Raw genomic sequence first — 116493 nt, forward strand, 5'->3', positions numbered from 1 at the left:
TGTTGCAGCGTCCCTGAGAGGCAGGGGCCTTGCAGCTCTCCTGGGCCTTGTCTTCAGCCCTGCTGATACACACCATGTTTCTCCCAAGACACCACAGCAGACGCTTTATGACTGAGGTGGTTTTACCTCCAGGTCCCAGGGTGACATGATCTGGGGTCACCATGTTAGGGTCTGGAAGAGACAAGTCTCACATGACCCTGTCCCTGCCCACTGCATGCTCTTTAAGACTTCACATTGCAAAAATATCATTTCCTTTGCATTTTTGCAACTTCTGTCACTGGGCAGTTACACCCACTATCTCCATGCACACCCTCCTGTGGGGCAGGCCTTTCACATAGCGCATCCCCAACCAGAATCCTAGCTCCTCGGCTTCCAATCCAGTTTTCAGGTAATGAGCAGTGATGGCTCAAGTAGCTGGGTCCCTGCCACCCATGTGGGAGACTTGGGTTGAGTTCCTGGCTCCAAGCATCAGCCTGGCTTTTGCAGGCATTTAAGGGAGTGAACCAGTGGATGGAAGATTTCTCTGTATCTTTGTGTGTGTGTCTCTTTCAAATAAAATGAAAAAAAAAATTATTCTCCCTTCAGCCTCCCAAATAAACACATAATCTAAACACAAAAGTACTTCAAAAAGTTTGTAGAAAAGTAGAATGGAAAGACTTATTTCAATGCAAAACCTTTTGAAATGCATGCATAGTTTTTTTCCCAAGATGCATTTCCCATGTGCTCTTTGCAGGTAGCTCCTGCAGCAGCAGCAGGTGTAGAGTGAGCTCAGCACGTGTGCAGCGTGAGCTCCGGATCCACAGAGATCCCAGCCTTCAAGACACTCATGGCCCTCTCTAGTCCCCGCCTACCAAGATCCTGCCCTCTTCCTCCTCAAGTTCAGGAAGCCACGTTCTTTGGGGTCTTATCTCCCAGCTGCTCCATTTTCGTCCATGTGCTGTTTTCCTCGACTCCCTGTAAACACCAGTGGTCAGTGACATACCTCGACATACCTCGAGTATCTGCAGGTGCGGACTGCTAGGACAGCTGTGTCCAGCCTAAACTCTTTCCCTGCAGGAGCGGCTCAGAGGCTAGGAGCTCAGAGCTGTGTGACCTTGGGCAGGTTGCTTAACCACCCTGTGCTTCCTTTCTTCATCTATTAGAGGTAATGACACCATTTATGTCACGGAGTAGTGCAGCTTACTTGAGTTAATAAATGTAAAGAAAAGGGGCCAGTGTTACAGCATAGTGGGTTAAACCACTGCATGTAATACCGGGCACCAGTTCCCATTCAGCTCCCTGCTAACGTGCCTGGGAAAGCAGTGGAGGACAGCCCAAGTGCTATCCACCATGTGGGAGACCCGGAAGATGCTCCTGGCTCCTGGCTGCAGTCTAGCCCAGCTCTGGCTGCTGAGGCCACCTGGGAATGAATTGGCAGATATAATACCTCTCCCTCTGTCTCTCCTCTCTCTGCAATTATAACTTTCAAGTAAATAAATAAATCTTTTTAAAAATATACAGAAATGACATTTATTTATGGAAACATTCATCTCCATTACTAGATGCTGGATCATTTGATGGCAGGAGCTGTATCATATTTGGCACTACTCCTGTGTTTAACAATTGTGCCTGCGGGGCCAGTGTGGTGACATAGAAGGTTGGGCTACCGCCTGTAGAAGGTTGGGCTACCGCCTGTAGCACCAGCATCCCATATGGGCACTAGTTCACGTCCCAGCTGCCCCACCTCTGATTGAGCTCCCTGCTAATGCACCTGAGAACACAGCAGAGGATGGCCCAAGTGCCTGGGCACCTGCCGCCCATGTGGGAGACCTGGAAAAAGCTCCTGGCTTTGGCTTGGCTCAGCCCTGGCCATTGCAGCCATTTAAGGGCGTGAACCAGTAGATGGAAGCTCTCTCTCTGCCTCTCAAAAAAAAAAAAAAAAAAAATTACAGCTGCTTGACACATGTTTACTATATGAATGAGTGAAGGAATGAATGAGATGACAGAATTCCTCCATCCTTGGGGTTCCCAGAGCCCCACAGTGAGGAGTCCTGTCCAAGAGTTCTGACTCATTCTCCCCTCCAGGAACCTTATTTGCTTCCTCTTTCACCACAGTCCTACCAGTCTCTTGACCCCCACTTCCTCTAGACATTTGCATATTCATCACATAATTCACAGGCCATACACAGTTATCAACTTAAAAATTAGCCTCTATAGATTCATCGATTTTCAAGTCCCACCTGCGATTACCTTGGCAAGGCCAGACCAAAAGATTTCCCTGGGCGGCCCTCTACATTGCTATACAGTCTTCCCTGACTGCGCCAGCCAACCCCAAAAGCCTCCAGCCCGGACCTCCTGGCCTCCCTGCTGTCCTGAACCACGCTGGCTGGCATGGAGCCCCCACCATCAGACCTTGTCTCACTGTTCTATCCTACAAAGCCGTCAGTACCGGGGGAGCCAGGGGAGCTGCTCAGAGAGCCTCACCCACTGGCCAATTTGTTGAGGGACGGAAGGACAGGACCCCAAAGGAGGTGGGTTCAGGAGGAAGCCCTGGCGATTGTATTGGGAGCCCAGAGTTCCAATTCCCAGCACTGCGGCTCAGGGCAGGGTGTCAGATGAATCTAGGGAGACAGAAGCTCCTAGCAGGCCAAATCTCACTCCCAGCTCCAGGCCTGAGGTAGGGAGAGCAGAGAAAGGCTTGCCTGGGTTAGCAGAGCCTAAGAGAGCCACCAGCAGGAACAGAAGCCAGAACACCCAGGCTCCCTCTGTTCCCCTTTGGAGCCGGGCAGACCTGGGCTCGAATCCCAGCCCTGTCACTCGCCAGCTGTATGATGGTGAGGCCAATGCTTTTACTTCTCTAGGACGACTACCTCATCTGTGAAGCCGATATTTTAATAAGGAATTTCAGAGACGCGCTGATGTCTACCGATAACGTATTTCTTACAACTCCTTGCCCCAAATCCATAGTGACAGACAGGAAGCAGGACAGGGGTCACCAGAGGCTAGGGACAGGAGAGCTATTGTTTCATGGGTGCAGAGTTTCTGTCCGGGGTGATGAAAAAGTTATGGAAAGGGGTGGTGGTGAGGGTTGCACAACACTGGGCATGTGCGTAAGGGCACTGAACTGTATGTGTAACAGTGGCGAGAGTGCTAGATTTTAGGCATGTCTTTTTATCACACAAAAGGCGCATAAACAAGATGGGAGCCTGTACCCAGTACCTGGCGCCTAGGAGGTGCTGGATAATACACAGAAGCTCTGATCATTGCTTTGGCGCAGCCCACCCAACCCCCACCTCTTACCTTCCCTCTTCAGACAGAAGAAACTGGGAACTCCTAGGGAGTTGTCCAAACTTCTCTCACCCCAAGGAACAGGAGCCGACCTGGGAGAACGCGGGGAGCCCCCTTCTAGTCAAGCGAACACAGCCAGGAGGTGGTGAAGACGAAACCACCTGTCCCTCATTATGCGACGTTAGTAATCCTCTCGGGGTGGGGGCGCTGCGCGCTCCTCCCTGGCCGTCCCCCGCCCCAGCGGACCCCCTTGCTCCCTGCCTGCCTCCCTCCTCACAGCACAAAGGCTCCGGCTGCTTTTCAAGGAAACCGGCCCTGAGCCCCACCCCCTCGATTGGAGCCCGAGAGGAGAGAGCACTGGAAATCGGCAAGGCGCAGGAATAGTGCGGGGAGGGGCGTTTATTTTCTGTCTGCCTTGAGGCTAGACGGAGGAGGTTCTAAAATAGTCTTAGGAGTGAAGGAGGTTAGGTGCTTCCGGTCGCCTGAGCGTTAAGGCGATGGAAGAGAACACGGTCTCCCAGGAGAACTCTGAAAATGGGGCAGAGATCTGTCTTTTTAGGCCAGGGTTTCTCAACGTTAACTTTACCCTCAGCGCAGCGATACTGTGGAGCAGATAGGCTACTGCGGGGGCAGGAGGCTTCGGGGCGTCCCTGACCCCTCCTCACTAGCTGCCAGTAGTGTCCTCACCCTGTCAAGAGGACAAAAAAAAAAAAAAAAAAAAAATCCATCGAAGTCCACCAAGGGACAAGACTGCCCCCACCCCTGTGTGACAACTGCTCATCCAGGCACTGGTTTCTGCTTGCAGGGAGGGAATGACAAAGGTGACCTCTGGACTCAATCCAGAAAGTAAAACTCCACAATGGGTGGGTGCCGTGCCCGCCACGCAAGCACTATCTCCGGGGGATCCTGCTCCTCCTCTCCACGCAGCAGATCTTCCAGGGGAGTGGAGGCTGTTGGGTACGCATTCTCCGGGCCGTCCTGGAGTCACACAGAAAACAGAAGCCAAGGCCTGGAAAGCAGTTTCCAAGCTCCAGGTCTTCATGTTATCTCTGCCCTCCTCCAAGCCCTAGCAAGCTGGGCCGGGGAGTGCCACTGGTGGTCCGTAAGCCACCCAGCCCTAAATCAGTATCACGGATTTTCCTGTTGCCTGGGGTGCCCGTGTGGCCCTGCACCACGTCCGCTACCAAAGCTGCCTTTGCTGAAAACGTGACTCTGGGGGTAAAGTGGTGAAGTCGCCCCCTGAGCTGTCTGCATCCCACACTGGAGTGCCTGGTTCCAGGCCTGGCTACTCTACTTCCAATCCAGCTCCCTGCTATGCACACCCTGAAGGCAGTAAGGAGTGACTCAAGTACTTGGCTCCCTGCCACCCACACAGGCGACCCAGATGGAATTCCTAGCTCCTGGTTTCTGCCTGGCCCCACCTTGGTTATTGCAGGCATCTGGGGGAGTGAACTAGCAAATGGAAATCTCTCCATCTGTCTCTCTGCTTTCAAATAAAATGAAAAATAGAAAATGTTATTTTGCTCAATATGGACTTTTTTCATTAACCTTACTGTTAAAAATATGGCATTAACATATTCTTTATCTTTACTGAGATTCTTGGCAGCTCCTTAAATGTTATGCCTGAGTGAGTGCCTCCCTCCTCTCCTCTTGGTCCGCCCCCTCACTGGGTTTCCTGCAGGGGAGCCCATGAGGCACACCTGAGGGCAGAGGTCATGGGCCACAGGCTGGATCATACACACATTTGGATTTTGTTTGGCTTGCAGTGTGTTTTCACAAGTGTGTCTCAATGATCCCAGAAGCAAACCCTGTGGACAAGGCCTGCTCTGGCCTCATCCTCTGCCCTCAGCAAGACACCCCTTTAGCCTGTGCTTCTGGATTCTGGAGACACTCCCACCCCTCCACTCCCCCACCCCCCACCCCCACCCCCAGCCAGGCCCACCATCCCCCACCCCCACCCCCAGCCAGGCCCACCATCTGAGGGCTGGAGGCCCAGGGTGTTGCCGACAGGACCCTCACAGGACATGACCCTAGGCCACCGGGGTCCTGCAGGTCAAAAGGAAAAAAAAAAAAAAAGTCTGTCTCTCTCTCTCACTGTCCACTCTGCCTGTCCAAAAAAAAAAAGTCTGGGACAAAGGCTGAGAGACGCGCGGGCGTTCCTCATGTTCCAGGTCCTGCTCACTAGTTCCCAGAAGGCCCACGAGGCCCGCTGCCTCCCGCACCCCGGGACCTGGCTGTGGCCAGGACCCGCCAGGGTTGGGAAATTTGCTCCACAGGTGTGGACACCCAGGAGCAGGTGAGGCCCGGCTTAGGAACCAGCTGGTGCCAAGGAGGCATGGCCTACCCTGCCAGGAATGGGGCCAAAGCTGCCATTTTCCCACCTCGCATTGGTGAAGCCTTTTGCTCCCTTTAGGCAGAGGGTTCCAGGGAAGCTGGGGATGACGTCTAGATGTCCTTCCCAAGGACCCCTCCTCCAAAAAGCCTTCCCAGCTTCTCAGGCCTCCCTTCCTGTCTCCTCTGGGCATCTGAGTCTGCAGTCAGGGTCCAGGACTCCATGACTTCCTGTGTGACTTTGGGCAGCTTCTCTGCTTCTTTGGTCCTCACTTGTGTAATAGAACCAACAAATATCAGTGGTTTCCCAGTGCCAAACACACTGAAGATTTACGTTCTTTGCCTTCCTCAGACTTTCCCACCCTGCCTTCAGGGCTGGGCTGAGCCGAAGCCGGGAGCCAAGAGCTCCACCCAGGTCTTCCAGGTGAGGGTGTGGACCCAAGTATTTGAGCCCGGCTTGCTGCCTCCTAGGGCGTGCATTTGTAGGAAGCTGGAATGAGCAGCAGAGCCAGGACTCAAACCAGGCACCCTGACATGAGACACAGGTGTCCCAAGCCGCGTCTTAACTGCTTCTGCACCAAATGCCTGCCCTCTACTCCCCTCTTCTTAAGGACGGAGATGTTATTGCTAGGTGTCCAGTGCGTAACAAATCTTCCCAGGCAGACGAATCAATTAATTCACAAGCTTTTATTGGGATTCCGCTCCCAGGCATGGTTCCCCAGTCCCAACAGAGCGGGGCGGCCGGAGAAGTCGCACGTCTGAGGTTGGGAGGGCTCCTTTTATAGATACAGGGCATGGGGGTTAAAGGTTGAGGCAGGTCTGATCCTCATTGGTTGACCTTTAGGCACCCGTGGGAACCTTGACAAGTACTTTTCTTCCCCGGAAGTACAGGTAGGGATTCTCCATTCCCAAAAGTATAGGCCTTCCCTCCTTATGGATCCCAAAGCTACCATCTATAACCCTGCAGGGCTTACTCATTGTTTTTAAAGATTTATTTTATTTATTTGACAGTTACAGAGAGAGGTAGACACTGGGGAGGGGGGTAGAGAGAGACCTTCCATCTGCTGGTTCACTCCCCAAATGGCTACAATGGCCATAGTTGAGCCAATCCAAAGCCAGGAGCCAAGAGCTTCTTCTGGGTCTCCCAGGTAGGTGCAGGGGCCGAGGACTTGGGCCATCTCCTATTACTTTCCCAGGCCATAGCAGAGAGTTGGATCATGGATCAGAAGTGGAGCAGCCAGGACTCCAACTGGCACCCATACAGGACAACGGTGCTGCAGGCCAGGGCTTTAACCTGCTGCACCACAGCGCTGGCCCCAGGGCTTACTCATAATCATGATCATAGCTAATATGTGCTCAGTGCCAGTATGTGCCAGACACTGCAAAAAGTGCCTTATCTGTTATTATTTATTTCATTTCATACTCATAAAAATCCTGAGGCAATTATTATGATCCTCATTTTACATATGAAGCAACTGCTCTTTTGAGAGTAAAAACACCACGCACAAAATCACATGCTCCCTGGCAAACACATGCATGTGCGTGCGTGTGCCCACACACAAAGACTGATTGCTTTTCTGTTATGTGAGGCCACTTTCCTTCTCCTGCCACAGAACCTCGCATCTACAGCTTAGCATCGTCCCCCCGCCATAAAGACCTGATTTCCCGGCCTCATCTCAGCTGGGTACGCCGCAGCCTGCACCGCGGTCCCTGGGTGACTCGCGGTGATGGTCTGTGCGTGCTTCAGGCAGGGCTGAGCTAAGCAATTTTTTTTTTTTTTACTGCTTGGGCCCTTGCCTGAGGCCACTTGGTGTTGTTCAGCTGATGCACAGGTTGGCTTGGAGGGTCTAAGATAGTTTCAGCCACATGTCTGGCATGTGTTCAGGGACAGCTGAAGGGCTCTCTGGAGCACCCATAGGTGCATGAACAAGATAGCTAGGGTGGTCATTTGAGGGCTAAGTGGTTAGCCTAGCAATTAAGACACTGACTAAGACACCCCAGGGTCCTCATCAGAGTGCCTGGCTGTTAAACCCTGCAAACTTTGGCCTGGCCTAGCCCTGATTGTTGCTGGTTTCTGAAGAGTGAACCCGCCAATTCTTTCCATTGTTGTTGTTTTATTTGAAAGGCAGAATTACAGAGAGAGAGAAGGAGGGAGGGGAAGGAAGACATCTCTATCCCCTGGTTCACTTCCCAAATGGCTGCAATGGCCTGAGCTTGGCCAAGCTGAACCCAGGAGCCAGGAACTCTATTCACGTCTCCCACATGGGTACAGGGGTCCACGCACTTGGACCATCCTCTGCTGCTTTCCTAGAAGCATTGGCAGGAAGCTGGACAGAAAGTGGAGCAGCCAGAACTTAAACTGGCACCTGTATGGTATGCTGGCCTCACAGGCAGCATCTTAACCCTCTGTACCACAATGCAAGCCTCTAAACCAGCAAATCTGTCTCCCCCTTATGTCTCCCTCTCCCTCTCCAATAAAATTTATAATTATTTTTAAAAAAGAAGTTACCTGACATCAGTACTGCCTACTGCGTCAGACCCACCCTGTTGATCAAAGCAGTCACAAGCCCACCAGGATTCAAAGGGGAGCAATATAGACTTCTCAAAGGGAGGACTGTCAAAAATGAAGGACTCTGTTGTGGTATAGCAAGTGAGGCTACCACATGCAATGCTGGCATCCCATAAGGACGCTGGTTCAAGTACCGGCTGCTTCACTTCTGATCCAGCTTCCTGTTAATGCACCTGGGAAAGCAGCAGAGGATGGCCCAAGTCCTTGGGCCCCTGCACCCATGTTGGAGACCCGGAAGAAGCTCCTGGCTCCTGGCTTCCATCTGGCCGAGTTCTGGTCATTGTCACCATTTGGGGAGTGAACCAGCAGATAGAAGACCTTTTTCTGTCTCTGTAACTCTTTCTTTCCTCTTTTTTTTTTTTTTTTAATTTTTTTGACAGGCAGAGTGCACAGTGAGAGAGAAAGAGAGTGAGAGAAAGGTCTTCCTTTGCCGTTGGTTCACCCTCTAATGGCTGCTGCGGCCGGCACACCGCGCTGATCCGAAGCCAGGAGCCAGGTGCTTCTCCTGGTCTCCCATGCAGGTGCAGGGCCCAAGCACTTGGGCCATCCTCCACTGCACTCCCGGGCCACAGCAGAGAGCTGGCCTGGAAGAGGGGCAACCGGGACAGAATCTGGCGCCCCGACTGGGACTAGAACCCTGTGTGCCGGTGCTGCAGGCGGAGGATTAGCCTATTGAGCCACGGCGCAGGCCTCTTTTCCTTTTTTTTTTTTTTTTTTTTTTTTTGACAGGCAGAGTGGACAGTGAGAGAGAGAGAGAGACAGAGAGAAAGGTCTTCCTTTGCCGTTGGTTCACCCTCCAATGGCTGCCGCGGCCCTTTTTTCTTTTCTTTTCTTTCTTTCTTTCTTTCTTTCTTTTTTTTTTTTTTACAGGCAGAGTGGATAGTGAGAGAGAGAAACAGAGAGAAAGGTCTTCCTTTTTGCCATTGGTTCAACCTCCAATGGCCGCTGCGGCCGGTTCATTGCACTGATCCGAAGCCAGGAGCCTGGTGCTTCTCCTGGTCTCCCATGCGGGTGCAGGGCCCAAGGACTTGGGCCATCCTCCACTGCCTTCCCGGGCCATAGCAGAGAGCTGGCCTGGAAGAGGGGCAACCAGGATAGAATCCGGCGCCCCAACCGGGACTAGAACCCGGTGTGCCGGCGCCGCATTCAGAAGATTAGCCTGTTGAGCCACGGTGCTGGCCCTCCTTTCTTTTTTTTTTAACACATGAAGCATACTTTAGATTTTTTTTAATATATATTTTATTTATTTATTTGAGAGAGTTACAGATGGAGAAAGGGAGAGACAGAGAGAAAAGTCTTCCGTCTGCTGGTTCACTCCCCAAATGGCTGCAATGGCTGGAGCCGGGCTGAACTGAAACCAGGAGCCAGGAGTTTCTTCCAGGTCTCCCACATGGGCACAGGGGCCTGAGCAGTTGGGCCATCTTGTGCTGCTTTCCCAGGCTGTAGCAGAGAGCTGGATTGGAAGAGGAGCAGCTGAGACTAGAATTGGTGTCCATATGAGATGCGAGCACCACAGGCAGAGGCTTAGCCTACTATGCCACAGCGCTGGCCCCTGTAACTCTGCCTTTCAAATAAATAAATAAATCTTTAAAAAAAAATGCAAAGACTCACACTTCTGTTTCTTTCCAGCTCTCTCATGCTGCAGGTCTTAGGTTGACATGTGGAATCTTTGATGGCCTGTTGTGTGCAGGTGGCCAAGCAAGGTACCGACTGTTAGGAAAATGGCGCAGTTTTATCTATGGTGTGATCTACACCCTGATTTACATCCTATGCCCTGGCTCCCACCGCCATTGCTGAAAGCCAGGTGGCCACATGGCCCAACCACCTCTGCCAAGCTCCACCCCCATCCTAATGGGATTCACTGCTCCTGCTTCCCTGCTCGCCCTCCGGCAAAGTTTTAAAAGGGCCAGTTCCTGAACACGTGGCTCTCTTGGCTTCTCTCCTCTCCTGCTCACTCTCTCTAGCCTCCTCTTCTCCTCACTCACTCACCTCTCGCCTCTCTTCTCTCCTCTTTGTCTCTTACTCTCCTTTTTCCTTCTTTGCCCCTTCCCTCCAGCCTGCTGGGTTTTCCCCAATAAACCCCTTCCCTTACTCCAGTGTTTGATGTGTTTTGTGACAGCCTAACAGAAATACATAACACCGACCCCATTTCTGCTCCTTTAAACACAAACAACAACAAAAAATAAAAAACCGAGAACAACAAGGTGGTTGATTGCAGGAGGAGCCTGGTAGAGCCACATTGCCAGCTCCCTGGCGACAGCTGCCCCCTGCACGCAGTTCTTTACACCCAACCCTCCAGAAGGCTCTCCTCGGCTCCCCAAGCCATTCCTGGACCAACCCACCTCCCCACCCCAACTGCCATTTTCTGAAAGGCCAACAAGGAATAAAAATGATCCGGATCCTTCATGTTTGTGCGACACTTCACTTGTCTACTTTCGCCAACAGGGATGATGTTTCCTGTGCAAGAACCATGAGAGGCACTGAGCCAGGACCCGAGGATGAAAGCACTCCACCTTCCCCAGGAATGCAGGGAAGAGAGTGCACAATGGGATTCCAGATGCCAGAACCACACGGGACTGCAGGGACATAGAGTGTGTGTGTGTGTGTGTGTGAGCACGTGCATGTAGGCAAGCACGTACATGTGTGTGCAGGAGGCCCCTTGAGCCCTGTGAAGTACCCATAGAGCACCAGGGCTGGGAGGGAGCTCACAGACCTGTTAGTCCCATGCCCTCTTTTTGTTTGTGTAGAGACTGAGGCTTGGGGAAAGTTGACTGACTTGCCCAAGGTCACTCAGCTGATGAAGGTCACCATGGCTAGACTGGAATCAATATCAAGCTTCCTCCAGTTTCTCTCCATTGTGTTCTTGCCCCCTCATTCTCTATCTGCTAAGTTTACTCCATAGTAATAATATCTTTAACCTTTTTTTTTTTTTTTTTTTTTTTTTTTGAGAGAGAGATAGAGAGTAAGCTACTATCCCCTGGTAAACTTCTCCAATATCCACAACAGCCTGAGCTGGACTGGGCTGGGGCCAGAACCAGAAGCTGGGAACTCAAGTCAAGTTTCTCATGTGGGTGACAGGAACCCTGCCACTTGAGCTGCCACTGTGCAGCTCAAGTGTGTGCGTTCACAGGAAGCTGGAGTCAGGAACAAAACCAGGCCCCAAACCTCCGGCCTGGCTCGCAGGCATCATAACTGCTAGGCCAAACACCCACCCCAGTTACAAAAGCTCGAGAAGTTTAAACCAAGCTCTCCACGTGCATTGATCCATGGATTACTCAGCAATTCTGAGAGTTAGGTGTGTTTTTATCTTCCCCTTGAATGATAGCATTGACTCATAGGTTAATTGATTTCCTTGAGGTCACATAGTTAACACACAAAAAGATCAACATTGAAGACAGGTAGTCTGAATCCAGCACTGTGTACATGGGTTAAAAAAAAAAATCACTTAATGGGGGAGGCATTGTGTTAAGCCACCACCTGCAATGCCAACATCAAATATGAACACCAGCTCAAGTTCAGGCTGCTCCACTCAGCTCCCTACTAATTAGCCTGGGAAAACAATCAAAGATGACCCAAGTGTGTGGGCCCCTGCTACCCATGTGGGAGACCTGAAGAGAGTTCTTGGCTCCTGGCTTCAGTCTGGTCCAGCTCTAGCTGTTGTGGCCATTTGGGGAGTAAACCAGCAGATGGAAGACCTCTGTTTATCTCTTTCTCTCTCTCTCTGTCCTCTCTCTGTACTCTGTAACTCTGCCTTTCAAATAAATAAATAAAATTTTTTTTTGACAGGCAGAGTGGACAGTGAGAGAGAGAGATAGAGAGAAAGGTCTTCCTTTTTGCCGTTGGTTCACCCTCCAATGGCCGCCGCGGTTGGCGCGCTGCGGCCGGTGCACTGCGCTGATCCGATGGCAGGAGCCAGGTGCTTCTCCTGGTCTCCCATGGGGTGCAGAGCCCAAGCACTTGGGCCATCCTCCACTGCACTCCCTGGCCACAGCAGAGAGCTGGCCTGGAAGAGGGGCAACCGGGACAGGATCAGTGCCCCGACCAGGACTAGAACCCGGTGTGCCAGCGCCGCAAGGCGGAGGATTAGCCTATTGAGCTGCGGCGCCGGCCAATAAATAAATTTTTTTTTTTTTTTTTTTGACAGGCAGAGTGGATAGTGAGAGAGAGACAGAAAGAAAGGTCTTCCTTTTTGCCGTTGGTTCACCCTCCAATGGCCGCCGCGGTAGCGCGCTGCGGCCGGCGTACCTACTGATCCGATGGCAGGAGCCAGGTGCTTCTCCTGGTCTCCCATGGGGTGCAGGGCCCAAGGACTTGGGCCATCCTCCACTGCACTCCCTGGCCACAGCAGAGAGCTGGCCTGGAAGAGGGGCAACCGGGACAGGATCGGTGCCCCGACCGGGACTAGAACCCGGTGTGCCGGCGCCGCAAGGCGGAGGATTAGCCTAGTGAGCCGCGGCGCCGGCAATAAATAAAAATTTTAAAAATCTCTTAGTGACTTTGTTTAGCATCCAGATCCCAGACCTTACCCGCAGAATGTTGGATTCTCTGGGCCTGGGGTGAGTAAGCTGGAGTCTGCATTTTAACCATGTATCCTTACTAATGAGTATTTACTGGCCCTTGAATCTTGCTCTGAAAAGCTCATTTCTAATGGATCTTAAATTCAAAGTCTCTGGTAGAGTCTCTGCCTTCTCTGGGAATCTCCCCTGTCCCTAGGGAACTGGCTCAGGCATGGAATGGGAATGAGGGTGCTCTGGGAACAGGTGTATGCCCCCTGGCGGTCAGAGACGAGAGGCCTGGCGCTGCAGCCTACAGGGTCCCTGGTCAACAGCACAAATGTGAATTTTTCTAGAATTCCATTCAGCCAGTATTACTGAGGTGCCACTGTGTGCCAGCACTGAGCCAGTGTAACACACAGCACACCCAACAGAAACAGAGTTCTCCAAGGTGACTGCTCTCCTATTCTCACTCACTGATAATAAGGCCTTGAGTGCAAGCTACAGGATCCAGTTCAAGTGCTCACATCTGACAATATGTTAAGCTGTTAGGAAGGTAGCAAAAGAATTTGTTGAAAACAGCTGAGCCCGCACCCTGGCGTGAGACTTCAAGAGAGTACGCGTTTGCCACACTGCATGAAGAGCCCTGGCTTTGGTGTCCCACTGTTCCGGCTCTGCCGTTCAGGCTCCGCGTGCGCTTGGGGCCAGCCACGACTGTCCTGCGCTGCAGCTACCTCAGCTGACCCATGTGAACATTCAGGATCCTTACTTCCCAGGGCTGTGAGGAGGAAGGGATGGCCTCTTAGAACAGTGTCTGCCCAGGGTAAAAGCTTGTAAATCCGTAGGGATTTGTATGTGCTTCCTAGTTCTATACCTCAGAGTATAAGGGATACCTACCAGGGTTTCAACACAAGCCTTGATTCATTCTCCTTGAAAAGGAACAGTAATAATTCTCAACGCAGTGTAGTTGAGGGACAAGATCTGTTCTCATGCTGAATCCTCTGTGTGTGACCTATGGACATCAAAACTCTTCCACACTGGGGCTGGTGCAGTTAAGCAGTGCTTGCAATGCCAGCATCCCGTATCGGAGTGCCAGTTTGAGTTCCGGCTGCTCTGTTTCTTGTCCAGCTTCTTGCTAATGCACCTGGGAGGGCAGCAGAAGACAGCTCAAGTACTTGGGCTCCTGCCACCTGTATGGGAGACAAGGTTGGTGATCCTCGCTTCTGGCTTTGACCTGGAGCATCCTAGCCTCATGTGGTCATTCGAGAAGTGAACCAGTGGGTAGAAGATTTCTCCCTCATTCTGCCTTTCAAATAAAAAATTAAATAAGTCTCAAAAACACATTTTTACATGCTGTAGATGGGAATGTAAATTAATACATCATTGGAAAAGTTGTTTGACAATGTCTGCTGAAGCCAAGCACATTTACAACCCAGCAGCTCCATTTCCATAAAGAACTCACATAGATGTTACCAAAAACACAAGCGAGAATGTTCATAGTGGTGCTGTTAGTAATAGCCCCAAAGTGGAAGAATATCTAGGTGTCTAACAATAATAAAAAGGGTGGTATCTTCCTAGAATGCCGTATTACATGGTGATGCGAGTAAGCGGACTACAACGGCATCCAGTGATGTAGGTGAAGCTCAGGAGCGCGATGAAGGAAGAAGCCAGACTCTGAAGAGCGTGGATCGCACGATTTCTCAGATCCAAAGCCCCAAACTGCCCCAGTGAGTCTCTGCTGTAAGAGCTCGGAATAGCAGCCGCCTTTGGTGGAGAGTGGGCTAGAGGGGCCCCGCGGAGGCTTCCTGGAGGAAGTTGCCAGTACTGCTCTTTCTCCCCTGCAGCAGTGGCACAGCGTGTGCACTTCATCAAAGCGCACCAGGGCTAGGTGCCGGGAGCAGGGGCGGGGAAGCCGCTTGGGATGCCCTCGTCTCGCATCTGAGTGCCTGGCTTCAAGGCCCAGCTCTGCTCTCAGTTCCAGCTTGCTAACAGGCACCCTGGGAGGCAGCAGTGATGGCTCAGGTCCTTGGCTCCCTGGACCCACGTGGGAGACCTGAGTTCCAGGCTCCTGGGTTCAGCTTGACCCAGTCCTGGCTGTTGCAGGTATTCGGGATGTGGATGGGAAATCTTGTTTCTCTTTTAAATAAATTTTTAAAAAAAGACACAAAATGTTCTATCTGTGAAAACTCCCATAAAAAAAAAAAAGTCATTAGACTGTCGGCCTATGATCTGTGTTCTTTCCTGGGAGTACGTTAGATTTCAATAAACAGTCCCTCGTGACCAGTCACAAAGTGCTCTTAGGACTCACTTGTCACCAGCTCAAGCCCAGAGTCCCATCGGGTATCAGAATCAGGAGTATAATGCCCTCTGGGGATGCGAGATCTGGCCTCAGGCCCAGGAGCTGGAACCTGGACTCCTGCTGGAAGCCAGGAACAAAAGGGCTGCCCTGTAGATAAAACAGGTTCTAGAAAATCTGCGCCATTCCGCTGTAGGACACAGCCAAATGTCTCCAGACACCTGCCTGGAGGCGAGGGTGGAAAACCAGACCCCCAGCCCCACCAGGCTCAGAGGTGACACCTGCACATGCCTGCACTTGCTGTCCTGGTTTTACTTCTTTTTTTTTTTTTTTTTCCCTTAAAAAAGTTTATTTATTTATTTACTTGAAAGTCAGAATTACAGAATGAGAGTGAGAAAGATACAGAAAGAGAGAGAGAGATTTCATCTGTTGATTTACTCCCCAAATGGCCCCAACGGCTGGGGCCTGGGTGGCAGAGGTCCAAATAGTAGGGCCATTTTCCGCTGCCTTCTCAGGCTCATTTGTAGGGAGCTGGATCTGAAGGGAAGAAGCCGAGACTCGAACCAGTGCTCATCTGGGATGCTGGCATCGCAGGCGATGGTCTAACCCGTGGCACCACGTTGCCGGCCCCAATAAATAACTTATAATTAGGTCTTTCAGACAAAAAGCGAATGGGTGCCTTGAAGGAGTTGGCATGAAACTCACCATTCCCTAAGTGTGGGCTGTGCTTCATGACTTTTCCAAAGAGGACAGGAGTCACCTTGCTACACCAGGAGCCAAGGTCAGCATCCGTGGTGGTACCACATGGCCTCGACATGACTGGAAGGCTGAGAACGGCACTCTGTCCCCCAGGTCCCCTCCCACACTGCCGAAGTGAAAGCTGGAGAAAAGCAGCAGACAAGGCCTAACTGTGTTGTATCCAGAGCCCTGACGAGGCCTCCTTAAACCTGCCTGGCCATCAAAAGCGGGGAAGGAGAGAGGAAGCAGACGGAGAAGGGGGCCCGAGGAGATGGACAACAGAAGCTCACGCGAGAGCCTCGCTTGTCTTTTGGAACAGGAAAAAAGGAGAGGCTGGGGAAACACTGCCGAGTGTAGGCCGTAGTTAGCACTAACACACTGACACCAGTTCCACACTTGTGACAAATGCTCTGTACTAGGGCCCAGGTGTTACTAACGGGGGCACGTGATGTGAGGTATAGGACAGTGAACACAGTTTGCTCAATGATTCTGCAAGTCTAAAACTGTTCAGACATTTTAAATTAAAAAAAAAAATTACAGATTATTCCATTTATTTGAAAGGTGAAGTTACAGAGGGAGAGACAGAGAAAGAATCTTCCATCCGCTGATTCACTCCCCAAATGGCTGAAACCAGCCCTGGCTGAAGCCAAGAGCCAGGTATTCTTCCCGATCTCCCATGCAGGTGCAGGGGCCCAAGCACCTAGGCCATCTTTCGCTGCTTTCTCAGGCGCCTTAGCAGGGAGCTGGATTGGAAGAGGAGCAGCTGGGAATCAAACTGGTGCCCATATGGGATGCTGGCACTGTAGGCAAAGCTTAACCTGCTGTGCCACGATGCCAGCTCCCAAAATTGTATATTTAAAAAGGTGAATGGGGGCCGGCACTGTGGTTCACTCAGTTAATCCGCAACCTGCGGCAGTGGCATCCCTTATAGACGCTGGGTTCTAGTCCCGGTTGCTCCTCTTCCAGTCCAGCTCTCTGCTGTGGCCCGGGAGGGCAGTGGAGGATGGCCCAGGTGCTTGGGCACCTGCACCCGCATGGAAGACTGGGAGGAAGCACCTGGCTCCTGGCTTCAGATTGGCGCAGTGCGCTGGCTGTAGCAGCCATTTGGGGGGTGAACCAAAGGAAAAAAGAAGACCTTTCTCTCTGTCTCTCTCTCTCACTGTCTAACTCTATCTGTCAAATAAATTAAAAAAAAATTTTTAAAAAGGTGAATGAAGAAGGTAAGTATCTTGACGAAAAGCAGGAAAGTGAGAGTTAAGAGAGGACAGAGTAATACCATTGGAACTTGGGAAGAAACCTGGAGCTGGAGGCACCAGACGTCAGGAGGAGGCTGGGCAAAAGAAGCAGGACTTTTAAAAAATCTGGCAGGAGTGGCTTGGTTCCCCTCACCTTCCCACGTGTTACACAGCCAAAATCCTTTGGGAGGTAAGACCTGTGTAGACTGTGCAGGGCAGCTGCCGAGAGGGCGCTGCCAGAGCAGGGGGATGGGGGCCACTGAGAACAGGAGGAGGAAATGAAGACCTCCTGTGAGCCTGGCCCCTTCCACCCAGCTCCAGAAAATGAGTAGCAGAGATCGGAGGATCGGGAGATGTCAGGAGAAACCGAACCAGGCCAAAGAGAATACCTACAGATGCCGGTGTTTAGTGATCCTTAGCGACAATAAAAAGTACACCTGACCCTGTGTTGTCATAGGAGATAAAGCCCCTTCATCCAAACATCCAGAACTTCTGATCAGTTTTTCCCAATTGGCCTCTGATGAGCTTTTTCTTCAATAGAAAAATAGGGTGTTCACAAGTGATAACATTGGAGAAAAGCCTCCAACATTAAAAAAAAAAAAAAACAAAAAACAAAAAAAAAAAACAACCCACAAAGAACTAAAAGAACCCAAGGAAAACAGAGACAGTATAGGAACATGGAGAGATCCCCAAAGGAGCAAAAATACCCTCTTCCTTACTGCTGTCTGTGACAGGATGTGTGGGGTGGCTGAGAAGCCTGGGAGAGCGGGGAAGGGGGGCACTTCCTGGAGTGGGTGACTTTTTTTTTTTTTTTTTTTTTTGACAGGCAGAGTGGACAGTGAGAGAGAGAGACAGAGAGAAAGGTCTTCCTTTGCCGTTGGGTCACCCTCCAATGGCCGCCGCAGCCGGTGCGCTACAGCCGGTGCACCGCGCTGATCCAAAGGCAGGAGCCAGGTGCTTCTCCTGGTCTCCCATGGGGTGCAGGGCCCAAGCACTTGGGCCATCCTCCACTGCACTCCCTGGCCACAGCAGAGAGCTGGCCTGGAAGAGGGGCAACCGGGACAGAATCTGGCGCCCGGACCGGGACTAGAACCCGGTGTGCCGGCGCCGCAAGGCGGAGGATTAGCCTATTGAGCCACGGCGCCGGCCGAGTGGGTGACATTTTACACTGTCTTCTCCAAGGGACAAAAGAGAGGCAGTCTGGCAGAGCACGTAGAAGGAGACCAAGGTTGGCAGATGAAACGCAGGGTTCCCCGTGAAATCGGAATTTCAGTTTTAGTATATGTGCAGCCAAAGCGTTAATGAAATCTGAATTTCAGATAAGCAACAGATAATTTTTTAGTATTAAAAAATGGGAACTACTAATACAAAAAAAAAGTCATTGTTTTCCTAAAACGCAAGTTTAACTGAGTGTCCTATATTTTTATTTGCTCCCGGGATCTCTTCCCGGGTCTGCCCTGCTGCCTTTTTCAGGCCCTTGCGCTCCTGTTTACAGAGGGGTCTTGGGCCAGCGCCGTGGCTCACTTGGTTAATCCTTCACCTGCGGTGCCAGCATCCCATATGGGCACTGGTTCTAGTCCCAGTTGCTCTTCTTCCAGTCCAGCTCTCTGCTGTGGCCTGGGAAGGCAGTGGAGGATGGCCCAAGTGCTTGGGCCCTGCACCCGCATGGGAGACCAGGAGGAAGCACCTGGCTCCTGGCTTCGGATCGGCGCAGCACTGGCCTTAGCAGTTCATTTGGGGGATGAACCAACAGAAGGAAGACCTTTCTCTCTGTCTCTCTCTCACTGTCTATAACTTCACCTGTCAAAAATTTAAAAAAAAAAAAAAAAAAAGGAGGGGTCTGCGCACCTGAGCCCGAGTCTCAGCTTCTCCACTTGCCATCCAGCTTCCAGCTAATGTGCACCCTGGGAGGCCACAGGTGTGGGCTCAAGTGCTTGGGCCCCTGCACCCACGTGGGAGACCTAGATGGAGCTCCAGGCTCCTGGCTTCAGTCTGGCCCAGCCCTGGCTGTTGCGGCAATTTTGGGGAGTGAACCAGCAGATGGGAGATTCTCTCTCTCTACTTTTCGAATAAAATGAAAATAAGAAAATAAAAATTTAACCAAAAATAAAGAGGTGGACAGGGGCCGGGAGAAGAGGAGCCCCGGAGCAGCCCCTTGTGGGGGAGGTGGGTGCTTGCTGATCGCTGAGTGCGCCTTTTGCTTTGTCCTCAGCCTGCTTTTCCCAAACAACAAAAGTGCTGCTCAGCTGCCTGGCCAGCCCCTTTGTGTTCTTTGCACAAAGTGCTGAGTCCCAGGGCTTCCCTGGCCCCATGACCTCACTCCGCGCCTCACAGGGCCCAGGGGCAAGGCCAAGGGGCCCGAGCCATCCACAGATGAGCGCCCTACCATGCCTGCCCTGCGGCCTTGGTGTCAGGACGCCTAAGGTTCAGCCTGCCCAGGTTACACTCGGGGCGGGGCAGGGGGGCTGTCACAGGGCCCTTCCCGAGGGTCAGCGCCCCCAAATCTGACAGCCCATCCCGCTGAGCAGGCAGCTACCCCGTTGCTCATGCCACGAGTGTGGGCTGAGAACATGGTTCTCCAGCCGGGTCTCCAGCACAGCGGCGTGCTTCTTAAAACTAGCCTGGCAGAACAGGCTGCTGTATCGACAAACACTGGAAAATAAGAAAACTGGAATGAACGTGATCTTTCCAAATTCAGAGAGAACTTTTTTTTAATCTAATAAATGTTTCTCAAATCCCCACTTGCTCCCGCTTGTCTCTATGAGAACTTGGCACTGGATTTGGCACAATCAATAATACGGTTTCTATTTACTGAGCTCTGAGTACCTAACACTGCCCTAACTACCTTCACCTGCCTTCATCTAGTGGCAGTGGGTAAGTGGAATTATATTATTATTCTACATCCTAGCTAGAAAGGAAAATACAGGAACTTTGGATTTACAGATGCGACGAAGTCCCAGCTAAATTCCCGGGCCTGGAACTTGACCTCTCAAAATCTCAGTTAACTCGTCTATAAAATGGATGTTGTAATGATCCACCTCACAGGCTTGTTGTGAGGATAAGGAAGGCACTGCGTGGCTCCCGATCAATCCTCAGGAAGCTGCAATTATTATTATTGTTAAAGATGGACTGGAGAGGGGCCGGTGCTGTGGCATAGTGGGTAAAGCCGCTGCCTGCAGTGCCGGCATTCCATATGAGTGCCGGTTCTAGTCCCAGTTGCTCCACTTCCGACCTAGCTCTCTGCTAAGGCCTGGGAAAGCAGTAGAGGATGGCCCAAGTCCTTGGGCCCCTGCACCCATGTGCAAGACCTGGAAGAAGCCCTTAGCTCCTTGCTCCTGGCTTTGGATACGCACAACTCCGGCTATTGCAGCCGATTGGGGATTGAACTAGTGGATGAAAGAGCTCTCTCTCTCTCTCTCCCTCTGTCCCTCTCTCTGCCTCTCCTTCTTTCTCTGTGTAACTCTTTCAATTAATAAATATATATATTAAAAAAAAAAAGATGGACAGAAGAGACCCACACCCCACTTGGCAGAGGGGATTGCAAGCTGGTTGCTCGCTTCATTCCCACTCCTCGGGTGGCTCTGCCCCAACTTACAAAGGGATGGGGCTGAGGGTTGGTTCTCTAAGGTTCTGACCTAAGTGGCACAGCAGAACAATTGTCTGTAGTTCCAGACAAAGTCAGAGAGGAAACCCTTGAACTTGGATAAGAACCATATTGAGTTCAATTTGGAAAGCGTGGTAGTTAGTGCTACAGGTCTGCAAATTCTTCTCAAGCCTCTGGGACAGAAGGCAGCCGAAGAGAAGTGGGTGGGAACAGGCCAGGGCTGCTTATGACTCCAGGGACGATGCTGGACTGACACTTGGGGGTAGGCTGCAGAGTCACCCTGAATACCGCCCCCCCCCCAACATGGTTTGGTGCACATGTTTGAGCTTTTCAATCAAACTTAAAAGCCTCTTTCTGCAAAAACAAAAAGTTAGCCAAATCAGCCCTCACTGTGCTGTGTAAAGCTCCAGAAGTAAGACGCCAACAGTGTACCGGGCACACTCTTCCACCAGGCCAGTTGTGTCTGGGGCAGGAGGCCCATGCCTTGCTGGCTGCTCCCAGCAGCAAGGTGCCCCCAGGATCACAAACCCCAGTAAGCCATTCATTTGTTAAAAACACATTCATGGAGCCAGGAGTTGTGCTCAGAGCTGAAGATTTAACGAGAAGAAGACAGAGGAGGCCCCTGGCTTCAGAGAGCACAGTCTTCTAGAATATTAGATGACTAAGCAAGCAGCTTCTTTATTTTCAAAAATAACTTTGTTTGAACAGGAAATACATGCACAATGTTCAAAATTCGAGGATGACAGAAGAATATCCAGTGAGAAGTCATGGCCTACACCTGAGCCACAGAGGCCCTGAAGGTCGGTATTTCTAGTTTCTACAGTAAGATCTACAGCATGGCCACCTTGATCACTGCAGAAATACCTAGTGCAGTGGTGGCACATGGCAGGAATACTTGAGCCAGTGCAGGACTCAGGGAATAAATAAGTGAAGAAATGACTGTAAGTGTTTTTCTAAGACCTCAGTTTTGGGGAGGAAAGCAAAAAGGAAGAGAAGGAAAAAGGAGGAACCAGCCTGGTGGTGCAGCAGCTTGCACTGCTGCCTGTGATGCCAGCATTCCATGGCAGAGAGCTGCTGCGAGTCCCAGCTGCTCCGCTTCCAATCCAGCTCTCTGCCTATGCTCCTAGCATAGCACTGGGTGATGGCCCAAGTGCTTGGGCCCCTGCAACCCACATGGGAGGTCCAGATGGAGTTTCAGGCTCCTGGGTTTGGCCTGGGCCAGCCCAGATCATTGAGGCCACTTGGGGAGTGAACCAGCAAATGGAAGATATCTTTGTCCCTGTCTCTTCCTCTGCCACTCTTTCAAATAAATAAATTAATCTTTAAAAACAAGGAGGAGGAGAAGGAGGAAGAAGAAGAGGAGCAAACAGAAGAACTGTAGCTGTGGACAGCTTGTACCTTAAGCCCTTGAACATCCCTGGGCACTGGAGCCCACTGAGATCCCCAGGGCAGCCCTTGCCACCCTTTGGCCCAGGCATCTCCAAGTTCTCAAGGCAGCAGAAACAGCCCCTGAGCCAGTGCACCATGCTTAGCATCAGCCTGAAATGCAGGATTGGGACAACTTCCTACCGCTTTCCAATCTGTGTGATTTTCTATGGTACCTGTCACCACAGAATTAGTGCAAAATGGCCAGCGCCGTGGCTCACTAGGCTAATCATCTGCCTGTGGCGCCGGCACCCCAGGTTCTAGTCCCGGTTGGGGCGCCGGATTCTGTCCCGGTTGCCCCTCTTCCAGGCTAGCTCTCTGCTATGGCCCGGGAAGGCAGTGGAGGATGGCCCAAGTGCTTGGGCCCTGCACCCGCGTGGGAGACCAGGAGGAAGCACCTGGCTCCTGGCTTTGGATCGGCGCAGCGCGCTAGCCATAGCAGTTCATTTGGGGGATGAACCAACGGAAGGAAGGCCTTTCTCTCTGTCTCTCTTTCTCACTAACTCTGCCTGTCAAAAAGAAAAAGAAAGAAATAAAAAAAGAAAAAGAAATAGCGCAAAATAAGGAAGCACCTCCAACACCTAAAGCAGAGTGCATGCCCTTTCTTAGCGTGGAGGCTGAGGCTGTGATACCTGAGTCACACATCTGCACCTGCAAGGCCGTAGGGAGGCCGCATCTTCCCTCCCTCACCTTTACCAAGTCCCTGAACTTCAAGAAGTCATGCTACCCTTCAGCGTATGACAGACACAGTACCTCGGGGCTGCAAGATTTCCAAGGGCCTAAAATAATATATTAACACCCTCCCACAACAATTCATTGGCTCCAAATTTGTGAAAGAAAGCTGCAAAATCACAATGAACTAATATAACTACAGAGAGACCTGTGTGGACTACTCCATAGTAATAGACTTCAGCTCTTACATAGTTACATAGAGTTATAATAAAGATTCTCTCGAACTCCACGAACCATTTTGTCCCCAACACATTTCAACTTGTAGTCCTTTCACATTTTTTAGGCAACAAGATAAGCAGGTCCTGGAGGAGAATGAGGTGCATTTTGATGTTTGCTATGCCATAGGGTCTCCGGAGGGAGTTCTTAGGAAAATTCTTGGGTGGTATGAGGAGCCTGAGCAAGTATGGGGTGCATATTCACTGCAGAGACCCCCTGTCCTCACCTCCCAGCTGCTCTAAGATTCAGACCACAGCAGCCGAAGCCTGCAGCAGCCAGCCTGACCCACAGCAGAGGGGCCTCTCTGGATTTGTGGATCCCCACTTTGAACAAAGACCCAAGGGACGCCTACCCAGCAGGCTGAGCCACCAAAGCTCAGGGGATCAGAGGGAACAAAGGCACAGAGAGGGCAGAGTGCTGACAGGGCCAGAGGCTGCTGGCCGCGGAGCTATAAAGAGGGAGGCCGCAGAGGAAGCGGCACCAGATGGAGACCCCGACCGTGCAGCAGGAGCTGGGTGAGTAAGGCCCTGCGGGCGCCTTTGCCCTTCCTTCCTTCCCCTGAAGACACGCCCAGGAGACGGCCCAGCTTTCCTCCCTAGCAGTCAGAGCCTCCTAGCGGAGCTGGAAAAGAGCAGGGACCCTGGGGGAAGGGAGCCTTCTCTTGCCACCCTAAAGGAGTCACTTGTGTGGCAATAACCACCACTCTAGCAGGCGCCGCAGCTCACTAGACTAATCCTCCGCCTGTGGTGCCGGCACCCCGGGTTCTAGTCCCGGTTGCTCCTCTTCCAGTCCAGCTCTCTGCTGTGGCCCGGGAGTGCAGTGGAGGATGGCCCAGGTCCTTGGGCCCTGCACCCGCATGGGAGACCAGGAGAAGCACCTGGCTCCTGGCTTCAGATCGGCACAGCGCGCCGGCCGTAGCGGCCATTGGAGAGTGAACCACCGGAAAGGAAGAGCTTTCTCTTTGTCTCTCTCTCTCTCTTACTGTCTAACTCTGCCTGTCAAAAAAAAAAAAAAAAAAAAGTGGTCGGGTAGGAGGGATGGAGCCCCAATATATGAGCAGGCTCCTGGGTACAGGGAGGAGGGACAGTGGGCGGGAGCTGGGAAATGCTGCTCATTCAGAAATTCCTAGTGGTCCCCAAGTTCACGTGTATCACATCCTTGGCCTGACACCAGGCAAAGGGAACGGCTCTGAGTGGCCCTGAGTCAGGAAACCTGATCCACACCTGCCTGTCTTCCTCCCATCCTTTCTTCCTTCTCCCCGTCCTCCTAGCTTTCCTTCCTTTACTCATGCTATTCTCTTTATTGTCTGCTGTCCTCTAGGAGCCTCAGTATCCTCCTCTGTAAAATGGGGCTCATGACAGTACTGATCTGACTGCACGACAGGCATTTAGAACTCTAGCATGGAGTGGGCCACTGCTAAGCATTAACTAGGATTGTCACCCTCTTTTCTCCTTCCTCAAGTCTTTTTCAATGGCCCCTTCTCTGTCTTGGCTACCCCAATCACCCAGGAAACCCATGTCCTGCTGTTGAGACCCTCACCCAAAACAGACTCAATGGGAACCCAGATCAGTGCCAAGATGAGGGCTACTGACTAAGGGCGGAAGCAAGTGGAGAAAGCAGGAGCCTCCCAGGAGGCCAGGCCCAGGCTGAGCAGGTGTAGGAGGTGGAGAAGCAGGGAGGGAATGAGGCAGCCACACACTACCACAGTGCAGTTTGGGTGCTATGGGAGCCAGGACAGAGAGAGGCCAAGAGGGCTCAGAGCCCAGCTGCCCTTGAATCAGGAGTGCCTCTGGGGTGGGGATCCTGGCACTGCTGGCCGGGTGACAGGTTACCTGAGGGGTCTGGACCAGATGGTCGCCAAGATACTTCTACTGGGGTGAGACTGAGCAATGCTGTCACCTGGAGGTAAGCAAGAGGACAGGAGCTACAGTTATTAAGAGGTCACAACGCCCGTGCAGTGCTTTACCTGCATTGTTGTTTCCAGTCTTTCTAGTAACACTGAGGGGAAAAGCTTTACCCACGGGAAAACAGCCTCAGCAAGTGGGTGGCACAGCCAGGATCCCAGCCAAAGTCCATCTATGGCTTTCCTTTCTTCAATATTTATTTATTTGTTTAAAAGGCAGAGTTACAGACACACACACACACACACACATAGATATCCTCCATTTGCTGGTTTATTCCCCAAACAGCCACAACTGCCAGGGCTGAGCCAGGCTGAGGCTGGGAGCCTGGAGCTCCATACGGGTCTCTCATGTGGGTAGCAAGAGCCCAAGGATTTGGACCATCTTCCACATTAGCAGGGAACTAGATCAGAAGTGGAGCATCTGGGATCTGATCCAGCCCTTGTATGGCAGCTGAATCGCTGACCACAATGTCAGGCCCTGTCTGTGACTTTTTAAGCCTCTTTTACTGCTTCCTCCTTATGCTCCCTCACCTCACCCCATCCCAGAAGCCAGGTCATTGACGTGTGTTCTGTTTTCTAGAAACCCTTCCAACCACCAAGATGGCTCAGACCAATCCTATGCCGGGATCCCTAGGGCCATGGAAGGTAAGCCTACCCCCATGACTCGAGAAATGGAAGAGTCCAACAGAGCAGGCACCGGGGCTGTGCTTGTCTGTGAGACAGTGACCAAGCAAGAGACACAGTCTGTAAGGGGAGAGTCCACGCAAGGGCCAGATGCTGTCAGTGTCAGGCTCTCTTGGGATGCCCCGTGTTTGGACAGAGGAAGGACGGCTCCGGGATGGGAGGTGATACCCAGTTTCCTGAGTGCACTGTCCTCCACACTGCTAAGATCATGTCAAAATGAAAGAGTCCAGAAGGAATCATGCCCGTGGAGAAAATGAGGGCCCACAAATGGAGATTTTCTCTCAGAACCCAAAAAAGTCACAGGCCCCAGGTCTCCTGACTCCCCACCTGAGGTGATTTTAACCATGGGCTGAAGTGGCCGGTAACTCGGGCCTTTCAATTCTTCTTCCTACCTACCTCACTGGGCCAACTCTGAGCCCAAGTCACAGCTTGGGGAGTGTCCTCTGGCCTGGGCCACATTTATATAAGCTTGGTGGAATGAGTCCACAAGTCCTTGGGCTGTCCATTGGGCCATCATCCCTGGCAGACCACTCCTGTTATAAACCAGTCCCCTCACATTGCAAGCCCAGCCTGGGCATCTGAACACCATCAAACAGTGGTGTTAATCCAAACTCCTTCCTACCCTGTGCCTACTCGAAGAGACCATATTAGGGAGCATCTCGTGCCTGGTGTGATGGAAAACACAGGGTGAGACACAAGTTAAGCCACTGTCCTGGGCCTCTGCTCTTGCTGATGTACTGGGTTCTAGCTCTCTCACCCCATGCAATCCCCTTTCAGATAACCATCTATGACCAGGAGAACTTCCAGGGCAAGAGGATGGAGTTCACCAGCTCCTGCCCAAATGTCTCTGAGCGCAGTTTTGATAATGTCCGGTCCCTCAAAGTGGAGTGTGGCGCGTGAGTATGGATCTCAGCAGAACTGAAGACCCCTTATTTCAGGTCCCTTCAGATACTGACCCGTAAGGGAAGTGGGAGAGGGAAAGAAGGATGTTCCCCAAGACTCCAATCACTACTTCTCAGAGGCCTTCATACTCAAGTTAATTTCAAAAGGAATCACTACTTGCATAAGTTGGTAATCCAAAGCTAGAAGGAACAAGAGCATTAAAAGAATAAAGTATATGATGGGGTGGGGCAGTGATAGTAATCAGAGCTGGGCTTCCCTCAGCAGACCCTAGAACCCCCTGAAGAAAACAGGTGAAGACATTGTCAAGTTGCAGCCTCCTTAGTGAGTAACTCTCGGCCTGCATGTCCCAGAGCAGACACTGTGGCACCAAAATAAAGCTCTTGGGTCCTTTAAAATGGTAACCTGCTAAGACATCATCAGTAATTGAGACCCACTTTGTGAAAGACTGAGCTGAAGTAAGGTACAGGTATGGGGAAGCAAGAGAAGGAACTCACAAAGTGACAAGGAAATAAATGACCATTAATTCATCAGTTGCCCATTCTTCCCTTCGCTTTCTTAGGAGTAAGCCAACAGGTTTGGCTAGAGCTAAAGCAATAATTACTAGCCCATATAGAGAACAGGGGACTTGGAGAGAAAGATTGACTTTTCTAACACACATTACTCAGCCCAATGAAGTAGACTCTTTTTAGTGGATAATCCCAAAACAAATACATTCACAAAGCTGCTAGTGTAACTGCCAGCTCACCCACCATGTCTTGTGATGTTTATTACTTTGTATGGCTCTTTTGGGATCGTCTTGATATTTTATCCCACTATGATCTAAAATGGAGATGCCTTTCCCATGAGACCATATTGACTTTGGACACCATGAACAAACACCGTTACCTGTCTTTGGCAGCTGGATTGGTTATGAGCACACCAGCTTCTGTGGGCAACAGTTTATCCTGGAGAGAGGAGAATACCCTCGCTGGGATGCCTGGAGTGGGAGCAACGCCTACCATATTGAGCGTCTCATGTCCTTCCGCCCCATCTGTTCAGCTGTGAGTCTCTGAAGTGTTATGTGAGGGATGGGGAAAGAGGGGTGTGGACAAAGTGACATCTATGTTACTTCTATGGGTAATGATGAACATGGCAGGAAGAATTAAAGTAAAAACAGAAAATAAAAATACTGCTCCCTCTTTCTCTGCCATATGATTTTTTTCTACCAGGTGGTTATTTTCTTTAAGCTGAAAGTAGGGTCTTACTGGTGGCAGAAAGTGGATACCAGAGTCCAATTTAAAGTGCTATACAAAAACTAGCGAAAGCAATGTGTAGAAGAAAGTAAATCCTTGGCCAATTAAATTTCAATTTGCAGAAGCAGGGAAATGCTTAAGTAATTTTTCAGTCAGTGGGGATGACTGAAGAAATGAGTCTTCCAGTATCTCTTACCTGCATTGGTTCATAACATTGTTTCCAATACTAAACATCATCCAATAATGCATCATGTTGGAATGCTTCTAGTCTTTGGAAGACTCCAGAAGCAGGATGGCTTTCAGGGGTATGCTGAAAGTGATTTCCATATTGTGAGGTTGGCTGGAACTTTCTAAATTTTCAGTCTATAGCCTATGTCACTTTTCTCATGGTTTTAGTTGTTGATAATCCCACCGTAGTTCAAAGTCCTACCAATATTCAAAGGTAACCTAAACAGCTCGAAACCCAAAAAATACATCCCCGTCTGGAAATGATTACATCTCACTTTTAAAAAATTTCTATTGAGTGGATTAGATATGGAACGGGAGTAATGCCTCCCACATTGAGAGTTCCCATCCACTGATTTTTCTCCTCAAGTGCCCATACTGGCTGTGAAGCCAAGAGCCTGAGAACCCAATCCAGGTCTCCCACTGAATAGCAGGAAACCAATTACCTGAGCCAACACTGTCATGTCCCAGAGTGTGCACTTGCAGGAAGCTGGAGTCAGGCCATGGAGTCAGGAATTAAACCGACCTCCAATGAGGGGGAGTATCTCAACTGCTGCTCCCCACCTCAATTTTTAAACTATTTTATTTTCATTTTATTTAAAAAGAGGGGAAGAGACATCTTCTACATGCTAGTTTACTCAAACGCCACAACAGCCAGTGCTAGGAAAGGTGAAGCCATGTGCTCAAAACTCAATCTGGATTTCCCAAGTGGGTGGCAGAGACCCAACTATTTGAGCCATCATCTGCTGCCTGTCAGGGTGCAAGTTAGCAGGAAGATAGATAGGAAGACTCAAACCAGGCACTCCCATATGGGATGCTCATATCCCAAATGGCAACTTTTTAGCTGCTGCACCAAATGCCTGCCCCTCACTTTTCTTTTAAACTACATTTTTTCCTCTCCTAAGGTACAGATTACAAGCATTAAAAATGCAGACCCTAAATGTACATTCTGAGTTTTTAAAAATTATGTATAAATACAATCAATACTAATCATATCTGAATGATGTCCATCCTGTCCATGAAGTTCCCTTGGTGTCCCTTTCCAGCCAACTGCTCCCCTTCCTCTACCAGGGGTGTCAGTTTTGCCCACTTAACTTCGTACACGTTAGTCTCCACCTTTTTTTTTTTTTTTTTTTTTTGACAGGCAGAGTGGACAGTGAGAAAGAGAGACAGAAAGGTCTTCCTTTGCCATTGGTTCACCCTCCAATGGCCGCGGTGCGCTGCAGCCAGCGCACCACGCTGATTCGAAGGCAGGAGCCAGGTGCTTCTCCTGGTCTCCCATGCGGGTGCAGGGCCCAAGGACTTGGGCCATCTTCCACTGCCTTCCCGGGCCACAGCAGAGAGCTGGCCTGGAAGAGGGGCAACCGGGACAGAATCCGGTGCCCCGACCGGGACTAGAACCCGGTGTGCCGGCGCCGCAGGCGGAGGATTAGCCTATTGAGCCACAGCGCCAGCCAAGTCTCCACCTTTCTAATGCTGTTATATTCATATCCACTTCTGCACATATAGGCTATTGTGACATTTTCCACACTAGTGAATAGTAATCCCTTGGCTGGCTCTGTCAAGGCTTACACGGTTCCAAAGTATTCTATCAGGTTTGACCCTTTGAAATGTTACAGTATTTAAATTTAATTGAACAGGATTATGGGTAACTTTCCCCCTTATCTTTGTATTGCCTGAATCTTTTCACATTCAGTGACCATGTACTTCCTTTGTGTATCAGAAAATGGATGTTTCAATTTTGGAAACTATCATAAAGAACCAAGATATGGTAACTGCAACAGGTACTAGACATTTTAAATCAATTTCTTGAATACAGAATCATAAGGAGTCCAAGATTACCATCTTTGAGAAAGAAAACTTCATTGGACGCCAGTGGGAGATCTGTGACGACTACCCCTCCTTGCAAGCTATGGGCTGGTTCAACAACGAAGTTGGCTCCATGAAGATACAATGTGGGGCGTAAGTGCAAAATCACAGTTGAAGCACGAAGTCTACTTCAGGTGTAGGCCCTGTGAATGTTAACACATCATAAGTTGTGCTTTATCAGCTTCCATACATTGGCATCATAGTGGTATGGATGTCAGTTACGCTTTCCTCCCTTGGGCACACCCTCCACAGAAATGTTTGTTGACCATTTACACCCTTTTTCAAGACCAAGGCTTGTTTTCTAACTGGTTGTAGACATAATATGCTTATGAATAGTGCCTGACAAGTTTAGGATGGTTATTGTTCACTAAGCCTAGAGAGCATCCTGTACCATTGGGCTGAGGAAAGAGGTGGGATCCTGAACAAGTTCCTCACTAATTTTAATAATGAATGTTTTGCAATTTCTAGTTGGGTTTGCTACCAGTATCCTGGATATCGTGGCTATCAGTATATCTTGGAATGTGACCATCACGGAGGAGACTATAAACATTGGAGAGAGTGGGGTTCTCATGCCCAGACTTCCCAGATCCAATCGATACGCCGCATCCAACAGTAGTGGATTAAAAGCTCCAAGAGAATTCCTCAAGCATGATACCTTACTAAGTACTATAGAATGAAGTTTTATGTTCTGCTCACCAGACATTGCTTCCAAATGTTAGCTGCTGAAATCCACAATAAATGTCATTTAAAAAAAAAAAAAAAACAGAAAACTTGGTGGACTGAATTATGCTTTACACAAATTACACTTAGGTACATCCAATTCCCTTTTGTGTCCTTACAAGTCACTTACCATGGACAACTACCCTCTCAACAGGGGTGACTGTTCACCCCATCCCCTAATGCTAATAATGCTGATGGCTAGCTAGCATGGATTTTTTTTTTTTTTCTTTTTTGACAGGCAGAGTGGACAGTGAGAGAAAGAGAGAGACAGAGAGAAAGGTCTTCCTTTGCCGTTGGGTCACCCTCCAATGGCCGCCGCGGCCGGTGCACCGCGCTGATCCGAAGCCAGGAGCTTCTCCTGGTCTCCCATGGGGTGCAGGGCCCAAGCACTTGGACCATCCTCCACTGTACTCCCTGGCCACAGCAGAGAGCTGGCCTGGAAGAGGGGCAACCGGGACAGAATCCGGCGCCCCGACCGGGACTAGAACCCGGTGTGCCAGCGCTGCAAGGCGGAGGATTAGCCTAGTGAGCCGCGGTGCCAGCCAACTAGCATGGATTTTCAACATGAAGTTTCTCAAATGCATATTGCCATGTACTTCTACATAAAGCTCTGAATAAACCCAGACTCTTGGCAGCTTAATTGTTTAAATCAATTTTGGTTTCTTATTCCAACTCAAAGAGTGTAAGTCAATGTCCTGCACGTCTGGGCAGCTGCTTTTCAAAAACCCAACAAAAACAGGATTACAGATTGAAGACTTAAATCATCTGCACACCTGACCCTTTGGGGGAAAAAATAATCAATACCAACGTCACAATGGTTTTGGCAATTTTTTTTTTTTTTAACTTTTTGACAGGCAGAGTGGACAGTGAGTGAGAGAGAGAGAGAGAGAGAGAGAGAGAGAGAGAAAGGTCTTCCTTTTGCTGTGGGTTCACCCTCCAATGGCTGCCGCGGCTGGTGCGCTGCGGCCGGCGCACAGCGCTGTTCCAAAGGCAGGAGCCAGGTGTTTCTCCTGGTCTCCCATGGGGTGCAGGACCCAACCACTTGGGCCATCCTCCACTGCACTCCCTGGCCACAGCAGAGAGCTGGCCTGGAAGAGGGGCAACCGGGACAGAATCCGGCGCCCGGATAGGGACTAGAACCTGGTGTGTTGGCGCTGCAAGGTGGAGGATTAGCCTGTTGAGCCACGGCGCCGGCCGAATTTTGGCAATTTTTCTAACAGAGCACACAACAGATAGTAACACAAACACCTCAGAAACTTTAAAACTTTTTATTCAACAATGTACACTTATTGTTTCTTAATTTGAGCTACAAATTTCTCAAGGTTTTTTTTTCCTGATAAAATAATTAAATCTGGGTACTGTTTTAATTTATATTTTTAAAACACTGAACATGAAGACATCAATTAAGGAAGATCATCATGTAACTGACACTTCCTCAGAATCCATGACATCAGAAAAAGCTATAGCAAAGACCTAAGCATTGAACAAAAGGGTAAATTCCTGGCCATTGTTCTTACATCTAAAAAAGACCTATTTTTTTTTTTTTTTAAACTGGGCAAAACAAACATTTACACTTTTTGGAAAGGGAAGGGAAAACATCCTCTAACATAACTGTAGTCCACTAATTATCCTTCCCCCTAAATTAAGAGGTAACTTGACTAAATCCCTATGTGCACAAGACACAGAAATTACTTTGCTCCTCCAACATGTTATGTTCTAAGACTGAATGTAAGTGAACTACTGACAGATGTTCAAGCACAGTCAAACGCTAAGATGATGCTTGCTACACTCCTGCTTAAAATGGGTAATGGACCATCTTTCAAGTCTTGACTAGCAGACTGAGTTTTTAACTGCCACTATCAACAGAGATACAGAAAGAGCTTTGCTGTGTTTTCAAAGTCAACAATATACATCAGGAGCACACTTGATGACAGAGAAGCAACCCTTTTCTATACATACGAAAAGTATAAAATGGAAAATTTATTATATGTAGGAGCATGGGGAAATGTCATGAGTAGTATCTTCTACTTAAAAATTATCCTACAAAGGTCATGAAAAGATAGCTTAAAAAATCTTTAAAAAAATTGGCAAAACCTGCCAGTACATCTACACAATCAAGTTACACATACATGTGAAATAAAGCGGTTTAGTACATGCAGGCTGCAGCAATTGAAGCAAATGTGCCCAATGTCCAAACTTGTTCTAGTCAGCATGGGTAGTTTTTATAAAGGTACACACTATCTTCAAAACCTGTGCTTTGATTTTTAAATAAATGATTTTAACCTCAAAGCAATCATTCAGTATGCTAAGTTTATGATAAAGCAATAAAGATAAAAATGCTATCCTAGGATTAAGACAAAATTCAGAGTTCTGTGTGGCAAAGGTCCTTCCTTCGTTTCAGTTCAAACTATTTCCTATTTCATCAAACACAAATTTCACTGAGGAAGAGCATCCAATGGTTTGTAAAGCTGATCAAACAGCCCTGTTTCAAGAAAAGCCCTTAAATAGATACAAGTCAAGTTCTCATTTAAACTGAACTTTATTAAAATAGGTGCCAGTTAAGCTCTCTTCTAGTTCCAGTGATGAGCTATCTCAGAACTGTGACTTTGAGTCATGTTTCCAAAGATGGTAAAGCTAACAGCAAGATAAGGACAGATAAGTCACTTTTGGTAATGACACACAAATTAAAACTTTCAAAACATGTGCATAGCTTTATTCATCTACTTAGAGCTAACCTTTTCATGGAGCTTCAGCAAAATTCGAGTGTGCAAAATGCATTTCTAAAACGTAATGCAAGCAAAGCTTTTCACATTTACACTGGCAGAAAATACAGAGAAACTAACAAGTCACAGTAGGGAGAGTTCAGATTTTTTTTTAATGACAAGAATTGCACAGTTTATTATTTTGAGACAGTTGTTGCAGACATAAATATTTAAAATTTTCTAAGCAAGGTGCTTTAACAATAAAAAATTTAAAGTTGGAAAGCCGGTAACTTGGTTCATAGCTCATACAGAATTCCAGATTAGAGTGGACTTCATTATCTCCCTAGATTTTGCAAACAATGCTTCTTATAACACTTTTTTTTTTCCTTTTTTTCTTTTTTTTTTTTTTAAATAACACTAAAGGAGACAGCAAGCTGATACCTTTTTCAAAGCACACAAGAAATGGTGTCATCACATTACTTGAAGGTGCTGAGGGGGGAAGGAAAGAGAGCAAAAAATCCTTTTACTATTTCCCACTACAGAACAGCCACTAACAGACTAAAAACAAAAAGAAACAACAAAAAAATTCACTTCCCCAGTTTATAAAACAGTTCCAGTTTGACAAGGTCTATAACTTTAAACAGAGAGCACCAGTTGGGCAATAGAATGAGCATTTCATACTGCATAAAGGTCAGTGAGTGGTAAGAACCATCAACTATCTCAGGCATTACTACATGGCCTTTCCAAAAAATTTTAATATACATGCAAGGCACATTGATATAAAAATAGATCTCTGGCCAACAAATATATTAAATAAGCAAATTAAAATTTTGGCTTTACAATATTGGCAACATCAAAATATAACCAGATAACTTTGGACCACACTCTTCCTCTTATTCCTCCAACTCATTTGGTGTTCCCCCCCATTATTTTGGGTTCCATCTCCTTCAAATTTGAGTATGTGCTTGAGAAATGACTTTTCCTCGTCAGGCAGCACTCCTACTCTACTTATCTTTGCTAAGAAAAATATACTAGAGAAGCAGAATTAGTTGGGAGTTGTGATGAATTTGATTAAACTAAGTCTGACTGGATCAGGACAGCATTATTTCTCCTCTGTATACAAAAAGGAAGTCCCCAGCTTATACAGTAGGCAACTGTTTTCTTCCTAAAAGATCAGCAACAAACCAATGACACTTCCTTTTAAGTCATTCTACCCAATTCCTCTTTCTGAGGCAGAGATGGAGTAATAGACAAAGCTTAGACTTAAAATATTTTCAGTAGTAGAACATTTTAAGGCCAAAAAGTGAAATGTTAATAGTATTTTTATTTCTTTAAATTTACTGTCTGTCCTTCACTGGCCAATACCAACTATGGATTAGTTATCTGTACTGATTTCCTCCCAAAGAGAATTATATAATTCATTCATCTTTGTTAGTGGCTGTGCTATAGGAAAGGTGTCAAAGCAACCTATGGTATATGTATATGTATGGTATATAGAAATGTAAAAAGTGCATCACATTCTTGATTTTCAGTTTCTCATAGCAGCAGAATTAATCTAAGACAGAAAACAGTTGCATTTTCAATCTAAAAACACAACCATACCTAATGAAATGTACTTGAGATCATGAAAGGATCCTCCTCTCTATAAAGCATAAATGAAAACACTAATAGACAAACAGGAAAACTAAAGGCATTCATTCATATTTACATATTAAAACCATCTTGTTAATACCAAATCTTTACATCTACCAAAAGAAATATGCATTTAACAAAGCAAATGTTACTAGAGCAGTATCCATTTTTGGAGCCTTTATTTATTAGCACCTGAGGAAAAAAGGTTGTACGGAAAGCTATACAAATCACCTCAAGTTGGTTTGTGGGTCTGCAGAGTACACTTTTATATACAGCAGAAGTGAAACTGAACTGGAAAATGTTCTTAACTTTAATAATGTAGTTTGTAATTTTAGTAAGGCTATAGAAAAAGGATACTGCAGTATTATAAAATGGCTTTAGAACTCTGGACATAACAAAACTATGAATAGTGAAGCCTGAATCAATAATCCCAACACCTTTGAGGATGGCTGTTCCATAGTTTCTAGCCTTTAATTGCTATTGACACTCCCAGCAATGTAAAAACAATACACCATCCTGGGTGTTATACAGACAACTATATTCATACTATTGCCAGCATCCTTTAACTACTTAAGACCTTTCTTGAGCAGCAAAATGGTGTGAAATTTAATTTAAAACCCTGTAAAGCAGTGTTTTTGAGTGGAGCCGATGATTTACCATTCTTTAAACCAACCCGGGGTGTTCCTGGTTCTCACATATCAGAATAGATCTTAAAAAATATATATTTTAAGATACCCAAAGCACAAGTCCATCATTTTCACCATAAAATACTGGTGCTCTGTCAACCAATTACATTAATAAAAATATCAATGTTAAGAACTAATTCTAACCTGTGCTTCTGGCAAACTTAAGAGAAGCTATTCACATTTCTAGTCTGGTCCTCTACCCATGCCTTTTTAACAAGTTAACCGGGAGGAAGGGAGATAAACAAATCCTACCCTCTTTCCTTCAAAAACAGCAAAGTTATGTATGGGTAGGACTGCCCTATTACAATTGGGATTCTTTACTGACAGAACATCAATAGACCTGATCATAAAAACTACTGTTGATCATCTATGTATCTGCCCCCTATACTGTATTTTTGTTCTGTGCAGTCAGCCAAAGCATACAAGAGGGATCATCCTTTATTTGAGGACATGGCCCATTTGCCATAACCATATCCACAACTCTTTGCAATTGGACTTTTATCCTGTTTCTCTTTAGAAAGCTTTTCAAAAGTGACTCCTTTCTTATTCAGTGGAATTTAAAATTGAGTGAAGTCCTCTTCTGATTTCCTTGCCTGTGGTCATTTGGTACAGGACAATTTCACACTAAATGGCTTTTTTGTGTTTCTAAGTTTACAGCATTACAAAAGATAAACCATTAGATGCTTCTGATGTGGGTTAGCAACAAGCCTAACAACCAAGTATGAAACTACCACTGCTATATAATATTTTGTGAAGAAACACATTTTGTATTATGGACAATTTCCATAGTTGAGGTTTGTCATATTTCCACTAAAAACTGTTATTTGAAAAAACAATGTAGCACTTTTCTTCCTGTATATAATTTTTGCAGGTTCTGAGTAATGATTATGTAAGCAGATTAATTAAAGAGGACAGCAAAATTCTAAAATGGAGACAAACTCCAGCCATTTATTTCAAGAAGAAAAAAAAGCTGTCATTAACATAGTATCTAGTTACTGGCGATCCCCTCCTAGAAAGTAGAGGAAGAAGGGCTACTACAGTTTCTGTAAATACACTTCATGTGCAGGTTCATTACTAAGGAGGTTACAGGAAAGACTATGCAATTAACTTCAGATCAGCAAAGTGGGAGTGAATAAAAAGATAAATACACCCTGTCTTTTGTGGGGAAGGGAGATTATTCAAGACATCTACACGAGTGGTATGTGACACAGACGCCTACAATCAAGACAAATTTAAAAACAAATCTTCATCAATAATTAGCATCTTCATAGCTATTAAAAAAATAGGTCATGATTTCATTCTTAGTGCCATTTTTCAAATACTATCCTTTTAAGAATTTAAACCACCTGACTTTATTCTGTGTAATGAAAACCAATGGCACAAAATAAATACAAGTTTCATTCTCTGAATACTAATATAACATCTTACACATATTCATTTACTAATTTTTAACATCTCCATCTTTCCCTCACATACAAGCACTCAACACACATATACATACATACATACACACACACTCCTTTTTCAGTCTTTATAATGGAGGGATGCTAAATATTCCCTCTAGACTGTATTTGGTTTATGCTACAGTACTAATACTCTGAGTTGAAGGAAAATTCATTATACCAAACAGTAACACATCAATGTTATTTAAATGTGCTAAATTAATCACAGCTGAAGTTTGTTTAGAAGCTTACACAAAAATAATCAGAAAACAGATCAACTCTTAAGATTTTTTAATAAGTGCTCTGTAAGGAATTGTGTGAGGACCTAAGGAGAAAGATTGCGACAAGTAGAGTTAAAAGTGTTACCAAACAGCACAACGGAGATTTGTCCCAAAGTCCTGCTTGAACCTAGGCAATTAAGTCCATTAACCCAATGCCCAGAAAATACTGACACTTAATATGACGGGGCAAGTAGGGTTCCCAGAAAGTTAACAGACATTCCTAACTACTGCATACCTCTAACCATATAATCAAGGAAATTTCAGTGGAGAAATCAAAGTGAAATGTTGCATTGTTTCATTTGGAAGTGAGACTCTCAAAACCTTTGGACAAAGAGAGAAGGGATACATTCTCTTTTTGGCTTCTCTGAACATGGAGGCCTGAGGGATATGGATATGGAAGGGAATTTGAAAAGACAGCTTTAAAGGTATTTAAGTGTTGCTTCTAAGTTAAAAAGCCCAATTCAGATGCGGGCTGGATTTTTTTTTTTAAATATATAGTCATTCAATCTCTGTTATGTCACAAACCCAGAAAGTTTCATGTGAGTTGTGAGACACAAGAACCTTAAGATTCCAGGCAAGCAAAATGGACATTTTAAAAAAGGAGGTGGAGGTTGGGAATCTGGCCCTAAGGCGACAAGTGGTTACACAAGGCAATTGAACACACAGCAGAACTTTAAAACCTGTAAAACAAACTGGAGCCTTTTTTTTTTTCTTTAATCAACCTTATATTTTTTTAAAACTTTTTAAAAATTTTTATTTAAAAACACAAACACAGACTTTTCACTTCAGTATGTGGTATGTTGCATTTTCCAGTTTGTTCAATGCTTTAAAGCTCAAGGATGCCTCTGCTTTCAATTGTACACGGGCCTGAAGCATCCTAGCTTTTGGCAAGCAGGCAGGAGACTCAACAAAAATCAAAAGAACAAGGCAGACTAAATGCAGGGCACATCTGTAAACATATTATACATTTGAAAATTACAATTATCAGTAAAAGTGATACAGTTTACAGGTGAAATGAAACTATCTGGAACTGGCCTACCACAAGTTTCTGAACCTGGACTGATACAATAAGTTATTATATATATATATTATGTATAAAAAGTTTTGTTTACATCAAGTGGAATTGGCAATCCATGCTTATACTCTTAAAAAAAAAAATCTAAGCAGGGCAGAAATCCAGACTAAAGATATTTTCTCTATTCTATATTGAGTCCAACAGCTTCTTTCATGAACTACTTGTTAGAAGTCTCAAATAATCAACAGAACAAGAAAACCCATCCATACTACAGTCACTCACAACTGGACATTTCTTTAGCAAAGGGGTAGAGCAAAAGTAGTTACTTTCTCCCCCAAATACTCCCAGGGGATCCAGTCTACTTTAATTAGAAGACAATAACTCTTTAAATAAATGCCCTGCTACTTTACTCTGTATTTGACATACATGGATATACTAATTTCTCTGTGTGTGTGATGTGATGCTGTCAGGCCAGAGAACTTGCTATTATGCCACTAACATCACCCAATCTTAAATTGGACCCTTAGTTTCTGCACACACACACTTTTTTTAGCATGCTATACACAAGCTGCAGTGCAACAGGATGGCAATGTGATGGTAAGACAGGGCTAATGCTCTTCTCTGCCCAAAAGATAATTTCGAGAATTTCACATTATTTTCCTTAAAAAAACCCATTTTGCTCTAGTAATAAAATATATTTATTAAGATATAATTAGAAGCTAATAAGCTTAGTTTGTACACCATCTACAGGCAGGGTTCTATCACCTCCTCACTCGCTAAAAACATGAAGTTTTAGTTTTCATGGGCTTCCTCCCCCCTTTAGACTTTGCTGAGAAATTAAAAGAATTTACAGAAAGATACAGAAGTTTCTCTTGTATGTCTGATGAAAAACAAGGAAAACAGCACATTTAGTGTTAGTGACAGAGAGCAAGTCTGGAGCACCTACAGTTGAAAAGCAGAATATATTTTTGCTCCCAGTTATACAATTACATTAAATTTGGACAAAGGAATTGTTTTTTTCCGTATCTAAGCCAATTGCTTGTTCTGCAACTTTTCTATAAATGACAATCATGGATTCCTCAGTTGTTGTAAGTCCAACATGTAATCAAGCCAAGTTAACTATGTACCCACCAACTATTCCAGAACTGTAGAACTTTAATGCCCTCCCTTTTTCCCACCCCATAAGAAAAATAAAAATAAAAAAAAATAAAAAAGAAAGAAAATATTTCCCCCCCAACACCCCACAGAGGCTGCTTAATTCCTGGCAAGACATGCAAATCGTATCTGCTAAAAACAAAAACAAACAAACCCCAAAAAACCCTGCAAACTTCAAGGCATTTATCCAGCATTCTTGCAGGGCTTAAAGTAAAAGCAAAAGATCAAGGGAGGAGTAGGGGAAAATGTTGAATCATTCTGGGTTCCCCGTGATTAGTGTATCACTTTAGTCACAGAACAACATACAAAGATCTTAAGTGGATTTGCCTTTCCAGTGGGTCATTTGTTGCCCAAGTTGATGACAGCAGGAACTTCAGAACCACGCTTGTTTAGTCTGTATTCATTAATCACTTGCATTCACACTTAAAAACAAAAACTAACAAAGAAAAAAAAAAAAAAAACAAAAAAAAAAACAGAACTATTCAGTACCGGAGATTAAATAACCATGTGAAGTCTCTTGAAATAAATTTGATTCCTTAAGAAGTCTAATTACTTTCAGTTGCCTTTTTTAAATAACTATATATATATATATGTATATATATATATTTGTATATATTATCCTGTGATTCTACTTATGGTTCCTCTGCTGCGTTGAAGATCTAGGAGCATAAAAGCCTTGTGTCCCCCATGAACGGTGGCTCTAATGCTGCAGAAAGGTTACAATTAGGCAGTCAGGTCCTTCATTGATCTGGACTATCCATGGCTTCATTGTAAGTGATTATCCTTTTGGGATCTGGAGAATTAAAATAAATAAAAACAAGGTTTGAATCCTTCTATGTCTCAAAAACAAGTCTCAAACAATCATCATTTGAACCACCCCTTTTTTGTGAGAACAGAATTTAAAGTCATTTATACTTTGTATTAACACACATGACCCAGTTTCTCAACCTAAAAGTGGATTCCAACAGAATTCCAGCAACAAGGTCCTCAAGGCAGTAAAGGTCTCAACTCCTACAGACTACCGAATGTTTAGCTTAGCTAAAAGGATTTTTTATGTTATTCCTAATTACAAAATTAATGCATTTGAAAAAAGTTGGATAAAAAAAGGCTTACAGTCATCAATACTTCAATACTGAAAAAAATCAAGTATTTTTTTAAAATAAGATTTGTTTATTTGGAGCCAGTGCTGTGGACCTCTGCCTGTGGTGCCAGCATTCCTTATGGGCGCCGGTTCAAGTTCTGGCTGCTCCACTTCCAATCCAGCTCTTTGTTGGATTTATTTGTATATTTATAAACCTCAGAGTTATAGAGAGGCAGACACAGAGAGAGGTTTTCCATTCACTTGTTCACTCTACAAGTGGCTGCAATGGCCAGGATGGAGCCAAGCAGATACCAGGAGCCAGAAGCCCAAGCACCTGGACCATCTTCCATTTCTTTTTTTTTTTTCCCCCAAGGCCATTAGCAGGGAGCTGGATTTGAAGTGGAGCAGCTGAGATCTGAACCAGCACCCATATTGATGCCAATGTTGCAGGCAGCGGCTTTACCTGCTATGCTACAACTCCAGCTCCCGGATGTATGTTCTTTTCCTTTTTTCATCAAATAAAGACAACATTCATTTTAAACAATGCAGATGGAAGCAAGTGTTTAGCAGCCCAAGCTGTTAACACATCCATATCCCATATCAGAGTACCTGGGTTCAATTCTTGGTTCCAGCTATTTGGCTAATTATTAGCAGATTCCAGGGGGCTGCAGTGATGGCTCAAGTAACTAGGTTCTTGTCACCCACATAGGAGAACTGGATTGTGATCCAGGCTCTTAGCTCAGGCCTCAGCCAGGCCATTCTGAACATTTGGGCAATGAACCAAGGGATGGGTGTGCTCTCTGTCTCAAGAAACACAAAAACAGGATCCAGCACTGTGGCAAAGCAGGTAAAGCCACGGCCTGCAGTGTTGGCATCTCATATGGGCACTGCTTCAAGTCCTGGCTGCTCCACTTCCGATCCAGCTCTCTGCTTTGGCCTGAGAAAGCAGAAGATGGCCCAAGTCCTTGGGCCCCTGCACCTGCATGGGAGACCCAGAGGAAGCTCCTGGCTTCTGATTGGCCCAGCTCCAGCCATTGAGGCCATTTGGGGAATGAACCAGCAGACGGAAGACCTCTCTCTGCCTTTCAAAAAAATAAATATATCTTAAAAAAAAAAAAAAAGTCTGGATAGTCTAGCAAATGATTGTTCAAGTATAACCTAGCACCAAAAGCTTCATGTTAAACTTAGTTTCATAGAACTACCAGTTGAAGTCTAACCAGTAACTTATTCTTTCCTCCTAATTTCCCATAACCACAAGCTTTCATTTTTAGCAAAGCCCATCTATATCCTGGGTTCAAAATATAAAGCTGTCAGAATGTGTCTGACACATTCTGTTCTAAAGTGTCATGTTCTCCTCTTCTGGGAGGCAATATTTTAATTTCACACTATTTCTACTTCACATAAAAAACTTTTTAATATGTGCATACTTTTGCTGTTGGCAAAAAAAAAAAAAAAAAAAAAAAAAAAAGCAAGCCAATAAAACCTATCACTATATTACAAATTATATTCAAGGGGCCAGCACTGTGACACATCAGGTTAACGCCCTGGCCTGAAGCGCCGGCATCCCATATGGGCGCTGGTTCTAGTCCCAGCTGCTCCTCTTCTGATACAGATCTCTGCTATGGCCTTGGAAAGCAGAAGATGGCCCAAGTCCTTGGGCCCCTGCACCCGCATGGGAGACCCAGAAGAAGCTCCTGACTTCCAATCAGTGCAGTTTCGGCCACTGCGGCCAATTGGGGAGTGAACCAGCAGATGGAAGACCTCTCTCTCTGCGTAACTGACTTGCAAGTAAAAAATAAATAAATCTTAAAAAAAAAAATTATATTCAAGAATTCAAGCTCTCTTCAGCCTTAAGAATCAATCTAGCTTACTCCAGAGATAACAATATCCTTTTTGGGTCTCCAACAGCCATACACTAGCAACCTACCACAAAGTTAATGCCCCTTCCTAATGGTTAGTATCTATTTACCAGCAAAACTAAAGCAGGTCAATTTTTGCAGGGTGTACTTTCTTTTTAATTTTTATTTATTTACTTACTTGAAGGGCACAAAAACAGAAAAAGAGAGTAAGAGTTCCCATCTGCTGGTTCAATCCCGAAATACTCCTAATAGCCAGGGTTGAGCCAGAAGCCGGGAACTCAGTCCAGGTCTCCCTCATGGTGACAGGAAATTAACCACTGCCTCTGAGAAGAAAGCTAGAATCAGGAGCAGAATCAAGGCTAAAGCCTAGGTACTCGGACAAGGGATTGAGTGTCCCAAGCAATGTCTTATCTGCTATCTAAACTGTCCTTCCCTGAAAGGTGTATTTTCTACTCTACCTTCTTTTCATTTGTGTTTAGTTACTGAAAAAGAGGGAGAAGTCGAAGGAGAAGTAGTACTGGAAAATCGTGCAGACGTACATTCTAGCCCCATCTCTCTAGCTTATACAGCAACCTCTGAGTCTGAATTTCCTAATAAATAAGACATAAGAGAATTTCTAACATTCTTCAACTCCTAAAATTCCTAGGAATTTCACATTCATTCGAGATGCACATATACTAACCAACAAAGTAGATGAGTGTATGATATAATTCAGTTACAGGATTCTGAAAACCTAAATTCATTAGTCAGTGACTTCTTTCCCAACTAAACTCATCTTTTTTTATCATGCAATCAACTATTTTTACTATATTTGTAATAAAGGTATGCAATAATTAGGAAATTCTAAAAAATCCAGATGTGGATTATCGTGTCTCTCTGTTCTCCCACTCATCACATCTTGGTTATGGGAGGGTGAAGAACTCTGATTTGCTATTCATATTTCCTTTTTGAAGAACATACAGCCCAGATATTTCTGCAGCAACTATTATTTTTCTAGCTTTTGGTTTCAGTCCTGGCCAGTATGGGCATTTGGGAAGTGAACCAGTAAATGGGACTTGTTTATGTTTCTCTCTCAAATAAACATAGTGCCTTTCAACTACATTCATTAAATAATTCAAAATATAAAATCTGTTTATTTGGTAGATGACTGTTCAACTGTTATTCCCATCTAAAAACAATGTATAGTGATTACTGGTTATGAATATTAAGTCATTTATGCATTCTTACCTTGCTTCTGCAAATTCCAAATAGATTCCATTTCTGCAAAGAATAAAAAGACGGATTATTTTATGTACTAGGTTTCAGTGAGCAAAGTTTAAAGCTATGCTTTTCATTTTAAATCTAAAAAAACTAGACTGATAAATGCTGAGCTGAAGGTAGAGTTGGAAACAATTCTGTGACAAACCAAGCACTTGCAGCTTCCTATAATGCTTAAGCATCACTCAGATTGCCTTTTAAATGTTGATCACAGAATGTCAGTTATTATCTGAAATTCGCAGAACAACTTTGTTTTCACAAACAGCAAAAATGCAGAAGCATACTACAGGTAAAATATTTCTCAAAACAGATCATAATTATTAAAAACCAAGTATCTCTTAGCAAACTATCATTCCAAATATTTTGAGAATTATTCATCAGATTTCATTAATCATACTCAAGGCTTAGTTTAAGCATTCACGCAAGTTGTTTTGAACACTAAACCACATCTACTTTAACCCAGTCAAAATGCAATCTTTACCGACTTATCAATGATGTACAACCTTCACTTGCTCCATTTTCATTCAAAATGTGTATAGTACATTTATTTTCACATCTTAAAAATGACCCAAACTATAGTGATATGGGGAGAGAAGGTAGAACTGTACCTGACATAGAAAAATCTTCCAAGAATATTCAAAGTCTTGAGTAAGACAATAGATACTACACTATGATCTTGAAAGAACAAATAGGGCCAGTGTTGTGGTGCAGCGGGCTAAGCTATAGCTTGGTATGCGCACATCCTGTTATCAGAATGCTGGATCAAGTCCTGGCTCTTCTGTCTCCCATGGAGCTTCCTGATTATGCAGCTGGCCCAAGTACTTGGGTCCCTGGTCCGAATTCCTGGCTCCAGCCTAGCACAGCCCTGGCTGTTGCAGGCATCTGAGGAGTAAACCAACAGATAGAAGCCCTCTCTGTCCCTCTATCCTTCACCCTGCCCTTTTATAAAAAGTAAAAAAAATTAAAAATAAAATAAAAAGATTTATTTTACTTCAAATAAGAGTTACACGGGGGGTGGGGGGTGGAGTCTTCCATACACTGGTTCACTCCCCATTTAGCTACAACTGTACAACTGGAGCCGGGAGCTTCCTCAGGGTCTCCCACATGGTTGCAGCAGGGGCCCAAGGACCTGGGCCATCTTATACTGCTTTCCCAGGCCATAGCAGAGTTGGATAGAAGTGGAGCAGCTGGGATATGAACTGGCGCCCACATGGTACGCTGGCACTTCAGGCACCGGCTTTACCCACTACGCCACAGCATCGGCTGCCACCTTGCCCTTTAATTAAATATCTTAAAAAAAAGGCCCGCGCCGCGGCTCAATAGGCTAATCCTCTGCCTTGCAGCGCCGGCACACCGGGTTCTAGTCCCGATCGGGGCGCTGGATTCTGTCTCGGTTGCTCCTCTTCCAGTCCAGCTCTCTGCTGTGGCCAGGGAGTGCAGTGGAGGATGGCCCAAGTGCTTGGGCCCTGCACCCCATGGGAGACCAGGAGAAGAAACTGGCTCCTGCCTTCGAATCAGCACAGTGTGCTGGCTGCGGCGGCCATTGGAGGGTGACCCAACGGCAAAGGAAGACCTTTCTCTCTGTCTCTCTCACTGTCCACTCTGCCTGTCAAAAAATAAAACAAACAAACAAAACAAAACAAAAACTTAAATAAAAAACCTCTACCAAACAAAAACTACCTAAGTAGAAATAATGAGTAAGCACTGAGGATTAAGTACTCTTCCCACTGTCATACAACTATAATTCTGAAAGGACAAAAAGACTGATTTTTGATTATAAATAAATTCTATTTAATTGCTTTCTATTTATCAGCAACTAATTATAGTAAGAGGACTAGAGCTTATTAAGATGAGATTGTATGAAAACAAGGGTTTCAGTTATGGAACAACATAACCCCTTCCTGGGGCTAAAATAGAATAAGTACAGATCTAAAATTATGACTGTCTTATTATAGATGTATGGACAGAAATAGGGAATGGTAGAGTAACACTGTTCCCCCACTACCCTCAAATCAAGACTTGCTAGGAAAATTTTTGAAATTTCGCTAGAATTGGAGTTCAGATTAATAGGTAAATGATAGAATTATTCAGATGAAACTCAATTCAAAGTTACTACAATGGTTCTCTGATTAAACTATAGCTGGCTATTAATATTCTGCCACTTGTCCTAGTCCTATGCCTATGGACTTCAAATTTCTAGGCAGTTCCTATGCAAAGATAGGTAGGAAAATTCCTTTATCCTGGGAGGTCTACAATCAACCTACTCTTGGGGAAAAAAGATGACATCTCAGAAAGGGAATTTTATCACACAAATCATACCTATCACTCCAATACAAGTTCTAACTTATTAGTTTCAGACGGTAAGAAGTAGCTGAAAGTTTATAATAGCACTTTTACTGGATCCCAGAATGGCCAAAGCCTTGTTTTCCGAGACCTGAGTGCAAATAAATTAACCCAATACAATTAGCATTTTTTCTTTTAGCAAAGGCACATAAATTTGACATTCTGCAGCAAATAAATAGCTGAAGTGGCTTGTATATACCAGTTACTTGACATTCATTATTTTAGGTCTGCTCACTAAAGATAAATAACTTCAACATGGCTCTGCCTTTCTCCTCTATGAGGGGAGATGATATACTCGAGTGACAGTACAACTACAGTATTTTAAAACGGAAACACAAAAATCAGAATAAAGATGACAAAAGCAGCTATCTGCAAATGCCAGTTTAATAGTTAAAGACATTCCTTTGCCTCAAATTAGAACATTCACTTTAAGGATTTACTCAAATACTACAGATTTTTAAACTTCAAATAAAGAAAACTTATGTAGGATCTAGTTTTGTAAACCTAATTGTGACTTTGGGGGAGGAGGAATTTATAGCATAATAATTAAAAAAGTAGCCAAGGCTCAGCTTAAGCTTGTAGCCAAGAAATAAATCAGATTATCTAAAGCGCTGAACTGAGAAATCATTTCCCTTCCTGTTAATTACTTTTGTAAATACAAGCAACTTTATTTCCTTGATCAAAATTTAAGTTTCTATGAAACTGAAACAAGGTTAATATCAAAAAGGAAATAAATTGTTTGTATAATTATATGCCATGCTTGCCGGCGCCGTGGCTCAATAGGCTAATCCTCTGCCTTGTGGCGCCGGAACACCGGGTTCTAGTCCCGGTCCGGGCGCCAGATTCTGTCCCGGTTGCCCCTCTTCCAGGCCAGCTCTCTGCTGTGGCCAGGGAGTGCAGTGGAGGATGGCCCAGGTGCTTGGGCCCTGCACCCCATGGGAGACCAGGAGAAGCACCTGGCTCCTGCCATCGGATCAGCGCGGTGCGCTGGCCGCAGCGCGCCTACCGCGGCGGCCATTGGAGGGTGAACCAACGGCAAAAGGAAGACCTTTCTCTTTGTCTCTCTCTGTCCACTCTGCCTGTCAAAAAAAAAAATATATATATATATGTAAATAAATAAATAAAATTATATGCCATGCTTAACAACTCTACAAGTGACACCATTGATAAAACACATAGGACCAACACATTTTGCCCCTTATAAAAGTCTCAACTCAGATTATGAATATGAAATGTGTTACTCTGTAAAACTTTTATAACTGTCCCAAGAGAAGAATATAAAGAAAACTAGAAAAGGTACTTTCAACTGCACAAAATCAAAATATTAGGTACACCCATTTGACACTGCCGACATACAACCTTTTTTTGTCCTACAAAAAACAAAAACAGTAATTTCCTATGTCCAACCAGATTCCGTTGGTTTAATTATAAAATCCCTCAAAGGAAAAGATTGAAGCTAAGAAGTAAAGTCAACTAGAAAGTTTTGGCTTTGTCTTTAAAATTAAACAGAGAGGTGGGTATTTAGGCTAGCAGTTAAGATATCTTGTCGCACACTGGAGTAGCTGAATTGGATACCTGCCTCCAGCTCCTGACCTGCGAAGGTCTGGATTGAGTTTCCAGTTCTTTGCTTCAGTACTACCTAGTCCTAGCTGTTGCAGGCATTTGGGGAGTAAACCAGAGTATTGATAAGAGGAGCTCTGATTCTATAATAAATAATTTTCAACTGCACATTCCAAATTTGAAGCTACAAATCACAGAAAACCTGAAACATAACTGTCTAGACCTCTAAATACACACAATAGAAACCTGGAACCCAAGTTGGTTTTGTTATTTTTCTTTTCTACTGCTGTATTTATTTAAATCTAGTTTACTTTATAAAGGTAAAAATATCAGCATTGTGGCAGAGGGTAAAGCTGTGGCTTGGGACACCAGCATCCCATACCAATGATGATTCAAGTACTGGCTACTCCACTTCTGATCCAGCTCCCTGTTAATGTGTCTGGGAAAGCAGCAGAAGATGGCCCAAGTGTTTGAACCCCTGCATCCATGTGGGAGACCCAGATGAAGCTCCTGGCTCCAGCCCAGCCCAGCCCTGGCCACTGCGGCCATTTGGGGAGTGAACCAGTGAATGGGAAGATTTCTCTGTAAGTCTGCTTTTCAAACACATACAGAGATCTTTAGGAAAAAAAAAAAAAATCAAATTCAAGTTGCTTGGAATGAAACTTCTATTGAGAAACAGTTTCTGGTTTTACAGCATGCTCATTATTTCCCTTACCCTCAGGACTTAAGCTAGTGAAATCTGACAGCTGAATTTTAGCTTTTGTAAATTCCTTACAAGTGACACTTCAGACAAGGTGAATTCATTACCATTGAACTTGGAAAGAAGATGTAATGAGAATTCAAGTAGCCAGTCTGGATGCTCAACTGACAAGTCACTGGAGGGAAGAAGGCCTTATAGCCTATTAGGAATTACTATATCCATTCACATATATCCCATATAATAGAGAAAACAGGTACCCTTGCCAAGCCTAGAAAATTCAAGCAGGTCTTAAAGCGCACTTTCTTAAAACTATCAAATTTGCCAGCATATGCTAGTAAAATCATTAGAAAGACAAGATGTAATCCCACAGGCATTCATGAACAATTGCTACAAAGTATAGTAAATGTGAAAACACTTAAGTATTGTGTAAAAAAAGATAAAATTTAATATCCAGATCCTTTTGTGAACACATGTCCAAAGTTGCCTAATTACTCTTTGGATTAACTGACTTATCTCCTCATATCCTACATTTCCCAAATCCTGCAGATACAGAAATATTTATCAGGGGGCCAGTGCTGTGGTGTAGCAGGTAAAGCCTCCGCCTACAGTGCCGGCATCCCATTTGGGTGCCAGTTCGAGTCCCGGCTGTTTCACTTCTGATTCAGCTTCTCTGGCTTGAGAAAGCAGCAGAAGATAGCCCAAGTCCTTGGGTCCCTGCACCTGCGTCAGAGAGCTGGAAGAAGCTCCTGGCTTCAGATCGGCGCAGCTCTGGCCATTGTGGCCATCTGGGGAGTGAACTAGAGATGGAAGATCTCTCTCTTTGCTCTGCCTTCAAATAAATAAATCTTAAAAATTCAGTGGTTCCCCCTGCCTCTTGACCAAAATAAAAAAAAAATCTCCCATGATCTGGCAGCAACTTATTTTCCTTTTTATACTCTCTCACCACATCCAAACTAGATCCCTTCCTATAATTTCATTTATTCATGACTTGTCATTTCACTATTCTTTACCTCCCCATAGGTTAAAAATCTTGATTCATCAAAATAGTTTAAATGCTACTGCCTCTACAAAAATATTCTCCATTGGGGAAAGGAGTTTGGCAAAGTAGTTAAGATGACATTTGGGGGGCCGGTGCTGTTTAGCAGCAGGTTAATGCCCTGGCCTGAAGCACCGGCATCCCATATGGGCGCCAGTTCTAGTCCCGGCTGCTCCTCTTCCGATCCAGCTCTCTGCTATGGCCTGGGATAGTAGTGGAAGATGGTCCAAGTCTTTGGACCCCTGCATCCACGTGGGAGACCCAGAAGCAGCTTCTGGCTCCTGGCTTCAGATAGGCACAGCTCTGGCTGTTGCCGCCATCTAGGAAGTGAACCAGCGGATGGGAGACCTCTGTCTCTACCTCTCTCTGTAATTCTGTCTTTCAAATAAATAAAATAAATCTTAAAAAGAAAAAAAAAAAAGATGCCATTTGGGACACCTGCATCCCATATTGGAGTCCCAATTCCTATGCTTTTGATTTGGCTTTCTTGGAGCCAGCAGATGATGGCTCAAATACTTGGGCCCCTGCTACCCATATGGAAGATCCAGATTTTTTAATTTGACAGGTAGAGTTTTTTTAGAGAGACAGAAAGAAAGGTCTTCCTTCCGTTGGTTCACTCCCCAAATGGCTGCCACGGCCGGTGCTGCGCCAATCCGAAGCCAGGAGCCAGGTGCTTCTTCCTGGTCTCCCATGCGGGTGCAGGGGCCCAAGCACTTGGGCCATCCTCCACTGCCCTCCCAGGCCAGCAGAGAGCTGGACTGGAAGAGGAGCAAACGGGACTAGAACCCAGTGCCCATGTGGGATGCCGGCGCCGCAGGCAGAGGATTAACCAAGTGAGCCATGGTGCCAGCCCTGGAAGATCCTGATTTAGCTTTGAGTTATGGACTCCTGGCTTTGGCCTGGCCCAGCCCTGGCTGCTGCAGGTATCTGGGAATCAGATTTCTGGTTGTTTCTCAACCTTTCAAATAAAATGAAGAAACAAAAACAAAACCTCAAATTATTTCTTTATCGGCCATTGCAGGCATTTGGGGAGTTAAACAGCAGATACAAGATCTTCTTTGTTTCTCCCTCTCTGTGTAACTCTGCCTTTCAAATAAATAAATAAATCTTTATCAATTTTTTATAAAAACCTATCAAAGTCAGTCCTCCATAAGTAAACAAAGTACTCTGCCTATGCTACACACTTGATAAAAAACACACATGCTCCCAATTATTGCCCAACATCTTAATAGTAAACAGTGGCTAGTACAGAAAACAGTGGCAAAGAAAAAAGGGATTACACTAGTCAGGATCTATGTAGTTTTCTATTCTGGCTGGCAACTAAAATTACTAAGGTTTGAAGTTTTCTTTATACCACTGCCGAATTCAAAGCTAGCAAGCCAAACCTGTGCCAATAACTTGTCACCCAGTAAAGACAGTAGAGAAACAGTAGTAGAAATTTAAAAATTCTTTTTAATGCCATAGAGTTGCCTAAGTCTTTTATACTAAGTAACCTCTAAATTTAAAGAAGTTATTATTCTGGGGCTGCCGTCTTCAGTGCCGGCATCCCACATGGGCACTGGTTTGAGGCTCGGCTGCTCCACTTCTGATACAGCTCTCTGCGTAATAATAAATAATCTTTAAAAAAAAGTTATTGTTCTTACAAAGTAGTCAACTTGGTTAGGGCTCTTATATCAAAATATCAGTACTATTAGTGCTTGATAGCCTTCAGCTCAATATGAGCCAATCTATCAATTTGTTTAAATTAGTACTTTTGACCAAAGACAACTGACATCAATTGGTCTTACTGCCACGGACTTGTTTCAAATACTTTAGACTGCTTCAGATTCAAAGGTTTACCTCAAAATGTCACGATTCAGGAGCAGGTGTTTGGTGCAGCAGTTTAGTCGCTGCTCAGGATATCCGTGTTCCATATTGAGGTACTACTCTGCTTCTGATCCAGTTAAACTGATGTGCATCTTGGGAAGGGTCTTTGCCACCCATATGGGAGACTATGGTTGAGTTCTTGGTGTCTGGCATCCACTGAGCCCAGTTCTGGCTGTTATGTGCAAGTGGCGAGTAAACTAGCAGATGAAGATACTTCTCTCCCTTTGTCACTCTGCCTTTCAAATAACTAATTAAACTTTTGGGAAAAATTATGTATTGGCAAGGATATAGATTAACTGGAACACTTTTGCATTGTTGGAGGCACAATTTAAAAATGCTAATAAACAGCTACTGAGAAAAATACTGTGGTAATTCCTCAAAATCTGAGAACTTCCAGAAAGAGAATTGAAAGCAAGGTCTCAAAAAGGTATCTGTAAACCCATGTTCATAGCAGTGTTATTCATAACAGGTAAAATGTGGAAGCAATTCAAGGATTCCACACACATGAATGGATAAACACTATATACACACACACACTGAACTATTATTTTGGCCTTTACAAAGAATGATGTTCTGTCATGTTACAACAGAAATGAACCTCAAGAACATCATGCTTAAGTTAAATACATTAGTCCCCCAATGAGAAACACTGTAGGCTTTCACTTATGAACTACTTATAATCAAAATAAAGAGACAAAGTAAAATAATGGCTGCCAAGGCCTGGGAAGAAGGAATGGAGTTACTGTTTAATGGGCATAACCTTTGTTTACACGTATTTTTTTTAGACTTATTTATTTTAAAGGCAGTTTCAGAGGGACAGGTCTTCCTCTTATGAGTCACTCCCCAAATGGCTGTAAAGACCAGGGTTGGGCCAGGCTGAAGCCAGGAGCCACTTCCAGGTCTCCCAAGTGGATTCAGGGGCCCAAGGATTTGGGCCATCTTGCGTTGCTTTCTCGGGCACATCAGAAGGGAGCTGGATGAAGTGGAGCAGTCAAGATTGGAATGGGAGCCCATAAGGCACTGCAAATGGTGCCTCAACCTTCTGCAGTACAGTGCTGGCCTGTTTATATATGTATATATTTTTAAGATTTATTTTACTTGAAAGTTACACAGGGAGAGGAGAGGCACAGAGAGAGAGAGAGAGAGGTCTTCCATCTGCTGGTTCACTCCAATTGGCTGCAACGGCCACAGCTGTGCTGATCTGAAGCCAGGAGCTTCTTCCAGGTCTTTCATGCAGGTGCAGGGGCCCAAGCACTTGGGCAATCTTCTACTGCTTTCCCAAGCCATAGCAGAGAGCTGGATCAGAAGTGGAACAGCTAGGACTCAAACCAGCACCTATATGGGATGCTGGCACTGCAGGTGGCGTCTTTACGCCACAGGATTGGCCTCTAAAAAATTTCTGAGATGGATGGTTGTGATAGTTATAAGTCGTTACTTAAGATCAGTGAACTACACACATAAATGGTTAATATGATAGGTCCCTTGCCACCCCTGTGGGAGACCAGGATGGAGTTCTTGCTCCTGGCAATAGCCTGGCTCAGACTTGGCTGTTGTAGTCATTTGGGGACTGAACCAGCAGATGGAATATTTGTTTTTCTCTCTCTGTTGCTCTGCCTTAAAAAACAAAACCTAACACAAAAAATTATTTATTTATTCGAAAGAGTTAAAGAAGTAGGAGGAAGTCTTTTTTTTAAAAAAATGCACCACTCCAGGACCAGCATTATTGTGTAATAGGTAAAGCTGACGCTTGTGACATCGATATCCCATAAGTGTACAGGTTCAAGTTCCGGCTGCTCTACTTTTGCTTCAGTTCTCTTAATAGCCTGGGAAAAGCAGAGATGGCCCAAGTGCTTGGGCTCCTGCAACCACATGGGAGACCTGGATAAAATGCCTGACTTCAGACTGGCCTGGCCCAGCTCTGGTCATTGCAGCCTCTTGGGAGTGAATCAGCAGGCAGTTCTCTCTTAATAACCTAAAGAAATGAACTTAGGGGCCAGTGTTGTGGTATAGCGGTCATGGTTGTTCCACTTGTGATTCTGCTTGGAAAAAGTCAGAGTTACACAGGGAGAGGAGAGGCACAGAGAGAGGTCTGTGCCTGGGAAAGCAGCACAGGTTGGCCCAAGTGCTTGGGCCCCTATATCCACGTGGAAGACCTGGAAGAAGCTCCTGGCTCCTGGTTTCTGCCTTGCACAGCTTCGGCTGTCGCAGCCATATGGTGAGTGAGCCCTCTCTTTAACTCTGCCTTTCAAATAAATAAATAAACCTTTAAAAAAATAAAAAGTTATTCAGATGACCAAAAGGTTAATTTAAAACCAATTCAAGTAAAGAGAAAACTAACGAACCAATGGATCACTAATGGACCAATCAACACTTGGCAGCAATTCAAAGAACTCGCCACTCTGGAACCCAAACAAACTGAACATTATCTGTTGTTCCAGGGGAAAAACAATCAATATCAACCTGATTCATTTTAATACACAACTAAAAAGACTAGTGAACTTACTAAAGAAAATCTTTTCAGTAATACCAGCAAAACTGAACACAATTTCATCTATATGGCACATTTAGTTTATCTGAATCACTGATTTTAGTTAGCCCATATATAGGGAATGCACACAGAACAAAAAAGAATCATACATAAAACTAATCAACTACCTAGTAGAACAGATCCCACAAATTTTGAGGTAGCAGAATAGAAATATAACATAACCAAATATCTTCTCAGGCCTACACAATGACCACTACTAGACACTTTGGTAAACATTTTCCAATAATAGTATTTGAAGGGCAGATGGCACAGAAAATGACACCCTACCCTCCCAGTAGAACTTAATTTAAATAGAACTATACGTCTTAAGAAACTAAGCATTTCTTTTTTGCCCTTACAGCCCTAAAAAAATAAATCCAGTTCCAGGGTAAACCTCATGATTAGTTCCCAAGAGCAGAACTAGAGAACAAGTGAAGACAGGTAAATTTTACCTGCCAGAATTCTTGTCCCTTAACTTCCATAAGGCAATTCTACTGCTTTCCACTTCTTAAGGAAAAGATCAATTTAGTTCATTGTACTAAATAAATGTTTTTCAGTTTGTAGTGAAGGAAAGGTATGCAAGATTAAGAAATTTGCTCAAGTCACATAAAAAGCTTTGTTATTCATCTCTGATGCAATGATTTCTTCCAGGGAAAATATGGTAATTACCTCATACCCACAATCTGATATGCATATTCTTCCCAGCAGTTCCAAGTCATGCCTAAACGGGCCACTGTTAAAAATGGGAATGTGCAGTATATATTAATTGTGTACATGCATGCATGGGTATGGGTTCCTATTAGGGAAGGGTGAACAAAGGTGGAAAAGGTATGAAGATTGAAAACCACTGTCCTAAAAAGCAAAAAGTTTATAAACATCATTTGTTACACCTCACCATTTGCATTAAGGATTTAAATTATTTTCTGGTTACTATTCAGCACACATTATTCCTTCTTATAAAAGATGTAAAGTTTGATACTCCATCTTTTTTGGACCCTTCTTCAAAAATACTGCTCTTACTCATTTTAGGCAAATTAAAAATATTAAATGAGTTCAGAATTAAACATATAATACAAAAAATAAGAGACAGGGAACATCTACCCAAAGAAAAAAATTTTGAAGAACTCATGAGATAATACAATGTCACCCTTCAAGGCAGGCACTGCCTACCTGTCTTTAAATTATACTTGTCCATGTAAGATAATGTTTTTAAGTAGGAAAAAATGAACATTCATTCTTTCTCAAGTTTAACCATAGTATTTCCAAAGACCCTGAATTAAAGAGTTTGATATTGGGTTCTTATCCACATTATCATTCTCAATTAACCTTTGAAAGCAGCTCATAGTTTTCAAAATTTACTCTTAATACAAATAAAAATAAATTAGTAAGTAAGAATCTTTGTATAGGAAACAAATGAAGTTACCTTTAGTGTGATATACAATAGCAGCCCTCAGGTCAAAAGAACCCCAGCTATCATTCCTTTCTAGGCCTCTCTGGTATCTCTGTTCTTTGGCGGAGCCCAACAAAGTGTTCGTAGGAGAGGCCAGAGGATTTTGATTTTCTATCTCGTAGTCCTTTGAGAGAAACACTAAAGCACCTTGACTACTGGTGTCTGCTTTTTGCAGGTCACCTATATGACTGGGTTCCAAGGATAAGGCTCCACTCTCATTAGTAGTCCCAGATTTTAGAATGCTACTCAGAACTTGAGGACTAGTCCGTTTCTCCAGCTCATAAGCCTTGGGAAACACAGGATGCTCAGTTCCTGAGGGGATTATTTCAGCACCCTGTGAAACCAAAGTGGCAGGATATTCTCCTTGAAATGTCACCTCCACCACTTTATGATCTGATGACTTCCCCATAACAGTCTCAGGGCCAGCACTGGGCTCATTTATAAATGATAAACCCCACTGATTCTGGAAGATATCCCCCAGGTTTTGCTGATCAGTCTGAGAGGGCAGATCCACTTGTGCTGTGCTTAAAAGCACAGTTTGCATATTTGAAGGATAAATAAAAAGGCTAGACTTTATTTGTTCAACAGCTGCTGAAGTTAGACTCATGTCCTGGAGAACTGAATCAGTCCCAGAAGAGATGGGTGTTAACGTATTAGCAGCAGTAGTTAGCAGTGGCTGACCCCCTGGAGGATACACACTTGCATCAGTCCCCGCTAAGACAGGCCCGTTAGAAAAGCTGGCAGAAGTAACAGATTTCAGTGCTGACATAGGAACCTGGGATAACCGACTTGAAGATTGTGTCTGAGTTTCTCCAGTAGATGATGAAGAGGATGAGGACGAAGATGGTGACACAGAGTTCTGTATAGTTTTGTTGAGGTTTTCCTTAACTTTGCTTGCATAACTTATTTTAGGAACGATTTTAGCACTGCTATTGTCCACCGGAAAAACTGGGGGTGGTTTAAATAGGGTCCACGAGTCCTCTTTGGAGGCAACAGCCGAGGCATGCTTTCCTTTGGGCCGATCATCAAACTTTTTGCTGCTCACACCAGGTTTTATATCTGAGCTTTTCCGAAGCATATCACCCACAGCAGGTTTTCCTCGACTTGTTCCTCCAGGCCCAGTTTCATATTTCCAAACAGGCTTGGAACCATCTACTCGGTTTCCCTTTTGTTCACTATAGTCAGGCTTGAAAGTTTCAAGTCCCTGTTTTAAGGTTGGGACACTGGTCTCTTGTTGCATTATTTTTTCCTGCACTAAATTAAGGTTTTCACAACCCTTGGCACTATTGCGCCTAGCTTTTCTTTTCTTAGGAGTGGTATATCCGCTCTCCGATCCACTACCATCATTATCTGCTCCTTTGCCCATATAACCATTAGCAATATAGCCTGAATTATTTGTTACAACACCATTTGGAATTGCTACAGTATCGGTTTTATCTACAGACTGGTTCTCTCCAGATTTGTTTTCATAAGACTTCCCATTCTTTTTGTCCATACTGTTTTTCTGAATGAAATTCTTGGTTTTAATTCCTGCTTTCCCAAAGGTGCTGGCCTTTACAGTCTGCTTCAGGCTAGGGTCTACAACTTGCTGGTTGCCATTGAGGACCCTGGAAATAGGGTTGGTAGCTTCATCAGAACCCAGACTCTTTAAAGATATTTCTCTTTCTCCAGCATTACCATTTAGTTCACCATAGCCTAGAGGAGGGAAAAAAAATTTTTTTTTAAAAAAAAATCACAACACATAAATACATTATTATCTAACATTTAAGGACTTTATTTGCTGTATGTTAGATACTATACTATGAGCTATAGTTTTATTATTTCACATCTCTGTAAGACCCTTGTTAGTCCTATTTTACAAGATTGCAAAATGGAATCTACTGTTAGTCACCATAGGCAGTTTCCATTGCATCTGTCAAACATAACATTTGCTAACTTTTTCTAAAGTAATTTGACTTCAGATCATGCTTTAGCACATGGAACTATAACACCTATGTACTAGTGCTTCTAATCCTTATTAAGACATATTTTCTTCATTTTATCATTAGATGAATAGATTCTCATAGAGATGAAGTAACTTTTCCAGATCACAAGTGGCACAACTGGAAATCTGAACTCTAGCCTGCCTGGAATACATGGTTTTACCACCATGCAATACTGTCTAGAATAGAGATCAGTGAAAAACTACTGTGGAAGCCCTCTAATTGCAAACAAAACTACGTAAGAGGCTATCTAATACCAAAAGTGTTAGGATATTCAGATTTCATTAAAGACCTTCAACCACCATAAACAGTTAACTCTATTACTATAGATGATTTAATTGGGCAATCTGTCTTACACTCCCTTATTAGTAAAATGGTGTTATTTACCTTTCTACAAAATGTTTACAAAAGCATCCTGGAATCAAACCATTAGAAATAGATATACAATACAAGGATACACACACATGCATTTAAAAACAGCTCTTTTGGGGAGTATGAGTTCAACAGAAACACTTTTAGCTTTATCATTCCATTCTGTTTTTTTCTTCCCCTAATTATTTTAAGATCTTTTGCCTGTGAAGGCTAAAAGGCACATGAGTTTGTGTATTTTTTTAAAACTTTGTTTTAATTTCCTATGTTAAATACCAATAGATTTAAACCATCAAAAGTTATTTGGAGGTATAGGGGGATACTGGATTTAAAAAAAAGTTTGAGAACCGTTGCTCTAAAACAACTAGGTGTGGAATAGAACACAATCTAGGATGAGTCACAACAGACTGGATAAAATTTTAAGTCACTCATTCTACATCAGGGAAAAAGCTGGTATTAAAGGGCAAATAAATGTATTTTCTTCTACTGTATGACTTCTAGAAAATAACTCTAGAAAACATACTGAAGTGAGAAGGGGAGAAAGGGAGGGAAGGGAAAGGGGAATAGCATTATAGTCTTAGGATCGTATCTATGAACTATACTGAACCTGTTAAAAAAGTAAAAAATAAAACACTCAAGGCATAATCATAAGCAGAAAGGCAAAAAACTTATTATCATTTTGAAAAAGTTCTTAACTTATATAGGATTAATTTTTATTTTCTGGCTGCTGTGAAGGCTATGAGACAATCAAATCTAGTTCTTCATAGAAAAATTCTATTAAGAAAGAAGAGACCACTGCTTAAGTTGTCTCTTAAAGGTTCTTTTTCCTTTACAATAGTTTCTCAACAGAGGCTCTCAACATTCTTAACAGATACAACTCACCCCTGGGCATTTTTGGATTAAAAACAAGATCTATACCATTTAACATGCTTAACAAACATTTGTACCTTGAGCCTATTAGTCATAACTTCCGATGTCAAAGACAAGCTATCTTAAATACCAAAAAAATTTCAATGTCCAAACTAAGCTTAACCAATGCACAGATCTTAAAGTAAAATAAATTTTAAGAAAATTTAATACTAGAAACCACCAAATAAAGAAAAAATGGCTCAGAAACCACTATACTCCCACCCTCAGACTTGGATAAGAAACATTCCTCAATTTACATGAAAATTTTCCCATGGCAATCTTGTTGGTATGTAAAAAATACGTGGAAAATGCTTTTCCTTTTAAAGCTTAGCTATTTGAGAAAAACAAGCATTATAGAATTACTAAAATAACTAACTCCTAGTGTTTTTATTTCGTAGGACTGCTAAGGTAACTCTCCTTCAAATGAACTCATCAAAACTTGAGTCCTGATAAATCTAGCATTTGGATTAGAAACTGAAATTACTCAACACATTTGATCTTCCTGTGCGCCCTCTTCTGGATAAAGAGAAACGGTTACTCTTTATAGGTATGCGGGTAATGGGTCATAAAAGCCCACTTTTAATATATTACAGATGCATTTCAAAAATATTTTCTTAGTTATTAGCATTACACACAACAAAGCAACAGTACTGTAACCAGGCCACACATGAAATATTGCTCACCCAGCTGCTTACACTCTCTCAAAATTGCTAAACCTAGTGTCCACTCTTAAGACATATTTTGAGGGATGCCACCTTGAATGGTTCAGGAGCTCTTCTATATGTAGAGAGGAGTCCTGCATAAGTCTATTAATCTGACTGATAAAACACAATTTTTCAATCGGAACAGCCTTATATGCCACACCATCATAATATGGTAATACTTCCAATTATTCTACTGCCCACCACGGTCCCTACAACCCCCAAATAATGTAAAACCTGACATTCCAATTTCAGTCTTCTATGTTCGCAACAGAAAAAAGCAGTTAAGTTTTTCTCCACCTCCCAGTAACTGCTTAAATCAAATTTGACATGCTGAATTTCATATCCACTTTACTATTCTGATTTCTCTTCAATCAAGAACCCTTATCTTTTCAAAACTGCTCATTTCTTTTCAATATTTTCTAATATGACTTTCAATTTAACGTTAAAAAAAAATTGAAACTCAGGTGATCAATATCGCTGTTGAAATGCGAAAAACACCTTTTCTTTTAACACGGGGAAAAAAGCCTTATCCGAGACAAGATGGGAGTGATCCAACCTCATGGATGAGCCACTTCGGTTTACCCTTAAGGACGAGAAAGAGGGGTGGTCAAAAACACCGTCTAGCCCGACCCATCATTTTTTTAAAAAAAATCCTCCCCTTCAAAGACATTATCCCAACCCCAGAAGAGCAAGTGCTGGCTGAGGAAGAGGACAGAAGGTTGTTTGAGGGGCGGTTTTCCTTGGTAGAAAATGAACTGCTAGAAGCAAAGGGCCCAAGCGAAAACCTCAGAGGCGGAGTCATGGGCGAACCTGGCAGGAGACGAGGTTCCTGTGGCAGAGAAACTCGTGACCGGGGAGCTGGGTTCCCGCTGGGTACCCCACCCGGCCTCCGGCACCGCCTCTACCCAAAACGAATCCCCCTGCCGACTCCCCCCGCCCAGCCCTCCGGCCCCGAGGCTCGCCGCGGCCGCCGCCCGCGGCCTCCTTCCCCCTCAGCTCCGCTGCGAGGCCGCTTCCCCGCCCTGGCCGCCCGCGCCTCCCGCCGCACCCGGGAGCGGGAAACGCGGCCGCCGGCGCGCGGGGCCCGGCGCAGGCCGCTCCCCTCGTGGCCGCTTCCCTCCCCCACCCCAACCGCCCCCGCCCCTCACCCCAGGGACCCGCCCGGGGCCGCGCGGCCGCCACCGGGTTACACAACCCGGGCCGGCGACGGGGGGAGGGGCGGCGCGGGCCGGGGGGGGCTACGGCGCCCCCGCAAGGCGGGGGGCGAGGCGACGGCCCGTGGGGGCCCCGGGTCACCCAGCCCCGCTACGCCGAGTGCCCCCTGACACCCTTCCCCCTCGGCTCCTCAGTGGGCCGGAGTCGGTGACAGGAATCGGCTTCCAACATGGCGGACAGGAAGCGGCCCCGCGAGGAGGAGAGAACATTCCAGCCGCGCCGGCTCTGGGGGGAGCGGGCCCGGGGCGCCGGCCTCAGAAGGAGCTGTAGGGGCAGACTGCGGGGTCTGGCGCCCCAAAAGGGCGTTTCGGGGTGGAAATGACCCGGGAGATGAGGGGTCCCAGCCGCCCCCCCCAGAGAGGGAACCCCAAGGCCACAGGTGGGCTTGGGGTGGCGGGTGAGGGAGGACACTTCCTCAACTCAGCCCACCTACCCTTTCCCCGCCGCCTGCGGAAGGGTCTCGCGACACCACCCCAGTCGGGATTCGCTAGGCCTTCGTGAGTTACACCTCGAGGGATTTTGGGGTGGGGGGTGGGGAAGGGGAGGTTCACCCCATCCCGGGGTCCCCATGTTTAGGTAACCCTAGGGCCGCAAGGAGGTGAACGGCACGGGAATAATTAGGTTGGACTTCAAGGCCGACCCTGCGGGTCTCCCTCCCGCCGGGGCGGGGGCCGGGAAGGTCACGCTGGCCTGGTTGGGCCTCTCCCATGCTGAAGGGAAAGAGAGCGCGCTGCAAGCCCTACTGCTCACCCCGAGCTGTGGGAGAATGAGCGGGGGGCGCCCCAGGCCCGGAGGGCACAGGCACTCACACACACCCCGACCCCGTCCGCGCTTTTCTGAGCTAGCCCCACCCCCATCTCCTCGTCCCCCACCCCCAACCCCTTCCCCCACCCGTCCTCCCTCCCGGACCTGTTTTCTTCTTCGGCGTTTCCTGGTGCTGCTGGAGGGTGTGTTTCTGCTCATGTTTCAGCGGCTTTGGCTGGGCCTTGGGGCTGCCCTCGGCTCCATGCTGCAGGTATTGGTGAGGCTGCTGGTGGTGATGGTGGTGGTGGTGGTTGTGGCTGTGGTTGTAGAAATAATAATGGTGGTGGTGGTGCGATTGCTGCTGCTGCTGCTGCTGCTGCTGGGGGTGATGATGCGGGTGGTGGTGGCTGTGATGGTGTTGAGGCTGTGGCTGGCCGGGCTTCTCCTCCATTGAAAGCGGCTGGGACTCCCTGGCTGAGGCTGCGGGCTGCTGCACCGTCAGGATCTGAGACTGCTTCTGAGGGCTCACTCAGTATATCTGAGCGCGTCTCGCCAGCGCACTGGTTGACCGAGCGATTCTGCGAGATTGGCAGCTGCGCTCCAGCAATCAGGAGCTACGCTGTGCCGCAGGCCCCGCCCCTAGCCCAAATCCTCTTTCCTTCCTTTTCGCCACTGCCTCTTGGCCAACGCCACTTACCCTGTGCAACCTCACAGGGCCGGGCCTTCAACGTCAGCACTATGGCTCTCGCTTCTGTCGCTTTCTCTCCTTTACCACGCATTCTGCGAACAGCACTTTCTACACTCCTTGCCGGCAAGCAAGCTCATGTCGAGTGTAGCAGATTCCACTGGCGATTCCACTAGCGCCGGGAGCCATCTGTTGGTTTTGCATCTCTAGAATCTGTTGGCTTTTTTAAAAATTCTTTTCCGGGTACCCAGAGGGGAAGCTCAATTCCCTTAACCCTGAGACCACTAAAGGGGCAATACAAAAAGAGAAAATAAATACATTTTTAAGAATACAAGAACTTCACAATCCAGTAGATCATTTTGTATTCTGGATTCATTTTGCTTTGTATTCATATGCTAATCTCTTCCTTTCCACGAAGGGATTATAGTGTTCCACAATGGGGTATCTGTGTAATTTTCTAAAAGGGCACAAAGGGTTTAAATCATTGTTTCTTTGTAGTTGGAGGCAAGGGAGAGCAGGAGGAATGAAAATCTACACTGAACATTTTTTTTTTAATTAAACGCTGTAGGTGAGGTAAACTGTAGAACCAAAATGGGTTTCAGAATGTTAAGAGTTTCAAGAGCAAAGGTGTAGAAGGGAGAGTATTTTAAAAGTTAAGTTTTTTTTGCATTTATTGAAAATATAGGAATTTAAAGAAATATTCTCACATTTTTGTAGTGTTGATTTAATTTATCATGCATTATCACAGTCTTTTTTTTTTTAAGATTTATTTATTTATTTGAAAGGCAGAGTTACAGAGAGGCAGAGGGAGAGAAGAGAGAGAGAGGGAGAGAAGTCTTCAATCCACTGGTTCACTTCCCAGATGGCCACAATGGCCAGAGCTGCACAGATCTGGAGCCAGGAGCTTCTTCCCAGTTTCCCACATGGATGCAGGGGCCCAAGGTCTTGGGCCATCTTCTACTGCATTCCCATGCCATAACAGAGAACTGGATTGGAAGTGGAGCAGCCGGGACTTGAACCGGTGCCCATATGGGATGGGCTACCACTACGCAGCAACACTGGCCCCCACAGTCTGATTTTTTAAAAACAAATGTTAGAATCATGATCCCACATGGACTAGAACCCAGTGTGCCGGCGCTGCAGGTGGAGGATTAGCCTATTGAGCCACGGCGCCGGCCTGTCTTAACCATTTTTAATTAGATTCCCATTGTTGTGCAACCATTATTACTATACCTCTCCAGAACTTTTCATCATCCCAGTCTGAAACTGTATATTCATTAAACAATTACACCTCTCTCTCTCCTTCCCTCCACCCCTTAGAAGCCTATAATTTGACTATTCTATCTCACATAGGTGGAATCCTACAGTATTTGCTTTTTGTGACTGGCTTATTTTACTTAGTTTGACGTTTTTAAGGTTCATTCATGTTGAACCTGTATCACAATTTCCTTCCTCTTTAAGGCTGAATAATATTCCATGGTATGTGTACTACATTTTGTTTACCCATTCATTCAATATGGATTATACATTGTTTCCTCAATATATGTTATATTTTACAATGTTTAAAATGTGACTTTAATTTACACTGCAGAACATAAAAGGAACAGAGAAGCTTACAAGCAAAAAGTTTGTGCTCTGGAATTAATGAATGTCAGCACAAAGGTAACTTTGAAAGGTAAAAACCTTTTTCTAACTGCAAATGTCACTGAATCCAGAAAACCATGACCAGAACTTGACATGTTCTAAGGATTTGAATTTTGCATTGCTAAATTTTATTTATTTTTTTAGATTTTTTTATTTATTTGAGAGGTAAAGTTACAGAGAGCAAGAGAGATAGAGAGAAAGGTCTTCCTTCCGTTGGTTCACTTCCCAGATGGCTGCAACGGCCGGAGCTGCGCCGATCTGAAGCCAGGAGCCAGATACTTCTTCCCAGTCTCCCATGCCGGTGCAGAGGCCCAAACACTTAGGCCATCTTCTGCTTTCGCAGGCCATAGCAGAGAGCTGGCTTGGAAGAGGGACAGCCGGGACTAGAACCGGTGCTCATGTGGGATGACGGCGCCGCAGGTGGAGGATTAACCTACTGTGTCATGGCACTAGCCCCAATATTGCTAAAATTTTTTTTTCTTTTTTGACAGGCAGAGTGGACAATGAGAGAGAGAGACAGAGAGAAAGGTCTTCCTTTTGCTGTTGGGTCACCCTCCAATGGCCGCCGCGGCTGGCGCACTCTGGCCGGTGCACCGCGCTGATCCGAAGGCAGGAGCCAGATGCTTCTCCTGGTCTCCCATGGGGTGCAGGACCCAAGCACTTGGGCCATCCTCCACTGTACTCCCTGGCCACAGCAGAGAGCTGGCCTGGAAGATGGGCAACCAGGACAGAATCTGGCGCCCCGACCGGGACTAGAACCCTGTGTGCCAGCGCCGCAAGGCGGAGGATTAGCCTATTGAGCTGTGGCACCGACCAATATTGCTAAGTTTTAAAGAAAGATCCTTTGGGGATACATTTACCTGATTTTGAGAGCTAAAATCCAGTAATAATGTACCATGACAAACGTCTTTAGCATTTAGTATTATTTCACCACTTTCCCATCTATTAAAGAAAAACGAAAGTGTAGATTGGGGGCTGGCACTGTGGCGGGTTTAAAGACCTGGCCTGCAGCACCGGCCTGTGTCCCTAGCTGCTCCACTTCTGATCCCACTCCCAGCTAATGCGCCTGGGTCCTTGGGTTCTTGCGTCCCTACATGCACAGGGAGATCCAAAGAAGCTCCTGGCTCCAGGCTTTGGATCGGCCCAGCTCCAGTCATTGCAGCCATTTGGGGAGTGAATCAGTGGATGGAAGACCTCTCTGTCTCTACCTCTCTCTGTAACTCTGTCTTTCAAATAAATAAAAAAAATTTTTAAGTATATATATAGAATTTTAAATTAATTATCTTTTTTTTTTTTTTTACTTGGGAGGCTGGAATTCCTGAGTTCTATCTTTCTATATATTTTTTAAAGTTTGGCATTTTCTTTAAAAAAGTGATTTATTTATTTGAAAAGCAGAGTGACAGAGAGAGAGAGAGACAGAGAGACAGAGGTATCTTCCATTCTGCTAGTTCACTCTTTAGATGTCCACAACAGCCTGGACTAGGTCAGGCCAAAACCAGGAGTCAGGAGCCTCTTCCAGGTCTCCCACATGGGTGGCAGGGGCCTAAGCACTCCGTCCATCCTCTACTGCACTCCCAGGCACATTAGAAGAAAGCTGGATATGAAGTGGAGTAGCCAAGACTCAAATTGGCATTCCTATGAGATGCCGGTGCCACAGGCAGTGGTGGCTTCACCCACTATGCCACAGCACTGGCCCCAGCATTCATTTCATATAGCATTCTACCTGCAGTCAATGTGGAACATTGTGATGAGAGTCTGCAGCTTCCCATATATGGTAGGGAATTGTTTGAACTATTAATATAGTCGTAATAGCTAATATTTACTAGGCATTTACTATGTGTCAGAAATGGTACCAAATATTTTATCTCCATTTTTATTTACAATTCTTTGAGGTAGATAGTAAGTTCATTCTACAGATGAGGAATTTAAGTCCTGAGGAAGTTAAGAAACTTGCCTATAATTTATAAACAATTAAGTTTACAATGGAACCTGAAATAGAACCCAGATCCATCTGGAGAGAAAGAAGGTATTTCTTTCTTTTTGACAGGCAGAGTGGACAGTGAGAGAGAGAGACAGAGAGAAAGGTCTTCCTTTGCCGTTGGGTCACCCTCCAATGGCCGTCGCGGTTGGCGCGCTGCGGCCGGTGCACCGTGCTGATCTGATGGCAGGAGCCAGGTGCTTATCCTGGTCTCCCATGGGGTGCAGGGCCCAAGCACTTGGACCATCCTCCACTGCACTCCCTGGCCACAGCAGAGAGCTGGCCTGGAAGAGGGGCAACCGGGACAGAATCTGGTGCCCCGACCGGGACTAGAACCCAGTGTGCCGGCGCCGCAAGGTGGAGGATTAGCCTAGTGAGCCACGGTGCCGGCCAAAGGTATTTCTAATACTATCAAATTGGGATACATAGTTCTTAATTTTAGTAAACCTCTATAAAACATTCAAGCTATATCATAACCATCATGAAGACAGTGTGTGGTTATTAACAGAGGCAGACATAAGGTAAAGCTAATGAAGATTCAAGCTCCTCCTGGAAGGGTCTTAGAAATGCTTCTTTGAGGCCGGCGCCGCGGCTCACTAGGCTAATCCTCCGCCTTGCGGCGCCGGCACACCGGGTTCTAGTCCCGGTCGGGGCACCGATCCTGTCCCGGTTGCCCCTCTTCCAGGCCAGCTCTCTGCTGTGGCCAGGGAGTGCAGTAGAGGATGGCCCAAGTTCTTGGGCCCTGCACCCCATGGGAGACCAGGAGAAGCACCTGGCTCCTGCCATCGGATCAGCGCGGTGCGCCGGCCGCAGCGCGCTACCGCGGCGGCCATTGGAGGGTGAACCAACGGCAAAAAAAAAAAGGAAGACCTTTCTCTCTGTCTCTCTCTCTCACTGTCCACTCTGCCTGTCAAAAAAAAAAAAAAAATGCTTCTTTGAAATATTTTTTCATTATTTTGTAAAATTTGGAAAAAATATTTTTTCTCAATGAGAGACTTCCAAAACCTGAATTCATCCCTTTTTTTTTTTTCCTTTTTTAAGATTAATTTATTTGAAAGTCAGAGTTACAGAGAGAAAAGGAGAGGCAGAGACAGAGAGCAGTCTTCCATCTGCTGGTTCACTCCCCAACTGACCACAATGGCTGGAGCTGCGCCGATCCAAAGCCAGGAGCCAGGAGCTTCTTACGGGCCTCCCACTTGGGTGCAGGGGCCCAAAGACTTGGGCCATCTTCCACTGATCTCCCAGGCCACAGTAGAGAGCTGGATTGGAAGTGGAGCAGCCAGGCCTCGAACTGGTGCCCATATGGGATGCTGGCATCGCAGTCAGCAGCTTTACCCGCTATGCCATGGCGCCAGCCCCCATCCCTGTTAATAGTCATTTTGGGAATCTGACTTAGAACTGTTAAAACTTAAATAAGTGCTTTTAAATGTTTTAGCCAGGGGCAGATGTTTGGAGGAGCAGTTAAGACCCTGCCTGGGACACTTGGATTCCATGTTGGAGTCCCTGGGTTCAAGTCTCATCTCTTACTTCAAATTCCAACTTGCTGCTAATTTATACACTGAGAGGCAGCAAGTGATGACCCAAATGCTTTGAAACCTGCCCCCCATGTGGGACACCAGGATTGCATTCTAGGCTCCTAGGTTGGATCTGGCCCAGCTTCATGCTGTTGTAGGTTTTCTGGGAGTAAACCAGTACGTGGAAGATTTCTGTTTGTCTCTGTCTTTCAGCGTTTCAAATAAGTAAAATGAGAAATGAGTAAATAAATAAAAATAAAGTTATCTTTTAAAATAAAGGTTATATTTTATAACATGGAAAAATGTTAGCACTATAAGTACAAAAGTATAACTGCATATAAAATGTTAATTGAAAAATGAAAGCAATATAATCTTATTCATCTGTTCATTCACAAATGTTTATTAAATACTTCTTAAATTATCAGGTGTTATATTTTTACTTGGTTTATATGCTCACTTCTCTTACTTATACAGTTTCGGAAATTAGTTAAAAATATTAGAAGGAATGTCTTGATTATCAAATGAAAATCACTTTTCACACAGTTTTAATCTTTTTTTTTTTTTTTTTTTTTTTGACAGGCAGAATGGATAGTGAGAGAGAGAGACAGAGAGAAAGGTCTTCCTTTGCCGTTGGTTCACCCTCCAATGGCCGCTGCGGCCGGCTCATCGCACTGATCCGAAGCCAGGAGCCAGGTGCTTCTCCTGGTCTCCCATGAGGGTGCAGGGCCCAAGCACTTGGGCCATCCTCCACTGCCTTCCCGGGCCATAGCAGAGAGCTGGCCTGGAAGAGGGGCAACCGGGATAGAATCTGGCACCCCAACTGGGACTAGAACCCTGTGTGCCAGAGCCGCAAGGCGGAGGATTAGCCTGTTAAGCCACGGCGCCAGCCCACAGTTTTAATCTTATATTTTGTGTACAGATACAGAAATATTTAGCACTCTGGGCCTTGGCTTTCCTATCTCTAAAACATGAAGGATGAACGAGGTAATCTCTAAATTTCTGCCCACTCGCACATTCTATGACCATGCTCTCTGCTCTTTCTTCCCCAACCACCCTTTTACTTCATTGTGATAATGTCATAGGGCAAAACCCCAACCACTCCCTTATACAGAAGAGATGATAAGACTTGCCCTGCTTATTTCACAGGTTGTTGTAATGTTCACACAATGCAATGCCAGAGAAAGAATTCTGTAGCTTATAAAGCTCCAAATTGTGTAAATAAAAAAAATACAGGGGCTGGCATTGTGGTAGTGATGCTGGCATCCCATATGGGTATCAGTTTGAGTCCTGGCAGCTCCCACTCCGACCCAGCGCCCTGCTAATGCACTTGGGACAAGCAGTGGAAGCTGGCTCAATTGTTTGGGTCCCTGGACCCATGTGGGAGACCTGGAGAGGGTCCTGCCTTCTGGCTTCAGCCTAGCCCAGCCCCAGCCACTCTAGCCATTTGGGGAGTGAATTAGTGGATGGAAGATTTTTCTCTCTCTCTGTAACTCTTTCAAATAAATAAATCTTAAAAAGAAAAGGAGGAGAAAAAAAAAAAAAAAAGTATAGGGGCCGGTGCTGTAGCATAGCGGGTAAAGCCGCTGCCTGCAGTGCCGCCATCCCATATGGGCACCAGTTCCAGTTCAGCTGCTCCACTTCCAATCCAGCTCTCTGCTATGGCCTGGGAAAGCAGTGGAAGATGGCCCAAGGAGGGCCCCTGCACCCATGTGGGAGACCCAGAAGAAGCTCCTGGCTCCAGAAGCGGCCTTGAATTGGTGCAGCTCCAGCCATTGCAGCCAACTGGGGAGTGAACCAGCAGATGGAAGACCTCTCACTCTCTCTCTTGCCTCTGCCACTCTGTAACATTGCCTTTCAAATAAATAAATATTTTTTTAAAAAGGCAATTTAGCAGAAAAAAATAGCTTGTCAACTGTAACAATCAAGTATAATTTTATAAAAATTATAATCAGAAATAATATTCATGGTTTTATATAAATGGAAATGGCTCTATGATGTTAGTTCCAGTTTCAAAATGAGGCAAATCATGGTTAACATCCACTGTTGTATTTCTGCAGGAAAAGAATTTTGTTCATGTATATTTCTTTTAGATGTTAAAATTTTTGCCTGGAGACACTAACTTCAAAAAACTTTCAAAGGAATTATACAGAGGTGTGGATAAATTAAGTTAGTCTTTTAATAACTTTTCTGAATATGAAAGTTATTTAAAATGACACTTTTTTTAAAAAGGTTTATTTTTTATTTATTTGAAAGGCTGAGTTACAGAGAGAGGGATCTTCCATCCACTGGTTCACTCCCCAAATGGCCACAATGGCCAGAGCTGGGCCATGGCAAAGCCAGGAGCCCGGAACTTCATCTGGGTCTCCCATGGGGTACAGGGGCCCAAGAACTTGAGCCATCTTCCGCTGCTTTCCCAGGCACATTAGCAGAAGCTGGATTGGAAGTAGAGCAGCCAGGACTCGAACTGGCACCATATGGGATTCCAGCATCATTGGCAGAGTCTTAACCTGCTACCCCGCAATGCTGGTCCCATGACACTTACTTTTATGAAAAAAAGTATTATGGGAAAAACTTTGAGGGATGACCTAGGTGTCCATAGCAGATTGGTATGAACATGAGTTTGTCAGAACTGGAATGAAATCCCTATTCTGAAACTGCTTTGCTCTCTGATCTTGTTGGAGCAATTACTGAACTCTCTAAACCTTAGTTTAATTTAAAAAATTGATTAGCATGTAATACTTGTACACTTTTTAAAATTATTTTTTATTTTTTTTAAAGATGTATTTTATTTATTTGAAAGTCAGAGTTACACAGAGAGGAGAAGCAGAGAGAGAGAGGTCTTCCATCCACTAGTTCACTCCCCAGATGGCTGCAACAGCCGGAGCTGTGCCAATCCAAAGCCAGGAGCCAGACGCTTTTTCTGGGTCTCCCACATGGGTGCAGGGGCCCAAGGACTTGGGCCATCTTCTACTGCTTTCCCAGGCCATAGCAGAGAGCTGGATTGGAAGAGGAACAGCTGGGACTAGAACCGGTGCCCAAATGGGATGCTGGTGCTTCAGGCCAGGGCGTTAACCTGCTGCGCCACAGCACCGGCCCCAAAATAATTTTCATACTTTGTATTTTAATTTTATTTGAAAGATCAGAAGATAGAGATAACCAGGCATACAGAAAGAAATCTTCCATTCCATGGTTCACTTCTCAAATGCCCTCAACAGCCAGAGCTGGGACAGGTTGAAACCAGGAGCCTAGAACTCCATCCAGGTCTCCCAGGGACCCACAAATTTGAGCCATCATCTGCTGCCTGCATTGATAGGAAGTTGGAGTCAGAAGCAGAGCTGTGACCAAAACCCAGGCAGTCCAATATGGGATGGAGGATCCCAATAAAGGATGGATCCCAAGTGCATCTGAGCCTCCACAACAAATGCCTGAACCAACACTTACACATTTTTATGTGGTACAGTACAGTATCTTAACATGTGTATAAAGAATACACTGATTAAATTAAGCAATCAGCATTTCCTTTTCCTTTTTACCAACTCCTTTTTTTCCAGTACAGCATATAATACATTATTATGAACTGTAGTCGCCCTACTGTTCTGTGGAACATGAGAACCTATTACTTCTAACCATATGTTGGTATCCATATCTAACCTCCTTCTACCCCCTCCTCTGCCCCTTTCCCATCTAGTAATCACCATCCTAAATTTAGATATACCTTTTTAAACTTTCACATGAGAGAGAACATGTGGTGTTTGTTTTTCTGTCTGGCTTATTTCCCACCCAATTTACTGCAAATGTTAGGATTTTCTGTTTTTTTGTTTTTTTTTTGCTGAATAATATTCCATTGTGTGTACATTTGTGTGCCGCATTTTCTTTATTCATTGATCTGGCTATGGACACCTAGGTTTATTTCGTTCATTCTGTATCTTAACTATTATGAATAGTGCTTCAATGAACATGGGAGTATAAGTACTAGTGATTGTATATTATTAAATTCCAGATATATATAAAACTTGCAGATTTTAAATTAAGGAAACTGAATTCCAGAGAAATAAATGAGCAAATTAAACAAGAATAGTGTTCCTCTACACTTTATTTATTTATTTTTTTGACAGGCAGAGTTAAGACAGTGAGAAAGAGAGAGACAGAGAGAAAGGTCTTCCTTTTCTGTTGGTTCACCCCCCAGTGGCCGCCACAGCCGGCGCTCTGCGCCGATCCGAAGCCAGGAGCCAGGTGCTTCTCCTGGTCTCCCATGTGGGTGCAGGGCCCAAGAACCTGAGCCATCCTCCACTGCCTTCTCGGGCCACAGCAGAGAGCTGGACTGGAAGAGTGGCAACTGGGACAGAATCTGGCGCCCCAACTGGGACTAGAACCCGGGGTGCCAGCGCTGCAGAGGATTAGCCAAGTGAGCCGTGGCACCGGCCTGTTACTAGAATTTCTAAGCTATATGAAAAAATAGTTTAATCATGGAGGCTACAAGCCATGTTTTATTTCCTCCCTTTATTCCTTTTTTTATTATTTCTAAATTAGTGTTTCAAAGTCATAGGATTGATGGTTATTGATTGCTACATGACAATTTATCTCAAACTTGGTGTCTTAATGGAGCAAACATTTGTTGTCTCACAGTTTCTGTGGATCAGGAACCTGAGTGCTCTTTTGCTTGTCTCTAGCTCCTGCTCTGCCAGGAGTTTGCTGAGAATGGGGCCAGTGCTGTGGCGGATCAGGTAAAGCCGTCTGCAGTGCCAGAATCCCACATGGGTGCTGGTTTGAGTCCTGGCTGCTCCACTTCTGACCTAGCTCTCTGTTATGGCCTCTGCACCCACATGGGAGACCCAGAAGAAGCTTCTAGCTCCTGGCTTCAGATCAGCCCAGCTCCGGCTGTTGCAGCCAGTTGGGTAGTGAACCAGTGGATGGATGACTTCTCTCTCTCTCTTTTTGCCTCTGCCTCTCTATAACTCTTTCAAATAAATAAATAAATAACTCTTAAAAAAAAAAAAAACAAACAAAGAGCTTGCTGAGAAGACCTACTTCCAAGCTCACTCACTTGGTTTTCCTTAGAATTCAGTTCCCCTGAGGTGTTGGACTAAGGGTCACAGTCCCTCACTACTGGAGGGAAGTTTCTCCTTAAGACAGCTCATAACAAAGCAATTTTCCTCCCTCAGAGTTAGCAAGAGAACAAGAGCTTTCGAGATGAAACCATAGTCTTTTGTAACCTAATCACTGAAATTATATTCTATAACTTCTCTTTTTTTGTTTTTGTTTGTTTTTTTGACAGGCAGAGTGGACAGTGAGAGAGAGAGACAGAGAGAAAGGTCTTCCTTTTGCTGTTGGTTCACCCTCCAATGGCCGCGCGGCCGGCACGCTGCGGCGGGCGCACCGCACTGATCTGAAGGCAGGAGCCAGATGCTTCTCCTGGTCTCCCATAGGGTGCAGGGCCCAAGCACCTAGCCATCCTCCACTGTACTCCCTGGCCACAGCAGAGAGCTGGCCTGGAAGAGGGGCAACTGGGACAGAATCCAGCGCCCCGACCGGGACTAGAACCTGGTGTGCTGGTGCTGCAGGTGGAGGATTAGCCTATTGAGCCGCGGTACCGGCCCATAACTTCTCTATTAGTGATTCAGGAAGCAACCTATAGCCTAGTGATTAAATATTCACACCACAGTACCTGGGTTCAATTACCAGCTCCAGCTCTTGATTCCCAATTCCTGCCAATGCAGACCATGAGAGGGCAGCATGATGACTCAAGCAATTAGATTCTTGGCTCAAATAACTGGGTTCTTGCCATCCTCATAGGAGACCTAGGTTGAGTTCCTGGCTTCCTGCTTCAGCCCCCAACCATTGCAGGCATTTGGGGAGTATAACAGCAGATGGGAGAACTCTAAGTCATTCCTTCTAACCTACACACACAAGGAGAAGGAATCCTACAGTCACACAATGAATATTCAGAGGCAGTGATCATTCGGATCATCTCAGAGGCTACTGTTACAAAACACTTCACACACTCTGCTTAATCTGATATCATCACTCAGGTATACTCTGAATATAATCTCATTCCACATATGACTTGCCTGTAAGCAGAGTACGCTATACACCACACAGAAGTTCCTCATCGTTAATATATATTTTTAAACACTTGAATTTTTTCATTTACCAGACTTGCGGTTTTATGTGCATACCTACATGGTGGCCAGTGCCGTGGCAAAGCAAGTAAAGCCACCACCTGCAGTGCCAGCATCCCATATGGGCGCCAGTTCAGTCCCAGCTATTCCACTTCTGATCCAGCTCCCTGCTAATGTGCCTGGGAAAGAGCAGAAGATGGTCCAAGTCCTTGGGCCCCTGTACTCACGCGGGAGACCCGGAAGAATCTTCTGGCTCCTGGCTTCAGATCGGTGCAGCTCTGGCCATGGCTACATGGGGAGTGAACCAGAGGATGGAAGACCTCTCTCTCTCTGCCTCTACCATCTCTATAACTCTGCCTTTCAAATAAGTAAACACATCTTTAAAAAAAAAATATATATATATATATGGCTATTTAAAAATTGTTCATCTGTTTACTTTTTTTGAAGGTGAGGAGACAGGAGACCTCATTTGCTGGCTCACTCCCCAGGTACCTGAGAGCCGGGGACTCAATCTAGGTCTCCACATGGGTGGTAAGGACCCAAGTACTTGAGGCATTACATTCTGCTGCTCAAGATGTGCACTAGGATGAAGATGAATTGTAAGCAGAGAGCTAGGACTCAAACTAGATATTCTAAAATGAAATATGGGTTGGGGCCGGCACTGAAGCTCACTTGGTTAATTCTCCTCCTGCGGCACTGGCATCCCATATGGGCGCCAGGTTCTAGTCCCGGCTGCTCCTCTTCCAGTCCAGCTCTCTGCTGTGGCCCAGGAGGGCAGTGAAGGGTGGTCTAAGTGCTTGGGCCCTGCACCCGCATGGGAGACCAGGAGGAAGCACCTGGCTCCTGGCTTCGGATCTGCGCAGTGTGCCAGCCGTAGCAGCCATTTGGGGGAGTGAACCAATGGAAGGAAGACCTTTCTCTCTGTTTCTCTCTCACTGTCTAACTCTGTCTGTCAAAAAAAAAAAAAAAAAAAAAAAAAAAAGGAATGTGGGTATCCTATGTGGTGTCTTAACTGCTGCACCAAATGCTTGCTCTAAAAATATATACCTATTTACCATAAAAACTGGATGACTTACTTTCTCAGTCTAATATCTGCATTCATCTTAAAAAGTAAAGTGGAAAGTGATGGCTCAGATGTTTGTGTCCCTACTACCCACATGGGAGACCCAGATTAGGTTCTCATCTCCTGGTTTTCACCGGCCCCTATCTTGGCTGTTGCAGGCATTTAGAGAGTACACCAGTAGATAGAAGATTTCTGTCTGTCTCTGTCTTTCTCAGTCTCTTGGACTTTCAAATAAAATGAAAATAAACAAATTTTCCAAAATAAATAAAAACAAAATAAAATGTTTTGGTGCAAAAATTTGAAATCCATTCATAGAAGGGGTTTTCAAAGTGTTTATGAAATTTGTGTTATGAAAAAATATACATGAATTTCAAAATTCTTTGCACCAAAATAAACTTACTTTTAATTCCAATTTTCTTTTTTTATTTTAAAGATTTATTTATTTATTTAAAAGGCAGAGTTACACACAGAGAGGAGAGGCAGAGAGAGAGGTCTCCCATCCAATGGTTCATTCCTCAATTGGCTGAAATGGCTGGAGCTGCGCTGATCCAAAGCCAGGAGCCAGGAGCCTTCTCCGGGTCTTCCCACGTGGGTGCAGGAGCCCAAGAACTTGGGCCATCTTCTACTGTTTTCCCAGGCCATAGCAGAGAGCTGGACTGGAAGTGGAGCAGCCGGGACATGAACCGAAGCCTATATGGGATGCTGGCGCTGCAGGCCGTGGCTCCACCCGATAAACCACAACACTGGCCCCTAATTCCAATTTTCGTTGAACTTTTTGAAGCACCTTTGTATTTCTTTCAAATTCCTATGAATCTATTTCAAAACAGAGCTTTTTAAAAAGATTTATTTATTTGAAAGGCAGAAATACAGAGAAAGAAGGAGAGAGAGAGAGAGAGAGAGAGAGAGAGAGAAAGGGAGAGAGAGCTTCCATCCACTGGTTTACTCCCCAAATGGCTGCAATGGCCAGGGCTGGGCCAGGCCAAAGCCAGGAGCCAGGAATTTCCTCCAGGTCTCCCACGTGGGTGCAGGAGCCCATAGACTTGGCCCATCTTCTGCTGTTTCTCAGGCACTTTAGCAGGGAACGTGATCAGAAGTGGAGCAGCCAGGACTTGAACCAGCGCCCATATGGGATGCTAGCACTACAGGCAGAGGCTTAACCTTCTACACCACAATGCTGGCACCCCTAACAGAACTTTTTTTAAATAAAATGTTGTGTTCTCTTTTTAAAGTCTATTTTATTTTAATTTTTTTGAAAGGCAGAGTGACAGGGAGAGCAGATAGGGAGAGATATGGAGAAAAAGATCTTCCATCCACAGGTTCACAACAGCCAGGGCTGGGCCAAGAGCCAGAAACTTCATTTAGGTCTCCAGCAGAGGAACCCAAGTACTTGAGTCATCATCTGCTGCCTCCCAGGCACAAGAGCAGGAAGCTAGATTGGAAGCAGAGGCAGAACTTGATCCCAGGAATTCTGATATGGAAAGTGGGTATCTCATATTTAACCTGCTGTGCCACAACACCTAAACCAAAATGATTTTTTTTTTAATTACAGAGTTAGAGAGACAGAGAGAGAGAAAGGTCTTCCTTCTGTTGGTTTCACCCCCCCAAATGATTGCTACAGCCGGCGCGCTGCGCTGATCCGAAGCCAGGAGCCAGGTGTTTCTTCCTGGTCTCCCAAGCGGGTGCAGGACCCAAGCACTTGGGCCATCCTCCACTGGCTTCCCGGGCCACAGCAGAGAGCTGGACTGGAAGAGGAGCAACCGGGACAGAATCCGGCGCCCCAGCTGGGACTAGAACCTGGAGTACTGGCGCCGCAGGCAGAGGATTAGCTTAGTGAGCCACGGCGCCAGCCCCCAAAATGATTTTTTAAAAAGGATTTATTTATTTATTTGAAAGGCAGAGTTAAAGAGATATAGAGGCAGAAAGAGGTCTTCCATCTGCTGGTTCACTCCCCAGATGGCCGCAATGGCCGAAGCTGCACTGATCTGAATCTAGGAGCCAGAAGATTCCTCCAGGTCTCCTGTGTGAGTGCAGGGGCCCAAGGACTTGGGCCATCTTCCACTGCCCCTCCAGGCCGTAGCAGAGGATCGGAAGTGGAGCAGATGGGCTGGCGCCATGGCTCAATAGGCTAATCCTCCGCCTGCGGCGCCAGCACACCAGGTTCTAGTCTGGTCGGGGCGCCGGATTCTGTCCCAGTCGTTCCTCTTCCTGTCCAGCTCTCTGCTGTGGCCCAGACCCTGCACCTGCATGGGAGACCAGGAGAAACACCTGGCTCCTGGCTTTGCATCAGTGCGGTGCGCCGGCTACAGCGCACCAGCCGCAGCAGCCATTGAGGGGTGAACCAATGGAAAAAGGAAGACCTTTCTCTCTGTCTCTCTCTCTCGCTGTCCACTCTGCCTGTCAAAAAAAAAAAAAAAAAAAAAAAGAAAAGAAAAGTGGAGCAGCTGGGTCTTGAACTGGCACCCACATGGGATGCCTGCATTGCAGGCGGCGGCTTTACCCACTATGCCATAGCACTGGCCTCCAGAAAGTTTAAGACAAAGAGATATGGATACAAGCATGAAAGTTATGCTTACATACTAATATAAGGTAAAGTCAAACTTTTTAGATCAAAATTGCTCTTGTGCATCAAAAAGAAAATGATGAGTAACTTAGCAGTACAGCATGGAAATTTCCACAGCCTTTTGCTGAAACCAGATTTACCATTGTTGCTTATTTGGTAAATGTTCCTTCATCCATGTGTCTACCCATCCATTCATTCATCCAACCAACCATCAAAGCATCATTCATATCATCGATATTCTATTGGCAGATCCTCATCTAGCTTAGTTTGAAAGAGAGTCCTAGGCCTCTCTTTTCTCTGTGAGACAATCAGCAAATAATTTCACTCTCCAATTATTTTGAAGATTTATTTTTATTTATTTGAAAGGCAGAGTTACAGAGAGAAAGAGAGAGAATTTTCTATCCATTGGTTTATTCTCTAAATGGTCACAACAGCCAGGGTTGGGCCAAGCTGAAGCCAGGAGCTTGGAACTCTATCCAGGTCTCCCAGGTGGGTGGAAAGGCCTGAGTACTTGGGCCATCTTCTGCTTCTCCAGGCGAATTAGCAGGAAGTGGAGTTTGGTTTGGAAGTGGAGTAGCCGGGACATGAACTGCACACCCATATGGGATGCTGGTATATAGGTGGTGGCTTAGGCCGCTGTGCCACAACTCTGACACCTTAAATGGATTTTATAAACTGTATTTCAGTGCTGCGTCTGCAAAATCCTTCATCAAAATCCTGAGGCTCAAGTATGGTGTGAGTGCACTAGAGATTTAAACACAAGGATAATGTGTCCCCACATACCACGTCAGACCCTTTCCTCTAGATTTATGTAAAACAAATGCAGAACTGTCTGTAGCTCTGAACATTTGGATTGAAACCAGTGAGTTGAGGGCTTGGGAGAAGGAAGGGCTTGCTGTCCACCTGGGTTCAGGTAATGATAAGCTGTATTAGGTTTCTGTGGCTGCCATAGCCAATTGCTACAATCTGATAGCATAAAATAAATTTATTCTCTCACAATTTTGGAGGCCAGAAGTTCAAAATCAAGATGTTGTCAGGAGTGCATTCGGGCCGGTGCTGTGGCATAGCGGGTAAAGCCACCTCCTGCAGAGTGCCTGGTTCCACAGCTGGCTCCACTTCTGATCCAGTTCTCTGCTAATACACCTGGGAAAGCAGCAAAGATGACCCAATACTTGGGCAACCATTTGGGAAGTGAATCAGTGAGTGGAAGACCTCTCTCTCTTTTTCTCTCTCTCTGTAACTCTGCCTTTCAAATAAAATAAATACATTTTCTATTTTCTTTCTGAGCATTTAGTTTGTGCACTGATTCTAAATTATATTTTCTTTCATTTAACTTTTTTTTTTTTTGACAGGCAGAGTGGACAGTGAGAGAGAGACAGAGAGAAAGGTCTTCCTTTTGCCGTTGGTTCACCCTCCAATGGCCGCTGCGGCCGGCTCATCGCACTGATCCGAAGCCAGGAGCCAGGTGCTTCTCCTGGTCTCCCATGTGGGTGCAGGGCCCAAGCACTTGGGCCATCCTCCACTGCCTTCCGGGGCCATAGCAGAGAGCTGGCCTGGAAGAGGGACAACCGGGATAGAATCCGGCACCCCGACCGGGACTAGAACCCGGGGTGCCGGTGCCGCTAGGCGGAGGATTAGCCTGTTAAGCCACAGCACCTGCCAAAAGTTTATTTTTATTTATTTAAAAGGCAGAGGGACAGAGAGAGAAGGTGGGAAAGGAAGAGGGGAAAAGAGAGAGAGAGTCTTCCATCTGCCTGTTCACTCCCCAATTGGCCACAACGGCCAGAGCTGCGCCAATCCAAAGCCAGGAACCAGGAGCCAGGAGTTTCTTCTGCGTCTCCCATGTGGGTGCAGGGGCCCAAGGACTTGGGCCATCTTCTACTGCTTTCCCAGGCCATAGCAGAGAGCAGGATTGGAAGAGGAGCAGCCGGTTCTCGAACCAGCTCCCATATGGGATGCCGGCACTGCAGGTCAGGGCATTAACCTGTTGCACCGTCGTGCCAGCCCCAGAACCCCAGCAATTGAGCCATCATCTGCTACCTTCCAGGTGCATTATCAGAAAGCTGGATCAGAAGTGCACAGCAGCCAGGACTCAGCTAGGCACTCTGATATGGGATGTGAACATCCCCGATTCAGTAGCTTTACCCTCTGCCCCATAATTCCCACCTCCACCACTCACCCCCACTCCACCCCCCCCAGTAGTAATATCGCCGTGTGTAGGCAATTTTAAACATCTGTGATAAAATACTTTCCATGGGGATAGACTACCCCCCAACATCTCCCCCACCATTGATGTGCCATTACTGAATATTTCAGCATGAGCTGTTTGGCTTCCCTTAACTATTTTGGGTCAAATACTACCAAAAACAAGTTAGTAGCACATCAGTGGCCAGCCACAACTCCTAACCTCAGTATGACTGATCCCCCATTCTTCAGGAATCAGTAAATATCACCTCCTCAAGGAATATTTTTCTAAATGCCCTATCTAGACTCCAAGTACTACCTTTAACTTATTTCCTGTATTTGTTCGTTTCATAATACTTGCCACAATTTGCAATTATTTTATGTGTAGATTCATTTTTCCCATCTCCACTGCTGTTCTATAATAGCAATGCCTGTCTTGTTCTCTGAGTTATGCCCAGAGACTAGCACAGTGTCCGGCATGTGGTAGATGCTCCATATATGTGTATTACCATTGCGTTTCCTTCAGCTTTTATCAACAAAGTGCATTTGCTAATATTGGATAAACTCTTCTTTCTTCAATTCATGTCCACTACTAAAAAGAAATGGCCACTTGCTAAGATTGGTGACACAGAAAGCCATTTAGCAAAATAGCTGCAGTGTCACAGATCTTAGTAAAGTGTTTTCTCTCATTCCAAGTTCCAACTCAGGCATTGATGAAGAATGTCCAATTCCTAAAATTCACAGAGGTATCATAAAATCAACTCATAGCATAAAATACAAGTATGACATTAACATCATAAAGGGGGATGCGTACATTTTGCCTAAGCACCACACTAGGAGTGGCAGTACCCCACACTCACCAAGTTCCAAACATAAGCCATCAATTTCCTATCCAAACCACATGCTCCTCGTAATCCCTTCAGTGTTTCTATTGGTGAACTGTTCACCTGGCTAGTTTTCCAGGCCCAATCCTGGGTTCTCTTTTCTGTATTACATTGTCACCCATCAAGCAGTATTACAATTTCTGTATTACAATTTCACCCATCCCCAAGGCTGGAATACTATCCCTACAGCGTTCACTCCTAATGCATATATCCAGGCCTCTCCTCTGACCTCCAGACTCCCAACTGCCTATGTGTTATAGCTTCTTGGATATTTCACAGGCATTTCGAATTTATCAAGTACAAAACCAAACTCTTGTTTATTCCTCCTAATCTCTTTCTCCCTAATCTTCACCATCTGTAGCCACATCACCACCAGTGAGCAACTGAACCCAGAAACCTGGGAATCATACTTGATTCCTCTCTTTTTCTCCCAAAACTAGTTTATTCACAGTACTATTGACTCTACCTACAGATACATTCTAATAGGATTTACATATTTCAATCTCCTTTACTTCCTAGTCTATAAACTATTGCAAGAGCCACCTAACAGGTTTCTCTACTTTCCATTCTTAACCTCTTACCCATTCCCCCATATGACAAGTGGAGTAATTTTAAAATATAAGTCTAGGGACAGGTGTTTAGCGCAGGAGTTAAGTCACTGCTTGGGATGCCTGCATCCCATGTTGGGAGTGCCTGGTTTGGTTTCCCTCCCAATTCAAATTCCTGCTGGTGTGCATTCTTGGAGGCAGCAGATAATGCTCAAGTACTTGAATCACTGTCACCCATATGGGAGACCTGGATGGAGTTCTGAGCTCCTGGCTTCACCGTGGCCCAGCCCCAGATGTTGCAGTCATTGGGGAGTGAACCAAAGGATGGAGGATCTCTGTCTTTCTCTCAAATAAAAGTAAAAAATTATTAAAAATTAAATATATAAAATCGAATCATGGCATTTCTCTCCAAGCTTATCTTCTGTCACTCACACCTAAATCACCGCTACAATAATTCGTTGTGACTTTGTTCTTCTTAAAGGTCTATTTTGAAAGGCAGGGTTACAGAGAGGGAGAGATAGAGAGAGGTCTTCCATGCACTGGTTCACTCCCCAAATGGCCCCAATGGCTGGGGCTAGACCAGGCCGAAGGCAGGAGCCAGGAGCTTCTTCCAGGTCTCCCACATGGATGCAGGGGCCCAAGCACTTAGGCCATCCTCCACTGCTTTCCCAGGCATTTAGCAGGGAGCTGGATTGGAAGTGGAGCAGCCAGGACTTGAACCAGCGGCCATATGGAATGCCAGCACTGCAGCAGCTTAACCCACAGCTATGCCACAGCACTGGCCCCTCTTCAGTTCTTTGTGAAAGTCAAAAATCTTGGGACATTTTGTTTCTTCTGCTTGTAATGTCTCTTCCCTTGCTATTCTCATAGTAGGTTTCTTCTCATCCTAAGGCATTTATGTAACTTCAAGATTCTTTTCCTCCTTTTACTTTATAAATAGATCTCTCCAACTGTTATCTATATTTATTGTATCATGTACATTTAATTCATAGTATCTTATCCTAATTAATATATACTCATCACTCAATATTCATGGAGGATTGGTCCCAGGTCACTCCAAGGATATTAAAATCATGTAATGCTCAAGTCCTTTATATAAAATGGTGTGGATTTTGTGTATAACCTACGCACATAATCCTGTATGCTGAAAATCATCTCTAGATTACTTGTAATGCTTAATACAAAGCAAATGCTCTTTAAAAAACAGGCAGGCAGGGGGGCAGCGGCACTGTGGCCTAGGGGGTAAAGCTGTTGCCTTCAGTGCCGGCATCCCATATGGGCGCCAGTTTGAGTTCTGGCTGCTCCACTTCCTATCCAGCTCTCTGCTATGGCCTGGGAAAGCAGTAGAAGATGGCCCAAGTGCTTGGGCTTGGGCCCCTGCACCCATGTAGGAGACCTGGAAGAAGCTCCTGGTTCCTGATAGGCACAGCTCTGGATGTTGTGGCCATCTGGGGAGTGAACCAGCGGATGGAAGGCCTCTCCTCTCTGCCTCTCTTTCTCTCTCTGTGTTACTCTTTCAAGTAAAATAAATAATAAAACTCTTTTAAAAAATACAAAGCAAATGCCATGTGAATAATTGTTATACTCTATTGTTTGGGGATAAAGATAAGAAAAATGTACATGTTCAGTATAGATTGTGCGAATATTTTTGATCCATACTTTCTTGAATCTACCAATTTAGAACCCATAGATACCAAAGGCTGACTGTATTTGATTAGTCTTCTCTACCGGATCTGAAGCTCCATGAGGACAACAAATATGTCTTGTTTACTGGTGTATCAATAGCACCCAATGCAGTTTCTGGTATACAGCAGGTTTTTAATTAATCGCTGAATAGTTAAGGTTACCTATTCTGTTTGGGTCTGTGGGTTACAAGTGTGATACATTTACACAACATTGTGCAGAGGAAAGAAAATTTTTTTTGGTAAACATTTATTTTATTTTAAAGGCAGAGTTACACGGAGAGGAAAACAGAGAGAGAGAGAGAGAGAGAGAGAGAGAGAGAGAGATCTATCATCCACTGGGTCATTCCCCAAATGGCTAAAACAGCTGGAGGTGGACTGGTCTGAAGCCAGAAGCCAGGAGCTTCTTCCAAGCCCCTCACATGGGTTATAAGGGCCCAATCACTTGGGTCATCTTCTGCTGCTTTCCCAGGTTATGTTAGCAGGGAGCTAGATTGGAAGTGGAGTAGCCGAGACTCAAACAGCCCCCATATGGGATGGCAGCATTGGAGGCAGCAGATTGACACGCTATGCCACAACACAGTTACTAGACTAATGACATAGCCTTTATCTCCATAGTGCAGAAACAGCTGCAGTGTCATGGATCTTGGTGAAAACAATATTTTTCCATGATTAGGAAACTTTTGTACTGAATCTTACAGAGATTTCATAAAGAAATTACAAGAAAGATTAATAGTATAAAGAGGGTAGAAATTGAAATACTTTGGAACAGTAAGAGAGTTTCTTTAAACTTCAGAGATAACTATGGATGTTTTGTGTTTACACACTCTCAAGTTGTCCCAAAAAACACAACATCTGCTGCCCATGCCAGCCAGAAGTACAAGAGTTGCGTATGCAGGCATAATTAACCCACCCAGCAGCCTCTGTTTCCATGAAGGGAGGAGGAGAATGAGTTTTAGATAAACCTAGCATAGTAATATGAACTAACAGAAAAGTGGGACCATGATTACCATCTCTGGAATCTTATACAACATGACAGTGTCCAAAGCCAGGTCCCTCCCTGACTACCCTGCAGAACTGTTTTGCATACCCAGGCTCCCAGCAATCAGGGCTCATTTGCTATCCCTCAAGGAGATGCTCTTTGGGCTAGCCTGAAACTGCTCAAAGATATAATAGCATTCATTTTTTTTTTAAAAAAAGTTTTATTTATTTTACTTGAAAGAGTTACACAGAGAGGGGAGAGGCAGAGAGAAACAGAGAGGTCTTCCATCCACTGGTTCACTCTGCAGTTGGCTGCAACAGTTGGAGCTATGCTGATCCAAAGCCAGGAGCTTGGAGTTTCCTCTGCGTCTCCCACGCTGGTGCAGTCCTTGGGCCATCTTCTACTGCTTTCCCAGGCCATAGCAGAGAGCTGGATCAGAAGTAGGGCAGCTGAGACTTGAACCGGCGCCCATATGGGATGCTGGTACTAGAGGCGGCGGCTTTACCCACTAAGCCACAGTGCCGGCCCCATAGCATTCAAAACAATAACAAAAAGCCCTCAGATTTCCTTAGTATCTATCTTTGAACAGTTCTAAGAGCTTCTACATTTTTTTTTCTGGTGCTTTCTCTGTCACACTATGATGTAAGAAGATCTGAGATTTAGAGAACCTGAAGTTCAACTAGCTTGTTCAAAGCCACAGTAAAATTACATATCACAAGTGGATTCCACTCTCGCACCTCCCAATGGGCATGTTGCTTCCCAAGGGATATGAGACCTTCTATGAAAAATTTAAAACCTACATATAATTATGAGTCTTGAAATTTTTCTATCCCTCTCAATATAGAGAGGGATAGGAGAAAAATGTTATTTTGCGGTTTTTAAATAAGAAGTCTTTGTGAGGACAGACTTCTAAATTGCCTCATTCTAAATTCACATAGAAATGATCAAAGGAATAAAAATAGAGGAAAAAACCTTCCATATGCCAGGAACTTTGAGAAATTTCTGGTAGTTAGAATGCAGAAGGACCTAACTGGAAGGAGGGGTCAGCTCAAGGCTCTACTTCTGTAGAATATTTTATCACCCCAATAGAATTCTATGAAAATCCCTTTGCTAAGGATTGAAGGGTATGTGCCGGCCGGTGGGAGACACACTCAGACGCATATCCACCTCTAGTAAAACCCACTGTCATTCTTCCTTAAATAGCAACCAAAGCTGGACAAACATAGAACTCTCTCTATTAAGATAAACAAATAGAGAAAAACCATCAGACTATGAAAAAAGATGCTTTTGCTCACAGGATGAAGTTCCCTTGAAAAATCAGAACAAAGGTAGATAAAACAGATAGCTGATTCAAAAGCTCCTATCAACAAAAAATTAAGCATTTTCCCCCAAAATGATATATCACCAATGCCTTACTTAGTAGTTGCTCAGTAAATGTGAGGGTATCAAAATGTTCATGGAAAAATGGAACTGGAAGACAAGTTTGGGGTAGGCAATTGGCCTGCCAGTTAAAACACTGGTTAAGGGGCAGGCATTTGGCACAGTAGTTAACATTGCTATTTGGGGTGCCTGGTTCCCAAATCTGAGTGCCTGCATTCAAGTCCCAGTTCCACTTCCAATTCTAGCTTCTTGCTAATGCACACCTTTGGAAGCAGAAGGTGAGGCTCAGGTACCTCAGTTCCTGCCACCTAGATTGAGTTCCCAGGTTCTTGGCTTGGGCCTTGCCTAGCCCCAGTTATTGTAGGCAATTGGGAATTAACCAGAAGATAAAAGATTTTTCTCTGTCACATTTTCTCTGTCTCTCTCTGCCTTTCAAATAAAATAAAAATAAATAAATAAACAAATACTTTTTTTTGACAGGCAGAGTTAGACAGTGAGAGAGAGAGAGAGAGAGAGAGAGAGAAAGGTCTTCCTTTTTCCGTTGGTTAACCCCCCAAGTGGCCGCTAAGGCTGGCGCCTTGTGGCCAGCGTGCTGCACTGATCTGAAGCCAGGAGCCAGGTGCTTCCTCCTGGTCTCCCATGCAGGTGCAGGGCCCCAGGACTTGGGCCATCCTCCACTGCACTCCCGGGCCACAGCAGAGAGCTGGACTGGAAGAGGAGTAACCAGGACAGAACTGGCACCCCAACTGGGACTAGAATCTGGGGTGCCAGCGCCGCAGGCAGAGGATTAGCCTGGTGAGCTGCAGCACCGGCCATAAATAAAAATTTTTAAAAGACACTGGTTAAAACACCCATGTTAGAGTACCAGGGTTCAATAGTTGGCTCTAGTTTCTGACTCCAGCTTCCTATAAGTGAAGAACCTGGGAAACAACAGTGATGGCTCAAGTTATTGGTTTCCTGCCACCATAAGGAACACCTGAACTGAGTTCCTGACTCCCACCTTTGTTCCTGGCTCCACCATGGCTGTTGTGAGCATTTGGGGAATAAAAAGTAGATGGTTGATGTGTAGCATAGCAGGTAAATTCACCTCTTGTGACAGTGGCATCCCATATGGGCACTAGCTAGAGTCCTGGCTACTCCACTTCCAATCTAGCTTCCTGCTAATGGCCTGGAAAAAGCAGTGGGAGATGGCCCAAGTGCTTGGGCCCCTGCCATTCACATAGGAGATCCATATGAAATACCTGGCTCCTGGCTTCGGCCTGGCCCAGCCCTGGCTGTTGTAGCCACTTAGGGAGTGAACCAGTGGCTGGAAGATCTCTGTCTTCTTCTCTCTATATAACTCTAACTTTCAAAATAAATAAATAAATTTTTTTTAAATGAATGGGAGCTTGCTCTGTTTGTCTCTCTGCCTTTCAAATAAATAATAAATTTTAATTTTTTAAAAAGACACATTTAGTCCCAAAAAATTTAAATCCATGCTTAATACTAATTTTCCATGAACTTTTTGAAGCCCCTGTGTTTGTTGAAAACATTGAGTAAAGGGGCCGACACTGTGGCGTAGCGGGTAAAGCTGCCACCTGCAATGCCAGCATCAGTTCGAGTCCTGGCTGCTCCACTTCTGATCCAGCTCTGTGCTATGGCCTGGGAAAGCAGTAGAAGATGGCCCAAGTCCTTGGGCCCCTGCACCCGCGTGGGAGACCCAGAAGCTCCTGGCTCCTGGCTTCGCATTGGCGCAGCTCTGGCCATTGCGGCCATTTGGGGAGTGAACCAGAAGATGGAAGACTTCTCTCTCTTTCTCTCTGCCTCTCCTCTCTGTGTAACTCTGACTTTCAAATAAATAAATGTTAAAAAAAAAAAAGAGAGAAAACATTGAATGAAAACATCAGAGACCTCATAAAGAGAAAGAGAGTAGAAACAGAGGCAGCAATTAAATAATTTTCCTGGGGCCAGCATTGTGGCACACTGTTTTAAGCCATGGCTTCCAATGCTGGCATCTTCTCTGGGCATTGGTTCCAGTCCTGGTTGCTCTACTTCCAATCCAGCTCCCTGCTAATACATCTGAGAAAGCAGCAGAAGATGACCTGAATATTTGGGCCCCTGCACCCACATGGGAGATCTGGATAAAGCTCCTGGCTTCTGGTTCCTGGTTTTGGCCTAGCTCAGCCCTAGCCAACGTGACCACTTGAGGAGTAAACCAGCAGATGGAAGCTTGCTCTCTCTCTCCCTCCCTCTCTGTCTGTCTGCCCTTCTCTCTAAATAACTCTTTCAAATAAATAAGCAAATCTTTTTAAAAAATATAATTTTCCTAAGACTTAAGCCTGCTGGCCAGATGAATTAAATTAACCAACATCTAGACTAGGTAGCCAAGTGACATTTTAAAAAATATTTGAAGGGGCCAGTGCCGTGGCTTAACAGGCTAATCCTCCGCCTTGCGGCGCCAGCACACCGGGTTCTAGTCCCGGTCAGGGCGCCGGATTCTATCCCGGTTGCCCCTCTTCCAGGCCAGCTCTCTGCTATGGCCCGGGAAGGCAGTGGAGGATGGCCCAAGTGCTTGGGCCCTGCACCCGCAAGGGAGACCAGGAGAAGCACCTGGCTCCTGGCTTCGGATCAGTGAGATGTGCCGTCCGCAGCGGCCATTGGAGGGTGAATGAACGGCAAAAAGGAAGGCCTTTCTCTCTCTGCCTCTCTCTCACTGTCCACTCTGCCTGTCAAAAAAAAAAAAAAAATATATATATATATATATATATATATATATATATTTGAAGGATCAGGGGGAAAAAAAGCCTTCAAAAATCCAGGCAGGAAAAAAAAAGAAAGATTATCTCTAAGGAACAAAAATCAAGTTGACTCTGGAATTCTGCAATTCTGTAAGATGCAAGTCAATAAAGCATATCCTACAGAATTCTGAGGGTAAACACTTAGAATTTAAGAATTCTACACTTAGCCAAGTTGTCATGCAATTGTGAGGGCCTAAAAAATAAGTATTCAGAGGTAAAAGGCTCAAAAATGACACCAACCAAGTTATCTGTTATGAAAGAAAAAATTGCTCAAAGATATGCTTCTATGTAATGAGAACCCAAGAACAAAGAAGAAAGTCATGAAAAAAAAGAATTTATGCATAATGGAACTTTATTTAAATGTCTAAAATAACTTTTATCAGAAAAAACACATAATGTAAAAAAAGAAATGTCCTTTTTCAGAAAATAGGCAAGGTCTAACAGGGCAGACTGTATGAATGAAAACTAGCTGGGGGAAATGGGGAGTGGGAGGTATAGAATGAGGGGAAATAAAAGTATGCTAAATACCCTGACTATACACGGGAAAAATCAAGAGCTATTCTTTCATTGTGATATTGAAAATAAGGTGGGTTTTTTAAATTTAAAAGTAAGTACTTCAGAATAAAAACAGGATATACAACTTTCAAAGCATTAAACAGAATTTTTAAAGTAAAGAAAACATAGTTCATATAGTAACAGACAAGTAAAAGAGAAAATCATGTAGAATATGAAAAAGAATGGGGTGGATATTATGGCTCAGTGAATTAAGCTGCCACTTGGAATACCCACATTCCATGTCTCAGAGTGCTTTGGATTGAATCTCACCTCCACTTCCTATCCTGGGAAAGCTGCAGATGATGGCTTACGTACTTGAGTCCCTTGCCACCCACATTGGGAGACTTGGATACAATTCCTGACTCCTGGCTTTGTCCTGGCTGAGCTCTAGCCATTGAGGCCATGGAGGGGTGAACCAGCTGATTGGAGATTTCTCTCTGTGTGTAACTCTGCCTTTCAAATAAATAAGTAAATAAATCTAAAAAAAGGGGGCCGGTGCCATGGCTCACTTGGTTAATCCTCTGCCTGTGGTGCCAGCATCCCATATGGGCGCCAGGTTCTAATACCGGTGGCTCCTCTTCCAGTCCAGCTCTCTGCTGTGGCCCGGGAGGGCAGTGGAGGATGGCTCAGATGCTTGCACCCCTGCGCCCATGTGGGAGACCAGGAAGAAGCACCTGGCTCCTGGCTTCAGATTGGCACAACGTGGGCCATGGCGGCCATTTGGGGGTTGAACCAACGGAAGGAAGACCTTTCTCTCTGTCTCTCTCTCTCACTGTCTATAACTCTACCTGTCAAATAAATTAAAAAAAAAATCTAAAAAAAAGAAAATAAGATGACAGAGGGCTAGTATTGTGGCACAGCAGGTTAAGCCATCGCTTACAACTCTAGCATCCCATATCAGTGCACCAGTTTGATTCCCAGCTACTCTGCTTCCAATCCAACTTCTAGCTAATTTACCTAAGAAAGCAGCAGAAGATAGCCCAAGTACTTGGGCCTCTTACACCCATGTGGGAGAACAGGATGGAGTTACTGGCTCTTGGCTTGTCTTTGACCTGGCCCAGACCTGGCTGCTTGAGGTATGAGCCAGCAGATGGAAAATCTCTCTCTTGCTCTCTTTCCCTGTCAAAAAAATAAATCTTAAAAAAAAAAAGTAACAGAAACAGAAATATCAGAACAACTATCCAATGTATCTTTAACATAGTGTGTGAAAAAACATTCCATTTATTTATTTCAGTAATCTTATAGAATGTCATGAAGCCACCCAAATCAGGGTAGACTAGGAAATGGAATATAATAAGAAAATATAATAAAAAGTCCAAAAGAGCACAATGAGTACTTCTGTGTTAATTTCAGTTTGACTTAAAACAGAATATGGAGGCAGCAGGAAAGCATATTGGCTGAGATATGAACTGTAGAATTAGATCTAGAGTTTGCATCTCAGATCCACCATTTACTAACTACATGACCCTAGGCAAAAAAAAAAAAAAAACCAATTAATACTCTCAGTCTCAGTTTACTCATTGTAAACTGAAAATGAGGGTATCATCCATAGAATGATTGAGAGGACTACAAGAGAAAATATGTATAAAAAAGAAAATCAAGGTACCTATCATATCCAACAAACAGCTGTTTTTAAAGATTATTTATTTTGGGGGCGGCGCTGTGGTATAGCAGGTAAAGCTGCTGCCTGTAGTGCTGGCATCCCATATGGGCGCCAGTTCGAGTCCCCGCTGCTCCACTTCTGATCCAGCTCTCTGCTATGGGCTGGGAAAGCAGTGGAAAATGGCTCAAGTCCTTGGGCCCCTGCACATGCGTGGGAGACCCAGAAGAAGCTCTTGGCTCCTGGCTTTGGATAGGCACAGCTCCAGCCATTGCAGCCAATTGCAGAGTGAACCAGCAGATGGAAGACCTCTCTCTCTCTGCCTCTCCTTCTCTGTGTGTGTAACTCTGACTTTCAAATCAATCAATCAATATTTTTTTAAAAAGAGATTACTTATTTTTGTTTTTTATTTGAAAGGCAGATGAAGAGAGAAAGCTAACCATTTGATGGTTCACTCCCCAAATGCTGCAGGAGCCAGGGCTAAATCAGGCTGAAACCAAGAGCCAGGAAATCCATCTGGGTCTGTGGTATGAGTGGAAAGGACTCCAGGACTTGAGCCATCACCTTGTGCTTCCCAGCACGTGCATTAGCAGAAAGCTGGATCAGAAGAAGAGCAGCCAGGACTCAAACCAGGTATTCGGATATGAAATGTGGGTATCCCAAGAGGCAGCTTAACCTGATATGCCACAATGCCTGCCTCTAACTATTTCTTTTTAAGTGTTATTTATTTGAAAGGCAGCATGATAGAGAAATACACACAGACACACCCACACAGGGAGAGAGAGAGAGAGAGAGAGAGAGAGAGAGAGAGAGAGAGAATCTTTCTTCTCAGTTCATGCCCCAGATCCCCACCCAGCAGGGACAGGGACATACTAAAGGCAGGATCCAGGAACTTTATTGCATCTCCCAGGAATCCAAGTACTTGGGCCAGTATCTGCTGGTACATTAACAGGGAGCTGAACCAGAAGCAGAGGAGCTAGGACTCGAACTAGTGCTCCAGTATGGGATGTGGGCAGGGCATCTCAAGCAATGGCTTAACCTGGCCTACCACAATGATAACTATTTCTGTATGTGATAACTATTGTATGTATGTAAGTGTGTGTGCCTACTAATACACACACAGAAATAAGGCTGCAAGAAACTATACCAAGGTGTTAGCAATGGTTATCTAAAGGTGGTGGGATTTTGAGTGATTTTTTTTGTTTCTTCATCATACTTTTCTGCAGTTTCCAAAATTCCTATGAAGAACATGCTTAATTTTACAATTAAAACAGGAAAAATCATTAACAAAAATTATTTTCGGGGTTGGCGCTGTGGTGTAATGGGTAAAGCCACTACCTGCAGTGCTGGCACCCTATACGGATGCCAGTTCAAGTCCCAACTGCTCCACTTCAAATCCAGCTCTCTGCTGTGGCCTGGGAAAGCAGTAGAAGATGGCCCAAATCCTTGGGCCCCTGCACGCACATGGGAAACCCTGAGGAAGCTCCTGGCTCCAGGCTTCGGATTGGCACAGCTCTGGCCATTGCGGCCAATTGGGGAATGAACCAGCAAATGGAAGACCTCTCTCTCTCTTCCTCTCCTTCTGTCTCTGTAACTCTGACTTTCAAATAAATAAATAAATCTTTAAAAAAATTATTCTCTAGAGTTTTGAGATATCAATATAAATAGAAAGACTATACCATAACCTTCCAAAAGCAATATCTATTCTTAGATATTTAAAATGCCCAACATTATCTATAAGGGCAGTGGTGTCTTTCATATAGCTTGAGTTCAGTTTTAGCAAAACAAAACAAATGTCTTTTTCTCTGAATGGTGAATGCCTTGGAGTTACTCCAGAATAATATTGAATTATTCACATTGAATAGTGAATGCCTGGAGCAACTCCAGAATAATATGAAATCAACTTTATTTCAGTGAGAACTTTCAAGCCTAAAGTCCTGTAAATTAAATCAGTCTTGGTACATGTATCTGTTCCCAAAACTATTCTCCAAATTTACAGATACTAGACAGTGGCACTAGGAGATCAGATACCCTAGACAGATGCTATTTGATGGTGAGAGTAAAACGGGGAAATAGAAAATGGGAACATAACACTAATCATTAAAATGTTGTTAGTAACATCCATTTCCCCTCCAGGCTACCCTTTACCACAGGAGTACATGATAAATAGCATTTCATTCATTCCTTTATACTTTCAATTAAAATTTATTTACAAGCCTACCACAAAAACAGCACAGTGTTGGGCACTGGTTTAAGTGGAGAACAAAACAGACAGGATCCCTGCTTGCACAGGGCTGAGAGCCTAGTGGAGATGACAAACACATGCACAAATAGACACATAATTGCAAATTGTAATGAGTACTACAGAGGAAAGTATAGAATGATATGAAAGAGAATGGGGTAAGAAGGGGGTTACTTAAATAAGATCTCTTCGAGTAAGTGACATTTCAGCTGGGCCCAAAATATGAGTTAGGTGAAAGAATGAAAACAAATAAATAAATAAAACTTTTTAAAAAAATTAAAAAGACGGGTAGGCGCTGTGGTGCAGTGGGCTAAGCCTACGCCTGTGGTGCCAGCATCCCTTATGGGTGCTAGTTCGAGTCTCGGCTGTTCCTCTTCTGATCCAGCTCTCTGCTATGCCCTGGGAAAGCAGTAGCAGATGACCCACATCCTTGGGCCCCTGCACCCATGTGGGAGGCCCAAAGGAAGCTCCTGGCTTAGGATCAGCGCAGCTCTGGCCATTGTGGCCAAATGGGGAGTGAACCATCGGATGGAAGACCTCTCTCTCTCTCTCTGCCTCTCCTCTCTGTGTAACTCTGACTTTTAAATAAATAAATAAATCTTTAAAAAAAAAAAAGCACAATACAGTGATACAACACAGATGGCACCAGCACAGGTCCTAGTTCTGTCACTTAACTGTTAACTTTCTTGCTGGGCCTTGCTGTAGCATCTTCAGAATGAGATGGATTTCCTTTCTGAACTCCATGTGAACATTCATTATATTTCATAATTAAAATACTTGTTCTTTTGATAATGTCAGTTTTACTATTAAAGTGAACATTCTGAGGAAAAGGAGTAGGAAGTTCCCACCAGTTTAGGAAAGCTGGAGGAGAGAACTATATTTGCTCATTTGCTTTTGTCACTCAGTTCAAGAAGGCTAATTATGATCATGAGCTAGGTCATCTATTTTTATTAAAGTAAACTGTTATTTTCAAGGAAATGGTCTATTTGGAGCTTTCTCAAGGGAAATCCAGTGACTTAGCCTGTGAGTTTCATTGTGAAGTTTCTAGATCTTCGTGGTTTTCACTTAAATACACTGCATATTTGAACCCTATAGTACCTAGATAAATGTCAGAATGAAACTTATAAGAGGGGCTGGGACTGTGATATAGTGGGTAAAGCTGCTGCCTGCAATGCTGGCATCCCACATGGGCGCTGGTTCTAGTCCCAGCTGCTCCACTTCCAATTCCACTCTCTGCTGTGGCCTGGGAAAGCAGAAGATGGCCCAAGTCCTTGGGCCCCTGCACCCACATGAGAGACCTGGAAGAAGATCCAGGCTCCTGGCTTCAGATTGGCACAGCTTCGGCCATTGTAGCCATTTGGGGATCAAACTAGCAGGTGAAGACCTCTCTCTCTGCAACTTTGCCTTTCAAGTAAATAAATAAATCTTTAAAAAAAAAAAAAGAAAAGAAACATAAGAATATACCCAGAAGGAAAAAAGAATATACCCAGAGAGAACCCTGACACCACACTGGAATAGCACTAACTCCCATATGCCAGGCACAATGCTGTCCACTTGCATACAATGGCTCAGTTAAGCCCTCTAACAGTCCTATAAGATACAGTTAATTCTTTTTATTGACAGTAGTTATGTTTCATAAAGTAGTTGTGAACACTGAATTAGTGAATACCAAACTACTGCTCCTAGGAGAAATAGACAGTCTCCTTCCTGCAAGCCTCTGATTACAATATTTTTGCATCTGTTCAAAGACAACATAGTTAATATATATATATATATATTTTAAAGATTTATTTATTTATTTATTTGAAAGTCAGAGTTACACAGAGAGAGGAGAGGCAGAGAGAGAGAGAGATCTTCATCTACTGGTTCACTCCCCAGTTGGCCACAATGGCCGGAGCCGCGCCGATCCCAAGCCAGGAGCCAGGAGCTTCTTCCAGGTCTCCCACGTGCGGGCAGGGGCCAAAGGACTTGGGCCATCTTCTACTGCTTTCCTAGGCCATAGCAGAGAGCTGGATTGGAAGTGGAGCAGCCAGGTCTCAAACTGGCGCCCATATGGGATGCTGGTGCTTCAGGCCAGGGTGTTAACCTGCTGCGCCACAGGGCCGGCCCCTATATAAAAAGATTTATTTATTTATTTATAAGAGTTACAGAGAGAGGGGGAGACAGAGAGAGAAAGAGACAGAGAGATCTTCAGTCTGCTGGTTCACTCCCCAAAGGGCCACAACAGCCAGGGCTGGGACAGGCTGAAGCCAGAATCTTCGTCCACGTCTCCTAGGTGGGTGCAGGGGCCCATGTAGTTGGGCCATCTTCTGCTGCTTTCCCAGGCACATTAACAGAGAGCTGGATTGGAAGTGGAGTAGCCAGGACTCAAATCAGCATTCATATGGGATGCTGGCATTGCAGGCAGCAGCTTAACGCCACAACACTGCCCCTAATGTATGTTGTTGATTCCTCAACATCAAAATGCTGGCCAACAGCACTACAATTCCTGCCTGAATGAAGCTTTTCTGACCATGTTTTCTCCATCACAGTGTTCTTGCACTTAAGAACAGTAGATAGAACTTCAGCAATACACTTGGGGACCATTTTAAACTGCAAAACCACCAACAAAACAACACAAAAATTCCAAAAACGTGACACCAAATAGACCATGAAAAGGATACTTTTTACAGTATGAGAGCTAAAACAAGAAGGCAAAACATTGCCTTGTTCGACCTCAGCTAGAAACATGCACTTTGGGTAACTCAAATTTATCACTGCTCTGGATATGTCCAGGGATTAGCACAAAAGCACTGAGTATTGATTTTTAGGGTTACAAATACATTTTAGCAAGTTGGTGAATTCGCAAGTGCAGCATCTGCAATTAATGAAGATTAATTTAGGCTGATGATATTCATAGTTCAGATGAAGAATTTGAAGATCATAGGTGTTATGTCACTTGCCAAGGTTTTTTTTTTTTTAAAGACTTATTTTTTATGTACTTGAAAGGCAGAATTAGAGAGAGAGAGAGAGAGAGAGAGAGAGAGAGAGAAAGATAGAGATGTTACATACACTGGTTTATTTCCCAAATGGCTGCAAGGGCTGGGCCAAGTCAAAGTCAGGAGCCAGGAACTTTTTCTGGGTCTCCCAGGTGGATGCAGAGGCCCAAGGACGTGGACCATCTTCTGCTGCTTTCCCAGGCACATTAGCTGAATCAGAAGTGGAACAGGCAAAACTCAAACTAGCGCCCATATGGGATGCTGGCATTGCAGGTGGAGGCTTAACCCTCTATAATGCCAGCCCCTGCCCTGCCCTGCCCCACCTGGGTTGTTTAACATAGTGGAAAAGATGGGATTTATCTGATAAGCAGAGAGAGCACAAGCGAGCGAATTTAGGAGATTACCATCTACTGGTTTACTCCCCAAATGTTCATATAACCAAGATTGGGCCTGGCCAAAGCCAGGAGCCAGGGACTCAGTCCAGGTCTCCCACATGGGTGTCAGGAACCCAGCTGCTTGAGCCATCACAGTAATGCATACCATAGTATGCATTAGCAGGAAGTTGGAATCCGGAACTCAAACTCAGGCACTCCCACATAAGATGCACTTGTCCCAAGCAGTGTCATTAGGCCAAATGACCACTGCAAAGATAGGATTTAAACAACAGGTCTGCTCAACACCAAAACCAAATGCATCAAACCACTATTATCTCCTATAATCCCTTAGTAAGGAATCAATTAAACAAATGGTAATCAGATTCTTTTTTTTTTTTTTAAAGATTTATTTATTTTTTACTTGAGAGTCAGAGTTACAGAGAAAGAGGAGAGGCAGAGAGAGAGAAAGAGAGAGGCCTTCCATCAGATGGTTCACTCCCCAATTGGCCGCAACAGCTGGAACTGCGCGGATCCGAAGCTAGGAGCCAAGCCAGGAGATTCTTCCAGATCTCCCACGTGGGTACAGGGGCCCGAGGACTTGAGCCATCTTCCATTGCCTTCCCAGGCCACAGCAGAGAGCTGGATCAGAAGTGGAGCAGCCAGGACTAGAACTGGCACCCATATGGGATGCCGGCGCTTCAGGCCAGGGTGTTAACCCACTGCGCCACAGCGCCAGCCCTGATCAGATTCTATAGAAAGTGACATATGTGATAAATAGGTGACATTTCAGTATTACTTTGCTAATACTTATTAAAAGCTACCAAATGAGGTCTTATCTGCTAGGAACTTTCTGTTCTCTATCTTACTTGATTCTTAACGATTATCTGATGGGGTACTTGCTGTACAAACTTCCATTTAGTGGATTAGAAAACTGACAGAGAAGTGATGTGGCTTGTATAATTTCATACAGTAAATAAGAAGAGTTGGTCTCTGGCTTTTGGCCAACATATTGTTCTAAATCCAAGAAATGGATGTTTGGTACAATAGTTAAGATGCCACTTGGGATACCCACATCCCATATCAGAGTGCCTGGGTTCAAGTCCTGGCTCTGCTCTTAATTCCAGCTTCCTGCTAATGTGCACCCTGGGAGGCAGCAAGTGATGACTCAAGTAATTGGGTCCATGCCACCTACATAGAGGACCCAGATTGAGCTCCCTGCCTCTGGTTGTGGACTGGCCCAACCCAGGCCTTTGCAGGCATTTGGGGAGTAAGTCAGCATGTGGGAGGTCTCTCTCTTTCTGTCTCTGTCTCTTTGCCTTTCACAAGAACAGGCATATGATCAAAAGAACAACAAAAGGGCAGAAATTATGAAAAATGGAAAATGTTACAAAAGTGAAGATTATTAAAAATAAGACAGAGACACTAAGGCTCTTCTGGCACATTTTTGTTTTTTTTTTTAGTTAAGATTTATTTATTTATTTGAAAGGTAAAATTACAGAAAGGGAGGGAGAGAGAGAGAGAGATATCTCCCATCCACTGGTTCACTCCCCAAATGGCTGCAATAGCCAGGGCGGGGCCGAAGCCAGGAGCCAGCAACTTCTTCCAGGTCTCCCACATGGGTACAGGGGCCCAAGCACTTGGGCCATCCTCTGCTGCTTTCCTAGGCACATTGGCAAGGAGCTGGACTGGAAGTGGAGCAGCCAGGATACAAACTGGTGCCCATATAGGATGCCAGCATCACAACGCTGGCCCCATGCTCCTTTAGTATATGACTAAGCAGAGGGACAAAGTAGAGATGTGGCTGTTAAATGAGAATCTATTTAGCATGAGATGTTCACGGCATTTTTATGGCTAATCCTTATGTTAAAGTATGTCCCTACAGCCATAGCGGCCATTTGGTGAGTGAACCAATGGAAGGAAGACCTTTCTCTCTCTGTCTCTCTCTCACTGTCTATAACTCTACCTGTCAAAAAAAAATTAAAATGAACTATAATGGGGCCGGCACCATGACTCACTTGGCTAATCCTCCACCTGTGGTGCTGGCATCCCATATGGATGCCAGGTTCTAATCCCGGCTGCTCCTCTTCCAGTCCAGCTCTCTGCTGTGGCCTGGGAAGGCAGTGGAGGATGGCTCAAGTGCTTGGGCCCTGCACCCGGATGGGAGACCAGGAGGAAGCACCTGGGTCCTGGCTTTGGATCGGCGCAGTGCCGGCCGTAGCAGCCATTTGGGGAGTGAACCAATGGAAGGAAAACCTTTCTCTCTGTCTCTCTCTCACTGTCTATAACTCTACCTGTCAAAAAAAAAAAAAAATTAAAATAGGCCAGCGCTGTGGCTTAACAGGCTAATCCTCCACCTTGTGGTGCCGGCACACCGGGTTCTAGTCCCGATTGGGGCGCCAGATTCTATCCCGGTTGCCCCTCTTCCAGTCCAGCTCTCTGCTATGGCCCGGGAAGGCAGTGGAGGATGGCCCAACTTGGGCCCTGCACCCCATGGGAGACCAGGAGAAGCACCTGGCTCCTGGCTTCGGATCAGCGAGATGCGCTGGCCGCAGCGGCCATTGGAGGGTGAACCAACAGCAAAAAGGAAGACCTTTCTCTCTGTCTCTCTCTTTCACTATCCACTCTGCCTGTCAAAAAAAAAAAAAAATTAAATTAAAGTTTGTACCTAGATACAGGAATCAGAAGCAGTAAATGGCAGCATATATTGTTGTTATAATGCTAAAGAATGGAATGTCTCATAAATCTTGTGGAAAATTTTGTAGTGTATCAGGCAGAACAGTTTAGATGGTGGGAATTGTCAAGTCAAAGGCAGCCAGTACACACCATTAAATTTCTGAAAACACTGTGTTAAGTTTAATGTGAAAGCCGAATAAGTGTTCAGTTCACTGTCTTCCATGATCTCAAATTCCATGCAAATCCAGAGAAATGTCTATGTTAATCTATCAAGATAGAAGGTTATTTTTCTTTCTTTTTAAAAATATTTACTTATTTATTTGAAAGGTAAAATAGGCCGGCGCCGCGGCTCAATAGGCTAATCCTCCGCCTGCGGCACCGGCACACCGGGTTCTAGTCCCGGTCAGGGCACCGGATTCTGTCCCGGTTGCCCCTCTTCCAGGCCAGCTCTCTGCTGTGGCCCGGGAAGGCAGTGGAGGATGGCCCAAGTACTTGGGTCCTGCACCCCATGGGAGACCAGGATAAGCACCTGGCTCCTGCCATCGGATCGGCGCGGTGCGCCAGCTGCGGCGGCCATTGGAGGGTGAACCAACGGCAAAGGAAGACCTTTCTCTCTGTCTCTCTCTCTCACTGTCCACTCTGCCTGTCAAAAATAAAATAAAAATAAAAATTAAAAAAAAATAAAAGAAAGGTAAAATAACATGAAGAGAGGGAAAGACAGAGAGAGACAGATATCTTCCATCTGCTGGTTCATTTCCTAAATGCCCTCAACAACCAGGAGTAGGCCAGGTCAAAGCTAGGATCCAGAAACTCCATATAGATCTCCCACATGGATATTATCTGCTGCCTCTCACGCACATTAGGAAGAGGCTGGCTTGGGAAGGTCAGAGTAGCTGGGACATTCCATAGGGGGTACAGGCATCCAAAGTGCAGCTTAACCCCTGTGTCACAATGCCTGCCCCAGAGAGCTATTTTTCTAAGAGAAACTAAGTAACTAAGAAAGATCTGTGGATTAATAATTGCTCTTAGCTACCTTTCTCAGTTATGTTGCTTTTGCTTGCATGTAACAAAAAACAAAAACTCCAATTTAAACAATAAGGAAAACCTCACACAATGGGCAGCAGAAAGGATAGTTACTGGGTTGATTTTTGTTACCAAAAACGACATTATCAAGGTTGTACATCATTTTCCATCTTTCTGCTCTGTCATCTTCTGCATGTTGCTTTTGTCTTCAGGTTTGTCTCCTGATGCATACAGAATGGCAGCTGCGGCTCCAAGGGTCACTTTAGACATAACCACATTAAAAAGAAGGGGAGCCGCCGGTGCCGTGGCTCAACAGGCTAATCCTCTGCCTAGCGGTGCCAGCACACCAGGTTCTAGTCCCGGTCGGGGCACCAGATTCTGTCCCGGTTGCCCCTCTTCCAGGCCAGCTCTCTGCTGTGGCCCAGGAGTGCAGAGGAGGATGGCCCAAGTGCTTGGGTCCTGCACCCCATGGGAGACCAGGAGAAGCACCTGGCTCCTGCCTTCGGATCAGTGCTCAGTGCGGTGCGCCGGCCGCAGCGCACGGGCCACAGCGGCCATTGGAGGGTGAACCAACAGCAAAGGAAGACCTTTCTCTTTGTCTCTCTCTCACTGTCCACTCTGCCTGTCAAAAAAAAGAAAAAAGAAAAAAAAAAAAGAAGAAGAAGAAGAAGAAGAAGAGGAGCCATTTCATTTTGTAGGTGTCTTACCTTTAGGAAGGAAACTCATTTCCCAGAGGCACTCCCTAACACCCTAGCAGACATATTTTCATGTGTTATTGGCTAGAATAATATCACATGCTCATGACTAAACCATGACTGGCTTCTTTTGATAAAAATTCACCTCCTGGGGTGCCACTGTGCCACCACCTGCAACACTGGCATCCCATATATGCTGTGGTTTGAGTCCCAGGGGTTACATTTGCCATTCGGCTCCCTGCTAATGCTCCCAGGAAAGCAGCGGAGGATGGCCCAATGTGCCTGCATCTACATGGGGGAACCAGATAGAGTTCCAGGCTCCTGGCTTTGGCCTGGCCCAGCCATGGCTGTTGCGGCCATTTGGAGAGAGAGTCAGTGGATGGAAGACCTCTCCGTGTCTCTCCCTTGCTCCGTAACACTAACTTTCACATAAGTAAGTCAATCTTTAAAAATAATTCACCTCCTGGAGATGAGTCATTATTAATCGTGATAACATTGATCACAAAATCCACATCTCAATAAAATTAGGATTTTGTTAGTAAGAAAGAATGGGAGGAGTGAACAATAGTTGAGAAGTCATTAAACAGAGTGATTATTTGGGTTGGGCATTTAGCCTGGTGGTTAAGAACTGGCTAGGATGCCTATGGCCCACACTGGAGTACCTGAGTCTAATACTCTGCCCCAGCTCCTGACTTGTTTCCTGCTAATGCAGACTCAAGAAGCAGCAGTGATGACTCAAATAATTGGGTTCCTACTACACCCATGTGGGAGATCTGAATTGAATTCCTGGCCATTGTGAGTATTTTGGGAGTGAATCAAGAGATGGGAGCATTCTGTCTCTCTGCCTGTCAAATAAATAAAAATTTTAAAAATACATGAATAAGTGGAGGTTAACTGATGTCATGCCCATAGGCCATGGTTAGAAAGTATCAATATATTATACACAATACATATATTGATCAATAATGGACACACCTATTCAGCATCACAGGTTTACTTTTTCTTTTTTGTGATAATATCAGTAACTTCTCTTTTCAACCATCTGGATTAAAACGGAAAACATTATGCCTTATTACCCACAAATACTTCAAAGTATCATTACCACAAGTGTAGATATTCTTGTATGTAACCAAAATACACCTATCAAAATCAGGAAAATAACACTGATACATTACTACCCTCTAATACTCAGAATCTATTCAAGTTTCACTCATTGTCTCAATGATGTCCTTTGCAGCTATAGGATTCAACCCAAGATGTATATTGCATTTACCTGTCCCTTGATCTGGAACAGAATTCCACTATATTTCCTTGACTTTCAACATCTTACCCTTGAAAGAATAAGGGCTACTTTGTAGAATATTCTTCGTTTTAAGTTTATCTGATGATTTCTCATGGTTAGAATTAGATAATGCATTTTTGGCAGGATTACCACAGGCATGATGCTACATTTTCCCTATAGCATCTTAATAGGTGCTACACAATTTCAATTTGTCTGATCACTGATCATGTGAATATCGATCACTTGATTCAGGAAGTGTGTGCCAGGCTTCTCTACTGTAAATTTATTCTTTTTCCCTTTGTAATTATCAAGTATTTTGTGGGTAAGTGTTTTAAGACTAAGTAAATACTTGTGCCTTATCACATTTTCATCTAATAGTTTTAGCATCCACAATGTTTCCTGGCTAATTTAATGACTATTATGATGATTGCTAAATGGTGATTTTCTAATTCTAGAAGTTTTTCGGCATTTATTATTTTGTACTGGCTGTATAGAAAATCATTCCAGTCTTCTCATTTGCTTACTTATTTGCTTACTTATGTCAGTGTGCACTCATGGATTTCTGTTGTACATAATCCATTATTTTATTTTGATGCTCTTATTGTATCAGATTTAACCTCTTCAAGCTGGCTTCTGTGTCCTTTCTGACATGTCCTCATCATTCTTTGAGTACCACCTTATTATATTTATTTATTTGTTTATTTTGCCCAGTAAGATTTTACAAGCTCATCTTCTACTTCCTATATCCCAATACTGGAATAAGTCATTTCTCCTTATGTCTTTTAACAGAGAGTACTACTTAGAAACCAAGATATGGGCACTTGTGCTCATTGCTATTAGATTGTTGCTGCTTCCAGACCCCCTAGGAGCTAAAGGGTATGTATCTGTTAGAGTCTGAATGTAAGTGTCCCTCCAAAATTCATATTTTGAAACCCAACCCCAATGATGACATTAAGAGGTGGAGCCTTTGAGAAGTTTCTAGGTCCTAAAAGTAGAGTCCTTGTAAATGGGATTAGGGCCCTAATAAGAAAACCTGAGGGATATTTTTGCCCTTCTTCTACATGGGGCAGATAGATAGAATGTACCATTTATGAGGAATAGTGCCCTTAATAGACACCAAATCTTCTGCCACCTTGATACTGGACTTCACAGCCTCCAGAACTATGAACAATACATTTCTGTTATTTATAAATTCCCCAGTGTAAGGTATCTTATAGCAGCTCAGAACTAAAACAGTGTTTAATATATAACACACATATGAGGGGTCATCAAAAGTTTCATACAAAATGCATATTGTGAAGTGCTATACATGGATTTCAAAATGTTTTGCACCAAAATAAATTTTTAATTCCATTTTTCCATGAACTTTTTGAAGTCCTTCTTTATATATGTATATGTGCGTATACACATGTTGTATATATATATATATATATATATATGATACACACATACATGTAAATTCACATCTGTATTTGTTTTTGTATCTACTACTCTGTATTTTTTAAATTATTTATTTATTTGAGAGGCAGATAGAAAGAGAGAGCTCCCATTTTCTGGTTCACTCCCAAATGTCTGCAACGGCCAGGGCTGGTACCAGGGAGCTGGGAAGGCATTCCAAATCTCCCATATGAGGGGCAGGAACCCTGTTAACTTGAGCCATCATCTGCTGCCTCCAGGGTATGTATTGGCAGGAAGCTGGAGTCAGGAATAGAGCCAGGGATAGAACTGAGGTACTTTGGTGTGGGATGTGGGCATGTTAACCACTGTCTTATCCACGGCCAAATGTCTGTCCCCTCATATATTTTAAATCATGAGTTCTTACTAATTTAAATTTTAAAATATAATAGAGGGTACATTTTTTTCCTTTCCATATTTGTAATATCCTCAATACTTATTTACTGAATCAATTCTCCACATATTCCCAAAAGTGATTCCATTTTCCATGGTATCTTTGTCCCAGGCAAATGCTATCCCCAACCCACTCACACTCCAGCACCCCTTACTTTCCTCCCCTGTATCCACCTTGCTTTGCCCTAACAGCTTTTGAACTGAATTATTCAGGAAGAAAGACAGAACAGCAGGTAGGCAGGCAGGCACACATTTCCTTCTGAATAAACTTTAGAAGAGGATACCTTAACCTAGAGGATGAATTCTAAGAGTAAAAACTATTGGATGCTATGACAAGTGGGTGGACATTATATTTTCCAGGAAACAGTCTCCGGTGACAGTCTTTAAATAATAAGGTAGAAGCAGGTGTTGGGTCTAGGAGTTAGATCACTGCTTGGGATGCCCATGTTCCATATTGGAGTTCCTAAGTTCAAGGCCTGGCCCCACATCCAATTCTAGATTCTTGCTAATGCATTCTATGGAAGGTAGTAGGTGATGGCTCAAGAAGTGAGATCCCTGCTACCATGCAGTAGTCCCAGACCGAGTTTCTATTTCCTGGTTTCAACAGTGCTGACTGGTGCAGGAGGTTGAGGAGCGAACCAGCAGATGAGAGATCCCTCTGTGTCTTTCAGATTAATTAATTAATTATAAAAATAAAAAGATAAATATAGGAACTTACAGTTATTTGAGAATTTGCTTTTTTTCTTCTAAATAGTTATGTTTATAGTGTTTAAATAAATCACACACACATAGGCTAGAGTCTTGCTATTCAAAAATCCACAGGTAGTCAACTTTAGTTTCTGGGATCTTGTCAGAAGTATAGACTCTCAGTCCCCACTCTATACCTACAGAATAGGAATCTGCATTTAACAGGGACCCCCAGGTAATTCATCTGAGTTGGGCCAAGCATTTGGCCTAGCAATTAAGATGCACTGTTGAGATGCCATATCAGAGTGCCTACTTTCGATATATATTTATAACTTTCTTATTTTATTTTTTATTTTTGACAGGCAGAGTTAGACAGTGAGAGAGAGAGAGACAGAGAGAAAGGTCTTCCTTTTTCGTTGGTTCACCCCCCAAGTGGCCGCTACGGCTGGCGCGTTGCGGCCGGCGCACTGCGCTGATCTGAAGCCAGGAGCTAGGTGCTTCTCCTGGTCTCCCATGTGGTGCAGGGCCCAAGGGCCTGGGCCATCCTCCACTGCACTCCCGGGCCACAGCAGAGAGCTGGACTGGAAGAGGAGCAACCGAGACAGAATCCGGCACCCCAACTGGGACTAGAACCCAGCATGCCGCCGCACAGGCCTATTGAGCCACGGTGCCGGCTCTATTTATAACTCTTTTTTTTTTTTTTTTGACAGGCAGAGTGGACAGTAGAGGGAGACAGAGAGAAAGGTCTTCCTTTTGCCTTTGGTTCACCCTCCAATGGCCGCCGCAGTAGGCGCGCTGCGGCCAGCGCACCGCGCTGTTCCGATGGCAGGAGCCAGGTGCTTATCCTGGTCTCCCATGGGGTGCAGGGCCCAAGAACTTGGGCCATCCTCCACTGCACTCCCTGGCCACAGCAGAGAGCTGGCCTGGAAGAGGGGCAACCGGGACAGGATCGGTGCCCCGACCGGGACTAGAACCCGGTGTGCTGGCGCCGGCCTATTTATAACTTTTAAAAAAAGATTTATTTATTTGAAAGGCAGAACCATGGAGAGAGAGAGGAATAGGAAGTGAGAGAAAGAGAAAGAGAACTTCCATCCACTGGTTCACTCCCCAGATGCCCAACATCTGGGACTGGACCATGCTGAACCCAGGAACCAGGAACTCTATCCTAGTCTCCCACATGGGTGGCAGCGGCCCAGGCACTTGGGTTATCATCTACTGCCTTCCCAGACATATCAATGGGAAGCTGGATGGGAAGCAGAGCAGCCAGGACTTGAACCAGCACTCCAATGTGGGACTGCATCACAATGCTGGCCCCTACTTCTGGCTTTTGACTCTAGCTTCCAGTTAATGCAGACCCTGGGAGGCAGCGGTGATGGCTCAATTAATTGGGTTTCTCCTGTCCACATGGGAGACTGACTACAGGCCATTGCTGGCATTTGGGGAGTGAAACAGCAGATGGGAATGATCTCTGTCTCTGTCTCTGTCTGTCTGTCTCTCTCTGTTCCTCAAATAAATGAAAATTCGTAAGGAAATTTGGGGTGAAGCCAGTGCTTGGTATGTATGCATCTCATATCAGAGTACCTGGATTTTATTCCTGGCTCCACTCCCTCTTCCAGCTTCCCACTAATGCATACCCTGGGAAGCAGTAGGTGAAGACTCAAGTCCATTAACCCATGTGGGAAACCAAAATTGAGTTCTTGGCTTGGATCTGGCCCAGCTCCGGCTATTGTGGACAGTTAGAGAGTGAATCAGCAGAAGGAAGCTCTTGCCAAAAGTCTCTATGTCCTGCCTTCCAAATAAAATAAATAAATAAATATTTTTGAAAAGAGTCTTAGAGGGGCTGGTGCTGTGGCATAGTAGGTAAAGCTATCCCATATGGGCGCCAATTCAAGTCACGGCTACTCCACTTCCGATCCAGCTCTCTGCTATACCCTGGGAAAGCAGTAGAAGATGGTCCAGGTACTTGGGACCCTGTACCCGCGTGGGAGACCCAAAGAAGCTCCTGGCCCCTGGCTTCGGATTGGTGCAGCTCCAGCCTTTGAGGCCGTCTAGGAAGTGAACCAGCGGATGGAAGATCTCTCGCTTGCTCTCTCTCTGCCTCTCCTCTCTCTGTGTACTCTGACTTGCAAGTAAATAAATAGATTAAAAAAAAAAAAAAAAAAAGAAAAGAATCTTAGGGGGCCATCACTGTGGTGCAGTAGGTTAATCCTCTGCCTGCGATGCTGGCATCACTTATGGGCGCCGGTTCTAGTCTCGGCTGCTCCTCTTCTGATCCAGCTCTCTGCTATGGCCTGGGAAAGCAGTAGAAGATGGTCCAAGTACTTGGGGCCCTGCGCCCATGTGGGAGACCTGGAAGAAGCTCCTGGCTTCTGGCTTTGGATCAGCACAGCTCTGGCCGTTGCAGCCATTTGGTGAGTGAACCAGTGGATGGAAGATCTCTCTCTCTCTGTCTCTCCCTCTCACTGTCTGTAACTCTACCTCTCAAATAAACAAATCTTAAAAAAAGAAGAATCTTAGAAAAACAAATAAAAGTATAAGAACAAATTAAAAAAAATAAAATCACTGAGTTCACCCACTAGTAGCAAAATTCACCTAAAAGTTCCAGAAGTTGGAGATGAAAGTAAATAATTCAGAGCTGATGGTGTGGCATAGCGGGTTAAGCCACCACCTCCAGTGCCGGCATCCCATATGGGCGCTGTTTCATGTCCTAGCTGCTATACTTCCAATCCAGCTCTCTGCTAACGTGCCTGGGAAAGCAGCAAAAGATGGCCCAAGTCATTGGGCCCCTGCACCTGCATGGGAGACCCAGAAGAAGTTCCTGGCTCCTGGCTTCAGATTGACTCAGTTCTGGCTGTTGCAGCCATTTGGGGAGTGAACCAGTGGACAGAAGATCTCTGTCTATCCTCTCCCTCTCCCTCTCTCTCTCTCTCTGTGTGTGTGTGTAACTCTGCCTTTCAAATAAATAAATATTTTAAAAAGGTAATATTCCACCCTATCTCATCTCTTATGTTTTTATGTTTATTCCCTCACTTCCTGCTTTGTCTACCTCTCTCCCTTCCTCCTCTCCTTTTCAACTAGTTCTCTTACACATAGGACTATGTGTGTTTATATGCTGTAAGTATTTGTACTTATACTATAAAATTGTGTTGTATTTATTGTGCAGTATGTATTTATATAATAGAAACTATTCGTACTGTAAGTTTAGAGTTTTTTGTGGTCAGATGTCAAAAAATTTGGCTAGTGGGACCAGTGTTGTGGTTTAGTGATTAAAGTTGCTGCCTATTATGCCAACATCCCATATGGGTGCCATTTCAAGTCCTGGCTGCTCCACTTCTGATCCAGCTCCCTTCTAATGGCCTGGGGAAAGCATCAGAGAGTTGAACAAATGTTTGAGCCCCTGCAATCATGTAGGAGACCTGGATGAAGCTCCTGGTTTCCTGGCTTTGGCCTGGCCCAGTCATGGCTGTTGGGGCCATCTAGGGAGTGAACCAGTGGATGAAAGAGCTCTCTCTCTCTGCCTCTTCTTCTCTCTGTAACTCTGCCTTTTGAAAATAAATTAATTTAAAAAAAAGTCTGGCTAGTGTTTTACAAAATAATGTTTGAGAAAGCTACAGCTAAAGGGACCCGTGCTGTGGTGTAGTGGGTAAGGCTGCCACCTGCAGTGCTGGCATCATATATGGGCACTGTTTCGAGACCTGACTGTTCCACTTCCAATCCAGCTCTCTGCTATGGCCTGAGAAAGCAGTAGAAGATGGCCCAAGTACTTGGGCCCCTGCAAGGAAGAAGCTCCTGGCTCCTGGCTTCGGATTGGCCCAGTTCTGGCCAATGTGGCCATTTGGAGAGTGAACCAGCAGATGGAAGACCCCTCTCTCTGCCTCTGCCTCTCTGTAACTCTGCCTTTCAAATATTTAAATAAACCTTTTTAAAAAAGTACAATAAAATAAAACCCCAGTTGGATCACTCTACTTTCAGAATTAACTTTATTTATTTATTTATTATTTTTATTTTTTTTTTGACAGGCAGAGTGGACAGTGAGAGAGAGAGAGAGACAGAGAGAAAGGTCTTCCTTTTTGCCATTGGTTCACCCTCCAATGGCTGCCACGGCCGGCGTGCTGCGGCCGGCGCACGGCGCTGATCCGAAGGCAGGAGCCAGGTGCTTCTTCCTGGTCTCCCATGGGGTGCAGGGCCCAAGGACTTGGGCCATCCTCCACTGTACTCCTTGGCCACAGCAGAGAGCTGGCCTGGAAGAGGGGCAACCGGGACAGAATCCGGTGCCCCAACCGGGACTAGAACCCGGTGTGCCGGCTCCACAAGGCGGAGGATTAGCCTAGTGAGCCGCGGCGCCGGCCTCAGAATTAACTTTAAATGAAGGACTGCATTATATTCTATTATTTTTCTTACCAGAAAATGCCAGCATTTCAGTTCTGGAATCAAACAGATCTGGATTCAAACACCAGTCTGCGACATGCTAACTATGTGACTTTGAGCAAGTCTCTGAAATTCTCTGAACTTTGATTTCTTTATCTGGAGTGCTTAAGCTCATGAGCTCTGGCATAAGAAAACCTAGCTTTAAGTCCTATTGCTTCATCTTGCCTGTGTAGACTTTCCGACCCTCGGGAAAATACAGGCCTACTTCACAGGATTGTCATGGGCAAATGCAGGTCAAGTGCTTAGTGCAGTGCCTTGGCACATGTCATGTGTTCAGTAATTGTTAACTTTGTGTTCTTTCTCCAGTTTTGAAATGAGGATAATAAATATCTACAGCAAGAGTGCTTGTAGACTTAGATAACACAGAGTCTAAAAAGCATCTGACACAAAATAACTGCTCAGTACTACAGGCTATGATTGGCTCCCAACGTTGCTGTGAGGATTCAGTGAGATAAGATAGTATGATACGCATAATCAATCACTGTTTCCTTCCAATAGGAAATAGTTCTCATCTTGGGTTTCAGAGAATTTTGACTGTTTGATATTTGCAGGTTGTTTTTTTAAAAAATGTCATTCGGCACCTTAATCAATCCTTAATTAACTTCTATCTTTTTTTTAAAGGTTTATTTATTTACTTGGAAGTCAGAGTTGCAAAGAGAGAGAAGGAGAGGCAGAGAGAGAGAGAGAGAGAGAGAGAATCTTCCATCCATTGGTTCACTCCCCAATTGTCCGCAATGGCCGAAGCTGTGCTGATCCAAAGCCTGGAGCCGGGAGCTTCTTCAGGGTCTCCCACATGGGTGCAGGGGCCCAAGGACTTGGGCCATATTCCACTGTTTTCCCAGGCCGTAGCAGAGAGCTGGATCAGAAGTGGAGCAGCTGGGTCTCGAAACTGCGCACAGGGAATGCCAGCACTACAGGAGGTGTCTTTACCCACTACACCACAGTGCGGATTTGAAAAATCAGGGCCGGTGCTGTGGCGCAGCAGTTTAAAGCCCTGTCCTAAGTGCCAGCATCCCATGTGGGCTCCAGCTGTTTTAGCCAACTGGGGAATAAACCAGTGGATGGAAGATCTCTCTTTCTGTCTCTAACTCTCTGTTACTCTGTCTTTCAAATAAATAAAATAAATCTTTTTTTTTTGGACAGGCAGAGTTAGTGAGAGAGAGAGAGACAGAGAGAAAGGTCTTCCTTTTTCCGTTGGTTCACCCCCACAATGGCCGCTGCGGCTGGCACGTTGTGGCCAGTGGGCTGCGCAGATCCGAAGCCAGGAGCCAGGTGCTTCCTCCTGGTCTCCCATGCAGGTGCAGGGCCCAAGGACCTGGGCTATCCTCCACTGCCTTCCCAGGCCACAGCAGAGAGCAGGACTGGAAGAGGAGCAACCAGGACAGAATCCGGCTCCCCAACGGGGACTAGAACCTGGGGTACTGGTGATGCAGGCGGAAGATTAGCTTAGTGAGCCGCGGCGCTGGCCAAAAAAAAAAATCTTAAAAAAAAAAAAAAAGAAGAAGAAGAAGAAGAAGTGGAGCAGCTGGGACTCAAACCAGTGCCCATATGGGATGCTGGCACTGTAGGTGGCAGCTTTACCAGCTATGCCACAGTGCTGGTCCCCTTAACTTCTCTTTTTAAAAAAAATTTATTTATTTATTTGAAAGGCAGAGTTACCAAGAGAGAAGGAGAGGCAGAGAGAGAGAGAGAGAGAGAGAGAGAGAGAGAGATCTTCCATCTGCTGGTTCGCTCCCCATAACTGGGCCAGAAGCCAGAAGCCAGGAGCGAAGAGCCAGGAGCTTTATCTGGGTCCCCTACATGGGTGGCCAGAGCCCAAGGCCTTGCATAACCAGGGGCATTAGCAGGGAGCTGGATCGCAATTGGAGCAGCCGAAACTTGAACCAGCACCCATATTGGGATACCAACATCACAGGAGACAGCTTAACCCACTGTGCCACAACACCAGCCCCAACTTCTCGCTTTTTAAAAACATTTTATTTGAAAGGCAGAGAGATAGAGACAGATATCTTCCATCTGCTGTTTCATTCTCCAAATGCCCACAACAGCCAAGATTGGGCAAAACCAAAGCCATAAGCCCAAAATTCTTTCTCTCCCAGGACTCAAACCCATGCACTCCAATATGGGATGCAGGCATTCTAAGCAGTGTCTTAACCACCATGCCACATGCCCACCCCTTATCACTTACTTATATATTGGGATGCTACAGAAGACAATGGCTGGGCATTTATACTCAGATCAGGATTTTTTTTAAAAGACTTTTATTTATGTATTTGAAAGGCAGAGTTACAGAGAGTAACCATCTGCTGGTTCTCTCCCCAAATGGTTGCAATGGTTGTGCCTGGGCCAGGCTGAAGCCAGGAGCCAGGAGCTTCTTCTGAGTCTCCTACATGGTTGCAGGTAACCAAGCACTTGGGCCATCCTTTGCTGCTTTCCCAGGCACATCATCAGGGAGTTGGATTGGCAGTGAGAAAGCTGGGACTTGAACCACTGTTCAAATGGGATGCACTGCAGGCAGCAGCTTAACCGGATACACAGTGCTGGCCCTTCAGATCAGGATTGGTAGTGCTCCTTTGCATATAAGATCCTGTTGCTGAAAGGGCCAGCACCATCCAGTTCTTCCCAGATGAGCAGTTGCAGTTAGACTGCCAAAGTGGAAAAGGAAAAGCAGGTGCAAAGAAATGTTCCAAAAATCTTCTTTAAGATAAATGGCAAGGACAATGTCTACCTAGGAAACGGCTTTTTTAAAGGCCATGCAAAAGATAAAAGGAGGAACAGTGGAAAGAGCTGCATCCAATTGCTATGGCAACTGGAATTTTACAAATAAATACTTCAGCATAGCTTGTTTCTCAAACAAACTGACCTATTCTTTCCGTTCTTTGGTCCCCCTCCTGTTTCCGCATCCTCTCTTATACACCCATTTCTACCATACCTTGGGACAAAAGGGGAAGTACTCCTTTCTGAGCCATTTTCCCACCAGAATAAAAGCTAGCAAAATATTGTTTGTTCATCTACTGAGACAGGAAGTGTCCCTATTTTGTATCAAGAACTCCATGCCTTTATGAATGTTGTCATATGGAGCCCCTGGGAAGTATGGCAAGCCAGGAAGGAACCTCCCCCAAATCCTGACAGTCAAAACAACACTGATCTGCTAATGATTTGCTGAGTCACTGGATTTCTCTAAGCTTCTCTTTCCCTGTGTGCTTGAGAGAAATGCTGCTCTAAATTATAGGAAATATGGGCAACATTTGGGTCACTTGTATTCTTATTCAACTGACCCAGTTCGGACCCAATCTCCCTTCCCAGCGTGAGGTCTCACTGGTCTCCTGTGCTTTAGCCAAGCACGCCTACTTGTTCCTGGCACACACACTTCTGTGCTGGCTCTTGCCATCCTTTCTGCCTGGAATGCCCTCTTCCCCTCTCCATTTCTTCCTTCTATTGCATCAAACCCTCCTCAGGCTTCCTGTATGTCTCAAACCAAATAGCACCTCTTTCACAGAAGCCTTCTCTGGTTTCCATAGCTATAGGGATCATGCTTATTTGTGTTCTTTTCTGGGATTTGTAGTTGTTTATGTGCATCTTTCATCCCCTTTCTGCCTCTGCCACCCCCAGAACAGGTAAAGCCCCTTGAGAGCAGTGGCCTCACATTCTCCTTGATTCCCCACAGCATCCCAAGCTATAAATGGTATTTTTAGTTATATGTATCCCTCCCCAACCCACCCTTGACCAATAAGCTCTTTGAGACCAAGGGCCATTTCTTGTTCCCTTTTCTAAACCCAGATCTTAGCTCATTGCTTGGCACATTGTAAGTGCTCCAGAAATAGTGAGTAAATGAACAAAAACAGATGCTTAATTTATAATATAAAACTTTATTTTTATTTTTTAAAAGATTTTTTATTTATTTTATTTGAGAGTTAGAGTTACAGACAGTGAGAGGGAGAAACAGAGAGAAAGGTCTTCCATCCGTTGGTTCACTCCTCAAATGGCCGCGACGGCCGGCGCTGCGCCAATCCGAAGCCAGGAGCCAGGAGCTTCTTCCAGGTCTCCCATGTGGGTGCAGGGGCCCAAGGACTTGGGCCATCCTCTACTGCTTTCCCAGGCCATAGCAGAGAGCTAGATTGGAAGAGGAGCAGCCAGGACTAGAACCGGTGCCCACATGGGATGCCAGCACTGCAGGCAGAGGATTAACCTACTGTGCCATGGCGCTGGCCCCCAATTTATACTATAAAACTTTAAATCAGTGGTAAAAGTATATTGAGTATTTACAGGTGCACAGGATTCACTCATTTACTCATTGAGCAGTGATGAAGGAAAATGAGAATCTAGGGAGCTCATATTTTAGTGGAGGAAGCAGAAAATTCACAAATGAAAACAGAAATACAGTAAGTATTTTATGATAAATTTTATGAAGGAAATAAGTGGGCAATGAAATACAGCTACTTAATTAAAGTGTTACTTGAAGTATTACTTGTAGGATTTCTCAACCTCTACACTGTTGACATTTTGAACTGGATAATTCTTTCTTGCAAGGGACTGTCCTGTGTATTATAAGAATGTTAAGTAACATCCCTGGCTTCAACTCACAAGCCAGCAGTAATATGTAACCCCTATGGTTGTGACAATCAAAAAAATTTTGTAGAGAGCCAGCACTGGCCTAGCATTTAAGATGCCACATACGTTTGATTCCTGGCTCTGGCTCTTTATTCCAGCTTCCTGCTAATGTAGACCCTGGGAAGTAGCAGTGATGGCTCCAGTATTTGGGTCCCTGCCATCCAGATGTGAGACCTGAATTAAGTTCCTCATTCTCAGCTTTACACCAAGCCCAGCTTCAGTCATTGCAGGCATTTAGAGACTGAACGAGTGGATGAAAACTCTCTCTCTCAAACAAATAAATTTATTTAAAAATTTTCTAGACATTGCCAAATTTCTGAGGGCAAAATTTTCCCATTTAAATATCACTGTGTTAAAGGAATGCCTATTGAAGTGAATGACACAAGCTGATATCTAAAAGCCAAGGAAAAAATAAATCTGCAAAACTAGGAAAGTAGATTCTAGGCAGAAAAGTATACCACAGCACAAATACACTATAGTGCCTGAAATTAGTGAATGAGGAGAGGAGTGATGTGAATGAGGAGAGGAGTGATGTGATTGGAGAGAGAGGCAAGGACTGAATCAGTTAAACTTATAAAAGGAAGCTTGGGCTTCGTTTTAAAGCAATGGAGGGGGCTGGCACTGTGGCATAGAAGGTTAAGCCTTCATCTGCAGTGCTGGCATCCCATACGGGTTCCCTTTCTAGTCCAGGCTCCTCCACTTCCAATCCAGCTCCCTGCTAATGTACCTGAGGAAGCTGCAGAAGATGGCCCAAGTGCTTGGGCCCCTGTACCCACATGGGAGACCTGAAAGAAGCTCCTGGCTTCAGGCTGGCCCAGCTCCAGCTATTGTGGCTATTTGGGGACTGAACCAGCAGATGAAAGATCTCTCTCTCCTCTCTCTGTATCTCTGCCTTTCAAATAAATAAAAAAAACTTTAAAAAAAAATAAAAATAAAGCAAGGGAGACCATTAAAGTTTTTAAGTAAAGAATAATATATATATATATATATATATATATATATATATATATATATATAAAAAGAGGAGTAATATGACCTGATTTGTGCTTCTAAAGACCATTCTGCCTGCAGTGTGGCAAATGGATTAGGCAAGAGTGAGAGCAAGGAGACCAATGTGTCAGCAACTGGAATAATCCAAATGAGAGATGATGGGACTTTAGCCTGCAGTAATTGCAGTGGAAGGGAAGATGTGAACAGATTCATGTTGAAGATAAGTATAAAACAAATACGACCACTTAGAAGTAAATATTACCAATTCAGAACAGGAAAACCTATGAAGTGGTAAGCTATGTTCCTCATTCCATCCCACATAGGATTGCTAGGTCTGTTGTCTCCATTTTCTCTGCCGAGGAGCTTCTGTACATCCACTAAATTTTAGTCTGAGCATGGTTTTGGTTTACCGTGGTCTAGCCATTATAGTACCTTTTTATTCAAGTACCTACCACTCACAACTTGTCTCAGTCTCTCAGCTTCCCAACCCAAATTCTTGGGATAGGGAATCTGATTGGCCTCATTTGCTTCAGATTTTCTTCTCTTCCAGGGGACACAGGAAGGTCAAGTTCACAAAAAATGGATATGGGTGAGAAGACAGTGATTGACACATCTACTAAAGATGCCAGATTAAAAAAAAAAATTATCTGGTAAAACAGTGAATGTTGGTCCAAGGGCTTGGGCCCTTGCCACCTACAAGGAAGACCTGGATGGAGTTCCAGTTTCCTGGCTTTGGCCTGAACCAGCCCAAGGTCTTCCCATGCAGGTGCAGGGTCCCAAGGGCTTGGGCCATCTTGTACTGCTTTCCCAGGCCATAGCAGAGAGCTGGATGGGAAGTGGCTGCTCCACTTCCGATCCAGCTCCCAGTCCCTACACCCATGTGGGAGATCCAGAGGAAGCTCCTGGGTCCTGGTTTTGGATAGGCTCAGCTCCAGCTTTGCAGCCATTTGGGAAGTGAGTCAGCAGATGAAAGATCTTTCTCAGAAGGGGCCATCAAAGAAGGAGGTACCTTTCTCTGAAGGGAGGAGAGAACTTCCACTTTGCTTATGGCCCTATCTAAATAATGATGGAGTTTGTGGACTCAAAAGGCTTCCATAGCCTTGGCGGCTCATGACAAGAGCCTCGGATGATCACTGACATCATAAATAAGAGTGTCAATTGTTAAATCGACAACAGGAGTCACTGTGCACTTGCTCCCCAAGTAGCACCTCTGTCCTTAATGAGTTGTACTATGAGAATTAACGGTATAACTTGTCATGTCTTCAAACAGTACTTTATACTTTCTGTGTCCGTGTGGGTGCAAACTGTTGAAATCTTTGCTTACTATAGAGTTGATCTTCTATATATAAAGATAATTAAAAATGAATCTTAATGAAAAATGGGATGGGAGAGAGAGAAGGAGGCAAAGAGCAAGAGAGAGGTGTTCCATCCACTAGTTCACTCCCCAGATGGCCACAACAGCTGGAGCTGGGCCGATCCGAAGCCAGGAGCCAGGAGCTTCTTCCAGGTCTCCCACATGGGTGCAGGGGCCCAAGGACTTGGGCCATCTTTTACTGCTTTCCCAGGCCACAGCAGAGAGCTGGAACGGAAGTAGAGCAGCCGGGACTCAAACTGGCCCCCATATGGGATGCCAGCACTGCAGGCGGCAGCTTTACCTGCTACACCACAGCACCAGCCCCGCTATTACACTTTCTGTTTGACTTTGTCTACCCTAGGTACCCCACATAAGTAGAATCATACAGGATGTGTCCTTTTGTGACTCACTCATTTCACTTAATGTCTTCAAGTTTTAATCATCTTGGAGCATATATCAAAATTTCATTCCTGCCAGTGCCGTGGCTCACTTGGCTAATCCTCCGCCTGCAGCACTGGCACCCCGGGTTCTAGTCCCAGTCGGGGTGCCGGATTCTGTCCCGGTAGCTCCTCTTCCAGTCAAGCTCTCTGCTGTGGCCCGGGAGTGCAGTGGAGGATGGCCCAAGTGCTTGGGACCTGCATCCGTATGGGAGATCAGAAGGAAGCACCTGGCTCCTGGCTTCCGATCAGTGCACCGTAGCAGCCATTTGGGGGGTGAACCAACGGAAAAAGGAAGACCTTTATCTCTCTCTCTCTCTCTCTCTCTCTCTGTCTAACTCTGCCTGTCAAAAAATAAAAATATTTAAAAAAATTTCATTCCTGGGTTGGGCATTAGACCTAGCAGTTAAGACACTGGTTAAGACACCTGCATCTTGGAGCTGGCATTGTGGTGTAGCAGGTAAAGCCACCACCTGCAATGTCAGCATTCCATATGGGAGCTGGTTCAAATAATGACTACTCTACTTTTTTTTTTTTTGACAGGCAGTTAGTGAGAGAGAGAGAGAGAGAGAGAGAGAGACAGGTCTTCCTTCCGTTGGTTCACCCCCCAAATGGCCGCCACGGCTGGCGCGCTGTGCCAACCCGAAGCCAGGAGCCAGGTCTTCCTCCTGGTCTCCCATGCGGGTGCAGGGCCCAAGCACTTGGGCCATCCTCCACTGCACTCCCGGGCCACAGCAGAGAGCTGGACTGGAAGAGGAGCAACCAGGACAGAATCTGGTGCCCCAACCGGGACTAGAACCTGGTGTGCTGGCGCCGCAGACGGAGGATTAGCCTAGTAAGCCGCGGCACTGGCAAAACTACTCTACTTCTTATCCAGCTCCCTGTTAATGACCTGGGAAAAGCAGCAGCAGATGTCCCACATGTCTGGGCCTCTGCCTCCCACATGGGAGCTACAGATGAAGCTCCTGGGTCCTGACTTTGGCCTGGCCCAGCCCTGGCCATTGTAGCCATTTTGGGAGTGAACCAGCAGATGGAAGATCTCTTTTTCTTTCTCCCTCTCCCTCCGTCTGTCTCTCCCTCTCTGTAACTCTGGCTTTCAAATGGATGCAACAGCCTGTGCTAGGCCAGGCCGAAGCCAGGAACCAGGAGCTTCATCTGAGTCTTCCATGTGGGTGGCAGAGACCCAAACACTTCGGCTACATTCTGTTGCTTTTCCCAGGCACATTAGCAGGGAGCTGGGTCAGAAGTGGAGCAGCCAGGACTAGAAAGGGCACCCAGGGATGCTGGTGTTGCAGGCATGGCTTTACCTGCTATGCCACAGTGCCAAACTTGTACTCTTTTTTGGAGAAATGTCTATTCAAATCCTTTGCCCATCTTTGCATTCTATTGTTAGATTAATTGTTGTTGTTGAGTTGTGCAATTCCCTATGAATTCAGAATTTTTAAATATTTTATTTGTTTTTATTTATATGAAAAGCAGAGAGACAGAAAGGGAAATAGAAGCAGAGAGATCTTCCATCCACTAATTCATTCCCCAAATCCTCTCAACAACCAGAACTGGGCCAGGTCTAAGCCGGCCAGGTCTAAGCCAGGAATCCTGCACTCTATCCAGATCTCCCACATGAGTAGCAGGGATCCAAGTACTTAGGCCATCATCTGCTTCCTTCCAAGGCTGTGCATTAGCAAGAAGTTGGAACCAGAAACAAAGTCAGAACTCAAACCCAGGTTCCAATATGGGATATGGATGTCTCAGGCAGAAT

General features: G+C 45.1%; 2 protein-coding genes across 4 annotated transcripts; one reads left to right on the plus strand and one right to left on the minus strand.

Annotated features, from left to right (window-relative positions):
- The first annotated feature begins 23390 nt into the window (after positions 1-23390).
- On the plus strand, positions 23391-30338 carry CRYBA1 (crystallin beta A1). The gene is made up of 6 exons (XM_062174999.1): positions 23391-23421; positions 25390-25454; positions 26271-26389; positions 27295-27436; positions 29673-29815; positions 30191-30338. Exons 1-6 carry the CDS (start codon positions 23391-23393, stop codon positions 30336-30338), a joined length of 648 nt encoding a protein of 215 aa, XP_062030983.1.
- Positions 29813-61480, minus strand: NUFIP2 (nuclear FMR1 interacting protein 2). Of its 3 annotated transcripts, XR_009864258.1 has the most exons (5): positions 61123-61480; positions 55008-56729; positions 43523-43555; positions 42474-42618; positions 31697-40148 (listed from the first exon to the last, which is right to left on the minus strand). XR_009864258.1 is itself a non-coding variant. In XM_062174998.1 (4 exons), the coding sequence occupies exons 1-4, from the start codon at positions 61406-61408 to the stop codon at positions 29828-29830; spliced, it is 2079 nt and encodes a 692-aa protein (XP_062030982.1). In that variant the 5' UTR covers positions 61409-61480; the 3' UTR covers positions 29813-29827. The 3 variants fall into 3 exon arrangements, 2 of the variants coding, with proteins under 2 accessions (XP_062030982.1, XP_062030981.1); XM_062174998.1 differs by lacking the exons at positions 31697-40148; positions 42474-42618 and adding an exon at positions 29813-29865; XM_062174997.1 differs by lacking the exon at positions 42474-42618.
- Between the last annotated feature and the right edge of the window lie 55013 nt (positions 61481-116493).

Source organism: Lepus europaeus, chromosome 18 (assembly GCF_033115175.1).
Source record: "Lepus europaeus isolate LE1 chromosome 18, mLepTim1.pri, whole genome shotgun sequence".
Lineage (NCBI taxonomy): Eukaryota > Metazoa > Chordata > Mammalia > Lagomorpha > Leporidae > Lepus > Lepus europaeus.

Excerpts from the sequence above, each read along its gene's own strand:
- CRYBA1 (XM_062174999.1), top strand. The coding sequence starts at position 23,391 with ATGGAGACCCCGACCGTGCAGCAGGAGCTGG. Across the intron at positions 23,422-25,389 it reads GACCGTGCAGCAGGAGCTGG|AAACCCTTCCAACCACCAAG; the intron begins GTGAGTAAGGCC and ends TCTGTTTTCTAG. Across the intron at positions 27,437-29,672 it reads TCCGCCCCATCTGTTCAGCT|AATCATAAGGAGTCCAAGAT; the intron begins GTGAGTCTCTGA and ends TCTTGAATACAG.
- NUFIP2 (XM_062174997.1), bottom strand. The coding sequence starts at position 61,408 with ATGGAGGAGAAGCCCGGCCAGCCACAGCCTCAACACCATCACAGCCAC. Across the intron at positions 43,556-55,007 it reads TATTGTATATCACACTAAAG|AAATGGAATCTATTTGGAAT; the intron begins GTAACTTCATTT and ends TATTCTTTGCAG. Across the intron at positions 40,149-43,522 it reads TTGGAATTTGCAGAAGCAAG|ATCCCAAAAGGATAATCACT; the intron begins GTAAGAATGCAT and ends TTAATTCTCCAG.